This window comes from Pseudorca crassidens, chromosome 7, assembly GCF_039906515.1.
Source record: "Pseudorca crassidens isolate mPseCra1 chromosome 7, mPseCra1.hap1, whole genome shotgun sequence".
Taxonomy (NCBI): Eukaryota; Metazoa; Chordata; class Mammalia; order Artiodactyla; family Delphinidae; genus Pseudorca; species Pseudorca crassidens.
In genome coordinates this window covers 101,399,692-101,543,870 of record NC_090302.1, presented here as the reverse complement: position 1 = coordinate 101,543,870, position 144,179 = coordinate 101,399,692, and the positions used below count along the sequence as shown (strand labels likewise).

Genomic DNA, 144,179 nt, shown 5'->3' with positions numbered 1-144,179 from the left:
AAAACAAAACAAGCAAACAAACAAAACCCTGGAAACAGATCAATTGTCCGTCAGTGGGTGGACGGTTAACAAACTCTGGCAGATCTGTACAGTAGAATACTACTCAGCAATTTTAAAAAGTATTCACTATTAATATATGCAACAGTCTGAGTAGCCTCAGAAGCACTATACTCAGCAAAAAAATAACCCAATTCCACAAGGTTGCATACTGTACCACATTTGATTCCATTTATAGAACATTCTCCAGATAGTAAAATTATAGAGACAGAGAACAAATTACTGGTCACCAGGGGTCCGTGATGGAGGGAAGGGGTTTGGGTACCCAAATACAAAGAGATAGCACAAGGAGTTCTTTTGCAGTGATGCAGCAATTCTGTGTCTTGATTGTGGCTTTACAAGAATCTACTCTCATGATAAAATTGCATTGAGCTACACACACGCTCGCACACACACATGAACGCAGGCTTTTACGTGGTGACAATAAAATAAGGTCTGTAGTCTAATTCATGGTGTGTATCAATGTCAATTTCCTGGTTTTTATATTTTACTGCAGTTACATAATATGTCACCATTGGGGGAAGTTAGGGGTACAGATTTTGCAAATTCCTGGGAATTTATAACTATTTCAAAAGAAAATGGTACAAAAATTTTTAATGAAAAAAATGAGAGAAGAAAACCATCCTTGCCAAAGACCTTCATTCATATTACACAAGGTGGTTCTCTTTAGCGGTTTCTTTATCCGCAATAACCTACTCCCTCTCCCTTCTCCCCAGACATACAACATACCGTCTTTTTGAAAAGTTTCCAGTCGAATGAAAGGTGTCTTAGAGTAGGACGTACAGGAAAGTTGCTTAAATAAAGATAGTTCAAAAGAACACTGGTATACCCTTTTTCTAGATTCACCAATTAATATGTTAACCCATTCAACTTTATCATATGGAATCTATCTATCCATCTATGTCATTGTTTCTGAACCAATTGAGGGTAAGTTACATACATCATTGGCCTTTGCCCCTACATACTTTAGTGTTTATTTCCGAAGAATATTCTTTTATACAATCACAATACTGTTACCAATTTCAGTAAGTGTAACACTGATTCAATACTTTTAGCCATTGGTCCTATTCCATTTTCATCAATTGCCCCAAGTACAGAATCCAGCCTGGGGTCAGGTACTGCACTTACCTGTCATGTCTCTTTGACAGACTTAGGTTTAGTAGATCCAGCTTTGCTACCATTGTCTCCTTGTCAACGGGCACCCAGAATTCTCATCTGTAAGGTGGGATGCTGGTAATTGCCCCACCTATTTCTTTGTGAGTAAAGGCACTTTAACGATCTCTAAGAGCTAAATGGAGTATTTCTCTTCTGCATCATGATTTCCCAGAAGCAGCTAAACATATTGTGAGTTGGGGCAGAAGAGACCAGCTTTGGTTTTCTCTACCAGCCAGGGAAAACGACGTAGGGAGGAGGGAGGCGAGCCAGGATCCTGGAGAAGAAGGAACTTCGGAAGAAATCCTCTATGAAAGACACGACCCAGACTGTGCGAGGGACTCCCCTTTACCCTCACCTGGAGCGGCGGGCGGCCAATCAGCCGCGCGGTTCGGGCGGGCGGCCAATGGGAAGGCGGCGCGGCGCGCCCCTAAGGCTATAAGTTCCCGGGGCCGCGGAAAGTGAAAGTGGTGCCGGAGCGGCGAGCTCAGCCTGGTGGCATCCGCAGGGGCCTGAGCCTGGGCGCCGGAGCCGAACCTCGGGGATGCTTCGGACTCCCGAGCCGCGGCCCGGGGAGGCGGGGGCAGCTAGCTGCAGCCCCCGGGCCGTGCCGCCCACCCAGTCCAAGCCGCTCACCTCCTTCCTCATCCAGGACATCCTGCGGGAAGGCGCTGATCGGCGCGCAGGTCACGCGGGCAGCCCGCAGCCCCCGCGCCAGCCTGACCGGAGGCGACACCCTGAGCCGGAGCCCGAGGGAGGAAGAGGAGGCGCCGGGGCTCCGGAGGACCAGCCGAGAGCCCGGCCCCGCGCTGCGCGCGGGGAGGCAGAGCAGCCGGCGGAGACCGAGCCAGGTATGCCGGCGAGGTTGGGGAGGCCGGGCTGGGCCGGGGTGGGTCCTCTCGGAAGGGAGGGCCGGTCCGCTGGCCGAACGGGCGTGAGGGCGGGTGCTGGGTGGACCTCCGGAGCTCCGGCTGCAGGGATGCGGGGCCCCGCGGCGACGGGCGAAGGGACCTCACGGCCTCCGCCACGGGCGCGCCTCGGAGATTAACCGTGACCCCAGCGTCAGGGCGGCGCAGGATTTAGACTGGGCTTGACTCGCCCGGCAAGGTGCTCTGCGCAGCGGGTTCTCCACGCCCCGGGGTCAAAAGGCGAGCGCGCACGAAGCGCCCACCGTGGTCCAGTGTCCCAGAAGGAAACCCCAACATCGCTCCCAGCCACAGTGCGACCCTTGATCGGCGCCAGCCCCGTATTACTTCTGGGCAATTACGATAATTAACATATAACGAGTTATTGATAATAGCGTATTAATATTAATAAATCAGGGTTTGACCAACAAAGATGCCCTTCGCTTCCCAGTCCCACGGGCAATAAACAGTAAGTCTAGGAGCCCCTCTGGTCTTCAGGAGTTATAACGTCGGAACGCTTAGAGTAGACTTACTTTCTTTCCCATCAGTTTTTTTTTTTTTAAACTGAGGTAGAATTGATACATAAGATTATATTAGTTTCAGGTGTACAACACAATAATTTGATATGTGTACACACTACAAAGTGATCACCACGATAAGTCTAGGTACCAGCCGTCACCATACAATACACACCCTTCTTATGAGGCACCCTAACGGCTGGTTGAGAAAAAAAGGGGGGATTAAAGCCAGAGAATGAACTTTCCTACCACACAAGCCCTCTCTTGCCACCCGGATGTTAACATCGGGTGCCTTTGGGGCCCGCTTTACCGGGTATCTTATTTCTCAGAGTTTTTCCTGCCTCCCTGCTCCCGCTTCCCCTCAAGACATATGCAGAATCCCTATTTCATTCTACTGGATGATATGGCAGGAAGTTCTAGCACTAACTGCTCCTACTTTGGGGACTTGATGACTGGTAGAAAACTAACACGTAAGCTACATAGGCACTCACTCCCCACTCAGAGAGTTCCTTAGTCCTGTGAAAAAAGTGCAATGTGTCTAAACCGACAGTGGGCTGTTTGTTCACTCACCAGAAGAGATAAGGGTGGATTGAATTCTGTACTCTTCCGTGCTAACATGTAACGTTTTCCTTCCCATCCCTGCTTCTCCCCTCTCATTTCCAGAGAGGCACTTTGAGACTTATCTGTTGGACTGGGAAAACACTCGGGACGCCTTACCGAGCCTGCCCCCAGCCCCCAAGCAGCCACAGAAGCGCTCCCGGGTCGCCTTCTCGCACAATCAGGTCGTTGAGTTGGAGAGGAAGTTCAGTCACCAGAAGTATCTGTCAGCTCCCGAAAGGGCTCACCTGGCCAAGAACCTCAAGCTCACGGAGACCCAAGTGAAAATATGGTTCCAGAACAGACGCTATAAGACCAAGCGGAAGCAGCTCACCTCAGACCTGGGAGACCTGGAGAAGCATCCTTCCTTGCCAGCTCTGAAAGAGGAGGGCTTCTCGCGGGGCTCCCTCATCTCCATGCATAACGCCTACCCTTACTACCCCTACCTTTACTGCTTGGCAGGCTGGAGCCCAGCTTTCTGGTAACGCCTCCGACAACCACGAGGGATCAAGAACCGCCTTCCCCAGGTGGCCCCTCTGGAAGGCAAAAGGGCCCGGGGTCAGGGAGCAGCAAGAGGTACGAGACCAAAACTGTTGGAGGTTTGCATGGAAATCCCAGATTCTTCACTAGTGGGCCAACGAAAGATCTGGGACACGGAATGATTTAGTATCCAAATACTTCCCCCAACACAGAACGTAGGTCATTTTTGCTTTTTAGAGACCTGCTTGAAGTAGAGAGGGATAAAGCCAAGTGCTGTTTCTAGCACTTTGGGTGATTTTGTAGGAGGTGTCCACATCACTTCCGAGGATTCTGTTTCCTCCAGCTCCACCCTCTTGTGTAACTGACCATCCACTCCGACAGAGCACACCCGAAGGGGGAGGGGGGCGGGGAAGGACGGCTAATAAGAGGATGTCACCTACTGAATTAAACCGAAGGTCAGAAGCCTCTCGTTGACCTTGGACTATGACCAAGGTTTCTCTCTGTCCCTGGAAGAGAGAGGGACATGGAGAATCCCATAGAGAAGCCTGTCATGCTCAGCGCAGGTTGGCACGGGATACGGAGGTGGGTAGGAAGAGATGAAAATAGAAGCTTTTTATTATTCCTTTTTAAATAATACGCCGACTTAAGTATTTACAGGGTGGCCCAAGCAGAACAAGAAGCACTCACTGTGGTCTTAAGACAAGCTGTATAAACAGAACTCTACTGTAGGAGGTGGGCCCAGGCCAGAAGGATCTCTGCGTGTCCAAGACAGCAGTCTAAGGGGGAGTCTCCACAATGCTGCTGGGGGGCATTGCATTTTTTTTTTTTTTTTGAATCAGCAAAAGGTAAAAGATTCTCTTCTGACCTTTTTGCTCTGGGTCTGAGAATTCAGAATGAGACGGCTCCTGGAGTTTTCAGGCTGTAATTCATACTACACCATGACAGATCACGTAATTCCTTAAGCTCCTTCCTTTCCCCTTTCTTTTATTTTTTGTTCCCTTTCCACAAGTCACCCACTGAAGTTCTTCTTTTAGTCTGATTGCACCTAACATACACCTTCCTTATTTAGCCTGAGATCTGGTCTTTTTTTTTTTTTCCCCCAAAGTTTTATCTCTCCTGGGTTTAAAAAAAGTAGGGGGTGAGCAGATTCTGAATTGGCTAAAAGACATGCGTTATTTAAAAAAACTAGCAATTCTTATGTCTTTCCTTTAAAAATATACAGCATTAAATCCCAAATCCTATTTAAAGACTTGACAGCTCCAGAAGGTCACTGCTGCTTTTATAGGACTTTCTGGTGGCTCTGTTGTTACAGCTCAAAGTCTGAGAACCCTTTGGGATCCCTGCAGGCAGAGGAGGTAAGAGGTATGGAGTTTCACACTCAAGGATGAATACAGCGCAGAGTGAAGGGTCAGGCGCCCGTAGAGCTGTCTAGTGGACATTGAAGGCTCAGGGGTGGAGCGTGGAGAATAGGGGCCTGGACCTTAGAAAGCCCCACCCCCTAAGCAAGCTGACCGGGCTGATGGTACTTTGCAGGAAGGAGCTAAGAAAAAAGAAACAGTTTTCAAAACACATTATTGCGGCTTCCATCACCAAACAATGAAACTGTCCAAATGCTTCAGGAGCTGTGTTTAGTGCTTATAAAAAAAAAAAAAAAGGGTTCCCCCCCCCCCCCCCCCCCCCGCCAATGAGTCATCTGGTGACTTCAGAGAGAATGAGAAGAGGGCACAGGAGAAGTTTGGCCACCCTTCTGTTTTTATCCTATAATCTCAGGTGACCTGGGAGAGGGGAGACATTGGAATGAAAAAAAGCCAGTTGCTAATGAGGTACCCTGAGGCCTGGAAATCTCTTGATCCCACTACTTAATTCTGTTCAATGAGAAACCTTTCAATTTCCTCCTATTAAAAAGGTCCAATTTACTGTTGGTGGCAAAACTGCCAAAGTTGATAGAAAGTTGGCTCGTTTCATCCCATTTTCTATGGTTTGAGCTCCACATTGAAATACTGTCAGATGCCACGTGTTGCCCACACAGAAAGGGGAGCACGGAAGGCAGTGCAGCCTAAATTGCTTTTCTGCCTCTCACACGTCTTTTAAGATAAACGTTCAGTGCTCGCTCTCTGGTCAGTACCCTTCCTCTCCCTCCCTCTGCGTTGAATTCTTTCAACCCCCAAACCTGCAAGTATTAAACATTTTACTGTGATGTATATTGTGTTGCAGAAAGAAAAAAATAAGTCTTTGTTTAGAATTCTTTGGTTTGGTGAATCCATCTTGCTTTTCCCCCATTGGAACTAGTCACTCACCTATATCCAAACTGGTAGAACAACCTTTGAAGAGCTAGTATATCCGTATCTGATAGGTAAACTGGAGGGTACCCCACCCCGCCAGACCACTTCACCCAGACAACCTGTTTCTATCCTGTTTAATAAATCGGTTTGGGTTCTCCACGTGCATAACAAACTCTGCTCCAATCTGTAACACACAAGCCTGTGAGTTGAAGTTTAGTAAAGTACACCGACCAAACTTTATATTTCTATGTATTTTTTGCAACACCTGAGTATTTTTCAAATAAAGTACTGTGTCATTTTTAGACATATCTGTGTGTGATTTTCTGCTTCCTACAGACTGAATGCTATTGAGTTTCTGTGTTTCTGATTACCCTGTTCTCCCACTCTTCGCCTGCCGGACTAAGCTATGGAGACTGAATAATCAAAAGCAGTAGCTTAGTGGATAGCAGAGGATGGTCATTCTTTTTTTTTGCAGTACGCGGGCCTCTCACTGTTGTGGTCTCTCCCGTTGCGGAGCACAGGCTCCGGACGCGCAGGCTCAGCGGCCATGGCTCATGTGCCCAGCCGCTCCGCGGCATGTGGGTTCTTCCCGGACCAGGGCACGGACCCATGTTCCCTGCATCGGCAGGCGGACTCCCAACCACTGTGCCACCAGGGAAGCCCTGGTCATTCTTTTATAAATGCTCTGGCCTCCGTTACTGGTTAATCACATGGAGTGGAAAGAAATGTTTGTGTCATTTTAATAATCACCTGCTTTAGCCCAGGGATACCTTTGGTTTAGAGAATGTCAGGTATTTACTTAAATTTCTTGAAGACCCTGAAGGGAACATGGGGACCACAGCAACACTTCTTTTAAAATTCCCCTTCCTGCGCCCAGTAGCCCCTCACACGACGACTGCTTCCCTGGCTCCTGCATCTCCCTGAAAATGTCACCTTCATTCAGGGCACATGGACCTCTGGCAAGCAACACCTTGGAATTGGAATTGCAAGCATTGAAAATAGGTTTAAAATAAAATATATCAAGAACACATCCTTCATCCACCTGCACTTAAACCTTCATTCAGTCCCACAAGCAGAGTGTCTCATGCACCTGATTACCTGAGAGAATTGATGGTTTTCTTTCCTCCCACCTCCTTCCAGGAAATAGAAGCTTAAAGGGTAAGGTGCTTACTGTAGGTAAAACATATCATAATTTTCAAAGTTTGCTCTAATCCTTTAAGTACATTGTACACACAGGTGGGGCCTCTTGTTGCATGTTCACATCACGAGATTTAACTCTTTGCATAAATCTACAGTCATCCTCCCCTCCCTTGGAAGGCTCTCACATTACAAAAGCTCTTGCAGTAAATTAACAGATGTGGATTATTTTCTTTAACCATTAAAAGTAATCCAGGAAATTGAACAAAAATCTCCCATCTCTAAAGAAAGCCCCCTGCTTCCTCTTCCTTGTCACTTTTCCAACTTTCCTTGAACGTCTCTGCTAATCTCATACCTGTCTTCTTCCAGCATCTCGCCTTAGTGAGTCTGTGGGATTCAGAATTCCTTTTCAATCTGTCTCTCAGGTTACTTCAGGTGCAAATTTCTAGAGTCACCGCAGCTTTGTCACTGGAGGTCTCACTGGTCCTCCCCAGGCCTCCTTAGGAAGGCCATAGCTGCCAGAAGGGGAAATAAATGTCAAAGATATGCACCTGATAAAAGTTTTCCTTCTAACTACAAAGCAAGTCGTTTTCCTGGGGTGATGTTAATACCCTGTGTCTTAAAGCTGACCTCTGAGGGACGAGTGGCTGTGAAGAGAAAGTCACTTAGCTTGGGTGCCCTGTGAGGGAGAGTTGCACACAGAAGGTTTGTTGAGGTGAGCTCAGGAAACACACCCAAGAGGAAGTGAGGACAGCACAGTTGAAGAGCAGGAGAAGCTGATTCCTAAGGCAGGTGTGACTGAGTCCTCACCTGATACTTTAAGAAGCCCCGAAGCCGATGTGTCCCAGATCGAGGAAAGGACGGGTACTTGTATCCCAGCATTGGCCACCTCCTGAAAGAGGCAGTAACCTTGGACGATGCATTCCTTTCTGGCCACCAAGGGACAAGCTATAAGTCATTACCGTCAACATTCCCAGCAGCTGTGGGGCTGCGTCTCCCCGGTATGGGGCCTGGGTGGAGCACCACGGAATTCACTGTAAGACATCAGACCCCGGCCATGCTCAGTCTCAGGGCCACGGTCACCACCATTCCTTGTAATGAGGAAATCTGAGTCAAAAGGGTCAGACTAGGCTTAGGGTACCAGGCTCTGCGCAGAAACACCCAGACTCTGCTCTGCCCGCAGCCATCACCAATGTGTCACCAGGGCTTGTTTGTCAAAGCCAAGAGTTATTTACTGCCCAAGAAAAGGGGCAGGAATGATAGTCCTGGAACATAAAGAACTCCGAGTTTAGCCATAGACTTGGCCTTCGTGCAAACTTTCCCAGACAGACTAGCGCGTCAAAAGTCAGCAAGGGAAGGCAGAACCTCAGTCTCTGTGGTGTGTCCTCCTCTGACCTCTACAAAGGCTCCAGACATGGCTGGACTTATTTCCTGAACTTGCTCTGGGCCTGATATGGGGTTTAGGAGAGATCTAGAATGGAAATTTAGGATGGGTCCCCTGTGCAGCCTCTTCTAACTGGACAGTCTCCTCCTGTTTTCAGCCGATCCAGTGATGGGCACAACCCTCAACAGGGAGGTGATGGGGCAGAAAGGAAGGGGTGACACCCAGAGGAAAGCCCCGTTTTCTCCTTGGAATGACTGAAGGATACTCAAAGATTGTTTTTTTGTGGTACGCGGGCCTCTCACTGTTGTGGCGTCTCCCGCTGCGGAGCACAGTCTCCGGACACTCAGGCTCAGCGGCCATGGCTCACGGGCCCAGCCACTCCGCGGCATGTGGGATCTTCCCGGACCGGGGCACGAACCCGTGTCCCCTGCATCGGCAGGCCGTCTCCCAACCACTGCGCCACCAGGGAAGCCCTCAAAGATTGTTTTTAAGCCTAGAAATCCATGGCGGTATGTGGGAGAAAATGCTGACTTTGCTCTCTTGAAGGTGGAATTCCAGCAGCAGTTTTTTAAAATAATTTTTTAAAATTAAACTTTATTTCTTTTTTACCCACACCACGTGGCATGCTGGATCGTAGTTCCCTGACCAGGGATCGAACCCGTGCCCCATGCAGTGGAAGCGCAGAGTTTTAACCACTGCACCGCCAGGGAAGTCCCTCCAGCAGCATTTGATCTCAAATACCAGGTGGCCCCACAGGCTCCACTGCATTTGCAGGATGCTCTTCGGTCCCGTGGTCATCAGTATCGGCTGCACATTAGAAAATCCTGGGAGACTTTACCAAAACATGGGAGCTCCAGCCCTGCTTAACATCGGTTGCACTATAATCTCTGGAAAATGGCTCAGGCATTAGTATTTTTTTAAATATAATGTTCAACACTACAAACCACTTGCTTCGCCCCTTTTCAACTGGTTTTCTTCCTCAGCCTTACAGATGCCAGGACAAGAGAGAGCTACCTGGAGAAGCCTACCGGGAAGGGAGGAGTTAGGGGTAGGTTTGGGTTGGTTTTGTTCGTTTTGTTTTGTTTTGCTCGCTTATTATTTTTACAGAGAACAGATGTTCAGCTTTTCTTACTTTCTTCTCCAGCCTCCTCCTCTTGGAATTTCTGACATCATCAAAAGGCCCTGTGTAATTCTGGAAAGCCCAGCTTATTCCAGTTAATCCCTCGCTCGAAACTGAAAGGACCCAAACTTCCTGGGTGTTTGACTAACCTGGTAATCCAGAAGCATTTCATTTATTACCCATCCGCTACCCGGGCCCATCAGAATGACAGTACACTCTGCCCTGGAAGACAGGAAGGAAAATTCCACCCCCCACTCCTGTGGAGCAGTTTTCACCTGTCCTGGAACTACCTTGTTTGTGCACCATTGGGAACTGCAGGTGTCATTTAACACGTGTCAATAAGTGTCTCACTTCCCTGACAACTCATCTCTCAGGATTAAGTCCTGTCTTAACACTGACATAACATTTACACTTCCTCCTGCCAAACTGGTAATACTAAACTTTTTTTTAAAGTGTGTGTGCAGAGATGGATAAGGTGGAGTGTGGCTCATGGGCTGAGGGAGGGGATATGCCTGTGACAGCACAGGGTTTTTTTTAACTTTTTTATTTTATATTGGAGTCTAGTTGATTAACCATGTTGTGTTAGTTTCAGGTGTACAGCAAAGTGATTCAGTTATACATATACATGTATCTATTCATTTCAAATTCTTTTCCCATTTAGGTTGTTACAGAATATTGAGCAGAGTTCCCTGTGCTGTACAGTAGGTCCTTGTTGGTTGCAAAGAGTTGGCATCAGAACTCCAGCTCAAAGCTAGAACAGCTTAAACTTGACCTAAACAACATGTGAAAACAAGAGTGGTAGAAACGAGCTAGCTTTTATGGAGAAGAATGTGGGGAATATTCACAACACAGACTTGGAGGATGGGGAGATGTCGCTCTCTCATGGAAAAGTTTGGAATCTCTCTCCCTCACTCCATGCCGAGAGCTTGTTTATACTGACATCCTTGACGATTTTTCCCCCATTCAAGGAAGATCTGACTCATCAGAGGTGCAGGTTCTTTGCCTTGCACAGTGAGGTGCAGAGCGGGTACTGAGGATTGCCACGGCACAGGCATGTGAGGAGATGTTGCTTTAGCTTTAACAGAACTCTAGTTAGAAGGACCACGTCTCCTTCCTGCGACACGAACCAACAAAATGGAGGAACGAGCATGAGAGGCTTCTGAGTCGAAGAAGGGAGACACTGATGGAGGCTGCAGACTTTTCTTCTGCTGCTCCCTTCGTGACATGTACAAACCGACAGGGTGAATTGATGATGGAAGCTTAGGACAAAGGTCCCAGGGTCCTCAGCGTGACTCACCCAAATGATTTCTCTGGGTTTTAAATCTTGCTTATCCTATTAATGGGTAGACAAGACCCTCCATAAATGTGTAAATAGCATCAAGCAATTCCATTGAAAGGAGCTCTTTCAAGAGAGAAGGGGAAAAGAACAGGATGAGGAGGGATGGCATGAGCGAGGAAAGACACAGCAAGATAGGATGGTACAGATGTCAAAGCTCTACAGCCTCCTATTTCCAGAATACTGACTCCAGAAATGCTGTTTAGACCTTGACTGAGATCATGTGCCCTATTACTGGGTGGTTGCCTTTTTCCCCGGGGAGCCAGTTCAAGTGCATGTGAAGAGCAAAGGCACAGAAGGAGGGATAACACGGTGGGAAGCCACGGGGGAGGGACTGGACAGGTTGTTTTCCACAGCCTGCGGAAGCATCTCCGTGTACCTGTGAGCTCGTCACCCTCTCCTTGGCTTCTGAATGACCCCTGAGCGCAGAGATGGCTCTCTGTCCTAGAGATTAGGTTTTATTACAGAGATACACTGGGGGCATGTCAACTTTGGCATCAGGAAAAAATAAAAGCTGGGCTGGGATCTAAGGAAAGGTGTTCTCATTAAAACCCAAATGGGTTTTATTAAAGCCTGTGTAGGCACCCCCCTCCCCTCCCCACCCCCCGGTGACAGGATGGGTTTTCACACAAATAGGGCAAACTTCCCACACAGAGAAACAGCCTGGTAGAACTCAAGCCACACACTACAATAGGAGTCCATGGGAAAGAACTTAAGAGAGCTAGCTGACCATAAACCCTTAAAAACCAGAAAGAATTTGATCTTGGACAGTAACCAAAAATGTATCTTGTCCTGAGCAACAGGACTGAGCATTCCTCCTTACTCTGCACTGAGCTGAGTGTAGTCTGACACTGATCAAATATATTTCTGCTGAATGAAGGAAGGAAGGAATAAATAAGTCCAGACCTCACCTGGAGTACTAGGTTTGGTTCTGAGAACCATAGTTTGAGGTAAACTGTAGCAAGTTCAGAGAAGCTTAATCGGGATGATGCAGGGATTTGAATCAGAAGTGTCAGAGAAGAGAAGGGAAGCGTTAGTCTTTTCCTGTGTTGTCCTATAGGTGGAGTCATCAAGGTGACACAGTGCTCAGATCAGCAATGTCTAAGAAATCACTGGACTGATGTGGGTTCCCTGTCACTGGGGATGTGACAACTATTTGGTGAGGAGGTTGTAAGGAGAATGGACATGCCTGTTGCAACTTAAGATCTTTGCCAGCCCTCTAGTTCTACCATTCTAGGGAGAAGTATCGGGTTCTAACCTGCTTACCACCTACTAACTGTGAGGTGAGGGCAGATCTCCACAACTCTTCTGACTTTCAGCTACTCCTCTGTCGAATGGAGAAATTAATCCTTATCATGGTGAACTGAATCTATTCAGCTCTCCAGGTCCCATGTCTGACTCATAAGGGAAACAAACAATTTTACGATTTCAGGGGCAATGGAGACCTATTGATTGATTGATACCTGCTGATTGATATCTGAAATTCCATTCTTGAACCATAAGGTTCCCGTCTCTGGCTAAAATATAAATGGTCCTGGGAAAAGAAGTGAATTAAACTTGATGAATCATTTATCCCCCAATATTAATGTTTATTTAAAAAATGTTTTACTGACTCTTGTTTAATAATTCAAATTTCACACCAAACCAAATTTAAAGAAGGCAAAAGTTAGCTCCAGAACCTTCTTCATGCTTCCTGTATTCGACCTATTATACAAAGCTTATGGTGCACAGCCCTTACTCATTAGGGCAGCTGGAGGGATCTATAGCAGCTTCAGAAAACAAACTGCCCCCAGGGAACTACTCAGAGGTCTTGAATAAGTTTATTGATTTCAATAGAGACAGCTTGTGATACCAAAAATGGGTCACTGTAAAAGAGAGGGGAAAGAATGCTGGAGGTTTAAAAAGAAAAAAATAAATAAATTTCTATTTCTAAATTTCATCTAAGTTTAGCCCTGCCCATACTGATTTGTTTATTGCTCTGTCTTATGTTCAGGGCTTAAGCTATTGCATTCTTTTCATAGAAGCCGTTTGACTTTAGACCTCGGAGCATGTATATTGTTGCCTGGGAAATGGATGTCCAGAAAGAGGTAATAGTGAAAGGACAAATGGATGATGAGTTCTCTCCACTGTACCACTCATACTTCCTTCACTCAGAAATTAGTAACTCAGTGAATATGGAGGACAAAAATATCTTCATATTTATTTTTAACTAAAAAAGTCATAACTCTAAGCTCTTTACCTAAATCATTAATTGTTAGGTTTCTCTAAATGCAGCATGACAGAATAAAAATAACATGGATCTTAGCTTTTGGACTGAACTGGAACACTGGTTATACCTTTATATTAGCTGTATGACCTTTGGCAAGTTATTTGACCTTGTTGAGACTCAGATTCTTCATCTTTAAATGAAGGTAATAATGCCTTTTTACAGGGTTATTCTATGCATTAAATGCGATAAACTCAGCATATATTAGGTCATCAAGAATTGTCAGTTCACCTTCCTCTTTTAGAGAAAATGTCTAAATTTTATCCAAATGTATAAATAAAATTTGCATACTACAATTAAATATATGCAGTGGTCACTTAACATATATATGCTTTTCCATGAAGCAACATAGCAAATAGTATTTGCCTTTTCATTTTTGTGGCCTTTTAATATGCCATAATATATAACCACTGTATTATTGGACACTGGAGTTGCAAACAGATAGATAGATAAATAGATAGATAGATAGATAGATAGAGATAGATTTCAAAACAGGCAGGGAGAATGCAGACTAAAGTTACCACAAAAGGAACTGAAGATGATTCTCCAACATGTAGTAATTTCTCCTGGGCTGAGCTATAAGTCCATGGGATTCCATATGGGGTCTTTCCCACAGGAGAGAGACTATGTTTCCTGAGTTTATATCATTAGAGGTGGACGTCTAGTGGCCAGGGCTGCTTGCTTCCATGCCCAAAGCTGGATTGCACAAATACAGACAAAGAAAATAAATCAACAAAAATAGCTAAGAGGCATTTCTAAACATATCCAGCTGCAAAAATTTATGGCTATTAGCTCTTGGAAAAGGTCATTTCAGATAAGACAACTATTTATACAGAAAACAAAAGTGAAACATATATTGATTGCTTTTCAGTTGACTATCTTCAGTCCTGGGAGACACAGTAAGTGGGAAAAAGCCTACCTAACCACCTACTGTCTGCCAGCATCTCATTCACTGAAGTCCTCCAAAATTTGGACTTGGGGAGGGAGGGCAGGTACTTCTGAAAAAGCTGAAGTTCAGTGTTTTATGATCATGGAGACCATTTTTTTCTCCAATATTATTTTATGAAATAGAGGAAAGGATCTCAAGACATAGACATTTTTGAGTTGGCCAAGTTCTCTTCCATGGCCAAGTTAGATCTTTGAGTACTGTAGGGAGATGGCCCATTGTAGAAATTCCCCTAACAAGGAAAATAAGACTTTCTCTTCAAATTGATACAGTAAATCTACTGCTCAAAGGTTGTATGACCTAAGGAAAGTTATTCACTTCCCTTTACCTTCGTTTCCTCATCTGTAAAGTAGTCTCTAACTGTTCTTCCAGCTCTATCAATCTATGTTCAATGACTTCTCTTCCGTTTTTGAAGCTCTCAGACCCTTCCCATTACCGTATGTTTGAATAAATTAAAATGTAAAAACTAAGCTTGCATATAAGATGTTATACAGATTTGGGGTCAGATCACTTGAATTTGAATCCTGAGTGCACAACTTTTTAACAGTACAAACTGAGCACAATATTTAAATCTCTAAGCCTTGACTTCCCCAGGTGCAAACACACCTGAGAATACCTACTTCCTAGGGTTAAATTAACACACCCAGCCAGCGCAGCCCATGGTAAGCAATGAGCTCTCAAAATATGTTGAGGCCTTGGGCTGGGCCTCCACCAGATGCCCCCTCCTGCCCCGGCACCCCACGACCCTGGGATTCCTGGTCTCCTCATAGCACCCAAGTGGATATACACAGTGGAAAAAGAAGGGATAGAGAAGGTCCCCAGGAAGTTACAGAAACTCAGGATGTGTCTCCACCCACTAAACCCTTTGATTCCATTTACTTATGGGGTGGGTGTGTGTGTGTGTGTGTGTGTGTGTGTGTGTGAATCTTGATTTATACAATAAAAAGTCAATTAAAAAAATAAAATGTAAAATGTCATACAAGCAGATTCTCAGTAATTTGTCACAATGTCCAGCTCAATGTAGGTTGAGTTAAATTTGCACAATCTAAAGAAAAGATTTCCTTTACATGATGGTTGATGGAGCCAAAGAAAAAAATTCTATTGTAATTTGAGAATTATACAGGAGCCCTTACTGTAATATCTATAATGCAGATGCTAGCTTAGCTAGGGTCTCCTGGCCCCTGAGAGCCACTTAAGCTTAGCTTAAATCTCCATTCATGCCCTGTCAAAATCCTAACCTTCAGCAAGATGGTTGCTAAATTCTAGGAGGGTTCATTTCATTCTCAGTTTCCACAGGTGCTATCTCTGTTCTTCACTGCAGAAATGAAACTCAAATTCTTGAATTCCTAAAACAATACAAAGCTCTCACACAAAGCATTCGTAAGTGTGGTCAAGTGTACTGAAAATGTGTTGAGGTGGTGAGGGACAAAAATGGGCGTTATACCACAGCAACATGAAGATTTTCAAATTTAGCATCAGAAATCCCTCATCTTAAATTGTGGGATTTCTACTGATTGCTTCATTGAATGTGGACCTCAGCCTCCTTTCATCTGCTAATTCCTTCCCTCTTTCTGGATCCTCCCCCTTGAGAACAGAGAGAGAGTGCTCTCTTTGTTTCAATCAGGGAACATTGTCACCACTTTCATTGCCTTGTCTCATGCTATCATATATTTTTCCAAAAAATGGCACGTTTTTTCTCAAGAAGAATTCTGGTGCCTAGTAATAATAATAATCCATTTGCATTACATACAAATGTATAATGTTGAAAAAGTTTCGGAAGGAAAAGTTAAGGCAACTTAAAAAAAAAAAAGAATTTTTTCAAGCAGTCTTAACATGGCTTTAGCTGTACCCTGGGGTAGACAAACAGCGAATGATTAATTTAGAACCTATGATTATTTAAGGCTCTGAGCTAGGCCTCCAGAGTCAAAGAAGTTTGAAACACAATACATAGATGGCAAATAAACACATAAAAAGGTGGTACACATCACTTGTCATTAGAAAATTGCAAATTAAAACAACAATGGGATACCATTACACACCTATTAGAATTGCTAAATTAAAAAAAAAAACTGACAATACCAAGTGCTGTCAAGGATTTGAAGCAATATGAACTCTCATGTATTGCTGGCAGGAATGCAAAATGGTACAGTTACTTTGGAAGACAGCTTCTTACAAAGCTACATATAGTCTTGCTATATGACACAGCAATGACGTTCCTAGGTATTTATCCGATTGATCTGAAACTTTATGTTCACGCCAAAACCTGCACGTTGAATGTTTATAGCAGCTTTATTCATAATTGCCAAGAAATGGAAGCAACCAAGATGTCCTTCAATAGATAAAGTGTGGTACAGTCAAACAATGGAATATTATTTAACGATAAAAAGAAATGAGCGGGCTTCCCTGGTGGCGCAGTGGTTGAGAGTCCGCTTGCCGATGCAGGGGACACGGGTTCGTGCCCCGGTCCGGGAAGATCCCGCATGCCCGCGGAGCGGGTAGGCCGGTGAGCCATGGCCGCTGAGCCTGCGCGTTCAGAGCCTGTGCTCCGCAACGGGAGAGGCCACAACAGTGAGAGGTCCCGCCTACCGCAAAAAAAAAAAAAAAAAAAAAGAAATGAGCTATGAAACATGAAAAGGTATGGAGAAACTTAAATGCACATTACTAAGTGAAAGGGACCAGTATGTAAAGACTATATGCTGTGTGATTCCAATTATGTGACATTCTGGAAAAGGCAAAATTATAGAAACGGTAAAAATATCGCTGATTTTCAGAAATTCAGAAGAAGGAGTAAAGGATGAATAGGCAAAAGGGGAATCTGTGAGTAAAAGCTCTCGGGCTGGTATGGGCAAGGCCTCCAGTGTGCAGAGGTTGGCCTTACCCTTGACCTCCTGTGTAATGCACCTGTCTTCACCTCTGCTGGGTCTTCTCAAATCCAGAACTGGGTAACCTCTGCCCCAACTATACTCAGCTGCTTTGGGAGTAATGCTTACATTTTTCCATCCCGCCAGTGCAGAGAGATATGCATCCCACCCACAAACTCACAAATACTTCTCAGAAACTAACGGAAACCAACCACAGCAACTGGAATTCCTAAAAGGGCTGCTGGAAAGGAGGTGACACAGCAAGGACAAGCTGCTCTGATGGGGGTTTTCTGCAAAGCAAAGAGACTCTCACCCCCAGTCTGGGTTGATGCGAGTTGGTACTGCCCAGATATCAGATGGTATCCTCAGTCTCCAGCCCTCCTAGAACTTGCCTCCTTCTCTACTACATTAGAGCCATCAAGTTTTCCCCCCTCTGAGCCCAGTGCGTGCTGCTCAGCTTTTAATCCTGGATTCTGACTCTTTACAAAAGAAACAATTCCCTACGTGCATCCCAAAGACCATTGCCCTGCAAGTTAGACGGTCAAGTGTTTCTACCTATTCATGAGAGCAGTCCAAAGCATCTTTACCTGGAAAAATTCTCTGCCTAGTTTGTGCTGTTCTATAAAGCAGATGTTTCCATTAAATCAGGTGGCCTTTCCCTCACAAGCCACCAAGATGATGCCCTTCTACGCATCAATTACGATTCCTCTGTATGCGACAGAGTCGGAAAGGTTGATCTTCAGTTCTGCCCTCTGATCACTAACTCCTTGGAAAGGTCATTGCTCTTACGTTGCCCTGGAGGCCGTAAGACCTCCACCCGCAGGGACCTTCTCAAGCAGCAGCTCCAGGGCCAGGCTTTCTCTGAGCTCCAATACTGCCACTTTGCTTGCTATGGGCTTTATTCCTGGGGGAGGAAGGACGGCTCTGGGTGAATTCTTTCTTAGATTACAGCCTTCTCTACGCAAAACCCTGTAATCTTAATAGCCTTTGTGTCTAGTGTGGTGTTTGCACAGTGAAACCACTTGGGAAGGGCTGTTCTTAGCCATGAGGGGTGCTGAGTATTACAACTTAAGTTCCATTAACTGCCAGGATGGGCCTGGGAGCTGGGAAGGACCAAAAGACAAATCAGATGCAATCCTGGCTGGCCCTATGACTGAGACAAGTTAAATCTGAACTGTGTTTTTCTCTGATAAATAATATGGTAAAGGGATGCAGCAGATTCGTCACTGAAATCATTTTTTATTGTTGCCATTCTATGATTCTCTGATGATTTGCTTTCATTCATTGAGCAAACATAGATTAAATACCTCCTATGGGTTGTGTACTATGTTAGGCATTGAATCTGCGTTCATTTATCCATGATACTTTACCAGATTGGAGCTAGGGGTGCAGCCCGTGGCCATGAAACAGCACAAAGCTAAGTGGCCCACAAGGAAAAGGACCCACACTTTGCCCTTGTTACTGCATGCTTCCAACCAGCTGTGCTAACCAGGCAGAACCCGGAGGATTCTGGAAATACTTTGGATATACGCACTCTTAGAAGAGTCCTTACGGGACCCTGAGTGTTTGGGAAAGAAAATTAAACAATCATCTCCAATTTGGTCCCTAAACCAAGACAAAACAGAAATAGACGGTGGGAGAAAAAAAAAAAGGTGGGAGCGATGGCCTCCCAGGAAATGTTACATTCACAAGGCCCCAACACCTCCCATTGACTCAGAGATGCCAACCACCGCATCAGAGTGAAATAGAAAAGTACAGACAATGCAATCTGTCGTCCCTGGCAAAGCACCCTGGCAGAGATGAGCTCTGCTTTCAATACGCTTGTGCCCCCTTTTAAAGAGTGCAGTGCCTGTCAAGAGCTCTCAGCTCCCACGCACCCAGGTCCTTATAATGCTGGACTGTTCTCCAGCTCTGCTGGACAGCAACAGAGTAACAAACACAATTGCTAACCTCAGCTCTCGCAAGGGTTCCCAGCTGACAGGACCAATCCAGCAACGGCTACTGTCTTGCTATTTTCAATCCAGCGCCTGCTGCAGGTGGTCAAGGAGAAGGGCTCTCTGCTGCCCTCTTCTCCCCAAAGAAGTAATTTCCCAGGACAGGAGACTTCCTAGGAGCACCGGGAAAGAAGAGTGGTTTTCAGTGGTTCACATCTGGTTTCCTCTACTATTCCATACAGAACACAGTACCTGAAAGGGGTGAAACAAAGGGAGTTCTGGCAATGATGCTGATTCTGTCTGAGAAATTTTAGCTCAGCTATTTCCATGGCTCCTCATACAGATGGCCAAGGTCTAAATTGGATAGGAGCCCGTGAGTACTTAGATTTGAGGGGGTTTGTTTGTTTGTTTTGTTTTTGTATAGACAGGAAAGGGAGGTTGGAGAAACAAATTTGGAGGTATAAGGTCTGTTTGCTGGAATACAAATATTCGGAGAACTCTTACTTTTCCTTCAGAGCAAGTGCCAACACGGAAGTCCTCAGACTGAGAACGAAAGAAACACAAAGCCTCAGGCTCTAGGGGGAGAGGGAGCCTCCCCCACTCTTTGTCAGCTTCTTCCTGGGAAGGTCAGTACAGAGAGAAATAATCTCTAAAGTAACTAGCTACAAAACTGGTCTTCAAAACCACTCTCTGTTAGTGTCAGATTGTTATTTATAATCTTCCTTCCAGACTTGAAATGCAACAGCCAAAGTAATGTTGCCACTGTGAATGCTTTGTGGTGATGGTTTCTTTGTAGTGATGTTGCCACGTCCTGGGAGTGGAGGAGGCATCATAGGAATTTCAGAGATGAGCTCTGTCCTGGAGTGGAGTTTGGGGTGCTGGATTCTGCTCCATACTACTCCCTTATGCCTAAGCTCTTCAACCAACACCTGTTCACCTGGCTTAGTCAGCTTTCAACTCCAACCCAAGTACCTACGGAACTTTTCATCTACACCAATAGAAACCAAATCCCTGAGCTCTGCTTTTCTGAATTTTTAAGGAACTAATACAAATACTGAGTGCCTACCTTTTAAAGACATCAATTCCTGTTCTTTTGGTTTCAAATAACACCAAGGTAGTCTGATATGAATAATTAGAATCTATAAGATAATTTTATGTTTTTAATTGTCTTCATATAAATTATTTTTTTTCAGCTTCCCAATATCTATGAAGAAGCTAGGATTATGTACTTAATAAGATGTTATTGCTGTTATCATCATCATCATTATTGCCATTTAACAGAGAAGGAAACTGAGGCTTAGTGGAGCTGAGACTCAGCTAGACTTACACAGCCAATCAGGGTCGAGGTCAAGACTGAAATTCTGAGTTTCTGATTCTTAGTATAGTAAATAACTACATACAGAAAACCCAGCCTGTGTCTTTGTGAAAATGATACCAAAACTTTATGACAGAATGCCACTGCTCCTTTTCCAGAAGGCCTGCTTTCATTCCCAAGTGTATTCCAAGCTGATGACCACGTGTTGGGGATACAGTAGAGGAGATGCCTGCATTGGATAGAGGACAACTCAAGCAATTAAGTCTCTTCTAACTCTTGGACTCTATCACACTATGTAAACTGACATGTAACACAAAGTAAAGCAATGAGCACTCCACATTATTAGGTAGACATCTGGTTGTTAGACCAATGGTTCTGAACCTGTGCTTACAGACACCTGAGATTTACAGCACCATTTCAAGCCAACCAAGAATCCACCACTCTGAACCAACCAGTCTGCACACTGAGGAAATAATGTTTCTTGATCATGTAGATGCCATTGTAATTAATAACACAAATTTATTAAAATTTTGAGTGAAAAAAAATCACATGATCATCTTAATAGATGCAGAAAAGGCATTTTTAAAAAATCAACACCTTTTCATGATAAAAACACTGAACAACTAGGAATAGAAGGGAACTTTCTTAACCTGATAAAAGACATGAGCAAAAAACTACACAGCTCAAACCATATTTATGGTGAAAGATTGAATGCTTTTCCCCTAAGATCAGTAACAAGACAAAGATATCTGTTCTCACCACTTCTATTCAATACTGCATTGGGGGTTCCACACAGGACAATTAGGTAATAAGAAGAAATCAAAGTCATCCAGGTTGGAAAAGAAGTTACAACTATCTCTATTGGCAAATGATATTATATATAGAAAACTCAAAGAATCAACTAAAAACTATTAGAATTAATAAACAAGTTCAACAATGTTGCAGGATACAAGATCAATGTACAAAAATCAATTATATTTCTACATACTTACAATGAACAATCCAAAAATAAAATTTCAAAAACAATTCCATTACAATAGCATTAAAAAGAATTAAAACACTGAGGAATACATTTAACAAAGGAAGTGCAAATATATACTCTGAAAACTATAAAACATTCTTGAAAGAAATTAAAGAAGATCTAAATAAATGGAGAAACATCCCATGTTCATGGATCAGAAGACTTAACTGTTAAGATGGCAATGCTTCCCAAATTAATCTACAGATTTAATGGAATCCCTATCAGAGTTCTATCTGACTTCTTTGTAGAAAATGGCAGAAAATGGAAGGCTGATTCTAAAATTTGTATCAAATTGCAAGAGACCATCAATAGCCAAAATAGTCTTGAAAAATAGAACAAAGTAGGAAGACTCACACTTCCCAATTTCAAAACTCACTACAAAGAAGCGCAATCAAGACAGTATGGTACTGGCATGAAAATAGACATACATACCAATGGAACAGAATTGAGGTCCAGAAATCAATCCATACTTCTCTGTTCCACTGATTTTCAACAAGGGTGCCAAGACCATTCAATGGGCAAAGAATTGTCTTTTCAACAATTGGTGCTGAGGCAATTGAATAGTCACGTGCAAAAGAATGAAATCAGACCCTTACCTCACATCATAAACAAAATTAATGCAAAATGGAGCAAAAAACTTATGTAAAAACTAAAAAATTCTTAAAAGAAAACATAGGGGTAAATCTTCATGACCTTGAATTTGGTATGGAATTCTTAGATATGACACACACAAAAAAATACAAGAAATGAAGAAAAAGGTAGATATGTTGGACCTCATCAAAATAAAAGCTTTTATGCTTCAAAGGACACCATTAAGAAGATGAAAAGATAACTTGCATTACGGGAGAAAATATTTGCAAACCATATATAAGAGACTTTTATCTAGACTATTAAAGAACACTTACAACTCAATAATAAAAAGACAAAAACGTAATTTTTTAAATAGGCAAAAGAACTAAATAGACATTTTTCCAAGGAAGACATACAAATGGCCAATAAGCACACAAAGAAATGCTTGACATCATTAGTCATCAGGGAAATACAAATCAAAACCACAGTGAGATACCTCTTCATTTGGCTAAAATCAGAGCCAGATAATAACAAATGTTGGCAAAAATGTGGAAAAATCAGAACCCTTGCTCACTGCTGGTGAGAAAGTAAAATGGTGCAGACACTTTCTATAGCAGTCTGACAGTTCCTCAAATGATTAAACATAACATTACTGTGTGACCCAACAATTCCACTCCTAGGTATATACCCAAGAGAAATGAAAACATATGCCCACACAAAAACTTGTTCACAAATGTTTAGAGCAGCATTATTAATAATAGCCAAAATGTAGAAAAAACCCAAATGTCCATCAGTTGATGAATGTAAAAACAAAATGTGGAATGTCCATCAATGTAATATTATTATACGACCATAAGAAAAGAAGTACTGATACATGCTGTAACATGGATGAACCTTAAAAACATTCTGCTAATTGAAAGAAACCGGTGACAAAATATCTATTATATTATTCCATCCACATTAAATGTTGAGAATAAGGAAACCTGTAGAGACAGAAAGTAGATTAGTGGTTGCCCAGGCCTGGGGGAAAAGAATGGAGAGATGAAAGGGTTATAGCCAAAAGGTATGGGGTTTCTTTTTGAGATGATGAAAATGTTCTAAAGCTGACTGTGGTGATGGGTACACATATCTGTGAATATACTAAAAGCCATTGAATTTTATACTTTAAATTGGCAAACTATATAGAATGTGAATATCTCAATAAAGCTGTTAAAAGAGAGAAAAATTTGAGTAGCCTTTGTATTATCTCAACTGGTAGATCTTAAAATATACCCACCATCATATGAGGATCCATGAAGTTTTTAAATATTGAAAGGGATTTTTTTCTTTATGAGCCATAAAATAATTGGTAAATAGAACTTTATCAAGTTTAAAACATCTGCTGATCAAAAGACTCTTTTAAGAAATGAAAAGGCAAGCTATACACCGGGAGATAATATTTGCAATACATATGTCTGGCAGAGGGCTTATATCCAAAATATATAGAGTTCATAACTTAATATAAGACAACCCAACTAAAAATGGGCGAAAATGTGAACAGACAGTTCACAAAGATGATATGCAAATGGTCAATAAACATGTGAAAAGATTCTCTCCATGACTATTCATCAGATAAATGCAAATTAAAACCACAATAAGACACCACTGCATACCCACTACTGTTGGTGAGGGTGTGGAATGAGCAGAACTCTCTTATACTGTTGGTGAGAATGTAACATGGTACAACCACTTTGGAAAATCTGGCGACTTCTTATAAAGTCAAATACACATGTATCATATGATGCAGCAATTCCACTGTTAGGCATTTACTCAAGACATATGAAAACACATGTTCACCCAAAGACTCGTATGTGAAAGTTCATAGCAGCTTTATTCATAATAAGAAAGAAAAGAGGAAAAACCCGGAAGTCCATCAATAGATATATGGATAAATAAATGTGTATAGCCACACAATGGAGGGTATTCAGCCTTAAGAAGGAAAGAATTACTGTTGATTCATGTAACAACATGGATGAATTTCAAAAACATCAAGCTGAGCGAAAGAAGCCAGACACCGAAGAGTACATGCTATATAATCCTATTAATAAAAACTCCTAGGAAAGAGAAGTCTAATCAATTAAATGACAAAAGTCAGACCATTCCTTGTCTGAGGCTAGAGGTGGTGGTCCAACTGACTAGGAAGGAGCACAAGGGAACTTTATAAGGTGATAGAGATGTTCTATATCTTGATTGTGGCAGTGATTACATGAGTATATTAATTATCAATACTCATTGAACTGTGCATTTTAAATTGGTTCATTTAGTGAGGAGGGAGGGACGAATAAGTGCAGCACAGAGGATTTTTAAGGCAATGAAATCACTCTGTATGTCGCTGCAATGGTAGATACATGTCATTAATACATTTGCCCAGACCCATAGAATGTCCAACACCAAGAGTCAACCCTAATATAAATTATGGACTTTGGGTGATGGTGATGTGTCAGTGTAGCTTCATCAATTGTAACAGATGCACCATTCTGGTGGGGGATGTTGATAGTGGGGAAGGCTGTGTATGAATGGGGACAGGGATATATTAGGAATCTCTGTACTCTACATGCAATTTTGCTGTGAACTTAAAACTGCTCTGAAAATTAGTCTACTGAAATTTTTAATGGGTATTTTTTATTGTATACAAAGTATACCTCAATACAGTTGACGTTTAAAGTGTTTTCTTACTCAAAAATATTGACTTCCATTACCCTAGAACAGGAGTTGGCAACCTACATAGACCATGGAGCAAATCCAGCTCACCATCTGTATGTATATGGCCTTTGAGTTAAGAATGTTTTTTCCAGGGCTTCCCTGGTGGCGCAGTGGTTGACAGTCAGTCTGCCGATGCAGGGGACACGGGTTCGTGACCCGGTCCAGGAAGATCCCACATGCCGTGGAGCAGCTGGGCCCATGAGCCATGGCCGCTGAGCCTGCGCGTCCGGAGCCTGTGCTCCGCAACGGGAGAGGCCACAACAGTGAGAGGCCCGCGTACCGCAAAAACAAACAAACAAACAAAAAAGAATGTTTTTTCCAGTTTTAAATGGTTGAAAAATATCAAAAGAAGAACACAATTTAATTACATATAAAATGTATGTGAAGTTCAAATAATAAGGTTTTACTGGAACAAATCCACACTCATTGCTTTCTCACTGCAATTTGAATTATTTGACTAGTTGCAAGACACCATATGGCTCACAAAGCCTAAAATATTAATATTTACTGTCTAGCCCATTCCAGAAAAAGTCTGCCGACCCCTGTCTAAACAATCGTGTCTTCTCAATAACACCATCCCTTTTCCTGGTTCAAGGAGGCCAGGATTGTTCATGTTAGCACTTTTGAAAACAACAATAGTGCAACATTTAGTGAGAAAAGCAACCAAGGTAAACAAGATTAATTTTCTGAGGACTTGGCTATTGGAAATTATGGGTGTTCTTTGGAGTTCTTTCACCCTTGTGAGAAATTGCGGTCAGGCTTTAGGTTGAACTCCATTAACAAAACATCCCCCCTACTGCAAAGTCAGCCTGATGGGGCAGCCAGCTGTCTGGACCTGGGTGGGAAAAAGGACTACAGAAGTTAATATGGTCCCTCTTAGGCCTACAGTTCCCACCCACTTGCCTTTTCTATTAGACGACTGTTCTCTTGAGAGCACTTCAGAAACATAATCAACCACAAGACTTAATATATGTCTTCTAAGTCACCTCTTACCTTCAGAAGAGACTGTCTTTCTCCATCTGCTTTCCTGTCCCCATGCACAGGTAGCAACAGCAGGGATTTGTTTTCTTTCCTCTTCTCCCATTCCACCTTGACCTGAGTCCCCAGGGCCCACAACTGCCCCAAGAGGCTTCAAAAGTCAGAAGCAAATCATGTCATGTTGCTAGCTGATTCTTCACCTTTATGATATTCTTGTTTAAGGGAAACCATGTTAAATGAAGTTCCAGAGAACTTTAAAAGGGAAAAACAATCAAAACACACAGCCTGGGCTTCCCTGGTGGCGCAGTGGTTGAGAGTTCGCCTGCCGATGCAGGGGACGCAGGTTCGTGCCCCGGTCCGGGAGGATCCCACGTGCCGCGGAGCGGCTGGGCCCGTGAGCCATGGCCGCTGAGTCTGCGCGTCTGGAGCCTGTGCTCCGCAAGAGGAGAGGCCACAGCAGTGAGAGGCACGCGTACCATAAAAACAAAAACAAAACAAAAACCAACCACACAGCCTAAGAGGAGTCTATGGAAATGAGAAAAAACAGAGCAATAACTTTACCTCTTTGATATATTCAGGTGATTACAAGTTCATTACCTACATTGGAGTCTGAGATCTTTTTTTTCCTTTCTTTCTTTTTCTTTCTTTCCTTCCTTCCTTCCTTCTTTCTTTATTTTTTCTTTCCTTCCTTCCTTCTTTCTTTATTTCTTCCTTTCCTTTCTTTCCTTTCTTTCTTTCTTTCTTTCCTTCCTTCCTTCCTTCCTTCCTTCCTTCCTTCCTTCTTTCTTTCTTTCTTTCTTTCTTTCTTTCTTTCTTTCTTTCTTTCTTTCTTTCTTTCTTTCTTTCTTTCTTTCTTTCTTTCTTTCTTTCTTTCTTTCTTTCTTTCACTTTCCCACTTCAGAAGCTACCTCTGTATATCAAGCATGAGGTCACTGATTCAATTTTTCATTTCCTAGGAGCATGTCCATAAATTTACCCAGTTTTACAGTCAAAGAAATGTTGCCTGCTCCAGCCAACAAAATTAAAACCAGAAGCCTCTACTCTGAAAGTTTCTTCCTAAGCAGATGACACATCTCCTCCCTCTAAAGGACATCTGCCTCCTATGAACCCACACGAGAAAAAATTCAGAGAGGTGAGTGGATCAATTCCTTTGGCAAAGGAGGAAAAACGACAAAAGGCCAAACATCTTTGTACGCATTCGGATGAAAAGGTGACTTACTACAGTATTTACCTAATAAAATCTTTCTCCAAGTGAACGTCTTATTTGCACATCAGACTTGGGGCATTGAAAGCATAAGCCACTGTATATTATAAACCCCTTTTCAAAGGAACACAGAAAAGGAAGACTTTAAGTAGAATGAAAACAAGCCCAAACTGAGAGATTACTCTGAAGAGCACGTTAATTGGTTAAAACCATGAGTTTGAACCCATAAACTGCATAAAAACTGCTCTTGCTATTTTTTTCGGGACACACCTCCTTCTGAGCACTGCATTTCCATTAAGAGAAAATGAGAATGGGACCCAGGAAGCCCTACAGGAGAGGTTGATCATCAGAGGAAAGTCTTACCTTCCTCTTGTAACTTCAGGTGAAGCTACCCAGCAGACATGAAATTTGCCAATGGAAGAGCTGATGTGTATAAACCACTGCCATTTTTTGACTTTCTTCTAACACACTAAAGTGCAGGTGGTCAAGTAGGCCATGCATGTATCTCTGCATGAACTTGCTCACCGGAGAGGCTGCCCCCAGCAAATGTTTTGGCTGCTGTCTCATTGGGGTCAATATCAGTTCAGAGCCTTATGGCTCTAGTTCTGCCATCACTTTGGATGTACTCTGGTGTGCATATTAGATTAAAGACAGTCAGCCTTGGAAAGTGGGAAGTGCTTTGGCCCAGAGGCAGAAGACCTAAACCATCAGAGTTCAGAGTTCAGTTCCCTCACTGTGCAGTGTCCTGCCCATTTTGGACCAGTAGAAAAGGAGGGCCGCAAAGGCTTCATTGACAATCAAGAATTAGTCTATGCACATAGAAAACGTATGGTTACCAAAGGGGAAAGGGGGGGGGGATAAATTAGGAATTTGGGATTAACAGATACACACTACTATAATAAAATAGATAAACAACAAGGACCTACTGTTTAGTACAAGGAAGTATACTCAATATCTTGTAATAACCTATAATATAAAAAAATTTGAAAAAGAATATATATGTGTGCATATATGTATGTATGTTTGTATAATTGAATCACTTTGCTGTTCATCTGAAACACTGTAAATCAAGTAAACTTCAATTTAAAAAAAAATTAGTCTATGCAAACCTATTATGACACAGAACCAAAATGGTGAGGGAGGGTGGGCAGGTGAGCACATTAAAATCTCCTGGGAAGCTTTAAAAAAATCCATATGCCCAGGCAACACCCAGAGCAATTCAATGAGAATCTCTGAGAATGGATCCAGGTGGCAGTATATATTAAAGCTGTTTGGGTGATTCTAATTGCAGAAAGATTGAGAACCACTGACCCACTTAGAATCAATATATATTGTGTATGTCTAAAATAAATTTATCTTTAAATTAGGATCATACCAGTGTATATTACCCTGTTTTTTCTTTTATTAATTGTATTTTGAAAATTTTAATTACTCATTAAACGTTTCTCAAATGTCAAAAAATAAAATAAGGGCTTCCCTGGTGGCGCAGTGGTTGAGAGTCCACCTGCTGATGCAGGGGACGCGGGTTCGTGCCCCGGTCCGGGAAGATCCCACATGCCGTGGAGCGGCTGGGCCCGTGAGCCATGGCCGCTTAGCCTGCGCGTCTGGAGCCTGTGCTCCGCAACGGGAGAGGCCACAACAGTGAGAGGCCCGCGTACCACAAAAAAAAAAAAAAAAAAAGAAGCAATACGAAGGAAGGAAAATCAAGCAAATTTCAAACTGTAGTGTCCCCGAATATTTTCTGCTTATTAGGTCCGTCAGAGCAATTTTGAATTTTTGCTTTAGAAGAAAAAAATATACTGAAATTTTAAAAATTTAATCATCCACTAAGTTCAACACAAATTTTTATCATGTGAGCAATTAATATCCACTGAAAAATATTAAGCGGAGAGCTAACTCAGTAAAAGCAGTGTTTTGAGAATGATCTGGCAGAAAATATGGCCCTGACCTCAACCAACTTGACATCTAGTTAGAAAGACAAGACTGACATGAAAAACAATTAGCACAAAAGACATATGCTGCAGACACTGAGTATAATAGACTTTGAATGAGAGAGAAATCTCTAGAGTATGTGTTGCATCATTACCTGGGTAGCAGGACCTTACTGGCTATTCTCAGTGGGCCTTCATACCCTCACAGGCCCTCCCTCTGAACATAACTCAAAGTGCTTGATAAAATATTTTAAAACCTTTTCCTATAAATCTGTAGTGTATTATGCTACATGAAAGAGGCCAGACTCCAAAGGCTACACCTTGTATGATTCCATTTATATGACATTCTGGAAATAGCAAAAACTATAGGGACAGAAAACTGCTCAGTGACTCCTAGGGGACAGTGTCAGGGGAGGGACTGACTACAAAGGGACAACATGAGGGAATTTTGGAGGATTCTGGAATTGTTCTTTATTCTCATTGTGGCGGATTTTTGACTGTATGCCTCTGTCAAAACTCAGAATTGTACAGCCACAAGTAAATTTTATATGTATATAAAAGTAAATCTAAACAAATAAAGTAAGTCTCAGTAAATTTCAAAAGATTTGCATCACTGACAATAGTATATGAAGTGGAAAAAATTACAAAAGAAAACTAGAAACATTTCACAGTTTTGAAAATCAGAAAACATATTTCTAAATATCTCATGGGTCAAAAAAGAAATGAGTATAGAAACTAGAAAATATTGAAACTGTTTTACTCAGCTTCAGGCTGCCATAAGAAAATACTACAGACTCCATGGCTTAAAATACAGAAATGTATTTTTTCACAGTCTGGAAACTGAAAAGTCCAAGATCAATGTGTGGCAGCATTTGGTTTCTGGTGAGAGTTCTCTTCACTTTCTCACTGTGTCCTCACGTGGCAGGGGTGAGGAGGGCAGCTTGCTCTAGTCTTTCTTCTTAGAAGGACACTAATCCTATCAGATCAGCACCCCACCCTTATGACTTCATCTGACCTTGAGTACCTCCTGATAGGCCCTCATCTCCAAATACTGTCACACTGGGAGGTAGGGCTTCAACATAAGGATATGAGCGGTGGGGAAGGACACAACTCAGTCTGTAGCAAGAACTGAACAATAACAAAATATTAAATATCAAAACTTATTAGTGTAGCTACTGATTGATATTTAAAAAGAAGTATATAACTTTAAAAGTAAATATTAGGAAAAAGGCTGAAATTGATTATCTAAGAATCCATCTCTAGTCTAGAATATAGAAAAAGTAAAACAAATACACCCAAAGGAAGTAGAAGAAAGACATAATAATGATAAAAATGAATGAATACAAACACCAGTAGAAAAGATCAACAATGCTAAAATTTCTTCTTTGGAAAAACTAAAAAAATTAACAACACTGGCAAGATTAATCACTAAAAAAGAGAGAAAGCAAAAAAAAACACCCACAATATTAAAGAAAAAAAGAAAGTTGTAACTACAGAAACTGCAAACTCTAAAAGACATTAAGAGAATATGATAAACAAATTAATCATAAACTTACATATTACTTAATAAGTTATTAATTTAATTAATTTACTTATATTACTTGAATTAATATAATCAATTCTACATCCACACAGGTGATAATTTATAGCAGCTTTATCCACAATTACCAAAACTTGGAAGCAACTGAGATGTCCTTCAGTAGGTGAATGGATAAATAAACTGTGGTGTAATACATTCACACAATGGAATATTCTTCAGTGCTAAATAGGAATAATTTATCAAGCCATGAAAAGGCATAAAGGAGCTTTACATGCATATTACTAATTTAAACACAAGTTAATGTAAAAAGGCTACATATGGTATGGTTACAACTATACGACAGTCTGGAAAAGGCAAAACTATGGAGACAGTAAAATGCTCTGTGGTTGCCAGAGGTTAGAGGGGAGGAGGGATGAATAGGCAGAGCACAGAAGACTTTAAGGGTGGTAAAACTACTCTGTAGGGGCTTCCCTGGTGGCGCAGTGGTTGAGAGTCTGCCTGCCGATGCAGGGGACATGGGTTCATGCCCTGGTCTGGAAAGATCCCACATGTCGCAGAGCGGCTACACCCGTGAGCCATGGCCGCTGAGCCTGCGCGTCCGCAGCCTGTGCTCCGCAACGGGAGAGGCCACAACAGTGAGAGGCCCGTGTACCGCAAATAAACAAAAAAACAAAAACTACTCTGTAGGACACTATATGATGGGATAAATGTCATTATACATTTGTCAAAATCCATAGAATGTACAAGACCAAGAGTGAAGTAATTGTGGATATTGGGTGATAATGATGTGGCAGTGTAAGTTCATTAACTTAACATATGTACCACTCTGGTGGGGGATGTTGATAGTGAGAGATGCTGTGCACGTGTGAGGGCCGAGGGTGTACAGGAACGCTATACTTTCCATTCAATTTTGCTGTGAACCTAAAACTGCTTTACAAAATAAAGTCTATTTTAAAAATCAATTATAACCTCAAATCTTTGAGTTGAATTTTGACTCCAGGAAACCAATTATCATTCTATACATCAGCAGCCATCAGAGAAAATATAATTTTTTAAGAGATAGCATCTACAATGCCCTAAAAAAAAGATGTACCTAAGAATAAATCTATAAAAGATGTCTATCTCTTTGTAGAGAAAATATAAAAATCTTATTGTAAAATACTAAAGGAGACCTACATTAATAGAGAGGTAGACTATATTTGTGGAGAGAACAAATTCATAGCATAAAAGTGTTAGCTGTCTTCAAATTTGACAAAATGATCCTAAAATGTAAGTGGAAGAGGAAAGGACCAATAATAGTCAGCATGCTCTTGAAGAAGAACAAAATAGAAGGACTTGCCTCTGGATATCAAGAATTAATGTAAAGCTATAATAATGAAGGCAGTGGATAGAAAAATTGACTAGGGGAAGAGAATAATGGAAACAATTTATGACAGAACTGGTCCTGCATATCAGTGGGGAATGGATGGTACTGGGAAAATTGGATAGCCATATAGAAAAATCGAAATTCAACCTCTATCTCACACAATTCACAAAACTCAATTCCAGGTAGGTTCAAGACTTAAATGTGAAGGACAAATCTATAACACTTTCAGAGGTCCACGTAGGAGAGTATATTTATGATGTAGGGATAGGAGAGGATTTCTTAAACAAGAAACAAAAACTGCAAACTTTTATAAAAGACTGCAGTAAAATTAAGAGTGTCCATTAATTAAAAGACATCATTAAAACCACAGAGAAAAGATATTATATATATATATTTATAAAGAATAAAGAATTTCTACACACTAAAACAAAGCATAAATCATCCCCCCAAAATGGTCAAAAGACTCAAACAGGCATGTCGTCGTAGAGAAAAGCCAAGTAGCCAATAAACATAAGAAAATAGACAATCAATCTCACTAATCATTAGAGAAATGAGAATTTAAACTGCGATAAGAGATTTCTCACATTTAAGACTGGCAAAAATTTTAAATTCTTTCAACATCAAGTTCCTACAAAGATATGAGCAACCAGAACACTGGGAGTTGAGCAAACTGGTACAGCTACTTTAAAAAACTGTTTGGCATCCTCAGTAACGCTAAAGATGTACAAGCCATATGACTCAGCAATTTCACTCCTAGATCTGTTACCCCAGAAAAACTCCTGCACACAAGCCCTGGGGACACAGATGAAAGAATGACACAGTAACACTTCTGCAATAGCAAAAAAGTAGAAATAACACAAGTCTTCATCAACACTATTTTAATTAAAACATTATGGCATCTTCTTATAGTGAAGTACTTTATAGCAGAAAAGCAAGTGAATTACAGTTATATGCCAGAACAAGGTTGAACTTTAAGAACAGGGCTTCCCTGGTGGCGCAGTGGTTGAGAGTCCGCCTGCCGATGCAGGGGACACGAGTTCGTGCCCCGGTCTGGGAAGATCTCACATGCCGCGGAGCGGCTGGGCCCGTGAGCCATGGCCGCTGAGGCTGTGCGTCTGGAGCCTGTGCTCCGCAACGGGAGAGGCCGCAACAGTGAGAGGCCCGCATACCGCAAAAAAAAAAAAAAAAAAAAAAAATCTATTAAGAGGATAGATTTCAAGTTAAGTGTTCTTACCACAATTTAAAAAAAAAAAGAGAAATTAACATTAATGAAAAAAGCCAAAAAACAATGCCTCCAGTATTATGTAATGATATGCATATATAATACATATACATCAAATAAACATAAATCTCAACAATACATTGATTAGGGATGCTAACATATTTGGTAAAACTGTGAGGACAAGCAAAGGAATGTTAAAATGAAAATGGCAGTAGTCCCCTCTGAGTGGTGAGAAAATAGGAAATGATTCAGGGAGGTGCACAGAACTTCAAAGGTAATGGTTATGTAATTTTTTTCTTCAGCTGGATTGTGGATACACTGGTATTCAATGGACCTGTTTATACCTATATATTATTTTGCATCTACTTTACGTTCAATTACAAGAATTTTAAAAATAACCATTCAATGAACAAATATATATTGAGTCATGACTATGTCTCAGACACTGTTCTAGATGTTTAGGGTACATCAGTGACTAAAACACAGTCCCCTCCTTACCTACTAGCCTTGGGCAAGGCAGTGGTGGTGGTACCAATAATAAACAGTAAACATTATATACAAATAAACCATATAGAATGTTCGAAGATAGGTGGTACAAAAAAAAAGAAAATGTTGAACAAGATAAATGAGAATGTTGGGGTAGGATGGGCAGTTTTGCCAAGAAACGGTGTTGCAGAAGAGTGATCCAGGTAGAAGGAAGAATCAAATGAGACTCTGAACAGGAAAATGTCTAGCAGTTTGTGGAACAGCTAGGAGGCTCCTGGGGCTGAAGTAAAGTGACAAAGAGGCAAAATAGTAGAGTGTGTGACCAGGGAGGTACTGGATGGCGTGTTGGGACAGGGTTGAGGAGTGGAGAATGACTACAGAGTATGTCGGGGTTTTGAGTCAAAGAGTGATGTATATTAGTCTCCTATTGCTGCTGTAACAAATTACCACAAAGTTAGTGGCTTTAAAAAATTCATACTTGTTATCCTACGTTTCTGGAGATCAGAAGTCCTCTGAGTTTAATTTCTCTCGGGTAAAGTCAAGCGGTCAGGGTTGGTTTCTTCTGGAGGTTGGAAGGGAGAATCTGTCTCTTTGCCTTTTTCAGCTTCTAGAGGCAGTCATCATCCCTTGACTGCTTCCTCCATCTTCAAAGCCAGTGGTGTAGCATCCTCACACTTCTCTCTGCTTCCATCATCAAGTTGCCTTCTCTCTCACTCTCATTCTACTGTCTCCCTCTTGTAAGTACCCTTGTGATTATATTGGGCCCACCTGGATCGTCCATTTCAGCATCTTTTTTTTTTTTTTTTTTGTGCGATACACGGGCCTCTCACTGTTGTGGCCTCTCCCGTTGCAGAGCACAGGCTCCAGACGCGCAGGCTCAGCGGCCATGGCTTATGGACCCAGCCGCTCCGCGGCATGTGGGATCTTCCCGGACCGGGGCACGAACCTGTGTCCCCTGCATCGGCAGGCGGACTCTCAACCACTGCGCTACCAGGGAAACCCCATCTCAGCATCTTTAATCACATCTGCAAAGTCTCTTTTGCCATATAAGATAATATATTTACAGTTTCAGGGATTAGGTTGTGGACATCTTTGGGGAGGCATTACTCAGCCTACCACAAGCAACATGATTGAATCTATTTTAAGGGAATTTGCAAGAGTAGACGTAAGCCATTAGGAAGTTATTCCAGTCATTCAATGAGTTAATGATGACTCATCCAGACTGGTAGTAGGGGGCTGTCAGATACTGGATGATTTCTAATATTCTGCCAACATTATCTCATAATGGATAGGATGTGGGATATGAGAGAAAAGGAGAAGTCAAGGATGATTCCAAGGTTTTCTACTTGAACAACCAGAAAGCTCAAAGTGCCATCCATCTAAATGATGGAGAAAACCATGGATTATGTACATTTTTAAGGGGAAGATCAGTTCAGTATGTACATTTGGGGAGATTACACAAGAAGGGTACAATTTCCTTTCATTCTTGTATACAATGACTCTTTGCAATGTGATTCTGCCACTCCTGCTATCAAGAGGTGAAGGCTACTTCTCTATTCCTTGAATCTGCAATGGCTTTGTGACTTGCTATGACCCATAAAATGTGCCAGAGGTGATACCATGTGACTTCCAAGCTTAAGCCTTAAGAGGCCTTGCAGCTCCCACTCCCTTGGAAAGCTGCCTTGAGACTGCCATGTGAAGAAGCCTGGTCCAGCCTACTTGAGGATGAGAGACCAAGCGGAGCAGAGACAATCATCTCAGTGAGGCCCTCCAGATGAACCAGCACCAAGTACCACATCTGTGAATGAGCCATTTTAGACCATCCCAGCCTCCCTTGAGTTTCCAGTAGTCTCATACTGTCCATCTCCTTTGGCAACCTCTTTTTTTCTTGTTCAATATTATATTTTAAAGATGTATCTGTAGATAAATGAGATATGCTTCAGTGATTTTTAACTACTCTGTAGAATCCCATTATACTGCTTATTCATTCCCCTACTAAAAGTTTGAACATCCTCACATACATCTCTTTGTGCATGTGTGTATGAGTTTCTTAAGATAGATACCAAGAAATGTGATTGTTGAATCAGAGAGCATGCTCATTATTCAGCTTTATTAAGTATTACCAAACTGTTCTTCAAGGTCATTCTTCCAATTTACCCACCCACCAGAAATGGATAAAAGTTCCTTTTTCCATACATCCTCCTCAGCACTTTGTGTTATCAGACTTTCAAACTTTTCCACTTTTATAGGAATAAAATGGATCTCACTGTTGTTTTAATTTTCTTTTTCCAGACTATTGTGAGGTTGAGAATAATTGTGTACGTGTATGAGCCATTAGAGTGTCTTCTTCTGAAAAACGCCTTTTAATATCATTTATCCATTTTTCTATTTGATTATTTTCTTTGCCTTAATCATTTTTTAAGAAGTTCTCTTTAGTTCCTAGTAATGTGGATTACAAATTTCTACTCCTAATCTGTGAGTTTTCTTTATACCTTATCTATGTTGTCTTTTGTTGAAAAGAAGTTTTACATTTTAATATAGTCTAATGTTATAGCCTATTCGAGCTGCTATAACAGAATACCATAGACTGGGTGGCTTATAAACAACAGAAATTTATTTCTTATGGTTCTGGGGGTTGGGAAGCCCAAGATCAAGTCACTGGAAGATTTAGGGTCTTGTGAGAGCCCACTTCCTAGTTCACAGCTGTCTTTTTGTTATAATTTCACATGGTGGGAGGGATAAGAAATCTCTGGGGCCTCTTTTATAAGGGCACTAACCCCATTCATGAGCGCTCCACCCTTATGATCTAATCACCCCAAAGGGCCCACCTCCAAATACCACACCACTGGGGATTAGATTTTAACATACAAATTTGTGGGGAACATATTCAGTCTATAGCACCTCATTTATTAATTTTTTCATTATGAGTATGTGTTTGGGTTTCTTGTTTAAGGAATCTTTACCTAACTGAAGTCAAAGATATTCTTTATTTGCTTCTATGTGGTTCACAGTTTTGCTTTTCCACATTTAAATATTTAATTCATACAGAGTTTCCCTCTGTGCATGACATGAGGAGCTAATTTTGTCTTGGTTCCACTTATAACTAATGTTTCAGCCCCATTTATTGAGTAGTTCATTGTTTTCTGCTGATTTGTAATGCTGCCTCTGTCATATTTCAAATCCCATACTCATGGGTTGTTTCCAGGCCATCCATCCTAGAAACTGTGCCAACACCTATGTCCCTGTGCCACTATCAAAACTGTCTCAATGACCATAGCTTTACAATGAGTCTTGTATTTGATGGAACAAACACTCCTCCTCTCCCTCCTTATTTATTTTTGGTCCTTTATTCATCAGTAGGATTTTAAGATCAGTTTGTCAAGTTTGCAGAAAACTGAGTTGGAATCTGTAACAGTTTCTTATGTCTGCGGTTAAAAAAAAAAAAAGCCTGACAGACTAGGTGGCTTAAACAACTAGGATGTCAACAGAGTTGGTTCCCTCTGGGGGACTGGGAGGAGAATCTGTTCCATGCCTCTCTCCTAGTTTCTTGTGGTTTCCAGCAGTGCTTGGCATCCTTTGGCTCACACATATATCACTCAAATCTTTGCTTCCATCACTACCATCATTGGATTTAGGGCCTGCCATAACCCAGTATGACCTCATTTTAACTTGATTACATCTGCAAAGACCCTGTTTCCAAATAAAGTCATGTTCACAAGTATTGGAAGCTAGGATTTCAACATATCTTTCTGAGGGACACAGCAGAACCTTTGGTTAAAATTGTATTGCATTTGGGAGAGAATTATCTTTTTTTTTTTAATTTCTTGAGTTTTACTTATCTCTTACAATAACATTTTATATATTTTTGCATAAGATTGTTACGCATCTTTTGTTAAAATTTATTTCCAGATACCTTATTAGTTTTGCTACAGTTGTGTTTGGTATCTTTTTTCAAATTGCGTTTTCTACCTCTATATTTCTGATATATAGAATGCTGTTCATTTTCATATAATTAATAATACCTTATTTTGAAACCTTTAGAAACCAGTGTGGATTTGATTACAACTGCGGACTTCATGTCCAGGTTTTTTTCCAACCTTTGTCTTCCTAAACAAGTACAGATGGCAGCTACACATATAGCTTGTAAAGCTGTGGAGCTGGACTTGGTTCCTGGAAGGAGCCCGATATCTGTGGCAGCAGCCACCATTTACATGGCCTAACAGCCATCAGCTGAGAAAAGAACCCAAAAAGAAATTGGAGATATTGCTGGTGTTGCTGATGTTGTAGTCAGACAGTCCTACGGACTAACCTATCCTCGGACCCTAGATCTGTCTCCTACAAACTTCAAATTTGACACCGCTGTGGACAAACTACCACAGCTATAAATTGAGGCAGCTAATGTCAAACTCCTATGAACACTGAACTTTGCCTGTTGTACATAGCCTATACAAAGTGGTGGATTGAGCCTTTAATAAGGAAAAATGAGACATCGTACGCATTCCAGGGCTAAATATTAATTGCTTGGCATTCTGCATGCATATATTAGTGAAACATATTTAATGATTTAAATTTCTTGTTGAGTTTGCTTTCTTTTTGTAGCAATCTAGGAAACTGTATTTTGGAAGATATTTGAAATTATGTAATTCTTAAATAAAACATGTTTCAAAACTAAAGTTTTTGTTATAATTTTGTTACATGTAATTCATAATTTATATAATTTATAATTACAAATAATGCATATTGCAGTAACTAAAGCTGATAGAGGTCCTTGTTTTCCACTATTTTTTTCATATATATTTAATTTTCTGGTTTTAATAAAGTTATGGAAATAACAAAAAAAATAATAATTATTATTAATTCCTACAGTTTATAGGAGTCTCTTGAGTTTTTTATGTAGACAATTATACTGTCTGTATTGACAATTTTGTTTTTTTCATTTACAGTCTGTTTTCTCTTTTTTTTCCTTGTCTTATTAAGTTGGCTAGAACCTCCAGTAAAATAGTTAACGATAGCAATAACTGAGTATATTCATGACTTATTATACAGAAATATTTTTATTGTTTCTCATCATTAGCTATAACGTTTGCTTTGGCATTTTGGTAAATATATTTTTATCAAATTACTTTCTAATCATAGCTTGTTAGAAACTATTTTGATTTTGTGTTTGTTTTCATCATGTGGGATGTGAAATTTTTTTTTAAATAAATTTATTTATTTATATATATTTTCGGCTGCATTGGATCTTCGTTGCTGCGTGCAGGGTTTCTCTAGTTGTAGTGAGCGGGGGCTACCCTTCATTGCAGTGCGTGGGCTTCTCATTGTGGTGGCTTCTCATTGTGGTGGCTTCTCTTGATGCGGAGCACAGGCTCTAGGCACACAGGCTTCAGTAGTTGTGGCTCACGGACTCAGTAGTTGTGGTGCAGAGGCATAGTTGCTCTGCGGCATGTGGGATCTTCCCGGACCAGGGCTTGAACCCGTGTCCCCTGCATTGGCAGGCAGATTCTTAACCACAGCGCCACCAGGGAAGTCCCGGGATGTGAAATTTTAACCAAAGGCTTTTTCAGAATCTATGATGCTAAGCATAATTAAAAAAAAAAAAAAAACATGCTAATATGGTCAGTTTCACTGAAAAACTTCTTCAACAATCCAAGCACTTCTATGATAAACCGTATTTGGTTGTGAATTTTGCTCATCTTATCACATTTTGGATTACAATGTTATAATCACATATTTTGTCATTGTTCCATGTTAAGGAAAACGGAAATAGTCACAAATCAATTTCTTTTTCATCTGTTTTTATCACTCTTCAGTTAGATAGCAGAAATACAACTGTATTTTTCAAGACATAATTATCTACTAAAGAGATGGATAACCATGCAAAGTAGTAAATGAAAATTGCCTCATTCTACAAATAACACAAGACTGTAGTGGGGAAGAGAATGCTGCCCCATGTGGTGATATGCAAAGACCTCACCTATATAGGCTGGGCCAATGGCACCTGATTGGTTGAGACCCATAGGGTCTGGCACTGGCCAGAGTCCCAAGGCCATTTTTTAATTTATTACAGGATCATGGACTTTAGGATGCTTTAATTCCACACACTGTCACCCTATTTTACAAGTTACTATTGTCTATTTATTTTCAGATTGCTTTTATAGCTCCTGTATTAATCACCATTATCCTAATGAAGTCAATTCTTATATATGTACACATATGACACCATTTTTTCATCATTTCTTCTTAAAACACACTTCCTATTTCTCAATTATTTTAATTTTTCCTGAGTTCACTTTTCAATAATTCTTTCAGAGGGTTCTGTGAGGGGTAATCACTCTCACTTTGTATTTCTGAAAATATATTTTACTCTGACCCTTTGTGGTAGTTTGAATGTAGAATTCTACATGTTCACAGTTATTCTTCTTTAGCACTTTGATTTGTTACTCAATTGTCTCTGACCTTTGCTGTTGAAATTATCTCAGAAAGTCTTCTTACATCTGAAAATAATTTCCATTTTTCACCTGCATTTACTGATAGTGTGACTAGATGTACAATCCTAACAGCAATTATATTTTTCCCCAGAACTTTAAGTACTTTGGCCCATTGTCTTCTAACATCTATTATTGGTTTCAAGAAATTGCAGATAAGAATTTGGATAACAGTCTGATTTTTCACTCATTTCTTCGTCATGAGCCATTTACCACCATCTTTCCTTCATCCATTTTGCTCTGAAATTGTCCAGTGGTGCCTCAGGTAACAGTCTCTAGTCAGATGTCCTCTTTAGCTCTGGGGACAAACTGAATTTTTTCATTTTGAAGGCTCATACTTCATTTTCACTCTGGTAATTTTTCTTCTTCCCTTAATAATTTGATTATGTCCTTCCCTCTATTTTCTATTTACTTTCTTTTTTACTTTTTTATTATTTTTTTATTTTTTGCGGTACACGGGCCTCTCACTGTTGTGGCCTCTCCCGTTGCAGAGCACAGGCTCCAGATGCACAGGCTCAGCGGCCATGGCTCACGGGGCCAGCCGCGGCATGTGGGATCCTCCCGGGCCGGGGCACGAACCCGCGTCCCCTGCACCAGCAGGCAGACTCTCAACCACTGCGCCACCAGGGAAGCCCTATTTACTTTCTTAAATTCCTATCAGCTTGATGTTGGACACTGACTTGATCCTCTATGTTTTTTTCCATCTCTTTCCACTGAATATTTTTTAATTCCTAAGGGCATGTTCTTGTTATAATTTTTCCAATTTTCATAGCGCATTTTATGGATATGCACCATGATTAATCACTGATAGTTCCAAGATTCTACTTCCAGTAAAAATTTCTGCATCATTTTCTACTTTATATATATATATATATATATATATATATAAAATTTTTTTTAACTGGACATCATCAAAAAATCTTCAAACAATAAATGCTGGAGAGGGTGTGGAGAAAAGGGAACCCTCTTGCACTGTTGGTGGGAATGTAAATTGATACAGCCACTATGGAGAACAGTATGGAGGTTCCTTAGAAAACTAAAAATAGAACTACCATATGACCCAGCAATCCCACTCCTGGGCATATACCCTGAGAAACCCATAATTCAGAAAGAGTCATGTACCACAATGTTCATTGCAGCTCTATTTACAATAGCCAGGACATGGAAGCAACCTAAGTGTCCATCGACAGATGAATGGATAAAGAAGATATATATATTTTTGATAGGACTCTCTGTGCGTATTTGTGACCAACAGATAAACAGATAAACACAGGTTTACCTTTCTAAGATACTTATCCTAAACTTTAAAACAGTGATTCCCTTTTTTAAAAAAATTAGTTGGGAATCTATTTTTATCCTCCGATTTGGGGTAAGCATCACACAATCTCAAGATGACTGGTAAAGTTGGAGGCATCATTTTCTGGGCCAGAAACAAAGTAAGCTTAGCTGGGCTTCATGGGCATTGAATCCAGGACGCTAACCTCAATAATTCTATACTTATCTCTTTGTATTCTCTTCTCCCCTCCCTATTCAAACTCCCTTATAGAGAGTTCTTATCTGTCATTCCTGTTACTGCAAGGCTGTTCTCTCTCTCTCTCTCTACTCCTCCCGCTGCCCTCCTTTTTATATTCAGGTACATGTTTGCAGGAGGGGAGAAGTGTGGGCAGGGAGGGCTCCAAGTTTCACTACATGAGGGAAAAACCACGTAGAATAAGAGTCAGGAAATGTGGTTTTGGTCCTAATTCTGTCCACTTCTTTGCCTTTAGGCAGAAAATACAGCCCCTTGCTGTTTAGAGTCTGGTCCTTGACCAGCCACCTGGGCTTTATCTGGGAACTTGTTAGAAGTGAAGAATCTCAGGCCCTGACCCAGATTCAATGAATCAGAACCTGCATTTTAAAAAGAGACACAGGTGAGTTGTGTGCAACCGACTTAGCCTATCCCAGCTAAATTTTCTGTAGAATGAGATTTCAAACACTGCATGATCATATTGCTCTAAAATTCCACAATTTTAGGAATGATAGGAAAAGAAGAGATAGCCCCTCTTTCAGAAGGACCCAGCAACTGTTCGTTTTTTTTTTTTTTTTCCTGCGGTACGTGGGCCTCTCACTGTTGTGGCCTCTCCCGTTGCGGAGCACAGGCTCCGGACGCTCAGGCTCAGCGGCCATGGCTCACGGGCCCAGCCGCTCCGTGGCATGTGGGATCTTCCCGGACCGGGGCACGAACCCGTGTCCCCTGCATCGGCAGGCGGACTCTGAACCACTGCGCCACCAGGGAAGCCCCCAGCAACTGTTTTTTGATGCTTTGTCTCACAGTTAGATCCCGTGAGCAAAGCCCTGAGGTGTCTTGCTGAGGTGTTGGAGGGCAGCAGAAGCTGTCCACGTGTGAACGCGGGGAAGTACCACAGTCAAAGGATGTCCTCCAAGAGCTAAGCGCCGTCAGCTCAGCCGGTGCCGGTCACACCCGGAGCCGTCTGAGATCTCTGAATGCCACTTTGATCTTGGATGTTGTCTTTGGGGTTGTTCATCTGAAAGGCCAAGAGTCTTGGAAACTCTCCCAGGACATAACAGGAGTTCTCTGAAGATCCGAGAAGGACTGTGTCAGAAGAAAATGAGATGCTAATTAGGAAAAAACCACCACAAAATAGGATGAAAATCTGGCTCTGAGTGTTTCCTTCAGGAAGGCATTTGTCTTTGCTTCTGCCCTCTAGCTCTCTCAGCTGGTCCTGAGGGACACATTGATTTCTGAAGCCGCCATGGGGGACAGGAAGATCTCCCTTGATGATGCATCCACACAGCGTGGCTGCCGTTCTGAGGCCACGCCGAGACATATAACCACCAGCACTCCACGGGGATGGCCCCTGGAGCCAGAAAAAGGCTTCCTCCAGGCAAGGAGCTATGGCAGCGTGATTCCCCTATGGCAGCAGACAGTCTCTCTCTCTCTAGTTTCTGATCCACCTGGTTACGTTATACATCACACCTATGTGTACAAAGTAACGGAAACTTGCTATTTTTCTTAAATAACGTAGGAAGCTGACCTGATTGTATGAGTTTTTGTATATTTCTTAAAAAGTTTCAATCAGCCATAATCCTTCCTTAGATAAACCTCATGGGATATGAGACCACCAGTGTAAGTGGGATATTTGTTAAAGGGGAAGCAGTGTGAGGTGGAGAAGCAGATCCACCCCGGGAAGGTGGAGACGTGGGTTCAGGTATTACCTCTGATTCAAACCCTAGACTAGTTAAGCTCTGGGACTCCATCTATAGACAGGAAAACCAAACTGGACGACTCTTCTAGCTTCTTTTTTGCAGTACACGGGCCTCTCACTGTTGTGGCCTCTCCCGCTGCGGAGCACAGGCTCCGGACGCGCAGGCTCAGCGGCCATGGCTCACGGGCCCAGCCGCTCTGCGGCATGTGGGATCTTCCCAGGCCGGGGCATGAACCTGTGTCCCCTGCATCGGCAGGCGGACTCTCAACCACCGCACCACCAGGGAAGCCCTAGAATTTTTAACAAGTCAGCTTTGTAACCACAGCTCATGTATCACCTTGCGTTTTCTTTCTTTTGTGAGTGTCTTGATTCCACTAGTAGTTTGAAAACACATTGTGGGCAGAGATCCTGTATGTTACTCCTTTTGTATTAGACCACTGAAGTCTAACCAGAGCTTACAGTTGACCAAGTAAGTGCTTTGCAGAACAAATGTGTGAAAAAATGGCCTTGAACTTGTCTAATCTCTACCTTACAGATGCCAGGCAAAAATAAAATATTTTATCCAACTCTATCCAGTGCGGGTAATACAATAGATTTGGCTTTAAGAAAATTGTTTGCACCAAAAATCTTACAAACGTTGGCAGCTCTCAATGACTCTTTGTCTTATAAATGGGGTCTGTATAAGTCATGGTCCTGGCAAGAAGCCTGTGGCACTCTCAAGATGGGTAATTTGAAGTTTAGTAAAGGAGCAGAAGCAACCGGGCTGTCTCTTCCCAAGTAGAAACCTAAAAAGAATATGGAGGGAGCAGGTGTTGGAAGCCAGGGGAGCTGGATGGAGAGGCGCTCTAATAGGGTGATGCCTTCGGTAAAGGGATACGGCCACCTGGCAGAGAGGGACCTAGGAAAACTACACCTCAACATGTTACAAATTAATTCCATTGCCTTTTAACAGGCAGGACTTATTTTAAGTTCATAAATTTAGCTTAACAGAAAAAAAGGCAAAAGCCACCAAACTTCATAGATGCTTACAATTTAAAAACTAGAAGGAATCTTGCACATTATGTAGTTCTATGGCTTCATTGTATAGATTTAACCAAGAGAAATCAAGGCAGGCAGGCAGCGTTGGGTAACAGAAACAGAACCTCCAGATTACTAGCTCAGAGATCTTTATATTCTACTTTGTTGCTCCCTTTACCTGCTACTTAGAGAAACCAGAATTTTCTGTCCTTGGGCAAAAGTTTCTTTTCAGGAGATAATGTGACTAGCGAACACCAAATGCTTCGAAGAAAGCCCAGGACAGCTGAGCTTAGTTTTGCAGGGGTGTCTCTCCTAACTGGTTCCATTGCTCTCCCCACCTGACCTTAAACACCTATAGAGAAGAGAATTCAGCAACACTGGTAGACAAACACATATTTTGAATTTCTCTCCAGTAATAGGACAGAACAAGGCAGCCTGGGCAGAGGTGGAGCTAGGAAAACTTTTCCGAGTCCGGCGCTGTACTGGATCCGGCCATCCAAGGCAGACAGACAGCTTAGTGAAATTTCAGGTACTTGGGTCTTTGCCTTTATGTCTGATCCCCTATAAAGGAGGAGTAATATTTGATGAGAAACAAAAGATTTGAGCAAACCAGATAATAATCACGTACGAGAATAGGCATAGGAGCTTAATTGTTTAAATCCTGGATTAATACATGACGTGAGGTATAAAATTCCAAATGCAAGTACTGCAGCAGAAGCAGTGGATGGGGAGCCATGATATGACCCATACTTAGAGCTCTAGGCTGAGTAAGGGTGCACTGGAGGGTGAGGAACCAGGAGCCAAAGTCTCTTTTTTGAGTAGAAAAGGAATCAGTTCATTCCCACTTGCCATTCTGGCAGTCTCTGAAGAAAAACAGGTATTCCAATGCAAGAATGAGAGCTAGCAAGTATGACTTGTTGAGCTTGCTGAGTTGTGCCATTAAGGAGAGAGAGAGTAGCAGACCATCTCTGGTGGATCATGAGCAGGGCTGTCTTAGCAGTAGTCCAGGAGACAGCTGCCTACGAGGTCAGGACTGCCCTGTACAGTTGGGCAGCTTGTGCACTGCTCAAAGGCACTGTCCAAAGCAGTGCACGGGCTAAAATCCAGCCTACCTATCCCTAGCCAAATCATGTGGGAAAAGGATTCTTTTTGCAAAGGCACTTACAGGGCTACCCAGAGAAGGGTACATTATTCTAATTCATGCAAAAGTATCATGTAGACTACTGGCTGCCTGGGATCTTTTCTGTAAGTGCAGAATCTCAAGGCCTGCCCCGGAACTATTCAGTCCGAATCTTCCTAGTAACAACGTCCCAGGTGATGTGTATACTCGTTAGAGCTGGAGAAGCACTGACCTAAAAGCACAGGAGAACACATTTCACTTTCAGAAGAGGAAACAGCTGCAGAGGAAAGCGCTTTACTCAGAGAAAAAGTGGGGTTGTACTTTGGCCCCCTAGGTTCCAGCCCTTTACTGGTTTTTCCAGACTAATAACCTTCTATTATCTCTGGTCTATTTTATCGTCGTAACACAGCACAAGAACCCATGGCCTGAATCCCTCATTAATTTTAGAGTTTTAAGGCTCCTAGTATCCTCAAGATTTGTGGCACCTTTTTAAAGACTTTGTGTTCACTTCTGAATGGGGATCCCGGGATTTTTATCTGACCCAGACCAGTGGAGTTGCCCCCGCCCTAATCCTGCTCAGAGCTCCAGTGCTTAGATTCCAGCTAGACCCCAGGTCTAGGAACGCTGGAGAAGCTTGGCGTGCGTGTGTGTTTACGTGAGGGTGTCGCAGAGCACACACATGCGCAGGGGGTGGGTGTGCAGGGCGGAGAGAATTGCACTGCATGAAATCTTACTCTTCTACTTGTCTTCTCAGTTAGGGTTTTATCCTTCCTCTAAGGGCCTCAGCCACCCACTTACTTCGTCACCCAGTCCCAAAGAGACTGCCACCCAATTTTCCTTGCACTCTTCATCTGTGCAAACAGAATGTACTTCTAAACTTGGAGTACCATTAAACTTAAATTGCTCCATTGTTGATCTAACTTCTCTCTCAGTCTCTCTCTCTCTTTTAAATTAAATCACCTTCCTTACTGGTTACTGCCTGAGGATGCCCAGGCTAAAATAGAAAGTCTTGAGGCCAAAGTATCAAAGAGAGTATTCAGAGTCCAAAAGCCTAGTTACACTGCATCCACTTGGAGTAGCGAGGAGCATTTCACATTTGAACTATCAGCTTACCACTTCGAGAAATCTGTTTCCTTTTTTTACCTAGAATTTTCTCATTATCTCTTGTTTTCTCTTCTGTGTGTGTGTGTGTGTGTGTGTGTGTGTCTCCCCTCTTCCTCTACCCTCGCCCTCCCACCGGAGAGGACCTCTTTTGTCTTCTCTAAGCTGATTATGATTTTCCAAGCTCTCCTTTGTGAGTCCCAGGAAAGAGAGAAGGACAATGGAAACAGATGTCCACGGCAGGCTTTCACAGTATGAGAGCCTCTTCCTGAACCGGGGCTCCTCTGTCCGCCCTCCTTTTGCTCTGAGGGGAGCTATCTCCATCCCTCACACTCCCTGGGTCTGGAGGCTGGGGATGTGCAGTACTTGGGCATGCGGAGCTCTGTGGCACCCCTGGCCAGCTGGCCCTTGGTCAGGAGGCCACTGACTCCTGTTCATGCTCACACCCACCTCCTTTCTTCTCCCCTCCCCCCTCTAGCCATTTGTAAGGTAGGTGGAAAGATGCTGAAGGAGTTACCGTTGGATTTTTTTATTAAAAGGAAAAACAAAGGGGGAGCAGCTATCTTCTTAAACTGAGAGAATAAAGGGACAGGGTCAGAAGTTTAAGAAAAGTTGAGGTTTTCCACTGTTATGCTGGAGAAAAAGGGTGAGAAGTGCTCATGAAAACAGAAGGGTTGGGTGACTTTGTGGCTTTCTTCCAACTGCTTGTGCAAGTGGAAAAGGCAGACTTTGTATTCATACACACTTCCTCCCTCTCCTCCGCCTCACTTTGCCTTCAGAGTAAGGAGGGATTTTTTCCCAGAGAGACACTTGACTCATTAATAATCAATTTACAGGGAATGAAGGGAGAGAGGAGACATTTTCCAATACACGGCAGCTGGGAATAGCTCAAGCCACGTGACTCACTTCCCCTCTCCTTGCCTTAATTCCCTTGGACATAAAATTAGGAAAATGCAGCGATCCAATCCACAGCACAGGGATATTGGCAGAACCATGTTAGACAATGTAAGGGCAAGATTTTTGAGAAGTATGAAGTTGCTCTAAGATTAGATAGCTACTGCTATGAAATCACTGTTTTAAGTGCTTTGTGGGTAGAATATTGAGTAAGAATTATTTCCCAATCAAAGAGTTTACAATAAAATTAGGGAGACAAGACGTGCAGCACGTAATAACATAATAATAGGAACAGATGAGTGGTACAGGTACAAATGAATAGCCATAGACCCACAAGCAGTACAAACATAGAGCAGAGAGTGATTTGGGACGGTCTCATTGAAGACATGGGGGCTACTGTGGGTTGAATTGTGTCCCCCAAAAAGATATGTTGACGTCCCATCCCCCAGGACCTCACATGTGACCTTATTTGGAAATAGGGTCCTTGCAGAGGTAATTAGTTAAGGTCATACTGGATTAGGGTGGGTCTGTAATCCAACGTGACTGGTGTCCTCATAAGAAGGGCAGAGGGAGACACAGGCAGGGGAAGGCCATGTGAACACACACACACACACACACATGCGCACACACACACAAGGAGAGAAGGCCATGTGACAACAGAGGCAGAGATTGGAGTGATGCAACTGCAACCCAAGGACGCCAAGGATTGCCAGCAACACCAGGAGCTGGAAGAGGCAAGGAAGTCTCCACCCCTGCAGATTTCAGAGGGAGCACAGCCCTGCTCCTTGATTTCTCACTTCCAGCCTCCAGAACTGTGAGAGAATAAATTTCTGTTGTTTTAAGCCTTCCAGTTTGTGATACTTGGTTGAAGCAGGTCCAACTAATACGGAATCTGAGCGGGGCCTCGTAAGCTGTGCTGCATTCCCAGAGGCACAGCAGAGAAGAAAAAGCAATTCTTCGGAGGATGTTAGGTCCGATGCTTCCCTAGTGTGTAAGAGGGGAGCATCACCTGTCAAGTTACTCATTTCTCAATTTTCTATAATATATTGGAATAATGTCTGGGTTGCCTCTGGATAAGATCGGCAATTTCTAGTGTATTATTTAGTAATCAATACTATCTTAACTTTGCTACCTAGTTTATTTAGTTTGGCTGCACAAACTCTTTTAAAATTACGTCTCCTTGGGCTTCCCTGGTGGCACAGTGGTTGAGAGTCCGCCTGCCGATGCAGGGGATGCAGGTTCATGCCCCGGTCTGGGAAGATCCCACATGCCGCGGAGCAGCTGGGCCTGTGAGCCATGGCCGCTGACCCTGTGCTCCGCAACGGGAGAGGCCACAACAGTGAGAGGCCCGCATACCGCAAAATAAAAATTAAAATTAAAATTAAAAATAAAATAAAATAAAATAAAATTACGTCTCCTTGCTTATTATCTATTTATTGCCTATGAAGAATCATGCTGACCCTGTTCTCATTATTTAAAAATCAGTGTTTGGCTTTCATGTTTATTGATGTTCAGGTCTTAGTGGGACCCAAATTTCCTGGTAAATTTTGACATTTAGCTCTGAGGAGAGCAGTTCAAAATGACCTACTAAGAAACTCCTAAGGCACTCTGAGCTCTGTTTGATATTCAGATTTTGCTTCAAGGAAATCCTGTTCTCTTAAGAAGCTGTTATGGTCTATTGGGCCAGTATCATACCTTGAGAAAGGTCTAAGAGCCGTATTTACACATTCAGCTGTCATAAATCCAAAGTAGCCATTAGTGATGATTAGGTAAATAGAACAACTTCAAACGTCCCTAAATACATATTTGCAGATTAATAGACCATTGGGTGAGGTGTTTCTCTTTGAAATAAGCCCAGTTGTTTTAAAACAAAACTCTGGTTAGGTTATGAGCACAGTGGGGAAGGCTGCCCCTGTTTCTGTGTATTGCCAGTTACCACATCAGGGTTGTATCTTAGCATTCTTTGGACGGTAAGGACCCATTCTAAAGATGATGTGGAGTATGCACTATTCATTCGAGGCAAGGTTCAGGATACTAATCAGTATCTAAATGTTAGAGCGGAGGCTTCTGTTTAGGTGTCCCCAAAGGTCGTAATGGATGTCTATGGGCTGTTTTCATTATTTCAGAAGGTCTAATGGAGATCATTCATTTGCACTTAGTAACCACATGATCCAATTCAAGAGTCAACTCTGCTTTATAAAGGTTTAAGAGTTTAGAGTCTGAAGCCAGACTGCCTGAAATTCAGTGCAGCACCACAGCTCACTAGCTGTGGAGCCTTGTCCTGTGTATTCAATCTCTCTGACCCCCAGTTTCCTCATGAGTGAAATAATGGTGACAACAGTGTGTACTTCGTATGATGGTTGAGAGGCTTACCTGATTTGATGCAAGGAGGGCTCTTAGCCCCTGGCACACAGTCAGTTCTTGATAAATGCTTATTATGACTTTTTGCTTTTAGCTAAACTACATGAATTCGAACCAGATAGTTTATGCTAGTCAGAAACTCTACTTGGTAACGGCATATCTCAAATTAATTTTTATTAATTAAAAAGAATTTATGTATAAGATATCTCTTAAAACCTGGCTTTTAGAGGGGCAACGGCATATCTCAAATTAATTTTTATTAATTAGAAAGAATTTATGTATAAGATATCTCTTAAAACCTGGCTTTTAGAGGGAGAAGAAAATTCAAGGGGTCATTGGTAGTAAAAATATTTTCATCACTGTGTTTTGGTTTTTGTAAGATTCTCTTGTTTATGCTGTATTGACACAGCATCCAAAACCATAAAGGGAACACCCACTCAGAGAACACAGTTCTTGAAAGCACTATCATCCTAATATAATAATAATTTTCACGTAGCATTTGGACACAGTCTCTAATTATGGCTCCTTAGGTTTCACTTTAAATATCCAAGCTGATACAGGAGAATACAAAAATGAAAATGAACGCTGACTGACAGTCCCATACCAAAATCTGGGAGGAGTCTCCACTAGATAAGGCAAATGCGGTGAAATAGGAGGAGAAACCTACCCAGGATGACAGAACTTAAAATGCAAAATGCCCAAAGTGAACCCACACTGGAGGGAGTATTCGCAGCATTGATGCTGTTGGTGCCACAGACGGTGTCATCATCCTTCAAGACTAGGAAGCTTCCTGTAACCTCCCCTAAGCTGAGCCGTGTGCTTCTTCATCCATTGTCTGAGTTCCCAATGCAGCCTCTGCATCCTTCTCTCATATCACTTGTCACACCATATTGATACTATCTGTTTATAGGTCTAAGTCTAAATCTAAATTGTAGGAACCATGTACTAGTCATGTTTGCACCTCCGATAACTGGCAGAATGTCTGGCCCACAGTAGACACTCAATAAACACAAGTTGAGCTGAACTGCGCAGACTTTATCCTATGTTTTGCTCGAAGTCAGCTGTACTCTCTGCTGTGTGTTCCTGAACTGCTAGTTTTGTCGTCTGTCAAAAGACTTTGCGTACTCAGTCAGTAATTTATTCATTCATTTAATTAATATCTTCTGAGTTTCTACCTGGTGCCAGACACTGTGCACGTGTGCAGCTTGATATGACTTTCTTTGGAATCCAAGCTGATGCCTAGTGTGACTAACTCCCTTTCGAGGTTCTCAGACATGCTTCCTCTAATAGTTCATTCGAGAACTTTTCCCAAGATCAAGCTCATTGGTCTAGAATTTGATCAACATACTTTGCTCAGCATTTCAAATTTAGAACCACAGTTGTCCATCTCCAAACTTCTGATACCAACTCTCATTGTCTGTAACCCTTCAAACATCACTGGTAACAACAGCTGGGAAATCTCAGGCATAATGCTCTACAGGCACACGATGAAATTTTTTAGGGCCAAAAGATTTGCAATCATTGACTTGCAATACCTCATATTTCTCATCTAATTCAATTTTAATCCCTGTTACAGTTTATGTAGGAAGATCATTTTCTCTGACAGAGACAGAAGGGAAGAAGATGAATGGAAAATAGAAAACTGGATAGTAATGCTTGCCTGGTAACCTGTAATCAATTCACTCCTTACCTAAGTGAGGCTGCCAATAACAAGTTTAAATTTACCCCAATTGAGGATTAACTGCTATAGAAATTGCCTTCTAACCAAAAATAATTAGGAAACTGGACAAAACATATGAAGCAATTGTGTTCAGTTACTGGACAACAGTCAGCTTAGGACTGATTCCCCGAGAGAGGCAAAATAAACCAGGTGAGCCCTACGATTGCCCCAACCTGCTGCCTATAGACAGTTTTCAAGCTACAGCAAAAGAAGAGGGGACCCAAACAGAGCCTGGTGCTCTCATCATGTTTAGGAGTTTGGGGAATGTGAGGTGACCAGAATTTGTGAGGAAGAGTGCAGGAGAGAAGGGAGCTGTAGAGAGAGAGACAGAGAGAGCAAAACTGCTCTGGGGATATGCAGAGGGGTCTACTTGAGTCTTCGGCTGAATGCTTACCTGCACAGGTATGAAGTGAAATTCCATGAAGCTGAAGAAAGAACAACCAGAAAGCAGTAGGTGAAGCAATTTCTGGAGCTTACTCAAAGCTAAGAACAGTTCTTATTTTGATCAGTCAGGGTGGAGAGATCTTCTAATATATGGGACATTCATTGGTGGTGGTGTGCTGGAGCTGGCTTGTACAAGCTTGAGATGTCTGCTTGTTAAGTTTTCAGGAATTTTGAGAGCTGTGTGATGTTACATTTGTAGATTGAAATTGGCTGTAATAGAAGTAAACAAACACTACAACTCAGGTTTGTATTTTTTTCTTGGAGAACGGTTGTTAAACATTTACCAGCACACTACTGAGCATGGGGTAGAGTCTTTAGAAGAACCATGCTTCAGCAGTTTAGTAGTTTTGTCCTAGAACAAAATCTACCCTCAAAAAAAAAAAAAGAAGGGGGGCAAGCCTCAAATAGATCAAGTTGGTCTACAAGTAACTTAACCTCAAGTTAAGCTCAATTAAGGTCCAATACTCTTGAAAGTAATACAACAAAATCCAGCTCTTAACACAATAACATTCATAACAATGTGAATAACTTCTATTCTATTAAAATAAATGTAATTCATTATCAAAAACCTTTTCCCAAAGATAACTCCAGGCCCAGAGGATTTCACTGAATTCTACAAAAATTTAAGGAAGAAATAAAATCAATTCTACACAAACTTTTCCAGAAAATAGAAGAGAAAATACTTCCTAATTCAAAATGTTATGAGGCGAGCATTAGCTTGTTGTGAAAACCAGACAAGAACATTACAAGATATTACATTAGAAGGAAACTGCATACCAATATCCCTCATTGGCATAGATACAAAGTCCTTCACAAAATATCAATATTAACAAATTGAATCCATCAATATAAGGATAAAAATACACAAGGACCAAGTGTAGTTCATCCCAGGAATGCGATGTTGGTTTAACATTTGAACATCAATCCATATATTTCACCATATTAACACATTAATGAAAGAAGTCAGACCTAAGACTCTATTCTGCATGATTCCATTTATATAAAATTCTAGAAAAGGCAAAACTACAGTGGCAAGAAGCAGATCAGTGACTACCTGGGCCTGGATGGAAGAAGAGAATGAACTGCAAAGGGTATGAGGAAACTCTGGGGTGTAATGGAAATGTTACATTTCTTTTTTTTTTTTTTTTTCCTGTACGCGGGCCTCTCACTCTTGTGGCCTCTCCTGTTGCGGAGCACAGGCTCCGGACGCTCAGGCTCAGCGGCCATGGCTCACGGGCCTAGCCGCTCCGCGGCATGTGGGATCCTCCCGGACCGGGGCACGAACCTGCGTCCCCTGCACCGGCAGGCAGACTCTCAACCACTGCGCCACCAGGGAAGCCCATACATTTTTTGATGGTGGAAGTGGCTATGTGACATTTGTCAAAATTTATCAAACTATACACTTAAAATATATGTATATTATACCTTAATAAAGCTGATATTTAAATTGTTTTGGCTCAAATTAGCAAATGCCCTCACAGCAAAAGCAGCTTCCATAATCCCCTTGTTTCTCTAAGCCCCCTCTTTCCGTTCCTTCTTTAGCCTAGTGATTTCTTAGTACAGTGTCAGCTCTGGATTGTTGGTCCAAAGACCCTGGCCTGCCACCACCAGAAATGGGAGTCGGTCATTGATCTTGGAGAGTCCATAAGAGAAGGTGAAGCATGGACTCCTCAGTAGAGTGGGAGGAATGGGGTTTTGGGTTAGGGTCATGGGGTTTCTCTCTTTCCTTTCCTTCTTTTGTCATGTAAGTAAATGTTTGAGGCTGGGCCCCCGGATATACTTTCTTTGGTTCAACTCAGAAACGTTTATTCATTTGTTGTGACAATTAATATGTCAAAAACTGGACTTAAGATCAAACGATCAGGAGAATTCCCTGGCAGTCCAGTGGTTAGGACTCCGCGCTTCCGTTGCAGGGGCCATCGGTTTGATCCCTAGTCGGGGAATTAAGATCCCACAAGCTGTGCAGCACAGCCAAAAAAAAAAAAAAGAAAAAAAAGAAAGAGGAAGATCAAACGACCAGATTTTTTACAACTGGTTCTGTGTGAACTTGAAGTGAACAAATCGCTTAACTTCTCTTGGCTTCAATATTATCCTTCAACAAATGAGGATCGATAACTCCTAAAATGATTCCAAATAAATATGATTCCTTACCTTCCAGAGGAAAGACTTCCACACAACTACTCTTCTCTCACACTATTGCTTAAGATGGTTCATCTGCTTCCTATTCATAATTTCAAACACCAGGTCTGTCAAATGTCAATGCTCAATTATATTCAGTTTAGTAAATGTAATATACAATAATACTCGTTCATCTAGCACTCAGTTCTCTTGATTTCTCAATTCTCTAGAATAAAATCAGGGATAGGATGAGAAGCTTTGAAACAGGAATAGGGAAGGGTCTCTCAGGAGTCCATTCAAAGGTTGGAGAATTTTCCTGAAAGAAGAAACCCATTACTTAGGGTTAATTTGTTGGGTGTTTTACACCCAAACCTAATAAAATGAATTAGTTTGTTCTCGAACCTTTGCTAGTTCATCATCAGTAAATTAAAAGGTACGTTGACAAACCAATTACAAAGGAGGGATAGAAAAACCATAAAACCTAGGTACGATAAAATACAGATGATTCTAATATAGAAACTGTCTTATACACATACTTCAATAGGTCCTGAGGGAGCTACTGTATTGGAACTAAGTACAACTACTAATTTTCTTTAATGTTACTGTCTTATGTTTTAAGGGACAACCTCTCAGATACCTGGAAAACTGGATGGATTCTCCAGGATGACTCAACCTTCGACAGTTCTGGAAAGCTGATGTTTACTATAGTATATTTTACTTAGCAGCTGTTTCATATGTACTGTGTTCTCAACTAGACTGAAGCTTCTCAAGGGGAAGGCCAAGTCATATACTTCTTTGCCTCTCATACAACTACCTTCATATATATCATGAGATTAATGGCACCACATCCACATGGATGTAGCTTAGGTAAAGGACCCAAACATCTAAACAGAGCCTGACACATAGCTGGTGCTCAACTCATGTCGGCCAAATGGATGATGTTAGTGTTTTGTGCAGTTCAAGAAGCACTTACATTATTATTGATTTTAGGGATCTATATATATATAACTGCATCGCTTTGCTGTGCAGCAGAAATTAACACAGCATTGGAAATCAATTATACTTCAATAAAATATTTGTTTAAAGAGCTTCATTATACGCTTGGACTGTCATCCTTTTCTCCAAAAAACTTACTAGTCCTCCTCCTTACACAATTAAAATGATCTCTAAAATCACACAAATTCCCAAAGATTATCAGTCTGATGGCTTCTCTTGAGTCCCATGAAGAGTGAATTGCAAACTCCCATGACTTTTTTCCTTATGCTCTTCTCAAAATGCTTCTGCCCCCTACGCTAAACATTTCTCTCATCTCTGCCTCATATTTGACATGAAGAGTTTGCAGATTGGGTTTAGCATTTATATTTTATTTTCTCTTTTCATGTTCACATCACGCGGTTGTCTTAGATCGCATGTTCTTACGGTCATGGTGGAACATATCTTTGTAATGATTTTTGTTTTCCTGTAGGCAATTGGGTGCTTAAAAATACCTTAAGAAATATGAATTAGGGAATTAAGGATTCAAGCACTTCCAAAAAATATTTTCGTTGGATGCTGTCTGACATCAAAACATTTTAGAATGGAAAAAGGAAAGAATTAATTTGTGGTTGACTCTTCTGTAAAATTCTGGGATGATTCAACAAGTCTGTTGTGTACCTCTTACATAACTAATGTAAGGCTAGTGAGGTAGAGGGTGCCCAAGTGATCGAACCCAACATTATGGTGCAACGAGAGTACTTAATATATTTAATTTGTCTTTGTATAAATATAATAACAAAGCACATTTTTAATCTTGAAAAATTAAAGAAAAACTTTAAATGACCCATGTTCCCCCCACCCTGACAAGACTATTTCTTTATGCTTTAGAGATACTACTTGGGTACAATCCATACATAGAAAACCCAGTCCCTGCCCTGGAGGAGTTATAAATCTCGGTGGGAGGAGACAAGAGCTACACAGCTGAAGTAGCTATAAAACTAGTTGAAACCCTGTGTAACAAGTGCTAAATGGAGCATTTACAAAGGAGGGAAGGTAGAGCCTATAGAATCTTTACCTCCCAACATGCTTCAAGATACTATAATCAAAGTATGAGAAAATGTCCAAAAAATAAAACTCCCTATTCCAGCGACCTGCTGGTTGAACAACAGCATCGAGGAAATGTTCTCGGTACCAGTAAAACCCACTGACCCAGGGGGAAGACAAGGCTTCTTAGCCCATCAACTGTGATGCAACCAAATCTTCAGACAAGCTGGGTTATGAGAGGTTTTGCAAAGCTTTCTTGCCATTTATCCCGTGCTTAGAAACGGCTTGACACCTCTGCGGAGTCATGGCCAAAACAAACTCTATTTTAGGCCTGAACATTTGGGCAGATGCTAAAACACACCCCAGCCTTGAGGATGTTAAGTCCTCGCTTTTCTCCCAGAACGAACGGCAGCCTGAGAAAAGCAAGCAGTCATGCATATTTGTGCAGGGAAATTTTTTAAATGTGCACTTTATTTGGCAGGATACGTATCAAATCTCCCCACTCAATGAAAAGCGCTGCTACCTCGATGCCAGGTGGCCTTCCCTTTTTGTGAAGTGGGGAGGGGGCTGCTTTTCACTCCAGGCACAAGAATCAGGATCTTCTAATTTACACCCGCAGTTCTAGTTTGAAAATCAAATTCCACGAAGCTTAAAAATTATTTTCATCACTCAAGTTTTAAAAATTAATAAACAGAGCTTCCCTGGCGACGCAGTGGTTGAGAGTCCGCCTGCCGATGCAAGGGACGCGGGTTTATGCCCCGGTCCGGGAAGATCCCACGTGCCGCGGAGCGGCTGGGCCCGTGAGCCATGACCGCTGAGCCTGCGCGTCCGGAGCCTGTGCCCCGCAACGGGAGAGGCCACCAACAGTGAGACGCCCGCGTACCGCAAAAAAAAAGGAAAAAAAAGAAACAAATGAACATATTTCCACTCAAATGTTGCCTACTTCACTGGCCTACTAATATCACTAAGATATTTTTCCAAATCACAATTATGGCTTACCCTGAGATTCTAGAAAATTTGGTAAAAAGTGATTTTCTCTAAATACCTAGAATAAACTGGAATCACAGAATTTTAGCACTGTACATGAGGTTTTGAGATTTTTCCGTTCTTTTTCTTCATATTATAGTTGAGATTTGGGGAAATTAAAAGATTATCAAGATAACATAACTATTTAGTGGAAGAATCCCTCCCTCCTGCTTCCACCTTAGTGAACACTCACCTAACATTTGTTGGATGTCTTGCCTATGTCAAGAACTTTCATGTTCTTGCCTCTGGATTTATCAAGATGGGGAAACCTCAGGGAGTTTACATTCAGGTAGGTGCAGATTGCTCATAGTTAGATCTTAGAGAAATGTTAAATATTTATTTTTAAAAAAATTTTATTGGAGTATAGTTGATCTACAATGTTGTGTTAGTTTCTGCTGTACAGCAAACTGAATCAGTTATACATATACATGTATCCACTCTTTTTTGTAGATTTTTTTCCCAACATAGGTCATTAGAGAGTATTGAGTAGAGTGCCCTGTGCTATATGGTAGGTCCTTATCAGTTATCTATTTTATATATAGTCTTGTGTATATGTCAATCCCAATCTCCCAGTCTATCCCTCCCCCCTCTTTGCCCCCTGGCAACCATAAGTTTATTTCCTACATATTTAACTCTATTTCTGTTTTGTAGATAAGTTCATTTGTACCCTTTTTTTAGATTCCACATATAAGCAATATCATATGATATTTATTATTTAATCCTTTTTTTGGTTAAAAAAACAAACAACATCTGCTATTCACACAACTCCCACTTTGTCTTAACCATGTCAAGGTAAGAAGTGTGGCCATAATGTGTTTCAAATCCTAAGACCTATAGTGGATCCTCATTATACCAATATGTATCATCCAGGGGACTACGCTGTAGGCTAAGGAAGCAAAAGTGGTTTTAATCAGAAAATGCTCACTAAATGATTTTCCACTTAAAAATTAGTGCCCTCTCAAACATCCCTCCTCCCTCAGTGTTGGTGTTTAGTTTCACCCTTTGGGTCAACATCTTTGTTAGCCAATCTTTCCCTGATCATTATAAACACCAACACAATGCCAACTGGTTGCAAAATAAAATCAAAAATCTTACTGAAAAAATTGATAAAGTCAATCAAGTTGATATTGAACGACTCAATCACATGCAAAACTGTTGATAAATGAAGAGCAGCTAGAAATACCATGGTTAATGGAAGAAGAGAAAATTGCAAGGACGGTGACATAAAAGTGACCTCCATAAAGAATGGTTTGAGTATCCTTGAATTAAGAGAAGCCCTTGAACAAATTAATGAGGTTCTTGAATATTTTTCCAAAGATGATTCTCTTTGTAATTGTAGGATTAAACTCAAACAAGAAATGGAGGCCACTGTATTATGCCAGTATATACTTTTGATAGAAAAATCACAAACTCCAAAAAAGAATGACTATTTATGTCATTCCTGGTGCATTCTAAGAATAAAACACAGTTTTAATTTAAATATATATTTTACATACAAAATAATATAAACTTATTTTTAAGATTTTTAGTTTGATTCTTCAAGATGTAGTCCCTATCACTCTTTAATTATTTGGACATTTGTTCCCAATTTCAAGTAGATTTTGTACCCATGATTTTCAACAGTAAAGATAACCTATAATTGTAGAGATGAAGGACTGAAACCCAGAAAGCATAGCATCTAGAACTGGCAGCACTTAGTCACTTGAGTCTTCCATCCCCCAGAGACTGCTAATCTCTATACAAAGAGGTAAGGAATTTGCCTTGCACTTAACGTGGCTTTTCAGTCAAGGTAAGAATTTGATGGCTGGAGAAGAAGTAAGACACTGAGGAAAGATCTTACGGAAGATCAAATAAAACTTGTTTTCCCTTCACTTTAGCTAAAGAAATGACATGTCTAAAATTGATCTTAATCCAAAATGTACATTCCAGGGATAAGTCTTGCCCATTTTAAAGTGTTTTCTGGTGCAATTAAGAGACATACTTAAGATAGGGATGAATCCTGATGATTCAGTTTAGAGTTCTTTTTTAAAGAGAGTACACAGAAGAAACCATAATGCTCCCCGGCACCATCACCCTCACTGCCTCGCTCCTTCCAGCAAGTGATAATGTAAGGCTAAAAGGAGTTCCAATATGCGATGGACTGAATGTTTGTGTCCTCCAAAAATTCATATCCTGAAGTCCTATCCTCCAGTGAGATTGTACCTGGAGGTGGGGCCTTTGGGAGGTAATTAGATTTAGATGAGGTCATGAGGATGGGGCCCCCATGATGTGGTCAGTGTCCTTAAAAGAAGAGGAAGAGAGACTGGTACTCTGGTGCACTGGCACACACACTCTCTCTCTCTCTCCCCCTCCACCCTGCCACCTCTCTCCCTGCCATGTGAGGACACAGCAAGAAGGTGGCCATCTGAAAGCCAGAAAGTGGACCTTGACCAGGAACTGAATCTGCCTTGATCTTGGACTTCCCAGCCTCCAGAACTGTAAGAAAAGAGATGTTTTCTCTTTAAGCCATCCAGTCTATGGTATTTTGTTATGGCAGCCTGAGCTGACTAAGACACAAGGTCTCCAAATCAAGTTTTGGTTCTTAATGGGCACTTTGCCAGTAGGCCACAATTTCTTCTTATGTTGACATGAAGAAGATATCAGTGTCTGGAGCCAAGAGGCTAGAGATGTCCTGTCTCATCCAGAAGGACAGGAGCTGGTCGCTCTTCATCATCCCAGAGGGCGAAGCATCCATTGCATCACTTCTGGGCTGTGCTCTCGGCTCTAGTAACCACTAGTTGTTACTTTGGTCGGCCCAATAGCTCTTGGACTAATACAGTGGCAGTCAGTCTAAACAAAAAACATCAAGGCCTCTGCTCTGCCCTCGGTAATATAGAAATAGAACAGCCATAGTCTCACCTTCAGTCATTTTAGAGACTCGCTGGGGAGAGTGAGGGCATCCTTAGGCTATTAGGCCTGGCTCAGGCCCCCACAGTACCTAGCCCTCTGATCCACCAGATCTACTTGCTCTTCAGCATGGAGCATGAGAAAAATCCAACCATTTCTGCCCTTAATGCGAATGTCCTCGGTAACTCTGCCATGGTGACAGAAGGATCCCAGATGGGGTGGATGAAGAATGTTTCCCCAGCAGTCCCTGTTGGCTGTTTTTCATGGAGCTCTGTCAGCTGTGGCCCATCACAGTGGTTCCTCCATTCTCCTGTGTGCAGCTGTCCTCAGCTGCAGTGCCCAAGAGCTGGCAGCAACTCCTGGCAATGAGGTCTGTTCTCCCGAGAGTCCTGTCCTATTCATCCTCATGCCTCTGGTCCCTGGAACCACTTCAGTGTCTTGGAACTGGGCTTCACTGAATGCTGTTAGCATGCCACCAATGGGTAGCTCCCAGTGGGGCCCCCACGGGCTGTCACCTTCAGTCTCCCACCAGCACCAAGCACAATTCACTAGCTCATCCCTCCAACCGGTTCAGCAATCTCCTCCAGTGCTCACTGCTTCAAGTAATGGCAGCACTAAGCCAGCAGCTGGTCCAGAGACCTCTCCTCTCTTCCTTCATATTCAACTGAACCAAGACTTCTGTTCTATCGTAGGTCGAAATTCCACTCTCTTTCCATTCTCACTGGCCTTAATTAGACTATTGGTCTATATTCTAACTGTCCTCTCTGACTCCAGCCTTTAGCATCACTAATTTGTCTTCTACCTTATTTATCAGTTCCTCCCCATGCTCAACAATTTTTGGTGGTTCCCTGTTATCAACCGTTTTAAGCCCAAACATCTTAGTAAGACACTTAAGACACTACACCATCAGGACCCGACCCAACATTCCTGAGTCACCTGTCACTGTACTCAACCTTACACCTTGCATTCAGATCTCACTGAAGTATTCATTATATGTATTCTGGAATTCACCACGTACGTCCCTGCAGGGTTCCCTCTCCTGGGAAGGCTCAATCTTACAACTATGAACATATTTATTTAAATTCCTGCTAAAAAGCTACATCGTTTCGTTAGCCTTTCCACCATCTTCTCAATCCGAATTCATACTCTGTTTTCCAAGTTCCTGTGACATTTTATTAATTAATAGGATGACCCTATATTCCAGTTTGCTTGGGATGGTCCCAGTTTATACCTGATGTTCCTGCTTGTATATTAATTGTTCCCTCATTTTGCTCTCAAAAATGTCCAGATTAGGACAATAAATTATGCAGTCATTCCACGTATATAATTCTTGTATTCTAAAACCTTGTATTCTAATTACTTATTTACTCATTTATGTCCCTGCCTCCTTGTCTTTAGGTCTGAAGTCAGGGATAGCACCTCTCTCAAAGTTGCCTTTCCCCGGGGTTCAGCAGTGCTTATCACGTAGTAGATATTATTTATTTAAAGTGTATCTTAGTTCTGCCTCAAAGGATGAGTATGCTTTGAAAAGGCAGAGAGTAGAGACATTTTTAAGATGATTATAGTGATATTAGGGGTAATGTTAAGAGATTCCATTGCAGAAAATATTAGTTAATTCCAAGCCCATCCCATATTTGACAGGTGGATTTTCTGAGCTGCTGAACACAGAATTCATGGCAAGTTTTCAAATGTGAACGCAGGGCTGTGGCTGCAGCTGCTCCTAAGAGCTGAGCATCCCCAGAGAGGAGGCCGAGTGGTATGCATGCAGATTTACCCAAGGGTGCGCCTGTAAAGTTAAGTAGGCTCGGTGAATCTGAGGCTATGAAACAGCACTTCCAGACTACACTTATCCCACACTAAATCCATCAGGAAGTGAGCATCATTGGACCAGATGTCCATTTGGTATGGATATTTGAAAAGTTAAGTCTGAAATGTCCCCAAACCAGTTATTTCCAACTTAGAATAGCTCTGAAGGGTCATCCCAGCTTCAGAACTTTCCACAGCGTTGGCAACGGCTTCTCTTAGGACTGCATCACCCCTGGCTGTCTCCCCCTGCCTAATCTCATGCTTCCTTCCCTCCAAAGCACTGCCTAATAAATCTCCTTCACACTAACCATTTCAGCATCTGCTTCCAAGGAACCCAACTTACAACACTGGTCAAATAAACAAAAGACAAGATCCGTGATTTCAATACACCATTTAGCCAAAACGATCAAATATACCCACAGAAATGAATAACAGTTTCAGACAGATTGTAGATCATAAGACCCTTCAAGGTAAACACAGTGTCCCATTCTTATGTCCAATGCCCAGCAGCAGTCATGGATCCAACTGCTGTTTGCTGAACAGATAGACAGATGGCTGGATGGCAAATGAAAAACATAATTACCATACATGCGAAAGTCTGTGAGTTCAGAGGAGCGCAGGTCGCTGTGGAGTTTGGTTCCTGGGAAAGTATTCACTAAGGAAGGGCCATGTAAGTAAGGTATTGATACACGGCAGGGAGACAGAAACACAACCTGATACCCAGGAGAGAGATAACATAGAATCAAGACCAGATGAAGAAGAAGAAAATCTGGGTGGCTGCCTGGATTGCCTATTATAAGAGGCACTATAATATCATCAGAGATATAACCAGCTGTGCATGTCCATACTTCTCTCCAGGGTGGTATTAGATGTGATTGGAAGTAAAACTCTTATGAATTATGAGGAGGAAACCCCAAAGGTGCACGCTCAAATAACAACCCATGGCCACCTAACTTCCTTCTGAGAAGGCAGGGCTGGGTGAGCACAGGTTTGTGGTGAGAATGGAACTGCTGATGTTAAAGATGTTAAAAGAGGATGGGGGCACCCCCGGTGTTCCTCTTCTCTGATCTTCCCCCAGTCAGCCGTCAGCCTCTCCCATAAATATAAATGTTAAACAGACATTTCAAGAATAATGGTGTAACAGGATGTCAATTAATGGGCCTGCTCTGGGCACCGACATGTCTCAGCTCAGCCCTGCATCTAGAGATAAGCAGTAAGGAGGAAAAAAAGAGAAAGATATTCCAGGTTTTTGTGATGGTATCCGTTAATGTAACTAAATGCTAGTAGAAGCTATTTGCATTTTTGCAAGTTCCGTAAGTGTACAACTGCTGCAGTTTTGTGTGTGAGTGTGTGTGTCTGTGTGGTTGTGTGTGTGTGTGTGTGCCTGTGCTGGAGAGACAGAGGGAAGGCTCTCACTGTAAATCCAGTGATGTTGAGACACCATGGGAAGCAGGTCAATGACCCCTGAGCCTGGCTCCCAGCCCTCAGGAGCAAGACTCTTAAACCTTCTAGAGGAATGGATAAAGAAGATGCGGTACATATATACAATGGAATATTACACAGCCATAAAAAAGAATGAAATAATGACATTTGCAGTAACATGGATGGACCTAGAGATTATCATACTAAGTGAAGTAAGTCAGAAAGAGAAAGACAAATATGATATCGTTTATATGTGGAATCTAAAAAATGGGTACAAATGAACTTATCTACAAAACAGAAATAGAGTTACAGATGTATAAAACAAACTTATGGTTACCAGGGGGTAAGGGGAGGAGGGATAAATTGGGGGATTGGGATTGACATGTACACACTACTATAACTAAAATAGATAACTAATAAGGACCTACTGTATAGCACAGGGCACTCTACTCAATACTCTGTAATGGCCTATATGGGAAAAGAATCTAAAAAAGAGTGGATATATGTATATGTATAACAGATTCACTTTGTTGTACACCTGAAACTCACGCAACATTGTAAATCAACTATACTTCAATAAAAATTTTAAATAAAAATAACAAATGAAAGTCTCCCTTTGACTCACCTGGCAGGCAAATGGATAAAAATGGAAATCATCAGGGCAGGGGCGTGTTTAGGTGAGGATCACAGCACTCTCTGGGGAAAATGGCTGACAATGGGGGTTGGGTAGTTTTAAATACAGCAAGACATGTGCTGGGATTGTTCTCTTAACTAGTCTCTAGAGGTTGATGCTGGTGGCCTGGGGTTGCTCCGAGTCTCAGTGCTCACAAAGAGCACAGAGCTTTTCAGTCCCCTTAGTTCAAGGTTGTAAAGGTAGAAGGCAGTTTCCACTCTTGCCTTCACCTGCTGGAGCACAGAATGAAAGTGTAACGAGGCCACGAGAACACAGAGGTCATAGGTAGCTCCTTGTGGCCCGGAGCCCCAGTGTCACCACAGGACTCTGGGGACAGGATTATCACAGAGACAATAAAACTGCTTGATGAGGTCAGGGCCACTGAGGACGAGAACAAGATGGGCAAATCCAGATGGACATTACTGAGCTCATATGAGACCCCAGGAGCTCCAAAGGACAGAAGGAAGGTGTGAGGGGTTGGAATACCCAAAGTTTTGAGGAGAAGATTAAGTCAAAGAAATACTGCTTTGGGGCTTCCCTGGTGGCGCAGTGGTTAAGAATCCGCCTGCCAATGCAGGGGACACGGGTTCCAGCCCAGGTCCGGGAAGATCCCACATAGCACGGAGCAGCTAAGCTGCGCACCACAGCTACTGAAGCCCGTGCACTCTAGGGCCCACATGCCGCAACTACTGAGTCTGCATGCTGCAACTACTGAAGCCTGCGTGCCTAGAGCCCGTGCTCCGCAACAAGAGAAGCCACTGCAACGAGAAGCCTGCGCACCGCAACAAAGAGTAGCCCCTGCTCGCCACAACTAGAGAAAGCCCACGCGCAGCAATGAAGACCCAAAGTAGCCAAAAAAACCCAAAGAGAAATACTGCTTTGTTTCAAATAAGATGACTCTACCGTACACACCCAACACCAGATGGTGGTTCTTGGGAAACACAGGTGTGTGTACATGACTGGACTTACTGAGCTTACAAGGAGGACACATTCATATCTGCACAGCTGGAAATCCCAGATGACTGCTCATGTCTTGAGGGGCTTCTTAGAGAGAAGTAGATGGCTGGCTCGTTGTGGGTCTGCTCATCAGCAAGGCTTGGAGAGGCATTTCGTTGCTTTTCCCATCCTGGGGTTTCTGGTCCTGATGGCATCTGGAATAACTGGCCTGATGCAGAAGTGAAAGTAGAACCTTCAAGAAGGCAGAGTAAATGGGTGTTGATGTGATCAGAGATTCTGTGGATTAAGGGCAAGTCCCAGGACATAAAAACATTTCTTCCACATGAGCCTGTGCCAGATATCTGAGAACCTGCCATTAGAGCCATGCTCTGTTGGTCTTTAACGTTGTTGGTGACACACTGGCGTATTTTTCTGGGTGAAGGGTTGCTTCTTAGATACACTTGAGCTTATTTTTCCATTTAATTATTAAAATAGATACTGCAACCACATGGTGCAGGCATTAAATACATAACTTTTTAGTTCAGTTATGTACATAAAATGTCACCCTCCTACTGTCCTTCATCGTTCAGTTGCTGCCTATATCCTTGTACCACCATGTTATTAGTGTTCTGTGTATCCTTCTAGAGTTACTTTTTGCACAGATGAGCAATATATTGATAAATAAATATTCTCACCTCCCCTTTTCACCCAAAAGTAACATATTATAAAACTTTGCTTTGTCTTCTTTTGGGGGTTTTGTTTGTTTAATTTTTTGTTTTATTTTTGTGTGTTGTTTTTAAGTTAAAAATTTTTTACTTAAAAAATGATTGTCTTTGACACCCTTCCATATCAGAAGTTTTCTTATTATTTAAACAGTTGGATGGTATTCAATTGTATGCATATACCATCATTTTTAAAGTAGTTCCTTATCACTGTAATTTAGGTTGTACAGAATATTTTGCTATTGCAAATAACTTGGCAAGAATTCTATTTTTTCTCTCTTTTCTACACCACTGCAGTGACAGCAGTGGTATGGACACATAAAACTGGAGAAAAAAGCTCCTGTGATCCTAAAATCAGCACAAAAATGGTGGGGACAATTCTCAGTATTTTTTCTCTTGCCACTTTGCCCCTAGGGAGGCCCCATCCCATGGAACTGTGTGACAACATGGGGGTATACGAAAACTCTTAGAAAACCTGTATTTCTTGTCAAAGGAAACAAGACAAGAAGCGCATCAAATTGGGGGCTGGGGTAATTTTATAGAGAAGAGAGCTGGAGAAGCAGCCACCATAATTCTGTGTAGGAACCATTACAAACCCCAAGCTCACTTTTGAACGGCACACATGTGGAACAGATCCAAAGAAGCATAGTGAAGACTTTGAGAAATGAACTATGATATAAAGACTGACTAAGTCCCAGACTAAACTCTGAGTGGTACATGCCTGCACAGATTCATCAAACTGATGTTGGATCTACCACCGCTAAGTAGGTAACACTGAACCTGCAGTCTGAACACAATCAGGTTGATTGCCTGTTAAAACAAAAAATAAATAAATAAACATTCTCCAGAGGATTTTAACAGGACTCAGATTTTCACAACATACTATTCAATGTGTTCACGGGATACAATCTAAAATTACTCAGCATGCCAACAATGAGGAAAATATGGCCAAGGCTCAAGAAAAGACAATTTGTCTATGCCAACCCTGGGAATACCTAGATATTGGAATGATCAGACAGAAACATTAAAGCAATATTATAACCACACTCCATGAGATATGGATATATACTTTTGACAAGAATATAAAGACAGACATTCTCATCAGAGAAAAACTACTTTTTAGTGTACAACTAAAAGATATTATATCTGAAATAAAGAATTCACTCAATAGCAGAGTGAAGATGACAAAGGAAAAAGTGAGTGAATCTGAAGGTAGAGCAATAGTGATTTTCCAATCTGAAGAAGAGAGAAAAAACAAATTTTCAAACAAATAAATTTAGCTTTAGGAACTTGTGAGATGATATCAAAAGTTTAACATTCATGTCACTGGAGTCCCAGAATGAGAAGAGACATATTGGTACAGAAACAATATTTGAAGAAATAAGGGTGAAAACTTTCCAAATTTTGTGGAAGATATAGATTTACAAAGCAAAAGTATCAGTGAACCTCAATCAAGAGAAACTCAATGAAAACCAGCAAATCATAACCAAATTGATGAAAAACACATGGTAAGAAAAAAATCTTGAAAACAGCCAGAGAAAAATGACATATTACATACAAGAGACGTTAGTCAAATAACTGCAGATTTCTCATCAGGCACCATGGAGGCCAGAAGACAATGGAACAGAACCTCTAACAATCTGAAAGAGTTGTCAACTCACCCTTTAAACCCATTGAATATAACCTTCAAGGCAAATAAAAGACATTTTCAGCTTAAGGAAAAGTAAGAATTTGTTAGCAGAGGATCTGCTCTAAAAGAAATGCTGAAGGATGTTCTTCAGCCTAAAAGGAAATGATACCAAAGGGAAACTTAGAACTTCAGGAATGAGCAAAGATAAAGAATAACAGAAATTCTAAAACTCCGGATAAAAATCATGGGCTATTTTTCTTGTCTTACGTTCTTGAAAATATGTGTTATCATTAAGAGCAAAAATTATGTCATATTGTTTAGTGCCACTGGAATTCTCATACATTGCTGGTAAGAATACAAACAATACAGCCATTTTAGAAAGCCATTTCGCAGTTCCTTATAAAGATAAACATACACTTACCATATAACCCAGCAATCCCATTCCTAAATATTTACCTTAGAGAAATGAAAACTTATGTTTATACGAAAACTTGTATGCAGATGCTTAGAGCAGTTTTATTCATAATCACCAAACTAGAAACAATCCAAATATCCTTCAGTTAGTGAATGGATAAACAGAGTTACATCCACACAATAGAAAATAGTCTACAATTTGTATGACCTTCTGCAAAAGGCAAAACTATACAGATGGAGAACAGTTTGTCAAGGGTCAGGGGTTGAGAAAAAATTTGACTATAAAAGGGCAGCTCAAGGGAATTTGGGGGAGTGATAGAAATATTCTGTACCTTGATCATGGTGGTGATTACATGACTTTATACATTTCTCAAAACTCAGAACTGAACACCAAACAAGTTCATTATTCTCGATGTAAATTTATAAATATTTTTTTAAAATTTAGCAGTCTGTTAATTTCTTCAATTCCACATGTCCCTTCCTTAGGTAAACATACATATTTCTAAAAGCTGAATGCAAATGGGATTCTTGCATATTTCAATATTTACAAATTCACCAAGCAGGCTTACTTTTAAAAAGAATCTTCGTGTGTATTCTTTCGTGAGGTAAACTTATTGCATCTGATATGCACTATTATCTACGTAAACCAGAGTTTTGAATTTCATCGTCTGCTTAAAGTGAGGTGAATCTGCAACTGTGATGATCTCCCAGGATATTCTTTTTTCTCTACAGTTCTAATCAAGAACAGGTTGGTTAAGTTATTCTCACAGCCTTTCCAATACCACGACAGGAAGAAAAAAAAAAGAGAGCAGTCCTAGGCAGTTCAAGTCCCCGGGACCAGCCACTTGAGAAACCCACATTCTCTGCCTTAATGAAGAGGACACCAGGAGACGGGGCTCCGGTGCCTGGTTGCACCAGGACTTGCCCTTTCTTAGACTGTGCTCACAGCCGAAAGTCACTGGGTCTTGAGCCCCTTTGAGCTGGATCACGGTCACATCCCTCCTCTCATCCTGCCAGTCCTAATGTCAAGTGCAAACAGCAACACCATGAGAAGGAAGAAGTCGTCTTTGTCTCAGCCTGGCGCTTAGTGATGTATGACAGAGATGACACCTGTTCAACAAACCAGGTAAACTTTGTGCACCTCGTTCTGGCTCCCTCCTCCCCCACAGTTAGCTCAGGTGCTCTGCTCATCAGTTTGCACATCCTCGTCACATTTCCTCAGGCCCCACTTTCCTGAGCTGTGTTTCAGGTTCAGTAGTCTTTCAAAAAATCACAGACAACTCTGGCTTTGCCCTTCTAGGATGGAGTTCCTCACTTTGCTCAGTAACTTTCTGGAAAAACAATGGATGCAAATCTTATCAATCACAGAGCATAACAGGTGCCTGGGAATATAGGCATCCTCTATAACGCAAACCAGTGTGGCTTCTTCTACAAACTGAAGTCTCCTTTTGCAAAGAAGCTAATCCACCCCTCTCGCTACACACCAATTTCTCTGGCAACTAAATCCTTATTGGCATATAGTGGAGGTTTTGTCAGGTGAGCAGTCTAAGCAGTCTAGCAGTCACTCTCCTGGGTTCCTAAAATTCCCTGTGTTTTAATGCAGTGACTCTGGGAGACGTAAGCTTGAACTTAATTGCTGGGTATCAAAACCAGTCCTGGGAGCTCCAAGCTCCTGGCGAACCATTTCCTCCTCTTTCTATAGCATACAGATGCTTCTGCTTATCTCCCAGCTTCCTCCAGCACTCCCCGCCTTTACAGAAGGAGAAGGTAGTGCCATAGCTCAACCCAAGGGGAGGATGTTCTTACATAAAGTGTGCATTTAGTAACTAAGAAGAAATAGACTGTAATATGAGTGTCCTCTCATATTACCAACATACACCAAGAGTTTTTCTTTTTCTGGGGCTCTCACTGCCAACTTGAAAAGATCCATGGATGCGGCTAGATTTTTAAAATAAAGTTTAAGTCAAATTTAAATTGTTAATTTCCTTATTACTGAGAAGCCAAAGAGTATTCACTAATGAGAAAGAATCCACAGAACACTTTTTCCAATCCATTCTTCATCCTCTGTCAGGCTCACCCTCTGTCAGCTCACCACAACTACTGATCTAGCTGTTGAAGGAAAGTAACAGGTCGGGAGGACTGATAAGCCCCCAGGCCCTGCCTCATTTGGCACGACAAGCCAGCTCATCCTTAAGGATTCCATGACTGCACCAGCCATAGGAGTGGAACTGTTTTAAGAACTTTATAGGCCTGTGTCCCTAAGTCTTCATCCCACATCAAATCAAAAAGCTTTAATTTACTCACATCCCACGTTAAATATAATTTCTACGTGGCTATATAAGAGCTAGAAGCAGTTAACTAACTGATATAATGTTTAATAGACATTTAATTAAATGTTCATTAATTTTGATTTTTCCGTTTTCTTTTCATATTTCGAAATCAGTACATTTCTTTTTGGTTTCCAAACATTCCCACTGTTCCCTGTAAAGCTGGTACTCCTAAGGCACTGAACTTATAGTGCTTAATGGACACAACAGTTTTGCACACGGGAACGCGGGAATGGTGTCTCTGGGCCAAATCCTTGCGACATCCAGCTCAAGATGATTTTACATGTTTGAAAAGAGAAGAAACGCAGGGCCCTAATACCCACTGGCAGTTGGTTTCATTTATATTATTCACTCAATCTTTACAACAGTCTTTTGAGGTTTTAATTATCATCCTCACATAACAGAGAGGAAAAATAGAGCACAAACCATCTTAGTGACTTGTTCAAGGTCCTACTGCTAGCAAGCGGGCTTTTGAACCCAGGTCTCAGGGTCCCAAAGTCCACAGTTTTCAGCTGAGTCATGACCCCTGCAGGTACTGTGCAAGGTGCTAGAAACACAATGGTGAACCCAATCAGACTTGATCCCTTCCCTTAATGATCTAGAGACCTTACTCATACAAATGGTCTTCAACTTAGCCAATTTGCCTTGGGAAATTTTCCTTCAGGGTTGTTTCATGCATATATCTTGTATAGACCCAGCTTGCAACCTAGATTTAGTTCAAGACTCCTAGAGGAACCCAAGGTAAAGCAACATCCTTTGGAAATGCTGCCATTTGAAAACATTGTGGTACTCTAAGCAACCAGAGGCTGCGACAGATGTGGGCTTCCAGTTTGAGTGGTGAGAGATGAAGTGTGTCTCGGATATTAATGAAAATCAGATGCCACCCTGTGGCAAGAAATAGAAATTCAGCAAAAAAAAAAAAAAAAAAAAAAGAATTTGATTGCTCTGAGAATCAAATACTACTATAGAATTGTGTCCATAAGTAACACAGTCCATCCAAGTGGAGACAGTGTATTCACACATTAATCCTCAAAACACTTTTTTTTCTCTAATCTATGACATCCTTGCAGACATAATTCTTAACACACACACACACACACACACACACACACACACAGGACATTTACAAGCCTCCTGAACGCCCTCCTCCTCCACTCTGATCTACAGGGCTGGTTGTCACCTCCCTAAATCCAGAGCTGATTAACCCCTAAGGCACTGCAAACTCAGTGGGACTCCAGAAGTTTGCTAAAAACAATTAACAGTGATTGTTGCTTGAGATGGGAATGCAAAAATAGTAGGAGTGCAAAATGGGACGGCCACTTTGGAAAACAGTTTGGTGGTTTCTTACAAAACTAAAATAATCTTACCATATAATTCAGTAATCACTTTTCTTTCAACCCAAAGGAGTTGAAAACTATGTCCGCACAAAAACCTGCACATAGATGTTTATAACAGCTTTATTCATAATTGTCAAAACTTGGAAGCAACCAAGATGTCCTTCAGTAAGTGAATGGACCAAAACAAAACAAAACAAAACAAAACGAAAAAACTGTGGTACAACCCGGCAATGGAATATAATTCAGTGCTAAAAAGAAATGAGCGATTGGGGCTTCCCTGGTGGCGCAGTGGTTGAGAATCTGCCTGCCAATGCAGGGGACACGGGTTCGAGCCCTGGTCTGGGAAGATCCCACATGTCACAGAGCGACTGGGCCCGTGAGCCGCAACTACTGAGCCTACGCATCTGGAGCCTGTGCTCCGCAACAAGAGAGGCCGCGACAGTGAGAGGCCCGTGCACCGCGATGAAGAGTGGCCCCCCCTCGCTGCAACTAGAGAAAGCCCTCGCACAGAAACGAAGACCCAACACAACCAAAAATAAATAAATAAACTTAAAAAAAAAAAAAAGGAATGAGCCATCAAGCCACGAAAAGACATAGAGGAAACTTAAAATGCATATTACTATGTGAAAGCCACTCTGAAAAGATGAAATACTGTATGATTCCAAATATATGACATTCTGGAAAAGTCAGAACTATGGAGAGAGCAAATCGATCAATGGTTGCAGGGGTTAGGAGGAAGTAGGGATGAATAGCAGAGCACATAGGATTTTTAGAGCAGTGAAATGACCCCGCATGACACTATAATGGTGGACACATGTCATTACACGTTTGTTCAAACCCATAAAATGTACAACACCAAGAGTGAACCCCAAGGTAAACTATGATCTTTGAGTGATTATGATGTGTCAATGTAGGTTTATCAATAGTAACAAATGTACCACCCTTGTCAGGGATGTTGATAATGGAGGAGGCTATGCATGTGTAGGGTCAGAAGGTATATGGGAACTCTCTGTACCTCAATTTTACTGTGAACCAAAAACTGTTCTAAAAATTGAAGTATGTATTTTTTAAAAGTTCAGACATACAGACCCTACAATTTTTTTAAATGCCACAGAAAAACCTCATTGTGTCTTCCTATAATTATGTACAATGTGAAAATGAGGGCCTTGCTGCTATCACGTTCCCCAGACTGCAGGCTCTCAATGTGACCTATTTTGTTTCAGGCACTGGACCTGGAGTTCAACACAGACAACAGTCGTCACTCAGAATTCAGAATGACATAGGCAAATTATTTAATTACCATTGCATAGAGATGCAGCAATTAAAAACATCGTAAAGACAAGGATGTGAAATACATTTACATGCATCATTTTCTTATACTGAGTTCCTGGATTTTTATATTTTATTTGTAGAGTAGTTTAGGAAGTGAGAAGTAAATATCAGTAAAGCAAAATGATAATGAATGATTCCTTCTGGCAGGTACGCTAAAAGGCCTGTGAAGAGTCTCCTTCTCATCTCATATAAAAGCATGTAACCATACTTTAATTACAGACTTGGAGACTGGATAGAGCCTGTATTAAACAAACATAGACTATTGCAGTTGGAGTAACTATTACAGGTCATCTGACCCAACCCTTTCATTTTCCAGACGAGGAAACTAGACCAGAGAGAGTAAATGATATGTCCAAGATCACTCAAGTTTACCCCACTAGTTAGTGACCACCAGGACTAGTGTCCAAGCCTTTGGACTGCACCCATCTGATATGGTTTAATGGTTAAAATTAACCAGAGCAAATAAATTACTTCATTATATCAACAATAAAAAAATTATTCTCATATTAGTATTCACTATAAGGTAATTATACACTTTTCAAATTTGGCTTTTAGAAACTTGCTGATCTTAGAAACAAAAGAATTATAGAGGCCAAGGTTGAAATACAAGATAGCATCAATAAACAAAGATTTTCGACCTAAGTCAAATCAGCAAAAATAATCTCTTCAGAATAGGAAGCGGGATCAAATGAAGCATGACAGTAGGAATCTAAGAACATTTGCAAATGAGTGCTCTTGGCAACCCTAGCTCACTGGAACACCAAGAGGCTTAGAACCCCATGTTCCATGCTGTGTGAAGGGAGTTTTTCTATGATGAATAACAGGATCAGGGTTTGGTCCAGTATTACCATCTAGAACATCCCAGCTGTTCTTCCCAGTACAGTTATCATCTCAGTGTCATTAATCATAATCTTCTTAATGTGTAATTTACCCAGATCTCATTCGTGTCATGAGTTTGAGGGGAAACATGAGAGGGAGACATACAACAGGCCCTCAGCCCCGGGCCCCTGCCTAAAGACTGTGAACTGACCATAGAGGTTAATTATTATGGACATAAAGTAATCCATAGATAAGACCACTGGAAGTGCTAGAAAATAAGCAAGAACCAAAGGAAGCTGCTAGCACTTGGGTCTTATCAGCTTCCAGGCTGGTGAAGTTCTTTTAGTCCTGGGCCAAGGCAGTTGAAATTTGGACACTGCTTTGAGTCCCCAGATACTTCTGTTGTCAAGGACTTTCACTACTGAAAGTGGTTTCTACCAAAAGCAATCTACAGATTCAATGCAATCTCTATCAAATTACCAATGGCATTTCTCACAGAATTAGAACAAAAAATTTTACAATTTATATGGAAACACAAAAGACCCCAAACAGCCAAAGCAATCTTGAGAAAGAAACACGGAGCTGGAGGAATCAGGTTCCCTGACTTCAGACTATACTACAAAGCTACAGTAATGAAGACAGTATGGTACTGGCACAAAAACAGAAATATAGATCAATGGAACAGGATAGAAAGCCCAGAGATAAACCCACACACCTATGTTCATGTAATACATGACAAAGGGGGCATGAATATACAATGGAGAAGAAACAGTCTCTTCAATAAGTGGTGCTGGGAAAACTGGACAGCTACATGTAAAAGAATGAAGTTAGAACACTACCTAACACCATACACAAAAATAAACTCAAAATGGATTAAAGACCTAAATGTAAGACCAGACACTATAAAACTCTTAGAGGAAAACATAGGCAGAACACTCTTTGACATAAACCGCAGCAAGATCTTTTTTGATCCACCTCCCAGAGTAATGAAAATAAAAACAAAAATAAACAAATGGAATCTAATTAAACTTAAAAGCTTTTGCACAGCAAAGGAAATCATAAACAAAACAAAAAGACAGCCCTCAGAATGGGAGAAAATATTAGCAAACAAAACAACTGACAAGAGCTTAATCTCCAAAATATACAAACAGCTCATGCATCTCAATATCAAAAAAACCAAATAACTCAATCAAAAAATGGGAGGAAGATCTAAATAGACATTTCTCCAAAGAAAACATACAGATAGCCAAGAGGAACATGAAAAGAGGCTCAACATTGTTAATTATTAGAGAAATGCAAATCAAAACTACAATGAGGTTATCACCTCACACCAGTCAGAATAGCCATCACCAAAAATGTCTACAAATAATAAATGCTGGAGAGGGTGTGGAGAAAATGTAACCCTCCTACACTGTTGGTGGGAATGTAAACTGGTACAGCCACTATGGAGAACAATATGAAGGTCCCTTAAAAAACTAAAAATAGACCTACCATATGACCCAGCAATCCCACTCCTAGGCATATTTCCAGAGAAAACCATAATTCGAAAGGATGCATGCACCCTGGTGTTCACGCAGTGTTATTTACAATAACCAGGACATGGAAGCAACCTAAATGTCCATCAACAGAGGAATGGATAAAGAAGATGTGGTACATATATACAATGGAATATTACTCAACCATAACAATGAACAAAATAGTGTCATTTTCAGAGACGTGGGTGGACCTAGAGACTGTCATTCAGAGTGAAGTAAGTCAGAAATAGAAAAACAAATATCGTCTAGTATTGCTTATATGTGAAATCTAGAAAAATGGTACAGATGAACTTATTGGCAAAGCAGAAATAAAGTCATAGATGTAGAGAACAAACGTATGGTTACCAAGGGGAGAAGGGGGGGTGGGACGAATTGGGAGATTGGGATTGACATATATACACTACTATATATAAAATAGATAACTAATGAGAACTTACTGTTTAGCACAGGGAACTCTACTCAATGATCTGTGGTGACCAAATGGGAAGGAAATCTAAAAAAGAGTGGATATATGTATACGTATAACTGATTCACTTTGCTGTGCAGCAGAAACTAACACATTGTAAAGCAACTATACTCCAATTTATAAAAGTGGTTTCTATAAAGCAACACCCGTTAAAACTTTGTGAAGCCCAGCATTACAGAAAAAAAATGGCATATGGGTGGTATCCATAATTATTTTCATTAAAATTTGTACATTATTTTATTCCAAACTTTACACAGATACAATCAGGCAAAGGGAGAAGATTTGCTGCAGTATTTCACTCACCTGATTGCATGAAGTTCAAAATATGAATGTTGAGATATATGTTTGTCACCTGTCAACCCAACTAGAGGCATCCTCTAAAAGTATATTCTCACTACTCAGCAGAAGCCACAATCTATATCTACACACCCACAAACAATAGGAGCAAAGGCTCCCAAGACCACTCTTCATTTATTCTTGTTTTTGTTCCTTCGTTGACTATAGATTTATTGTTTTCCAAGTCCTGGCAAGTTAAATGTCTGAGTTTTAAAATTATGTATTTAAATTTTTATTTTGAACCAAAACAAAATTATGCAGAATAATGTAATAGACATCTATGTATTCACTGTCAAAACTGAACATATGTTAACAGTTTACCTTATTTGTTTCACACTTTTTAAAAAAGATGGAAAAAATCACAAATATTTGGAAAGACTTCCCTCATTCCTTCATTTCCATTTGCTTTTAAAAACTTAATTCTGTCTCTGAGATTATCCATGTTAATCTACATGGCTCAAATGCTTTCATTTAAACTGTTGTATAGTATCCCAGTGTATGAGTAAATCAGTTTATTATTTATTCTCCCAACAAGCTCAATTTTTTGTGTTATTATCGAGGCTGAAGTGAATATACTTGTATGTATCGCCTTATGCCCAAAGTGAGTTTCTTTAGTGTAGAATTCTAGGCGTGATATTGTTGGATTTCCAAGATGAAGATCTATACCTTTTCTGTTTGGTTTATTTCTAAATTTCATGTAGTCTTTGTTGCTAGTGAAAATATCTTTTAAAGACTGTATTTTTAGATTGGTAAAAAGGGAATAATAGGAATGTTGGAATAATAACTGATTTCTGTTTATTAATCTTGTATCTAACAACATTTCTCAACTCATTATTATTATTTTATTATTATTATTTTTTTTGCGGTACGTGGGCCTTTCACTGTTGTGGCCTCTCCCGTTGTGGAGCACAGGCTCCGGACGCGTAGGCTCAACGGCCATGGCTCACAGACCCAGCCGCTCCACGGCATGCGGGATCTTCCCAGACCGGGGCACGAACCCACGTCCCCCGCATCGGCAGGCGGACTCTCAACCACTGCGCCACCAGGGAAGCCCTCAACTCATTATTTTAACAGTTTATCTAATAGTTCTGACTTTTCTATGTGATTTTCATCTGGAAATAATTTTTATTTCTTAGCTCTACGTATACTGTTTTCTTGTACTGGCTGGTGCAAGAAACTCTGGTACAGTGTCTAATCGGAACAGTAGTAGAAGCATTCTTGTTTTGTTCCTGACTTTATGAGAATGTTTCTTACACTTAACCATTTGGTAAGATGTTGGTTATCATTTCTTGGTATATTTCTTATATCGGGTTAAGACAGTCCTATTTTATTTTACCAAAACTTTGTATGATGAATGTTTGTTGAAACTTACCAAAAAGTTGGTAAGATTGGGGATTCTTTTGACCATATGTTACTTTTCTCCTTTAATTTAATGTGCAGGAGATAGTTAACATAGCAGACTTGAAGCTGCTATCTTTAGAAGAACCTGCTTGCAACGATGGGCTCCCGCTAAGGTGTGAGAACTTGACTGCTGAAACATTCTCTAACGGGTATAGATGTTTCACTGTGGCTAGGTTGTTTGTATATTGTGATTTATGGTGAGCACCTGATTTCTTTCTCGGAGGCTAGAATTTTGGTACTTGAGGGCAGAGAATGTCTGTGTGACCAGACCCCCAGTAAAAACCCTAATTTCTGAGTCTCAAATGGGCTTTTCCAAAAGGCTTCATTTTTCTTCCTGGAGAAAGAAGCACACTCAAGTGTGTCTCTTCCTGGGCTGGGAAGGGGAAGCACAGGAAGCCTGTGTATTGATTTCTCCAGACCTCACCTATATCTTTTTCCCTTACTGAACCATCTAGCTGTATATTCTTACTGTGTTGTTTATAATAAATCTTAGTTGTGATTACAACTGCCTCTGAGCCCTGTGATTGCATCATCTCATCTTGGGGGACCCCTGAAACACTCAATAATGCAGTGATAATGTACACTGATAGATATTCTGTGTTAAACTGTTCTTACATTCTTGGAATAAATCCTGTTTCGGCATGATGTATTTTTTTATATCTATTTATTTATTTAAGTTTTGGCTGTATTGGGTCTTAGTTGCGTCATGCAGGATCTTTCGCTGGGGCACGCGGGCTCTTCATTGCGGTGCGCAGGCTTCTCTCTAGTTGCTGTGCCCGGGCTTAGTTGCCCCGCCGTAAGTGGGATCTTAGTTCCCCCACCAGCAATCAAACCTGCATCCCCTGCATTGAAAAGTGGATTCTTCCCTCCACCAGGGAAGTCCCTGGGCATGATGTATTTTTTAATTGCTTGATTCAGTTTGCTAATTTTCAGCTGAAATTTTGCATCTATATTTATAAGTGAGAACCGTCTGTAATATTCCTTTCTTTCACTTTCCTTCTCTGGTTTTTCTATCATGGTCACATTGATCTCAGCAGCTTTGTAAATCCGGCTTATAAAACCACTTGAGTTTGGACTTCCCTAGTTGCACAGTGGTTAAGAATCTACCTGGCAATACAGGGGACACGGGTTCGAGCCCTGGTCCGGGAAGATCCCACATGCCGCAGAGCAACTAAGCCTGTGCACCACAACTACCGAGCCTGTGCCCTAGAGCCCGCAAGCCACAACTACTGAGCCCACGTGCCACAACTACTGAGCCCACGTGCCACAACTACTGAGCCTGCACGCCTAGAGCCTGTGCTCTGCAACAAGAGAAGCCACAGCAATGAGAAGCCCGCGCACCACAACCAAGAGTAGCCCCCGCTCGCCGCAACTAGAGAAAGCCTGCGCGCAGCATCGAAAACCCAACACAGCCAAAAATAAATAAATAGATTTATTAAAAAAAAAACAAACACTTGAGTTTGAAGAAAGGAGAAAAAAAGATGAAGAATTACTCTAACCAGTATTAAGTTTCATTATATAGCTATAGTAGTAAATAATCTTTCTCTTTTTTGTGTTTTATTCTTTGATTTGTTTTTATATTATTGTTTTATTTTTAAATAGTTTTTTTTTATTTTCAATATTCCGTTATCTGAATTTCTGGTGGATATATTCCAGTTGTTTGTCATGATTACTGACTTTAGCTTTCATTGGTTTGTAATTGTAGATTGCAAACTCATCTTTGGCAAGGCTTACCTTCCTAAATTGTTTTACCTATTTTACTGCTACTTCATACTTTTAGCTGTTTGCTGTGGGAGGATTTTCAGTTTATCTTAGTCTTCCACATTGCAGAAACCGGAAATCAAACCCAACATTATTTGCTTATCTGCTGTTGATGTTAGAGGTAACTTGGCAAGGCTGCTCACCTGATCTTCTGAGAGAGCACTGCTTGTTCTGCCAGCAGTTTTTGTGGGTTCTGATCCATCTGCTTCCACGTTAGGCCAGACTTTCAAGTCATGCATCCCCTGGCAAAACATGCCATATTTTCCAAACCGTGAAACGGTTGGTCCTCCCACAGACACTGCCTTTCCTGGCCCAACACATCCCAAACAGTCAGGGCCACTTGGGCATTCCTGGGCCAGTCAGGGTATTTCACAGGCAGATTTAGCCATTCATTCCAGTTCCATCTCATACTAAATGCCTTGTAGGAGGGTCTCACTGGCAAGGCCAGAGGCTTCCCTTCTGCAAAAACTTGGCAAGTAACATAGAGGTCAGAACATGTTTTTTGGTACAGTCCTGAAAACTTCCACACTGGGTCTTCTAGAACAGCTTTATAACTCTTTTGTTCTCTCTTCCCTTCCAAACTTCCTGTGTTAAACTGCACACTGATGTCCAGGTCACAACGGTAGATGTAGTGAAACTTCCCCGCTTCCCCCATGCCCTGCTCCACCCACCCCGGGCAAGAGCAACACCTAAGGCTGAAAGCAGGATGCTGGGCAGACTCCAGGACTGAACTCCTTCATTTATTCTTTTTAAACCACCTGTTCTCTTAAAGGAAGCCACCAAAAGCCAGGGTGACAATGACAAAGAACCCAGGTGTCCACAATGCCTCTGTCGCTCTGGGTTTCATGTGGGTTCTGCTTTGTAGTAAGTGATTTCAGTAGTAAGTCCTTGATAACAGAAATTCACGAGAACTCTAAGGCAATGCCTGGACTTCAACTGCCTTGGGTCAGAGACCCAAACATCTCCAGTGTGATCTTGATTTTATAGTTTTTCTTTTCACATAGGACTTTCAGATGACAGCAGACACAGGCTGGGCTATCCTTCCTAAGGTGGCACTTGTGTCCTCTCAGCAGTGGTGCTGGTGGCTCTCCCCAGCTGTCCCACCTGCTATAGAAAGTGAAAGATCACGGCTGCCACGTGTAAATAAAAACAAGAGCAAAGGTTTTCTTAAAGAAGCCATGTCAACAGGAAACTAAAGTGGAATTCTAAACCGTGGATATGCCATCGCATATCCACCCCTTCACAAAAGGGGACTTACGTGTTCCCCAAAGTAAGGTTACTTTTAGGAGGAAAGGCTAGAGAAATGAGTAAGCTTGGAAGTATTCTCGAATTTTATAAAGGTATCGGGGAGTCCACATTTTAAACAATGTATCTGACCCAGGACTCCTGATGAAACTTCCTTGGTTCCCACTAGAACACCAGGGTAGCTCGGATGCTCTATAAATCATTTAACTTCTTGATAGATATCCAGTTTGCTTCCAGATTTGACTTTTGTGACGGGCATTTCTGATTACTTGCCTGATTATTGTCTTAGGTGGCTATTGGAATATTCTGTCAGGTATATTAGGAACGGCGCTTGGAGGGCAAGCAGCTGAACCTGGGGGAGGTGGGGTTTAGCAAGGAATCAGAAGAGGCAAGAGTAAAGGGGAAGGGAGACAAACCAGGGACAAAGAGGGCAAGAGCAAGGAGAGACAATCTGGGAATTTGTAAATGGCTGTCACTGCTTTTACATCACACCTACCCAAGTCGAATGGATGACTCCTCCTCACCTCTTGGCTATCTTCATAGTTTTCTGACCACTCCAGTCTCTCCTGGTCCCCATTTCTCTCCTCACTATTAAATGTAAGCATTGCACATGGTTCTTGTCCTACCCTGTTCATGAGATCAAGACCTCAGGGTTTCATATGTCCATTAGCTGTTCTCTTTCTCTTTACTCCCTGAATCTGGCACTGCCATATGCAGGTTAGCCTATTCTTAAAGTCAATAAGCACTGGGGAGCCCTGGAAGGTTTTGAGCAAGTGAGTAACATGGTGAGTAGCATGGCAAGGGAGTAGCATGGTAAGGGAGTAGCAGGGTAGGGGAGTAGCATGGTGAGGGAGTAGCAGGGTAAGGGAGTAGCACGGTAAGGGAGTAGCATGGTAAGGGAGTAGCACGGTAAGGGAGTAGCATGGTAAGGGAGTAGCACGGTAAGGGAGTAGCATGGTGAGGGAGTAGCAGGGTAAGGGAGTAGCACGGTAAGGGAGTAGCATGGTAAGGGAGTAGCACGGTAAGGGAGTAGCATGGTAAGGGAGTAGCAGGGTAAGGGAGTAGCACGGTAAGGGAGTAGCACGGTAAGGGAGTAGCACGGTGAGGGAGTAGCATGGTGAGGGAGTAGCACGGTGAGGGAGTAGCACGGTGAGGGAGTAGCACGGTAAGGGAGTAGCATGGTAAGGGAGTAGCAGGGTAAGGGAGTAGCAGGGTAAGGGAGTAGCATGGTAAGGGAGTAGCACGGTAAGGGAGTAGCAGGGTAAGGGAGTAGCAGGGTAAGGGAGTAGCACGGTAAGGGAGTAGCAGGGTAAGGGAGTAGCAGGGTAAGGGAGTAGCATGGTAAGGGAGTAGCAGGGTAAGGGAGTAGCATGGTAAGGGAGTAGCAGGGTAAGGGAGTAGCAGGGTAAGGGAGTAGCATGGTAAGGGAGTAGCACGGTAAGGGAGTAGCACGGTGAGGGAGTAGCATGGTGAGGGAGTAGCACGGTAAGGGAGTAGCACGGTAAGGGAGTAGCATGGTAAGGGAGTAGCATGGTAAGGGAGTAGCAGGGTAAGGGAGTAGCAGGGTAAGGGAGTAGCACAGTAAGGGAGTAATAACGTAAGGAACATGGTAAGCCTCCGGCAGGAGGGGCCAAAGTCTCTTGGGGTTAGGAGAACAGTAGCTGAGATCTGGGAGATCTCCAGCCAGCACCTGAACACCTAGATCTGGAGCTCCGGAGAGAGGTGGGAGCGCTATCTCCCACATCTGGGAATCATCTTTCCAGGGGGGCCAGGTGAAGCTGTGAGGGCAGATCAGCACCAAGAGGGGTAGAGAGCCAGGCGTTCCAAAGGCAAAACCTTCTCAAGCAGCCATCCTTAGGAGGCCCGGAAAGCAACAAAGAAGGTAGTCAGGGTGTGGCCCGAAGAAGGGCGAGGAACCAACACCAAGTGGGGGGGAGGTGGGAGGTGAAGAGGAAGCTCTGGCCAAGAGCTCAGCTCACGTCGAGCACGCCCAGGGAGGAGGGGGACCGAGGGGAGCCCAACGGCTCTAGAGACGAGGCACTTCCTCCACCACCTGCTCCTCCTGCCAGCCAGGTTTTCCTGCCGACGCGGCCACTGCCCTCAGCCAGCCCATCCTCACCTTGCCCTGCAGCCGCGCCCCGCCCCAAGCTCCACTGTACACGCTCATCAGCCACGCTCACGCTGTTCCAGTGTCCCCTGCCTTCCCCTCAGTCACCTCTCTTCTGGGCAACTTCACTGTGACACAAATCGACCATCTCCCGGCCTCCTTGGTATCCCACCTCCACTCCATTCTGTTACATCTGCCAGATGACTCTTCCGAAAGCTGAGCTCCAGTCGTGGAGTCCTCCACTCAGAGACCCTTAATTACTCCCCATTACCCACCGATTCAAGGTCAGATGACGGTCAAAGCTCACCTTTGCAGCTCGGCACCGAGGTTTCTCCTACAAGGCCTTTATGGCTCAACCCAGCTGTTCTCCCGAACTCTTAGGCCATGCATGCATTCTGCCTTAGACCAGAGCCAAGCCTTCATTTCTCTGTAAGCAGTACTAGCCCCCCTCCACCCCTCCCAGGGGCCGTGTCTATCTCTTGGACAACCCTGGGCTTCTTAGATGCTTCTCGGAGGTGTCTGTTGCATTTAGGTCACTCGAGCGGGCAGAAGTGGAGTCTCTCCCCGAAGAGGTGAGAACTGGAACAGAATGGAGCGCTTGGCCCGGGAGGAAAGGGAAGCCCTTCCCTTCATGGATTTTCTGGGCTGGAATTTAAAGAGTGTGGATGGGCTGGAAAGGGCTCCTAAGTGATGAAGATGGTCTCTGTCGTAGGACGAACCAGGAGCTCCAGAACTAGAGGGGACCCCGGGTCGAAGACAAAAAGTGCGGCCAGCATCTCTTTCACTCAGTGAAACTTCAGCGAATATCACACACCAAGCCCCATGCTATGTGCCCATAGTAGTGGACAGGTAAGCTGGCTCTTCAAAAAGAAAGAGCCCGGATTTATAGCACTGGCCCATTTCTGTGGTGTAAACATCCCTACCATTGCTGATTTCAAGCTACCAGCGTGACATTACCGAATTCGAAGCTGGGGAAAAATGTGCCCAGTCAGCTCCGGGGAGCTGGTGCAGGACAAGACGGCACACCAACAGTGGGGACAGAGCTGGGGATTGGATGGACTAGCAAGTGTCTCATGGAGCCTGGTCTAAAGGTTATCAAGTTACTGTTTTACATCCACGGCAGCCTCCACTACCATCTTGGTGGGTCTTGATTTGATGTCTTCCCTTATATTCTTCTATTAGACTGTATGGCCTGAAAGGGTGGGAACACCACTGACACTTGGCTCGTGTCCCCAGGGCGCCAGGCACGGTGCTCTGCTCGCGGGAGGCGCTCTGGACTTGCTGGCAGGTGGACTCCGTGGGGCAGGGAGAGAAATCTGCTGAATGGGTACATACGCACTGGATGCCCTCCAGCCCGGAGTGGAGGCAATCAACAAGCCACAAGGCAGCTTTGAGAAGCACAGTGCTGGCCTTTGGTAAAAGTGCAAAGCAGGAAGTTTACCTAAAGCCTTCTCCACTCTCTGATCAGCACCGCTGCCCACCTCCTGGCACCGCTGCCCATGGCTGGTTCTCAAGCCTGACCTCAACCCTGACTCCCCACCCTCACTAAAGTCTTTGGTGGTTATGCTGAAAGCAGGCGCTCTGACCTCCCAGACTGTGATGAGTCAAGAGCTGTCCCTGGCTTTTCAAAGGGGTCCGAGACCCGCCAGCCCCATTCTCAACTCCAGAATAGGTCTAGTTCCTGGTTTAAGCTGTGCTCTTTAGGAAGTATGGGTGGATTCTGGTCCCCCTCGGGGTCTTCCGTGTAGAGGGACCCTGATTAAGCCTCCATAAAGGGATGAGAGAGGGAAAACAGGCATGAGCGTGCCAGGCACCAGGGCTGGGCATCCCAGGTGCTGGCAGCCTCTCACACTCATGATCCCACAAGGACAGAAGAGCTGCCACCCTCCTCAGCAGAGTGAGCAAAGCCATGGAGGCTCCCAGCCCTGCTCCATCATCTCTCGTGACCATCCCTGGCCACCTGCTTCCATTTTGATAAGAGGGCTGAGGGGCACTTCCCATCGAAGCCATAGATCCTGGTCCTTAATGCACCAGACTGCAGGAGGCACAAGCTCCATGAATTAGGTTCCTTTTCTCCATCCACTTCCCTCTTATTTCAACATCCCCACCAAAGAGCCCACAACACTTCAAAGATCAAGGCTTTATTTTCTGTAGCTCCAGTGTCACAACTGTAGCAGCATATCAGAAATATCCCCACACAGAAACACACATTTCTCCCCTTCTTCCAGGAACTGGTGACAATCAAGAGGCAGAAACCATGATATTTACGACAGGAATTTAAGAAAGGACACTGGCCCACCCTAGCAACATACATCGTGCGTCTCGCAGGTGGGAAGCAGCAGTACATTTGTATTGAACAGGCACAATCATCCTTAAATAAAATTAAATAAAACCTTAATGGCATAACAACGTGTTGCCAGTGCAGCCTTGGGGGGGGGGGGACTTTGGAGGACAGCTCTTGGAACAAGACATCAGCATTTAAAAAAAAAGAAAAGAAAAAGAAACCACACAAAAGGATGCAGGCCAGTATCTAGCGAGTTTCGATCCAAAGTTAAGAAAAAAAAAGTCATGGCTTGAAGATTTATCCCATTTGGAAAAAAATCAATTTTTTAATTCTAAAAAGTAAAACTCAGATGTATGAGGGGTTGGATCACAAATCATGGTCTGGACAGAAGTCACTGTTATTGAGTATTGTACTCAAGTGGCATTGCTGGGCGGCAGATGACGCCCCAATGACACCGAAGACACCAGTGACCAAGTTTGTGCCGTGACTGACTACGTTAGGTTGGTCATCGCCAGGGCTGGGGGATGGGGAGAACATGTTCCTATTTCGTTCTTGGCCAAGTCAAAGTCACAGTCAACTGGGCTGCAGTATGCATGGGGCAGCAAGACAAGCTTTGGAGCTCAGGGTGAGGTGGGGTGCGGTGGTTACCTCCCCCAGAATTCAAGACCACTTCTAGTTGTTTAGCGCTTCACAACTTCCAAAGCTTTTTCAGATACATCGCTCGTTCAGCCTCTGGAAGACCCAGTGGGGAAGGCAGGACAGGTGGCATCACCCCCATTTCCCAGCCGATCCCTACACACTGGGAAAGGAAAGCCAGGACCAGACCTTCCGACTCTGAAATCTGGACTCTATCTCTCCCGACCCAAAGGAGTTCTCCCTGAGAAGTGAGCCATTTCTTTCCTCAATACCATCGAAAAACAAAATCCCATAAGAAATAAGGAATATTTTGCAGCAGTGTGGTGTATCTGAAGTGGACAAAAAGGGGTGGTTGGATAATTATTTTAGAATTCGATCTAGATTTTCTTCCATCTGCAAAATGTAACACTGACGGGGTATATGTTTAGAGATGTCAACACTTCCCCCAGCAGTTTGGTCTCCGTGGGCTTCTGGCATCCCTGAGTGGGGATGCAACTGCAACGGAGCGGGGAAGCTCGCTGCAACTGATTTCCACCGGGGGATGGGGGTGGGCTAACTCCGAGGTGGGACAGGTCAGCAGGCAGGCCCCCCAGCCCCTGCTCATCGGGGCACGTGTGGGAGCTGCCTGACATGGGTTTCTGCTGTCCTGGACCTGCAAACTACTCCCAGAGGCACAGCACACGTTGTTCTGAGATGCGAAAGTCCCAGCACCACCTGAGTTCATCCCAGGAGTCACGGCATCCGAAGGAGCCCGGGTCTGAGCCTCGGTGAGAATGCAAGACATGGACCGTGCCTAAGGCGAAGGGCGAAAGGCGAAGGGCAAAGGGTCAAGGTCAGGACCAGGCCGACCAGAAGGAAAACACACACGTACTTCCTGCTCATTTTGAAAGACAGCTCTAAAGGAAACTGTGAAGCCACTGGGTCTTCCCTCGGAGGGAGGCCTGGGAAGGCTTGGCTGGAGGAAACAGGCTTGCGTTTGCTCTCAGGGATAATCTGGCTCAGATAGGCCATTTCAGGAAACAAGGCATCGTGTTCCCAGCTGGCGTGGATCAAGCAAGGCTATAAAGATGGTTCGAGAGGCGTCCTGACTGAGCACGAGGGCCCGGGTCCCTTGCGCAGCGGGGCTGGGGAGCCTGGCCTGTCCCTGCGCGGTGAGAGGCTCTTAAGGTGGAAATTTGTGATGGGCAGGTGTACAGACAAATGCCGTAGATATGCTTGCTGTGTTTTGTAAAACCCCTAAAACTGCACAGGGAAACACAGGAGATCAGGAGATTTAGTCAAACACACACACAGACAAGGATACCTGAAGTGCCTGGGTTAAAAGACTGTTGGAGAATTAAGTCCTAGGATCAAGGTAGGATTTATCACACATGCCCGCCCAACAAGTGGCCAAGCATTGGCATTTCAAGGGCTTTTAAGTGCTGGCCCCGCGAGGCATACATTCACGTCACCCACAAGGGAAGGAAATGGTTTCAGTAAGTGTAAGACCAGCCACCCTAATTCCACTGGGGCCACTGTGCTCCAGTGTGAGCCGTGCTGCCGCCCAGTACGTGTGCGTGAGGGCGAGCACACAGCAAGAGGAAAAGCCCCAGGGCCAGATCTTTGGTCCTGGAATTTCTAGGAAAAGACCAAGGGAAAAGGCACATGAAGGTGACTGATTGAGTAAGAAAGAAAAAAAAAAAAAAGTAGCTAAAAGTACTATATCATTATTTTGACTTGTTTTTCAACGTACCATTTTCCCCTATGAAAAGAAAATTCAAAATATAAACCTTATATTTATTATTTTACATTCAAGTGGAACTTCCATCTGGGGGGGGCTCAACACAATTTTAGGCCACGTGGAGCAACGTATTACTTTGGTGCCTTTTGACTTAACCCGATGGAAGAATTCAGCTATTTTTTTTAAACAGCTTTATATTCCCAGCTGTAACACTTGCTTGTACACACACACAGGCACACACGCAAATCCCAAAACTTCTACATAGAAAAATAAAGGATAAACATTATCCATCTATGTGCTACTGTGTACTGGAACTTCTATATACATAATTTTTTTTTCCTCTTTAATGTTTTCAGTCACTCCACATTTTCTTCCCTCCTGGGTGATCTACGTACGATTCTAGGGGAGGAGATGCTATACTGAAGCAGAAAGGCTACATCGCTCTCGGGGGCGGGGGGCGGGGGGGGGGAGGAAGAGAAAAAGCACTTTCTCGCTCCCCTGTCAGTCTTTCGACACGTTCTACCACCTGGGATGTCCCTGCGGACGGACGGCCGTCGTGTAAGCGGCTGTCCCGTCCTCTCCTCTCTCTAAGGCGTCAAAGAGCAGATCCTGCCAACACCCTGCCCCAGGAATCTTGGTGTGAGGGCAGGGGAAGGGCAGCAGTCAGGGAAAGTCTTTGCACCATCAAAGATTCTGGCATCACTTCCCACAGCCCGTTCCTTTAGTACGGAGTTCGATTCTCTAGCTTGTGCTTGGTGAGGAAGTACTTGAAGAACTCGTAGACGGACCAGGAGATGGCAGTGGACGGCATCTGGTAGATGACGCGGGCCTGCACGCCCTTGAAGTAGCCCGGCAGGCCGTTGAGCTGGTACACCGTCCGGAAGGCGTTGGCCATGCCCGACAGCCGGCCGCTGACGTTGGCCAGGTTGAGGGCCATGTTCTCCTGAGTGTTGAGGAGGGTTTTACAAACGTCCAGAGGGGTGGTAGCGGCTGCAGCCAGGGCCCCGGCCAGCCCGCCTGAGATGATGTGGGACTGCGGGTTGTAGCCCCGGTACGGGTTGATCTGCTCCTGCAGGAACTCATAGGTGATGAAGTGGATGGACTGGAAGGGAACGTTCATGGTCAGCTGCGTGGTGTAACTCCGGTAGAAGGCCCCCAAGCCCTCCGTCCCCCACACGGTCCGGATGCAGCTGAGGGCCGACCGGTGCGGCGAGTCGTACATCTGCAAGCGCTGCTTCACAACTGTGGGCGGGTCCCGGGTGGTTGGGTTTAGCCCCACCCCAGGTCGGAGTGAGATGGGAAGCCAAGCCATAAAGAGAAACAAGCAAGTTTAGACACATGGGTAACAGGGCACAGAGAGCTAGCACACACCCAGCCCCAGCCCGAGAAACCACCGAGGGCCAGCTCCAGGGCATCCCGTTTAAACACTTGCCTCCGGGATCCAGGGCCAGGAGGTGGCTGTCTCCTGACGTTTCTCCTGCCTGACTCCTGGTTGACGTGGCCCCCAAACCAGGCAGCCACTTCAGACGAGACTCCCCGAGCTGAGCCCCCAGGCCCTAGCTGCCTCGGGCTTCACACACGCTGAGAAAACTAAACCCTGCTCCTGGCTCCTCGGCCCTCTTCCGTCCCAGTACGTCTATTGGACACGTGTCCCGTCTTTTATTCTCAGTGGTCTGTACCTCTGACAGTGTTTTTAGCTTCTGGGTCTCAGTGCTCTTGGAAGAGACACTAGAATGATATCAGCCCAAGCTCAATGGCAAACTCCAGTGAGGACCCTGGCTTTATTAATACAAAAGTAACTGGTGGGTCAAAGGACATGGGCCAAATACTTAGAATTTTAATTGTCCCCACGCATTGCAAGATAAACACGTACAGTGTGCTTTACTTTTAAAGAAATGAAGTCCTTAAAACGATATAATGTCAAGGAGAGGAGGGTGGAGTTGAACCTCATTTTTCTCTCCTTCAAAAAAAGTAGAAATAAAATTCTTGCCTGGTTGACATGGGCTAACTTACTGCTCATTGATATGAATTGCCTTAAACACACAGAAAAAGCAGCCCACCTCCCAATCTGACCCATACATCCCTGAAAGTCAGAACAAGTTTCCTATCTGCTAAGGCATGGGAGGCAGCTGACAGCAAATAAATTGTAACCTTAAACCAGACAAACTTATAATGCAAGATTTAAAATGCTGCACTTTTTAACCTCTGATTCTCCCTTCTGGCAAGGGACCATTTTCAGATAGAGGAGGAAAAGGGAGAGAGTCCTACATCTCACACAGAGAATAACCCAGCTGAAGGTATGCCCAGCACTGGGTCCAAAACCTCCTCACCATTCAGACCCAAGTTGGCTGAGGACGCGAGGATACTGAAAAAGCTGACAGAACTCGTCTGAACAGCTAAGAATTGCTTTATAATGCTCCCAAAATTCCAAAGGAAAAAAAAAAAGAAGGTAACGTGGGAGAAGACAGCTACAACAAAATGGCCAAATATTAATTTATGAAGTAGAGCGATACACACATGGGGGTTCACCATACTCTTCTCCCTACATTTGCCTGTTTGGAATTTTCCATAATAATTTCAAATTTCTTTTAAAAAAGCAAATTGAAGATAAGTCCATAAGCCCTAATGAATGGCCTCTGACAGGTTCCTTCTAAATTCGTCTATGGTTGATAATGGTTAACGAGGGCCCAGTGGGGTGTGTGTGTGTGCACATGTGTACGCATGTGGGCACACACAGGTTTCAGAGTAGTGCAAACACACACAAAAGAATTGGCAGGAGAGCCTGTTAAGCAGATATCCTGTCTCTACCCCCAGAGATTCTGGTTTAGTAGGTCTGGGGTGGAACCTGAGAATCACCATGTTTAACATGCTCCCAGGAGACACTGATGCTACTGGTCTGTGTAGCTCTGTTTAAGCGAACAGGAATCCCAGAGCTCAAATGCTCACGTGCCTTCTCGAAGCCTTTGAGAACATGGTGTGAATTCTCCTGCTTATTCCGACTGGGGACCAGGAGTTCCCTTGCCCGACCTTCTGTCCCCACCCCCCAACTTTGCTCCGGCCCCTCTGCGCATCCCCTACTGCCACTCCCTGGGACCATGAAACATTACCTTCTGCTGGATTCATTACCGCATCGTGGAGCAGGGTGGCCATACTCCCAGCTATCCCTGCAAAACAAACTCCAGAAAATTACCCTCTGGGACCAGGGGTTCTGAGGAAGTTCCTGGAACTCTGGACCTTGCTTTCTAAGAAGCAAAACTCACTACCAACTCCACCCAGGTGAGCACTGACTCTTAAAACCCTAAAGTGATCATGGAAAATACTGGATAAAAATGAGGAAGGTAACACAGGCACCGTTACTCACATTTCAATACTGCAGAACCTCATTTTCCCTAGGAAAAGGCTAGACCTGCCAACACTGGATGCTACCAGAAAACACACTTGGTGGCTTTTTCCACCACAGAGATTTTAATTCTCTCGCATCTCTGGCCTTTGTCTACAGATTAACCCACTCTGCCCTTACGCTGGGGGCAATGGAAGGGGATGATATCATGTATACAGCAGAGACAGGGGTGGGGGCGGGGAGAGAGAAATCTTTAAGAAAATTCCTTAATAAAATCCAGGCATTTTTTAAAGCAAATGGCCAAGGGCAAAGGGCGTCAGGGAGATCTGCATATGGCAGATTTCCAGGGTGAGTCTGCAAAGTGATGACGTGTCTCAGAAATGGCCGAGCCCATCTGAGGGTCTCCTCTGGCCTGGCTTCAAGAACCAGGAACTTCGAAAGCCAGATTCCAGCCTGGAATTTTGCATTTGGCTCTGGGTTTCCTCCCTCTGTGGGTGACACTGCCCAGTAATTAAGATAACTGCTAAAAGGTGGGAAGAATGAGGGACACAGGCTAAGGCTTCACAAATGCATATCTATCCCCCTCCCTCCCTCCCTCCCACACGCTTAGGATCATCCCCAGAAAGGTCAAAACGCGACCAAAGCACACACCACAGTGAAGCAATAACAGTGCTGGGTAGAACTTGACATAAACTGGGCTCCGTTCAAAACCGCCTGCAAGGGGCTCAGAGACCAAGGAGCTAAAAAGGCAGTTTCAGCAAAAGGAGGGCCCTGAGGCCACGAACTTGAGGACAGCATCAAGAGTGCAGATCTTGGTGACTGTCCGGACAAATGCAACTAGGGGCCGATTTTGAAAAAGCAAAACCAATGTCTGCAAACCAGCCAGGTTGGAGTCATTATTACCAGGGTTTGCTGATGGGAGGGATGCTTTCTGGTTCTGAGTAGCACAAAAAAGAGAAGGGGTAGAAAGTTGTTGCCAGTCACATCTACCTCTCTGTTGCTGAAAAATAAATTTGTTAAAGTAAGTTCTCCTTATGCCACTAGCCAGAGTCTCGCTCCAAACCCAAACAGAAACCAACAAAAGCCAAACCCACAGGAGGCGAAAATAACCACTTGGCAGGACCCAGTAAGACAAGCCTATAAAACAGTTGCCTGCGGCCAGCTCAGGCCACCCCCCACCCTCCTGGTTCCCTCAAAACAACAAAAGAAAACGATTTCAGCCCTTGCTTGCAGAGAGATGCAACAGACGGAAGAGAACGGGGGCGAAATTCCCCAATCCCCAGAAGCTTAGGTGGGAAAGGTCCTCTGCGCAGGAGCAAATCCTTTGTCAGCCATAAAACTTCTTGACCTTTTAAAGCTTAGTTAGATCTTGACGTTGTAGAGACCTGTTGGGCCAGTTTTTAAATAGTCTCAAAGAAGCTGTCCAGATAACCTTTTTTTTTTTTTTTTTTTTTTTTGGAATCCAGCATTCAAAAGTTTTGTTTCTATTCAGGGTTGTTTGTTTTTTTGTTTCTTTTTTTCTCCCCTAGATCTGATCATTAATGGCTTTTGAATTTTTTTTTTTTTTTTTAAAAAAAGCAAAAAGGCAAAACCCACTCAACAATGAAACACCTCTGTCACTGATTCTCCCTGGGCTTCAGAGAGCGAAGGAGGGGAATGAAAAAAAGTGCGTGCGCGTGTGTGTGTGCGTGTGTTTGGGTGTGTGTGCACACACATATCTAGAGTCCTCGATTCATGAGCAAGCGTGGCGGAGATGAGGCATCAGGCTGCTGGGTCACAGGGAGGAGAACCCTGGGGAAGGGTCTGTTGAAGGAGAGACCTTTCTAACTCCAGACAAATGCTTGCAAATACCGTTGGCTAGGTGGCTGTTCCCTTGGTGGTGGAAAACGGCATTTAAAGTCCTTTTCATGTTTTCGTAGCAGGCAAAATACAGGGCGTGGGCCGGCCCCGCGCCCATCATCATCACGTTGAGGCCTCGCAAGGGCCTCCAGAAGCCTTCAGTCCGTATGATTTTCTTGAGGGCTCCGTAGACGCTTGTGTAATGGGCCTTGGGATCTGGATTCAAACTCTGCATTCGTGTCTGGGGGAGGGCGAGAGAAGAAAAGAGTGGGGTTAATGAGGCTGGTCAGGAGCAAGAGGAAGACCCAGGGAGAGAGTGAGAAAATAACAGGCCATTTTTATAGATTCACAGGATTTCTGGGTGAAGAAAACTTTTATTCTTCTCCTTTCTGGAGTAATCCCCCACCCCTACACACACACACACACACACACACACACACACACACACACACACACACACACACACACACACACACACACACACACACACACACACACGTTCACATGGATTTCACTATGCCCAGCAAAGGCGGTAAAAATGAGGGGCAGGATTTGGAGTAGGAACACCTGCCCGGCCACTGGGAAGCTGTGTGACTTCTGATGAATCCCTTAACCTCTCTGGGCCTCGGGATTTGGCACCAGCGACCAGTTTCCACGGATCGGGGTGGGGGGGATGGTTTCAGGATGATTCAAGCGCATTACATTTCTTGTGCACTTTATTTCTATTATTATTACATTGTAATATATAATGAAATAATTCTACAACTCACCGTAATGCAGAACCAGTGGGAGCCCTGAGCTTGTTTTCCTGTAACTAGACGGTCCCATCTGGGGGTGATGAGACCGCCTCAGCCCCACCTCAGATCATCAGGCATTAGATTCTCATAAGAAGCGCGCAACCTAGGTCCCTCGCATGTGCAGTTCACACATAGGGGTCGTGCTCCTATGAGAATCTAATGCCGCTGCTTATCTGACAGGAGGCGGAGCTCAGGCAGTGACGCAAGTGATGGGAAGTGGCTGTAAATACAGATGGAGCTTCACTCACTCACCTGCTGCTCACCTCCTGCTGTGTGGCCCAGGGGGTGGGGACCCCTGAAATAGAAGTATCATTATTATCCAGGGGTTCCCACTCCGGTTCTAAAGTCTTCTGTGCCCTCACTTATCTGAGACCTCTGTGTTGTGGAAGCTCCATTCAGCCCCAACCATAAATCTCCCTGGAATCCTCTATCACCCACCCCCTCATCTCCTCTAAATGCATTTTACGTTTCGTCTATACAAGTTAGCACTGAACTAGATGGTCTTGTTCTTAACTTCTTCCTATGTATAGTCTTGCCCCCTGGAGGCAAAGACCAACTTTCCCCATCTCTGTCATCCCCATCACATTCCCCAGGCACTTGAGTAGGTGTGATGGTGAATCTTATATGCCAACAACCCGGCGAGGCCACGGTACCCATGCTGGCTCCAATTATGGCCAAACACTAGTCTACATGTTGCTGTGAATGCATTTTATAGTTGAGATTACCATTTAAAGTCAGTAGACTGTGAGTAAAGCAGATTACCCTCCGTTGTGTGGGTGTACCTCGCCTAATCAGGTGAAGGCCTGAAGAGAAAAGAAACTAATGTCCCCCAAAGAAGAAAGACTTCTGCCTCCAGTCTTTGGTTGTAACATCAACTCTTCCCTGGGTCTCCAGCTGGCCTGGCCTGAAGATTTTGGACTTGCCAGTCTCCACAGTCATGTGAACCAATTTCTCTCTCTCTCTCTCTCTCTCTCTCTCACACACACACACACTCACACACACACACATATACACATTATTGGCTCTGTTTCTCTGAAGAGCCCTGACCAGTACAGTAGATAAGAAATATTTGTGGGTAACTGTACCACACTGGCTCAGTCCTGCAAAAGCAGCATTCCCTCCTCCACTCCCCTCCACCCAACACACAGAGTCTAGAGCAGAGGGTCTCCAAACTTTTGTAGGAATACCCTTTTACCTCTAAACAAAATCATAAAGAAACTAATATATAAAATAAAAGAGCTTCTCTGACTGGAAATGGGACAAAAAGTTCTGTCCCCTCCTCTCACTCCTCAAGGCAGAAATCCCCCCGACCAGGAACCCCAGGGCTCAGAGGAACAGCATGAAAACCAAATTAGTGGTGGTTTTATTTTTTGGCCCTGCGGCGCGGCACACGGAATCTTAGTTCCTTGACCAGGGATCGAACCCATGCCTCCTGAACTGGAAACGTGGAGCCTTAACCACTGGACCACCAGGGAAGTCCCAGGACACCTTTAATGCTTTAAAAAAAAAAAAAAGTAAAGACTACTTCTGACTATAAAATTGGTCTTTAAGTTCAATTTAGCTTTATTAAATACTACTTTCCCCTCTTTTCTTCTACCACAGACTGGTGAAAATGCCCCCTGACTCAGCCAGAGGAAGCCGCCAGACACCTGGGTCCCACATTCCCAGGGGGGGAATGGACAGGGTCAGTGTCCCTGTGCCTTTTTGTTTAAGTGTTTTCTATTCTAACCCGTTTCAAAAGGATTTTAGGCACCTTGATAATAGAGGACACATTATAAGCAAACAAGACCAAAGGAAGAAGTGGGTGAGTGTGCCAACCAGAAGGGTCGCTGACTCATGGCTACAAAACCTGTGCTTTGTTCCTAAGGGCACTGCTGGCCAGAGAAAATAAAGTACACGAAACGCAAAGTGCTCCCTTTGGAAGAGACAAAACTGGTGCTTCAGGGACGGCAGAGGTTCTCTAGCACTACATTCTAATGGATATTTGAAATTGCGCAAGCTTTAGAGCAAATGAAATTTGCTTCATATTTCGCCTGGCTTTCTCTTGTCACTGCCCCCGATAAAAATCAGGAGCCTGATGCAGGAGATGGTACAACCAGGTGGCCGAGAAGGCAAGTTCTGCTCTCAGACAGAACTGATTCCATCACTTACGGTGTGACCCTGGACAAGGCAGGGGTCCTAAGTTTCAGCTTCCTCTTTTGAGAGAAGGAGTGAGAAAATTAAATGTCTGTTACTATCCTTACGGTTAATAACAATAAAGGATTTGTCAAGAGGCTAAGTAATATGGTTCTAGTACCTGGCCTTCCAGACCGTTCTAAGCTCCGTGGAGCAGGGGTTGTGTCTGTCTGAGTCACAGCACATCTCCAATGCCTATTACAGTGTCTAACTCACAGTGGGGGACCAATAAATGTTTGCTGAATGAACGGATACGCAAACACACACACATGCAACTTAGGATACCCACAAGGGTGAAGCCGTACTATGTCCCTTATTCACCTCCCCTAAATATAAGCATGCTTTCCCGTAATGACCTGTCCCTCCCATCACCCTTTATATCTAGAGCTCTCCTTACTGATGAAAAGTTCACATCTGGCTGCATTTCTCAAGCCCAGAGTGTGAGCCTCTGAGCCACAAGAGGACCAGAGGCAGCCTGTCCCTGGGGGCCTAGCTGGGGCCTGTCACTAAGAAGTGGCTCCTGCCAGGCCCATTCCCAGAGGACAGACCCGCCTCGGGGAAGGTCTGCAGCAGCTGCCTGTGCCACCTCCTCCTGGTTTCTGGCCTGGGGTGGCAAGACCAGCCTACGGAGGACAGCCTTCCTCGGTCCCAGCAGCCCCTCGCAAGCAGGGGTGTGGCAGTGCGAGAGAACACACAGGACTGGAGTGAGACCCTGGTTCCTGGCCCTCACTGGCTCTGACAGGGTCAAGTGGCCTTGGTTGTGGCATCTCACCTCTCTGGTCCCCAGTGCCCTCAACCGTAAAGCAAAGGGGAGGATCCAAACAGCGGCTAATTATCAGTCACTTGGGAAATGTCTAAAAATACCTGTCTGGGCACCACCCCAACACATATTGATTTAAAACTTTTTTTAAATTGAAGTATAGCTGATTTACAATGTCATGTTAGTTTCAGGTGTACAGCAAGGTGATTCAGTTCTCTCTCTCTCTCTCTCTCTATATATATATATACACACACACATATATGTATATACGTGTATATATATATATTATTTTTCAGATTCTTTTCCCTTACAGGGAAAAGAATTTTATTTTCCCTATTACAAAATATTGGGTATAGTTCCCTGTGTTTTACAGGAGGTCCCTGTTGGTGATCTATTTTATACATGGTAATGTGCACATGTTACTCCCAAATTCCTAATTTACCCCACCTTTCCCCTTTGGTAACCATAACTTTGCTATGTCTGTGGGTCGATTACTGTCTTGTAAATAAGTTCACTGGTATCTTTTGTTAAAAATTTTTAGATTTCACATATAAGTGATATCATATGATTATTCGTCTTCCTCTGTCTGGCTTAGTTTTTTTTTTAATTCCCCAGATGACCCTGATCCTCACTCACACTTTCGGAGAACTGCTAAATAAAGGCCCCTTCTAGGGCTTCCCTAGTGGCGCCGTGGTCGAGAGTCCGCCTGCCAATGCAGGGGACACGGGTTCGTGCCTGGGTCCGGGAAGATCCCACATGCGCGGAGGGGCTGGGCCCGTGAGCCATGGCCACTGAGCCTGCGCCTCCGGAGCCTGTGCTCCGCAACGGGAGAGGCCACAACAGTGAGAGGCCCGAGTACCGCAAAAAAAAAAAAAAAAATTAAAAAGGCCCCTTCTAGGCCCCAACGCTTTCTAATGACGTTCTTCGCCCGGCCCCCGGCAGTAATCAACACAGCTTTGGTCGCTTGAGGAGCGGTGAGAGCTGTGTGGGAGGGCGGTGTATGTGGAGAGGCGAAGGTAGGGAGTAGTGGGCGCACGGTGGCAGGGCTTTAGAGCCGGCCGAGCCGGCCAAGCCGACATCGCTGGTCTGCACCATCCCCGCTCTGGGACCTCAAGCAGGTTCCTTAATCATGGGGTATGGAAAAATCCCCCAGAGAGCTGTTGGCAGACTGTGAGGTAACCTCAGGAAACGCCTGGCTTGGAGTGCAGTCAACGATCATTGTCCCCGCTCCTACCTGCCCCCTATATATGGGAAGGCACGGCGGGCAGGGGGCGGAGGGCACGGGTGGTCTCTGCCTTACACAGCTGCTCATGTCAGCCGGCTCACGGAGACTTACAAGGGAAATTTGGGGTTGAGTTCTCACCTCCCCCCTCTTTATAGGAGGGGTGAGGCAGTTGGAATAAATAAATTTTGAACCAAAACATATCATCCTATGGAAAAGGACAGCTGGACTTCAGTGGACTTCTCTGTTCTCGGGGAGGTGGGCTACCCAGGTGGGCAGGCCATATTCAATGACCCCCGCCCGGAACAGAAGCAAGTGGCCCATGAGCGCTGAGGACCCAGGAAGCCCCCTCTCAGCCCACGTCAACCACCATGGCCAGGCTTGGGGCCAGCGCCTCCTTGGTCCTGCAGCACCTTCATTTCTCCAATCTGCCTGCAGGGGGCACCCACTCGGGGTCGGGAGCCAGGAGACAAGAGGAAATAAACAAGGAAAGTGTGAAGTAAGAGGAGAATGATACGGACTGTCAGAAAGAGCTCAGAAAAGGGGGCAGGACTGACCCATCTGTACCGTTACGTAAGGTCATGAAAGCATCCTCAGAAGGGAGCCTGAGAGAAGCTGAAGGTGGGCAGGTGAGAGCGAGGCTGCAGGGACCAGGGCTGGAGAGGAGATAATCAATAGAGTCTCTTTTTTTTCTTTTTCTGTGACACTGCCCATAAACTGTACAGCTGAGGGCTGGGCATTTTCTATCTACCTGTGGACTAGAGAAGAAGAAAAAGTTAGGGGTGAGTGGGAACCACCCAAGTGTCCATCGATAGATGAATGGACAAGCAGAATGTGGTCCACCCGCACAGTGGAATATTATTCACCTTAAAAGTGAAGGAAATTCTGACTTGTGCTATGACATGGGTGAACCCTGAGGACATGATGCTAAGTGAAATAAGGCAATCACAGAAAGACACATAGTGTATGATTCCACTTATAAGAGGTCCTAGAGACCTCTAATTCATAGAGACAGAAAGCAGAATGATGGTTGCCAGGAGTTGGGGGGGAGCGGATACGGGGAGTTATTGTTTAAAGGGTAGGATTTGGAGTTTGTAAGATGTAGAGTTCTGAGACTTCCCTGGCGGTCCAGTGGTTAAGACTCTGTGCTTCCATTGCAGGGGGCACAATCCCTGGGCCTCGTCAGGGAACTAAAATCCTGCAAGCCACGCGGCCACAAAAAATTTTTTTAATTAAAAAAAAAAAAAGATGTAGAGTTTTGTGGATGGATGGTGGTGACGGTAGCACAACAGTATGAACATACTTAACGCCACTTAACAGGACATTTAAAAATGGTTAAGATGGTACCTTTGATGTTATGTGTATTTTACCACAATTAAAAAAAAAAGGTGTGAGGGTGGAGAGAAGGAAAAAGAAAATGAATGAAGATGCACAGAGAAAAAGCATAAATTAAAATCAAATAAAATAAAAAAACAAGAAAATGGAGACAGAATTTCACCAACTGCCATTCATATCCTGAGTTTCGGTTCCTACCTAGCTGTCCAGCTCTCCTGTTTATAGTAAATTCCCATTCTTTGCACTTTAATTCTCCCCTCTTGGAAATTCATAATGTACATTAATTAGCACAATAAACTCTGGGAAGTCCTTCAGGAAAGCAGACTGTTGAGCTCTGTTTCAAGGCACTTTTTCAAGGTTTGTCTTTGGCAATTGGAAGCCTCGTCTCACTGAATAATCAGTCACATCTTGCAGAACTCACTTGAGAAGACACAGCGGCAGCCAGTGGCACGGACCCTGGAAGCAGGAAGTGCAGAGATCAGCTCTAGGAGTCAGAGGGACCCCCGGAGCAGCCCCTGCAGAGCATGGGCTGCAGGGAACAGCCTGGAAGACTAGGCCTGGTGGGGGGCCGTGCGAGGGACAAATGAGCGGGACAAGCCCCGTGTGGCACGTGACGGAGCCTTTTACTCCACATCAACTCGCATAACTGCCGTTGCTCTCAAAGGGACGGGATGGAGGATAGTGCATGGGCCCCAAGAGCAGGAGACCTGGGTCTCTGGCCTGGTTCTGCCACTCACTGCCTCACCTAAGCAATACCCCCCTACCCCCCCCCCACCCCCCTCCCCCAGCTTAGAACAGTAATTCTACAGGAGGGATCCAAATTTTAAACCAATTCCATCAAGACCGGAATGGAGGGGTCAAGCCCCTTCCTCAAATTCTCCCCTAAGAAGACAAAACAGGACAAGCCTACCTTGTAGGTCTGTACTCTCTCTTTCTTTTTTTTCTTTTTCTTTTTTTTTTAACCACGCCTGCAGTGGAAGCACAGAGTCTCAGCCACTAGACCACCAGGGAAGTCCTGGCCTGTTCTCGCACTGAGAGGGCAGGGAGGGAGTGGAAAATGTGTGTTCCGCCCCAGGTAAGCTCGAAGGATCGTATAACAGGAGCTGCAAGGGCTGGGCAGAGAGCACATCTAGCTTATTAGCACCTGCCTTTTCTGCTGGGAAACTGGAGCCCAGAATGGAAAAGGGACTTGCCCAAGGGCACATGGATAAGCAGTCACGGATCTGGGCCCACCAGAAAGAAGAGGGCAAGCTGAGTCTGGCAGGGAGTTCTCGGACCTCCCCAGGGATCCTGCAGAGGCCAAGCCAGCCTGGCCCCAGCCGCTGTGGCGTCACTTGGCCACTGTCCTCCCACCTGACCTGGACACGGCTGGGGATTCCCAATCTTTCTTTCCGAATTTCTCAAAAATAAAAACCAAGCAATAAGATAAAAAAAAAAACTTCCCATGACAAGTGGCACTTTCAAGACCAGAAAAAGATAGTGTGAAATCTATTCATCCATCCATTCAAATGCATTTGCCACGATCCTCCCCTGAGGCAGGTGTGATGGGGAGGGAGACGGGGAGGGGCGTGCATGGGGCTCCCAGTTCAGGGTATGAATGAACAAACATCACATGGGCAGCCACAGCTCCCACAGAGGGAACAAGGCTGCGCTTCAGAAGGTCGCCCAGGAATCTCGGCTCCAGACTTCCTCCCAGAGAAAGGAAATAAGGTTCAAGCACCGAGAAAGCGCTAGGAAAATGCCAAACAATGTGAGCATCTGCCGCCAGGGGCTGCTTCAGAATTAGAAGTCAGGTTGGCGAGTTGAATTCCCTCCCATCTGCCAACTGCTTCCAAGTAGCACTGACATCACTAAGTCGAACCACAGTAAAACGCCTACGCTGGACGGCAGGGCCTGCCCCCAGCCCCCTCCCTATTTTCCAAGCCCCACAGCCACGCACCCATGGGTGCAAGGCCTCCCTGGCAGCGCGTTTCCACCCGCAGCCCAGCCCTGACACTGTGTGCAGCTGCACTGGGGTCTGTCTGCTGCTCACGCTACAGCTCCCGTGCACAGCCGCCCAGAGGAGAGACGGCCGCCCAAGAACCGGTTCACACGCGGTCCAGGAGGGAGAGGCTTTTTCTGGCACAGTGCTTTGTGGGGAAAGGACTGCCTTCCGGAGCAAAGCCACAGACCTCATCGAGGGCTTGGAAAGCCCTCATCGCACCTTCCAGAAGCCTCAGGAGGCACATACAACAGACGAAGAAACCCGAACCACATCAAGGGAGCCAACGCACAGTAAACCTTTCAGCGCTCCGAGTTCAAAATGGCCAGCATCTTGACTCAGACAGGACTCACGAACTCATGGTGCTCACGACAGGGGATGGACTCCTGGTGGTGCTTCCAACGATCACGCCCTGGCCCTTTGAAAGCACGCGCGGAAATCATAAAAAATGAGGCATGAGGACAGCATCTAGCATCACCCCCGCACCACATTAACCAGGAACGGAGCAATGCAGAAAATCCTCTAGGGGAACCATGCCGTTCGCGGCACTCTGAGGCACATCAAAGTGTATTCCCAGGTTCAAAATTCCAAATCGTGTCTTTTTACATCTCCCAAGTTGGCAAAAGTATATCCATAAGGAGAATATACTGTGTCTCTGATTTTTAATCAGAAGGAAAATTTAGGAGCCAGCAAGAGAAAATGAGTCCTCAAAAGCAGTCCTTGCCTCTCCCCATCCGCAAAAAAGGGGGGTCTGTTGGGAGAATGGCTGTACATTGGAGCAGGAAGACGGGTGGTGCACGGGAGGACCAGGCCTTTGCATTCTGAAAGCCCCTGTTGAGAACCCCTATATGAAAGCAGCCAAAGGGCCAGCTCTTGGAGAACCAGGCAGAAAAGGTGAACAGAAAAGAGATGAGAGGGGGGCTTCCCTGGTGGCACAGCGGTTGAGAGTCCGCCTGCCGATGCAGGGGACACGGATTCGTGCCCCGGTCCGGGAAGATCCCACATGCCGCGGAGCGGCTGGGCCCGTGAGCCATGGCCGCCAAGCCTGCCTGTCTGGAGCCTGTGCTCCGCAACGGGAGAGGCCACAACAGTGAGAGGCCCGCGTATGGCAAAAAAAAAAAAGAGAGAAAAGAGAAAGAGATGAGAGGGGTGAGACCACACCTCCAGCTAAATCAGGCCTGTGTCAATGTCCCTGCCTCGCCTACAGAAAGCCCCAGACCTCCCAGGGTTTTCAGGTGGCCCCGATGTTGGGGGAGGGTGGGAGGAAGTGGGTTCACACATGGGAGAGCAAACCTTCAAGCCCGCTCTGCCTTTTCACTTATTTCCCACGGGGTCCAATGTTCACAAAAGTCACATTTGCTCTTCTCATCAGACCAGCCACCGTCAGACGTTCCTGATTACCTGCTGCCTCGGTGGTGCTGGGCCTGGACTGCAAAGGATCCCTGCCATCTGTCATTCATGCTCTCCGGATGCAACCCTGAAACCTTCAGGCCCATTAAGGGTGTGCTTAGGGGGCATTGCTATTTCTAGGGACAAAAGGACTAAGTGATGACATCACTTATATGTGGAATCTAAGAAATAGTACAAGTGAATTTATTTGCAAAACAGAAACTGACTCACAGACACAGAAAACAAACTTATGGTTACCAAAGGGGAAAGGGGAAAAGAGGGATAAATAGCAGTATGGGATTAACAGATACACACTACTATATATCAAATAGATAAACAACAAGGACCCACTGTATAGCACAGGGAACTATATTCAATATCTTGTAATAACCTATATAATGGAAAAGAATCTGAAAAAATATATATATATTGCTGTACACCTGAAACTAACACAATATTGTAAATCAACTATACTTCAATTTTTTTTTTTTTTTTTTAAAAGGACTAAGTGAAGAGCTTCCACGATGCAGTCAGTAGAAAACACATATTCCACCAAGACAACCCAAACCAAGTTCCTCAGCCTCCCAGGGAAAAAGCCACAGCACCAAACACCGCTTCTCCTGGGAACAGGCCACAGACCCCAGAGCATATCCAACCCAGAAAGGGTGGCAGAAAAGGGCCATTTGAGCTGCACCTGGAAAGGGGGATGGTATTTCAACTGGCAAGAAATGGAGCTGTCATTACAGTCCCTTCCACACTATTTGCCTTTTTGACTAGGTGCACGTGTGACTCTGACTGAAAAAAAAAGCAAACAGAGCATCGAAAGGAAGAGAATATTCGGGCTGAGGGGGATGTGAATGTGCTGGTGGGTCTGGGAAACGGAGGAGGTTCTGGCTGGAGGGCGTATGTGCAGGGGATGCAGCAGTAAGGTGTGCATGGAGAGGGAGGGCGGCTGAACTCCAGAAGGCTCTGTCTGAATAGGTTGCTAAGGTGTTTGGAATTTACTTTACAGTCAAGTGTTCTCTATGGTTACGCCCCGCACTTGACAAAGCAGCTACAAAGAGCAGCACGGTAAGCAAGAAGGCTGGGATCTCCTGCATCTGGGAGGAGGGACCAGGCCTGTGCAACAGAAGCCCTCCCCATGGGGTCCCATTACGGGCCAGCAGCTGGCTCCCAAGCTGCAAGGTCACTGTAACAGCACAACCACGGAGTCTGCCTTCCCACCCACAGGCAGCAGCTCACAGCCTCCTCGCCTGTGGCTCCAAGGATGCCATTCCCACATTGCTTCATCATAGGAGCCAAACCTGCTCACTCCTCCCCTTCTCTAGAAAATTCTATAGCAGGAGGGAGGGATGAAAGAATCCACCTGGCTCAGGCCCCAGGTACCTAGGACACACTCAGAGTACCTAGTTGGTGGCCCGCCCAAAGGATTAAATGATCTCTGCTCTACAGGTGGGCAAATTCCCAAGATTCCAGGTAACAGGGTTAGAATTTCATGGGTGGGATTGGAGACCTCACTGGGAGACAGAGAGGGCGGGAGAGCACTGGGTGGAGGGGAAGCCTGGACCACTGGTCACTCTGACCCACCTTGCTTGGCTCCAGTAAGACGAGCCAGGGCTGGACTCCTATGTTCAAGTCCCACATCTAGCATGAAGGACTATGTGGCCTTAGGCAAACTGCCTTACTTCTCTGAGCCCCAATGCCAATACCCACAAAATAAATATAATAAATAAATAGGGCTTCCCTGGTGGTGCAGTGGTTGAGAGTCCGCCTGCCGATGCAGGGGACAAGGGTTCGTGCCCCGGTCCGGGAAGATCCCACATGCCGCGGAGCGGCTGGGCCCGTGAGCCATGGCCGCTGAGCCTGCGCGTCCGGAGCCTGTGCTCCGCAACGGGAGAGGCCACAACAGTGAGAGGCCCGCATACCGCAAAATAATAATAATAATAAATATAAATATAATAAAATATTTATAATAATAATGTATTATATATAATAAATAAAATAATTATAGTAAAGTTAGATATCAGCTAACTATCCCCGTTTTACAAACAAGGAAACTGAGGCACAGGGGGATAAGCGACTTGCCCCAAGGTCACAGAGTACAGACAGGACCGGAAGCCACACGGTCTGGCTCCAGGACTGCACCATTAGCCTGCACCAGGCTACAGGACCTCTCATGGAAAGGTAGACTGGAAGGGTCACCTATGACTTCCAGCTTCTCCCTGGTCTCTGATGTGCCCTGCTTCTATGACTGTGCTAAGTCACGCGTACACCACCTCACGTGCCGGACCTTTTAAAGAGGGAGTAGCCCTGATGCGTCAAAGTCACCTAAATCCTTGCTGCTTAAGTCCATGCAGGTCCTGGGGAGGGGGGCGGGGGTGTCTATGTCCAGGTGGTACTTAGAGTCAGTCATGGAGACCCGTCCCCTGGAGGTCACACAGCATCACTGTTTCCCAACTCCGGCTGTCAGCCTGGACACTGGGCTCAAACAGAGCTGGGTAATAGAACCCGGTTCAATACCAACCCACCTCCGTCCTGGAAAGGAGCTCGCCCACCCAGGTGGGCAGGAAGGGCATCCTGACCCACGAACACCCCCGGCACTCTATCAGTTTGCAAAAGCTGAGACTGAATACGCCAATGGTCAGGCTGCTTTCAATGAAGAATTTCACTCACCTGGCCTCCCCGGGGGCCTCCCCTGACTCAGCAGCTTTGTCTATGTCACTGGCTTAAAAACACCCCACCTACAAGTAAGGAAAAGGCGTCAGAGGCAGCACTGGAGAAACACCTCACTCTCCAAAGTGTTCTGTTTTCCTGGCATCTGGGGAAACTCGCTGAAGCATTACAGAACCGCACTGAAGAGCAGGCTTAATACGAGGGTCCACGTGGAAGCGCCCAGGGAACACACGAGGTCCCCCACCCCGGAGCACCAGCGCATCTCCTGCATGCAGGAGAAGCAGAGTCCGGACAGCCCTGCTACCTACTTCAGCCCCCCCAAGCTCCAGCAACATCTGTTTTGTTTTGCATGGGGTGGAGGGGCTCCTCCCTCTGGGCTTCTGTTTGATGTCAGAGTTTTCCCACCCATCCAGCCCTCCCCCAATTCTGCTTGGCTGACGAGGAAACGGTTGGATGACTTGCCCAAGCTCCCAGAGTTAAGTCGCCACTGCACTAAGACTGGACAGCACTCCGACTCCCGGACCCCGCCCACTTGACCATCCTTCAACAGTACTTTGCTAAAAATCCCAATCATGGAATCTCAAAGAAACCTCGTTCGATCACCCACCCACCCAATGCTCAGACCGTTCCTGGGGTTTGAAGTTCATCCATTCACTCCACCATCACATACTGAGCTCCTACAACATGCCAGACGCCATTATTAGGACCTGGGGACACAGAGATGGCCCCGTCCTCAACCACGTCACTATTTTTGAGCTGTACACATTAAGTTACTAAAATTCTCTGCCCTTCAGTTCCCTCATCAGTGAAAACCCCTACCTCACGTGCTTCCTGCGATGAATAACTGAGAAAACACGAGCACATCGACCACCTAGCACCGTAGAGGAGGTAGTAAATGTTAGCATCACTGCAACTTTTTGTAGAAGGGCTCCAGCGAGTATGATCCCTAAACTACCACCTGTGTTAATACAAATGGCTTTGAAATATCATTAAGAACTACCACCAAAACTAGCTTAATCTTGCCTAGAAGGTGAGGGTCTTTTTCCCTGCTTGCTCATAAATGGCTGTTTGGCACAAAGGATCTCATTACAGGTTTGAACGGAATCATTAGACTACAGAATAGGATAGGCCATAAACCACACAACAGAGCTCAGGGTCCTGGAAGGAAGCCACCAGCCACAGGGCACTGGGGACTCCAGGCCACAATTCCTACAATCTCATAATAAAGGGACAGGAATGGAAGCCCTACTCCAATCCCCTCTGACCAGAAAGAGGCTGGACAAACCTGGAGCAGCCCTCCAGTTTCCAGTGGAGTCCAGACCCACGACAGTCAGCTGAACAGGCTCTGGGGCCTCACGTGACGTAAATCCCAGCTCTGCTGCTTCCTCTCTTGCACCTTTGCTCCTTTGCACCTTCCGCGAATTACTGAATCTCTCCCAGATGCTTCCCTACCAGAAGTGTCCAGCTGCTGGTGCTTCTATTAATCCTTTTTATGGGGGTGAGGGGGAGATAAACAGCAAATTCCTAGGAAGATGTCATGTCACTTTTATTCTAATTCCTTCATAAGATGCTCATTTCCTTGGGGAGGATGCCCCCGGGATCCACCCTGGTTGGAAGCAAGGCCCCCGCAATCACTGCATATTTGGACTAGACGACCTGACTGATTGTCAGGACTGCCCAGCAGCCCTTTAGTTCGCTGACCCTCCGAACAGAAGAGAAACTGAGGCCCAGGGAGGTGAGGGATCTGCACAAAACAGCCCCTAAGGGTCTCCATCCCTCCCACCCACCCCGCTTGCACAGTCACCTTTCTCTGCTCCCCATTTCTAAATGAATGGAACCGGCTGCTCACATGATTCCTGATTATGTAACAATCAGGGGAGCTAGAGGTGGGGGAAAATCTAGTGTCAATTTACACTGGTGCAAAGGGTCCAGAGGAAAGCGCTGCAGGAAGTTCACTAAGGGCTCAGGGCAGTTCTGGAGACCTTTACCTGGTGCTTAAGTCCAGGGCTAGGGCCAGGCAGAGCCCTTAAGTGCCAAGGTTCCCTGAAACGGCTGATTGGAACCCACTCCCGTGCAGTCACCACAGTGGTAGTGAAGGCCCTCCCCAGCTCTCAGGGACCCACCACCCTCGGAACTGCAGGGAGGCAGCCAGCTGGGGCCAAACTGAGCTACAGGCCCGGGCACAGGGCGCCCTGCTTGGGGTCTGCTCCCTCTGCCGCGTTCCACCTGTGGGTGTGGGCCGGCTCTCAGGTCCCTCGGATTCTGGGGATAAATCCAAGTGTGTCTCACTTTCCCGAACGGGGGATCTGGGGGATCCCCCCCAAGACGTGCAACTAAACGTGAGCATGACAGAACAGAGAGAGCCCTGTTCCAAGCGTCACAAGACCTCAACTCCCATCCAGCCTGGCTACCAAATCCCTGAGGAACTCCTAGCAATCGGTTCGCCTAGCTGGGCATCAACATGAATTTCCACCAGCGGGTAAACCGAGAGGTGGAAGATTTCCTGCGTTTTGTTCACCCATCTATTACAATTGCAAATATTTGTCCAATGGATAAATGGAGTTAATAGATTATCTCTAAGGAGGTCCTTTTTGGCCTCTAACATTCTAAATCTATAAAGCCAATAAAGAGTCTTTTAAAAAACAAAACGTGTGGGAGGGGAGTGTTTTATCTGGGGGGGGGGGAGGTAAATCTACATTACTAAACCTTAGGACTACCCGCAGCTTAAAAACACCTGTATTAAAAAAAAAAAAAAAGGATTCCAGCAGAGGTTAGAACCCTTGTGTGTAGCTGGTGTGCGTGTAAAATGGTGCAGCCCCTACGGAAAACAGTATGGAAGTTCCAAAAAAAATTTTAAATAGAATCATTACACGATCCAGCAATCCCACTGCTGGGTATACATCCAAAAGAATTGAAAGCAGAGTCCCAAAGAGATATCTGTACATCCACGTTCACAGCAGCATTCGTCACAATAGCCAAGGGGTGGAAGCAACCCAAGTGTCCATCCACAGATGAATGAATAAACAAAAGGTGCCATTATCCATGCAACGGAATATTATTCAGCCTCAACAAGGACGGAAATTCTGACACATGCCACAACACGGACGAACCTTGAAGACATCAAGCTAAGTGAAATAAGCCGATCACAAAAAGACAAATACTGGGGGCTTCCCTGGTGGCTCAGTGGTTGAGAGTCCGCCTGCCGATGCAGGGGACGCGGGTTCGTGCCCCGGTCCGGGAAGATCCCACATGCCGCCGAGCGGCTGGGCCCGTGCGCCATGGCCGCTGAGCCTGCGCGTCCGGAGCCTGTGCTCCGCAACGGGAGAGGCCACAACGGTGAGAGGCCCGCGTACCGCAAAAAAAAAAAAAAAAAAAAGACAAATACTGTATGATTCCACTTACATGAGGTAACTGAAATAGTCAAATGCAAAGTGACGGAAAGTAGAATGGTGGTTGCTAGGGGACTGGGGACAATGGGGAGATGCTGTTTAATGGGGACAGAGTTTCAGTTTGCAAAGATGAGAAAAGTTCTGGAGATGGATGGTGGTGACGGTTGTATTATACAATAAATGTCGATATACCACACTACTGAACTGTACTCTGAAAAAAGGGTAAGATGGCGAGTTTTATGTTATGTGTATTTTAACCACAATTCTTAAACAATCCTCAATCTAATCGACAGCTCACTCCGTATGCATTTCTGAAATCACAGTCTGAAATCCTGTCACAATCCAATGGTTCCCTGAGGTTTCTTTGCACAGCTGGGAGAGCAATTTTTGTTTTTCTTGTCTGTTTTTGGCGAAGGCGACCAGAGGCTCAAATGCAGAGCATAATCGCCTGGACACAGCAACATCCCTGGCTCCAAGGCCTGCCTTGGAAGGAAGTACCTGGAAGTTCAGCCCAGGGGCTCTTGGACGGAAGGCAAAGCTTTGACGTAAGGCAGAAAGGCTTAAGATGCAGAGCTGGGATGCTCGCCCTTTTCCACATGCTGGCCCCCGGCCCCAGTGATGCAGTGTGTCCCTGTCTAATACACCCTTGGCCTGTGTCAGCCCAAAAGATATCATGCCAGGAAGATATCATACCCCACCTGCTCAGGCATGGAGGTAGCTGTCAAAAACCAGCCAAACGTTTGTATGTGAGAGACTGGGTGATGATGCCGGTGTTTCCAAGGCCCTACCTTGCCATCAGAGCCAGGGAGCTGTGGGTGACAGCCCTCCTGGATCCACCCTGGACAGGCTCAGGGAGCCAGGCACCTCGCGAGTCCCGTGCACGGTTCCCAAGCCAAGTGCGGTCCTGCCAGCTTCTGCAAGACTGGCTTCCACGCCCGCCAGAGAAGCCATACCTTCTAAAGCAAGCCCCACTATGAGCCTGTTATCCACAGGAAAAAAAGCCTTTTCAAAGCTGCCCTGTCACCAGCCTTCTCTTGCTCATTCCTCTACTTATAATTATATCAGGTGATGCGTCTGCATGCCTGTCTCCCATTAAAGTCTGACAGAAACACGAAGGAAGGGGCAGCCTCATCTGTTGTGATCTCAGCACCCCAGCACTGTGCTTTGACACTCCATAACGATAGTCAAGGACTCAGAGGTACCCTGCATTTCATCCACAGACGTACACAAAGCAGGCACGTTAAGCCCCAGATATACTCTCCTCCCCAAACAGCTATCTATCTGCTTACTGAGGATCTATGTCCCACAGCGTGACGCATCTCACATTTGCTGGGATCTAACACACAGGATAAGAGCCCAGGATATAAGCCCTAGGAGAGCCAGGCTCCAGAGTTCAGGGAACACTAGAGGGCTAAGCATGGGCCCTGGGTAAATGTCCCAGATGTTCCCGAAGCCAGATTTCCCACAAATGCTGCTGTCAGATCATCTCCAAAATGCTGGGTGATTTACGTGTAGGCGGGGCCAGGCCACAGCTGGAGGGGATGTTCTTCTGCTCCCTTCATATACCAGACAATAACAGAGAAAGATGACAAAACACCAGAAACACCAGGCTCGATGTTCTAAGGGTCTCAGGGGAAAGACACCAAAGGTAGCATCCTGAAGACTCGCCTCTCAGCCTCCAAAATCCACTTGCACGTATAATACGACTTTTTGCACGTATAAATTATTTCCTAAGTTTTGGGGGAGCTATTTGTAAGTTTCCCTGGATGCCTAAGAGAATGGCAGAAACCTTCAATCCTGGGTGAGATTTCATGCCGTTGAAAACCCTCATCCTGGAAACAGAGCTCCAGCGTATGATTTAAACCAAAGTCAACTGATGAGAAGGGTTTCCAGGGGGAGAGAAGCAGATGGGTGCCGGGGATGAGAGTGAGGGGCCAGACCGCAGGAGTCTCACATTGGTAAAACTGGGTCATTCGACCAACAAATTCTCCCTACGACATAAACAGGGCGCTGCTAGGGGGTGCTGGGGATGATGGGGCAGGCAGCAAGTCCTTGCCTTCAAGGAGGTTAGAGTCTAGTAGGCGAGGGGAAGAGCAAACCAAAACTCATACAAATAGGGACTTCCCTGGTGGTCGAGCGGTGAAAATTCCGCGCTTCCAACGCAGGGGGCCCGGGTTCGATCCCTGATCAGGGAACTAGATCTCGCATGCTGCAACTAAGAGCCCACATGTCGCAACTAAAGATCCTGCATGTTGCAACTAAAAAACAAAAAAAAGCTCCCGCACGCCTCAATGAAGATCCCACGAAGATCCCACGTGTTGCAACTAAAGACCCGGTGCAGCCAAATAAATAAATATATAAGTTTTTTTTTTTAAGTCATACAAATAAAAACTTTCAAACTCTAAATGTCCTGAAGCAAGGGAGAAGGTGAAGGTGCTGAGACAGTAAAGGCAGGGATCCTAGTTTAGATTTGGGGCGGGGTTCTGGAAGTGACTTCGAAGCAGGGACCGGAAGCCTGGGGGGAACCATGCAGGTGAAGCATGGGAGAAGGGGACCACCTGGGGGCACGGGTAGTGGCAGGTGGGATGTGAACAGAGGCCCCAAGAAAGGTGTTGTCATTGCAGCCAGCTGGGTACTAGGAGCACAGCACAGAGCCCAAGTGGAGCCCTGAAAAGAGGACAGTCCTTTGACCCTCCATGGGATGTTTCAGTCTCTTTGGTCCCGACCTCACAAGCCGTGAGGAGTGATGGGGTTCCCATCACCGTGCGGGGAATGGCTGCGGCAAGCCTCTCAATGTGGCAATGCTGGGTGACCGTGGCCATGCCGGCTGACCCCTCGATGACTCAGCTTCCTGGTAGTGAGCTCATGAAAGGTCCTCGGCAGGAAGGACTCAGAGAGCTATAAACAGAGCCTTCCAGAAGCATCTGCTACAAGGCTCTCCTTGCTTCTAGGGTGGGGCTGTGGCCATTCAGCATTTCTGGAATAGTGTGAATGAATCGTTTGCAGTCTTTCAGTGCTGCAGTTGGAGGTTTCAAGTAATTTAAATAAATGATCATTTCTCGGCAGCTACTCTGGGAAACAGGGGCCCCAAATGGTAGTTGGGCATCTAGCTCTTTTCCTCCTTGGGCATTCTAGCCCTGGGAGAATTCCAGAGCTGGGGGCCGTGGGCAGGGGTGGTCTTCCTAGTTTCCTCCTTCAAGCAGAAGTGCTTGCAAGTCTATATGTTACATTCCAAGTCAAAAGACAGTGCCCAGAGTTATACAGCCCATGCAAATAAGGAGTGGAAATTTTAGAACGGGAAGCTTCCTAAGAAACCATATAGTTTTAGTTCCATCTTGCCATTCCACAGATGAAGAAACTGAGACTCAGATTAAGTGACGTGTTTTCCCAGGGTCACTCAGTTGGTGGGCTTTTGGTCATCAGGAGCTAATTGTAACTCACCCTAAAATGGAAATTAAACGTTCTGTGTGTGTATCCAGAGAAAGAATCCGTTTCGCCTTGATTCTCCTCATATCATCCCCCTGCCCTCCACGTTCAAGTTCTGGGCTGACAAAGCTTCTTCCTGTCCCTTAAACTCAGAGAGGATCAGAAATCTGTTTCCAACTTAAAAGCAACTTCTAGTAAAAGCCCAGCTTTGTAGTTAACTTTCATTTTTTAGGGTCTGAAAGAGAATTTCAGAAACTTTCTTGTGATTAGATTATCAGAAAATTCAAAAGAACCTTGGAAGAGACATTCACGGGAAGGTTAAAATGAGAATTCTTACCCCAGGTCAGGGGAAGCACCACTGTCCGGCCCAATCTCAGGAGCCTGTGGAGGGAACAGTGCTAATTCCAGGGATAAACAGAACCACCTAAAACTGTACCCACACAGACCCCATTGTGACAAACTGCAGTGTTAACGCCTTCTCTACCTCCTTCTGAAACTTGAAAGACTTTTTTGGAGGCAAAGAAGGAACTAGGAGTCACTCTAACTTGTCCATGTATTCCTCATTGTTATTCTATTGTTTTTACAATGAAAAGTCATTTCTAAAGCTGATTTAAATCATCTTGCTTTATGTATTTTTTTTTTTTTTTTTTTGCTGTACGCGGGCCTCTCACTCTTGTGGCCTCTCCCGTTGCGGAGCACAGGCTCCGGACCCGCAGGCTCAGCGGCCGTGGCTCACGGGCCCAGCCGCTCCGCGGCATGTGGGAGCTTCCCGGACCGGGGCACGAACCCGTGTCCCTTGCATCGGCAGGCGGACTCTCAACCACTGCGCCACCAGGGAAGCCCTTGCTTTATGTATTTAAAAAAATTGAACTATAGTTGATTTACAACTTTGTGTTAGTTTCAGGTGTACAGCAAAGTGATTCAGATAGATACACCCCCCCCACACACACACACCCCCACACACAATTCTTTTTCAGATTCTTTTCCATTATAGGTTATTACAAGATATTGAATATAGTTCCCTGTGCTATACAGTAGGTCCTTGTTGTTTATCTGTTTTATATACAGCAGTGTGCAGCTGTTAATCCCAAACTCCTAATTTATCCCTCCCCCACCCCCTTTCCCCTTTGGTAACTGTAAATCTGCTTTCTACGTCTATGAGTCTGTTTCTGTTTTGTAAATAAGTTCATTTGTGTTATTTTTTTAGATTCCACATGTAAGTGACATCATATGATATATGTCTTTCTCTGTCTGAGTTAATGATGGGGATATTCTCAGTACTCTAAGGACTAACTATAAATCTTTAGTCATTTTTGAAATAAATTTAATGCTTCACGCTTCCTGGCATAAATACACGTTCATTAATTCAATGATTGCCTGAGAAGCCAAGATTTAAGGAAAAACAATTTTTAGTGTAAAAAGAGAACTCTCTAGTCTCTCTTTCATATTTTAGATTTTTAACCCTTTCACTGACAACTCCTATCCCAACGGGGCATTTTCTATGGCGTAACGTCCACCAGATCAATCCTTTGCTTCTATCCCGACTGTTTCTCCTGGAGAACAGCTCAGCATTGTCTATCGACACTGAAAAAGGCCCACACACGTCCTCCTTCAAAACACCCAGAAGATTTAGTAACAAAGACCTCCTGTGCCACGGGAATCCACAGACACAGAAAGGGAGGGCTGGCCTTGGGGTCGGCTGGCTCTTGCCCATGTCACTGGACCAGTGTTTTGGAGAAGCAGGACTCAGATTTTAGAAGCTGTGAGATCCAGGAGCTTCTGTCTAAACCTGGACTAGTACAGGCACCAGGAGGAAAAGCCTCAAGAGTCCAGCTTCCAGCCTTTATCAGAATCACTGGAGGTTGATGGATAAGCCCCAGGAACTGAACCCTCTGCATTTATAGGAGGACCCACCGGAGAGAGAAGGGCTCAAAGGAAAGAGAGGGCAGGAGATAAATGTCCAGCTATTCAGCTGCCTTTAAATTAAGAGTGACAAGGAGGGCTTCCCTGGTGGCGCAGTGGTTGAGAGTCCGCCTGTCAATGCAGGGGACACGGGTTCGTGCCCCGGTCCGGGAAGATGCCGCAGAGCATCTAGGCCCGTGAGCCATGGCCGCTGAGCCTGCGCGTCTGGAGCCTGTGCTCCGCAACGGGAGAGGTCACAACAGTGAGAGGCCCGCGTACCGCAAAAAAAAAAAAAAGTGACAAGGAATGAGATAGGAATCTGAGTGTCAAGAACAGGGCCCTGTATGGGGCTCCAGGTCAACCTCTGTCCTTCAGAAAGCAAAGTGGTCACCGACACTGTGTGTCATGTCTCTCAGGTCACCCTACAAACAGTGACCTGGGCCGAGAAGGTTACTCAGGCAAACCCTAAACCTCGACAAGTCACGTGACTATTTAATTTTTAGCCACTTGTCCGGCTGCTGCTCCAGCTGGCGTTTGCCAGTCATGTCACCCATCAATTACGAACCAATTATGAGCAGAAATGCCTTTGACATGACAGCTTTCCTCCCTTCTTCTGGGTTTTCACCCTCCTCTGGTCCTCAGCTCTGCAGTGAAAGTTCTCATCCAGGGACGAGGCTGGGCCTCCTGGATGCCACCAGGCAGTCACTCGGAGGCTAAACAGTGAACTAAAATTTCAGAACAGGGTGGGGAGAGAAGAAGAATTTCAGAATGCGGGGCAGGTCCCACGTGGAGGCCCCAGTGTGACCCCAAACCACAAAAACTTTCTCAGCTGATTCTGTGATCAGACAGACGGCTCAGAGCAGAAGCCCAAAATCAGAGTGTCAGGGGAGGGGTACCTTGGGGACAGGCCATGACATTCTAGGGGACAGGGAATCGTACAGCCCTGTTCTAACATCTCCTTCTCCTTCAGTCTAGATACAGATATGTTGAGACATTATTTCTTCGAGGGGCCCTTTCCTGACTGCTCCTGAGGTTCGGTTTCCATGAGAAGAGGCTCATCGCCCCCTCCGGAAATGATTCATTGATAGCTCTGTCCTCCTGGCGGACGGGGGACTGCTGTGGGGTGACCTCGGAGGTGTCGAGCCCCCCAGCTCCCAGTGCCCAGCACATGTGGTCCCACCCACATGCTCCCACGCCTGAATTAATTTGGTTATTCAATGAAGTCCAGGGGATGAAGCTGCACTTTTACAAATGCCTTTTAACTCTTTCTCGGTAGAGATGTTTCTATGAATCATGCTAATGCAAGCCAACATTTAGCAAACAAGCCGTGGAAAGAGTGACTAAGGAAGGAGACTTGGTTCTATAGTCAATGACACACCCCAGGTTCGTCCTTCCACCCTCACACTCAAGTACACACACACCAGCATCCTCTTTCCTTTAGAAAGGCTTCCCGGGACTTCCCCAGCAGCCCAGTGGGTAAGACTCTGCACTCCCAGTGCAGGAGGCCTGGGTTCGATCCCTGGTCGGGGAACTAGATCCTGCATGAATGTCACAACTAAGAGTCCGCATGCTGCAACTAAAAGATCCCGCATGCCGCAAGGAAGATCCTGTGTGCCGCAAGGAAGAGCCGGTGCAGCATGAATGAATGAATGAATGAATAAATAAATAAATAAATACTTTAAAAAAAGAAAGTCTTCCCCCCGTTTCTCCCCTCTGACTTCTTAGATTTGATCATCTGCCAACCACCCACTCCTTTAATCCAGGCTGGAGACAGCCCCAGGACACCCATGGGACCACCTCTATTCCAGGGGAGCAGAGTACCCCACTGCAAGCCAGAGGCAGGGCCCTGCATGTTCCCATCCCCAGCAAGCCAGCCAGCAAGCTTCCTGCGGGCTGCCAGTGCCCACTCTCCACCTCCACCCTCCACACTGGCTGTCAGGCCCAGGGCAAAGCAATGAGCAAGCAAAACCCTCCGTGTCGGCAGTGCGAGGAAAGGAGGACCAGGGACCCCGAGACAAAGGCATCTGTGTCCTACCTCCTTCCCCTCTTACTTTTCACGGTCAGTGGCCATGAACAACCAAGGCAAACAGAGATGGGAGGGACCAAGGTAGGTAAGAGCATCAACAGACACACAGAGACACACTTCAGGGTGATCAGCCACCTTCCCTGGTCCCCAGCCTCACACGCCTGCCACTCAAAGAGGCAGACTCACCTGAAAAGTGAAATGGAGCCTCTAAGGGATAACCCTACGGAGATGAACGGGGCCCTCACTCCCTGAAGTCGGCCTTAATCACTGGCCTTAATCACCGTAGCCAGCCGTATGCGGCCCCGCTCGTCACTGGTCCTACATCATCAATTTTAAATGTATTTCTGAGCACGCCCCAGAGTATAATTGGCTCTTCGTCATTACCCAGCTAAAGAGGTGGCAGCAGCCGGCCACCCTGGTCTTTATTCAACAGATGGGAGACACTGTGTGTAAGGAGAGAGGTTAAGTGCCCAAGGCCATGCAGCTGTAGCAAATCCTGCAGTGGCTGGAACCAGAGCCTGTATTTTCCATTCCAACGAGCTAACCCTACCCCTTCAACAGGATCCCAGTTTGATAATAAATACCACAACCTGGCACCTGCAGAGAGCTTTATACTTTTTAAATGGTATAAAGGTTTGTTCACTGCAAACCGGCCTGTATTTTCTTACTAGATGTATTAAGTAGACCTGAAACGGAGGCACGACAGGCATTGTTACTCTGCCCTATTTAAGATGAGGACACTGCAGCCCTAGCAGACCGATGAACTATGAGGTAATGCTCTTCCCAACAGGTCATTTTCCGGCTGTGTTCTGGAAAGGAATCCTCAGGCCAGTCCAAATTCAAATTACTATATTGAGTCCAACATTGACACACTGCTGAAATGAGAGCTGCAACTTGCTCGAGAGAGAGAAGCCAGACAGAGCCAAAAATATCCTATGGCAATAACCATTTGTCATCATCCGCTTGCCCTGCATACTAGAGTACTTGACCCAGGAACTCCTACCTATACATTAGAGCCCCGTGTTCTATGCCACACTTTGATTTCCTGCTGGTGTTCCCTCAACTCCAATTCCTCCCTCCCAAGAATGCAGCTGAGGCCCCATCACCTCCTCTCAGAACCCAGCTCAAGGGCTCTGCCATCATTAACATCTGAGTCTGCACCCCAGCACCTCACTTGCTTGCTCCTACCTGATTCCTTTCCTCAACTCTGGTACAGCAGAAAGAGGCCCAAGTTTCAGGGCATGTTATTGTTCTGAAGCTCAGTTTTCTCATCTACGAAATGAGAAACTGCACATGCCTTTTCCTATCTTCAAAGGAGAGCTAAGGGCTTCCCTGGTGGTGCAGCGGTTGAGAGTCCGCCTGCCGATGCAGGGGACACGGGTTCGTGCCCCGGTCCAGGAAGATCCCACGTGCCGCGGAGCGGCTGGGCCCGTGAGCCATGGCCACTGAGCCTGCGCGTCCGGAGCCTGTGCTCCGCAACGGGAGAGGTCACAACAGTGAGAGGCCCGCGTACCGCAAAAAAAAAAAAAAAAAAAAAAAAAGGAGATCTAGGAGGATCAAGGGACAGAATATAGGTTGAAATGATACAAAAATACTGTAATATACAATTACAATAGCAACATACAAGCATAACCAGGCATTCAAGAAATAACCCTTTCAGAAATGATATTACGAGCTAATATTAAAGGAGTGCTTTCCACGTCCCTGACGCTCTTCTTAACACTCTAGGTGTATCATAATTCTCACAGCAACACGCTGAGGTGAGTACTATTTTATCCCCATTTCACAGATGAGAAAAATAAGGCACAGAGAGTTTTCAGTAACTTGTCCAGGCACCAGCCTAGGGAGTCTAGCCCCAGAGCCCGCGCTGTTAACTTGAAGGGCTCTTAATCATTAAGCATATTGCCTCTGATATGATCTGTCATTAGCTGGGCCTGTCAAGGTTTACAAAAGCCGCCCGCAAACATGATCCCACCTGAGCTTCTCAACAGTCCTGTCAAGTAGGTAAACAGACGATGTTAGTCTAGGTGACTAATAGCAGTCCATGAGACAAGGAGACACTGGCCCAGAGAAATGACTCGTCCAGGTTTCAAAGCTGGCGCATGGCAGGACTGGGACTTAAATTCACGGGGCCAGCCCCAACCCCTCCTAGTTCAGTGCCCTTTCTAGGGGCTTCAACACCAGCACCAGTCTGACAGACACGCCCCCCTTCCCAGCCCCTGCCCACGGCAGCATCTCCAGGGAACAAAGGCTGTCGCTACAATGAGAGATCCATCAGGGGCTTTTGCCCCCGGACCTCATGGTACCGTGGCTTTCTGAGTCTCTCGCAGGATGTGTGTGATGAATCCGGAGGCCGCTGGCCTCAGAGGACGTCCTCTCCATGACACGAAGCGGCAGTCCCTTCACCTGATCCACGGTGGCCAGACATTTCTTAAACCTGTTATGCAACTCTTGCTTCAACCAAGCTGCTGCTGGGATTTCTCTCTATTTCAACATGTTTTGTTTTCTCTTCAGAGAGAAAGCACGAATGTGAAACCAAAACACCTCTTAGTGACCAGACAACGGCCCTTCCCGGCAGTCTGGGATTACTGGGAGGGTACGGTGAGGGGATTCTCAAAGGTACCTTCTGGGAACCAATTTCAGCTTCCAGAATGACTAACAACCGCAGAGGTGAGGAAGAAGATGGGGGTGGGGGGGCACGGAGGAACAGTACAACTGAGGGCCAGTGTCTCCCACGGGGACAGGAGCCGATGCAAGAATGCCAGGCAAAGACATCCCAGTGACACTCCCAATCTGACTCCAGACCTTCCAGATGGCAGCCTGGGCCCTCCAGACTCCACACCCCAGCCCTCATGCCCATCTGAAAGCAGATATCAAGTTGGGCCATTCATCTCCTCAAAGGGAGCCAGCCGGTCCCATCACCTAAGCTCAGGGTCTAACTATAGGGAGCGGCCTCTGGAAATAGGGGCCAGGACTTATTTTTGTTGCCCGGGGTAGGAGGGGCCTCAGTTAAGTGTGGAATGAATGAAGTGGCTGGCCAGATGAATTCCTAGCCTCATCAGGGTTTCACTGAGGCTTATGGGTTCTACCACAAGAAAGGGACAGGCAAAAGGGCTGAGAAAGTCTCTTTGTGACCAAGATACAGCAGAGATTCCAAATGCTCAGCAAAACAAAAACTAGCATTTGTTTCATAGCAGGTTTTAAAGCGCTTTTCCCCCCACATCTTTTTTAAAACAACTGATTCATTCAACCAAGAGTCACAGAAAACCTTTACGTATCCCCGGTGGCTAAGTCAGAGGGGGAGAAGGTCTAGGTCTTTGCATGCCATGCGAGGTAGTCCAGGTTTTATTCTGAAGGCAACGGGGACAGCTAGGGGAGTGTCAGGTTGGGGGGAGACACCAGTGGATGTGAACTGAGACAATGGGCTGCCCCTCTACCCCCTCAGGCCCCTTGCAGGCTCTGCAGCACCGTGGAGAACAGGCTGGACTTTCCATTCCAATCGGCTGAACTTACCCCTTTAACACGATCCTGGTTTGATAATAAATACCACGGCCTGGCACCTGCAGAGAGCTTTATGCTTTTTCAACTGTGTTCACTGCAAACCTGGCTGCACTTTCTTCCAAGATCCAGTAAGTAGATCTGAAAGGTGGGCAGGATGGGTATTGCTACTCTTCCCTACTTAAGGAGAGAAAACTGGGAGTGTGCAGGACTAGCTAGGAAGGATTTGTGGGAATTCATTCAACAAATATCAATACTTAACTGAGCACCTACTGTGTGCCGGGTACTGCTTCTGGCAATAGGAACACACCAGAGAACGAAGGAGTATAACATTCCTGCCCACTGGGAGCTGACATTCCAATGGAGGGAGACCATAAACAATGTAAATAACATTACAAATATGAAGAAAATAGTAAACAGTATAAATAATAAATATGAGGGAATTCCTTGGCAGTCCAGTGGTTAAGACTCTGCACTTCCATTGCAGGGGGCACAGGTTCGATCCCTGGTCAGGGAACTAAGATTCCACAGGCTGGGTGGCACGGCCAGGAAAATAAATAAATAAATAAGTATGAATTAACAGTATTGTGTGTTATAAGGTAACACATGCTGTGGAGAAAAAGCAGGGCCGGGCAATAGGGAAGTGTGGGTGCGTGGAGGGGAGGGTTTGTTCAACTGTGACTCCGTGATCAGGGAAGTCTGCCGTGTAAAGGCGACAGCTGCTGAGTCCCCTGAACCAAGGTAGAAGCAGTAGGAGGGAGAAGAAAACAAATTAAGAGGTATTACAGATGCAGGAGGGGACAGGTCTTGGAAGCAAACGGGGAGAAGGGGAAAGGGGGCAGAGGTGGGGGAAAAGCTGAAGACCATCCCCAATTTTCTGAGGGAGGGGGCCCAGGCCAAAGGGCAGGCCAGAGGGGAGGGCAGGACATTCCATGATGGACACCAAGACAGCCAAATGGACATGTCTTCAAGGCAACTGTTTATCTAGCTCCTAGAGAGTCCGGACCAGAGACACAGAGATGCCACCTGCGAGTTACCAGGACCCAAGCAGAAATGGAGACGTGTCCCGAGGAAAGAAAAGAAGGTAGAGGGCAGAATTCTGAGGAAGACCAGCAGGCTGCCTGTCGTCGGAGGGGCCAGGAAAACGATGGCTGCATTTATTAGGCCAGGCGATCACTGGCACCCTAGTGCCAGCAGAGCGACGGGCACAAAAACCCAGAGAGGCCTGGGGGGTGACAAGGGGAGGAGGGAGAGACTGAATGTCAACCATCCTTCTCTAACATTTGTTATTTTAAGGGCACGTGGGCTCAAGGTGAGCTGCCTGGGGTTGGTTCGTTATTGAAGATGGGAGAAGTACGGACTGGACGTAGAAATGCTTCTAAGAAGGAACCCATGGTGGGGTGGGGCTGGGTGGGGGTGTGCTAAGGATACTGTAACCGGGTTACTCATGAGACAGCTGACCAAAATAACTACCCCCATGACCTTTATTGAGAACTTCAATAAGCAAGAGCTTCACGTATGTCACCCCACTTAATTCTTTCAACAACCCTGTAAGGTAGGTCTTGGGATTCACATCCACACTCTGCAGACAAGGAAACTGAGCTTAGAGAGGCCAAGTAAGGTGGCCCAGGTGGAGAGCCAGGATTCAAATCCAGGTGTATGGGGTGGTCCCTACCCATCACCCTTCCCCCGCTGATTCCCCTTAGAGGAAGGAAGGACCCTCTTACCTTAAGATAGGAGGAGGGAGGGGCGGGAGACGGCAGGCTAGTTGGAAGGACTGTCACAGGAGAGCCTGACTGGGGGCCTGGTTCCTCTATAAACAGGGAGCGAGATGCCACACTGAGGCTGAGAGAAGTGGAGGGGTGGGGGTCCGAGAAGCAAGATGCTCTGAAGCAGCTGCTGAGGAGGACAAAAGCAGACTGACCAGAACACGGGAAAGGACAGTAGACGCCATTCTGCTTCGAAAGGGCGTGAAATCCCAAATTGCTCTCGTTCTTGCAACAAAATTATAGTGATCTTTCCTGTCTCCTAGAGATCCCGCCCCTCCCTTCTTTTCCGTCCTCCTTCAGCGGGAGGCGCTTTTCTAAAAGGTGGATTTCGGAGTGGCGTGGAGTCCAGCGAGGAGTCCTCTTGAACTTCTGTCCGGTTGTCTGTGTCATGAACACCCAGGCCGCGTGCTGATGCCCAGGGCTGGGGTCTGCTGGAGGAGTGGGGTCTGCTGGGAGCCGCAGAGGCCTGGCACACGGGGCAGCAGTGTGGGTTTCTCCCGAAGGGCTCGGCTGCCCAGCGGGTGGTGGGTTGTTAGGGATTAGGTGTGGGCAGGCCAGCGTTGGAAGGACCAAAGGCAGAGAAACTGCGGGCCCGGGAGTGGCTGCAGGGATGGGCTGAGGAAGCCAGGGATGCGCTCAGAGGAGAGAGAGAAGAGACAGGAGCCCTAGCACAGTGTGACCATGAGAAAGCTGTGGCCAGGCTATGAGACGTCTGAACGCACGATTTCAGAGGCGGAAAGGTTCTGGGTCAGGACAAGGCCCCGTGGAGGTAACAGCCCTCGATCTGAGCAACATAAAGAATGGAGGGATTTGGGTGTTCGTTGGGTGGTGGCCAAGAGGGGACAGTCTCAGGATGATGATGGGATTCAGGGTAGAGGAGCGGTCTATGAGCCAGACGCCAACATTCAGAGAACGAGGGAAAGCGACTGGATCACGTCATTGATGATGACCATGATGAACCTGAGAGCTCCCACCTAGGGGACACTCATACACGGCAGGTTCTGATAAGCGCAGTAAGGACTCAACGCTCACAGCCACCTGGGACATCAGTATCATCTTGTCCTTTTTTTTACAGGTGGGGAAACTGGGCACAGAGGTGGATGAAGAAACTTGCCCCAGGTCACACCCAAGTGGGAAGCAGGACCTAGTCCATGCAGTCAGGCTCAGGGGCCCCCGCCCCTACCCATCCTGCCATCCCAGTAGAGCAGGAGGTGAGTGGGGACAGAGAGAGAAGAGGGATGGACACTGGTGGAAGTGGATGGCGGGAGCCTCAAAGGGGAAGGAGCAGTTGATAAGGGGGGTGATGAACAGCCAGAGGGCAGCAGCCCCAAGGCATGTGGTTTGAGGCGATGGGAACCATCTTTTCTTGAGAGGCTTCAGGGAAGTGGGGGTCTCAGGAGAAGAGCACCGGCAGGAGGAAGGAAAACTCAGTGAAGATGTAAGGGAGCCTGTTACACGGAACTTCCATGGGTTCCGACGGGAAAACAAGGGAAGAAGGAAGCAATGGAAAGTTGGTTCAGGTGAGAAAAAGCAGGAAGAAAATTTGTGTCTGCATTTCACAGATAAGAGAACTAGACCTCAGAAAAGCTAAGTGTCCTGCCCAACCGGTTAAGTCCAAGACTGGGACCTGAATTGCCCCAAGATAGTTCTCTGAGGGTGAGAAACTGTGGCTCAGAAGGAGCTTGAGGGCAGGTTTGCAGTTAAAGAGACAGTGATCGGATGCAAGCCTCCTATGAAAAAGGACGGCAGCAAACATTCCAGGTGGAGGCTGGGAGGGGAGGGCAGACTGTCGGAGAAGCAGAACTCAATGAAGATTAAAAACAAAAAGAAAACTCTCTGAGAAGGAAAGTACCCCTTGGGTACCAGGGGAGATATGAAAAGAGCCAGTTCTGGGGTTCAAGAGGGACTACCAAAGGCTTCCTTGAACACAAGCAAGCCAGTTCATCCAGTGGGTCAGGGAAAGTCAGAAGGGGTCCAGAACCCAAGCCTGTGAAAGAAGAAAAGTGGGACTCAAGTCTGGAGATTGGTCACCGCCCCCAAGAGCGGTGGGACAAAAGTCCTCTTCAATGAAAGGGCCACAGATGGCTAAAAGGTGCCCAACGGAAACCAGGAAACTATGGAAGGCCTACTCCACAGAGCCACGCCCTCCCTTCCACATGACACGCCCCCCCACTTCATGTGCACACCCCTGTATGGCTTAAACAATGTAATTGAATCCCCCCAATTAGCCCCAAGTGCCTCCCGCTGTTAAAAAGCTGAGGCCGCCTTGACTGCCAACTGCCCCTATAATCCTAGGGGCTCCCCTCCAAGCCCTTTGCTCTAGCCTCCCTCTCCCCCACTTCTGGGCAGAGGGGGCCCGCAGCCGGCCGGAAAGTGGCCACATGGGGACCAAGTGCTGATCTGGGACCGCCTGAGATCCCTTTCCCACTCCTCCAGCAGACCCCAGCCCTGGGCATCAGCACGCGGCCTGGGTGTTCATGACAGACAACCGGACAGAAGTTCAAGAGGACTCCTCGCTGGACTCCACGCCACTCCGAAATCCACCTTTTAGAAAAGCGCCTCCCGCTGAAGGAGGACGGAAAAGAAGGGAGGGGCGGGATCTCTAGGAGACAGGAAAGATCACTATAATTTTGTTGCAAGAACGAGAGCAATTTGGGATTTCACGCCCTTTCGAAGCAGAATGGCATCTACTGGACGGTACTTGGTTTCGAAAGCACTGGAGTGGGTGGGAGGGACACTGGCAGCTGCCTTCGCCCCCTGCCCCCCACCTCCCCAGAGGACCCTAGCAGTCAGCTTGCACTGCTGGGACCAGGAAGGATGAGCAAAGTCAGAAGTGGAGGAATGCAGAGCCTCCTGGCACCTGCCTGGCTCGCTGCTGCTGCTCGGAGCTCAGCAGGGCCGGCGACAGAAACCCCCTAGGCCAAGCGAGGTTTCTAACTGGCCCGGCAGCCACCAGCTCCTAGAGAGAAGGCTGAGCCTTAACCCACTCGGCCGGCAGTCAGTGCCCTGCCATCGGGCTGCACCCTGGCGGGGAAGGAGGGCTTCCCCCAGCAGAGCTTGAGGACTGAGTTTCCCTGACGAGCAAAACAAAAGAAGGGCTGTGAAAGGGTCAGCGGAAGTTCCCTCGCTTCAAATCTTTCCTGTTTCCTTCTGCCCCGGCTTTCGCCACCGCAGGACTCAGCATGGTCTGCGAGCGGTGTGCCTAATCTGGTTGGAATTTCCTCCTCCACCCACCTGGCATTCTCCCCACAGCCCTGAGCGCTCCCGATCAGGGGTTCTCACATCCACCCCAAGTGCTGGTCTAGGCGACCACGCCACTGGCCCCTCTGGAGCACCAGGGAGAGGCTCACGGTAGAGGGGCTGCAAAGCCCCAGTTGGAAAGGAGCAAGTCGTGGCTACCCTTTGGCGAGAGCCCTACGGAGGCCCCTCGCTCGCTCCCCTGGGACCAGTACGGGGTCCCAGCAGCCTGGCCCTTTATGGATGAGTGAGTACTCATATGCCACCAGCGCGGGGACAAGTGACAGAGGAAGACACAGGAAAGAGGAGAAAAGTTGCCCAAAGTCTTCCAAACACCCACTTAATAATCACAGGCTGTTGACTGCTGGAGCTCAAGAGGCACTAGTGATTATGAGGTTCAGTGTTTTTCAGACGTTTTTGTCCATAATCCCCAGCCAGAAGTGCACTTTACACAGCCACTCGGGGAACACACACACACACACACACCCAAGCAGAATTTCATGGAGCGACACTGCTCCTTACCGCATGCCACACGTGCCCGTGTTTTGTACTCGCACCAATCTGGCTTTTTAAAAATGTTGCTCCCGGGACTTCCCTGGTGGCGCAGTGGTTAAGAATCCGCCTGCCAATGCACGAGACACCGGTTGGAGCCCTGGTCCACGAAGATCCCACATGCCTCAGAGCAACTAAGCCCATGCACCACAACTACTGAGCCTGCGCTCTAGAGCCCGCGAGCCACAACTACTGAGCCCGCGAGCCACAACTACTGAAGCCCATGTGCCGCAACGACTGAAGCCCGCACGCCTAGAGCCCATGCTGCGCAACAAGAGAAGCCACCGCAACGAGAAGCCTGTGTACCGCAACGAAGAGTAGCCCCCGCTCACAGCAACTAGAGAAAGCCCACACGCAGCAACGAAGACCCAATACAGCCCAAAATTAATTAATTAAAAAAAAATGTTGCTCCCACTGATGGGTCACCACCCAGTTTGAAAAATGCAGATCATTAAGGTGACATGGTGGGGGGGATGGGACTTCATGGGAAAATGTATGTAATGTTACAGTGGGAAGCATTAGCAAGGCTGACCTATTTGCACTTAATGACCCAACCTAACAGCTCGCTGGGCTCAGAAATGAAAGTGACCACCCCTGAGCACCATGGTTCACACTATCTAGGAGAGAAAAACTGGAAAAAGCAGGCCCATCCAACACTCTCACTGAACTTTACAAGAACAGGTTAAAACTGTGTGCCTTATAAAATCAAAGAAAACTTTTTTTTTCCCTTTCAAGATACAACTTACATTGATTTGGCTTCAGGTATAATAACTTTTTGAAATTTCAAGAACGTAAAGAGGACGAGTGGGGGCTTCGCTGGTGGCGCAGTGGTTGAGAGTCCGCCTGCCGATGCAGGGGACACGCGTTCGTGCCCCGGTCCGGGAAGATCCCACATACCGCAGAGCGGCTGGGCCCGTGAGCCATGGCCGCTGAGCCTGCGCGTCCGGAGCCCGTGCTCCGCAACGGGAGAGGCCACAACAGTGAGAGGCCCGTGTACCACAAAAAAAAAAAAAAAAAAAAAAAAAAAAGAGGACGAGTGTTCTGTGTTCATAGAAAGGGGGACAGGTTAAAAATGGGAAATGCTGAACTGGTCCACAGCCTCCGTTTTACTAGTGACAAAACTAAGACACAGAACAGTGCCTAAGGCATGAAACAAGTTAGGGGCCGGGCTTGAACCCCAGCCCAGGGCTCCTGATTCAATTACTCACAGTCTTCATCTTCCCAAATATTTAAGAAGAACACAGTGAAGGTCTCCCCAAGTAGAGCATTCCCGTGACTGAAGCATATCTCATGTTGGACACATGACAACCATGCTGGTCTTGGCACACGTTGGCACTCTGCCACAGCCTCACTGGGGTCACACAGCGGGGCTCATACCACTTAACTCTGTGCCTTTCATCCCTGCTGCAAAGTGAAAAGAGTAATCCAAGAAACTTGTAGCCAAAAAACAAGAGGGGCTTTAAAGCCAAACCTGCATGCTCAAAACCAGAAGAACCCCTAAGGGTCATTATTCAGAGCTAGGATTATAATCGCAGAACCAAGAAAACCTTCCTGGTTAGTTAACCCAAGCCTTCATTTTACAGTCAAGCCCCACAGAATGACTTGCCTAGGACAGTAAGACCAGCTCCTTCGATCATACACACCACGTTAACCTGGTCACAGGTGAAAACCAACCGCTACGGAAAGTAATACTAAGTACACAGTGACAAATGGATCAAAACAGACCAGCGTCCATGGGGCAGAAGGAGGGGCAGGGAGGAAACTAAACACAGATCACAACATTTAAACACGTGAGATTAATGCCTCTTCAGAGTGTCACAGGGAGCTCAAAAGGCACGACTGACTATTCCTAATCCTAAAGATAAGCTAAAATGATGCCCTGAACCAAACTCACAGCAGAGGCCAAGGGCCTCAGAAGTGGTACAGGTCCTTGGAACATTCATCTCCACGACCCAGTGGGTCTGGTGCCTGCTCAAATAACATCTCCCTGCTCCTAACTTTCCCACACTCTGTCCAAGGCCCCTGAGACAACAACTTCAAACATGGGGAATGTTATTGCATGTGAGGGATTCTTTCCTACACAAATGCCACCTGGTATCTGTCCAGGGTCTTTCCTGGAGCAGCTTCGGAAACCTAAAAGACAAGATCTCCCTGTGGCCTCTGTAACCGTGGCAGGCAAGGACCATTCCCTTAATTCCCCACTGGGATGTCGGAGGGAGAGAAGGGGTGATGGCTCAGTCCCAGCAGCACAATATAAGACTTGGGCTCACCTTACTGCCAATGCCCATGGTCTTCTCTCCGGACCCGTGTCTGTCCAGCCCCTGACTGCCAGCTCTGAGAGCTGCCCAGGGCAGGGAAAACCCTCTGCATTAGACATTCTGGCCTTCACGCCACTCACATGGGGCCAGCATCAGCAACAAGATACAGATGCTAACTGGGGAACTCTGCAGGGCCTGCCTTCCAAGATAACTGCCACCCGGAGAGGTCCCCAAATCTCCCAAAACACACTGAGGCTGGAGTCGGAGGATACAGTGGCTCATGAGCCCGGGCAGGCTAATCTGTTCACCTCTCTGTGCCACGGTTCCTTCATCTGTTAATCCCCAGGGTTGCTGTGTGTTTTAGATGAGTTCTGCCCACAAAAGTGCGATGTGTCAGTACTAGTATTATTCCCCCTCAGCACTCTATCCCCTAGCCATTCGGTATCCTGAACAGGCTGACTGAGGTCAACTCAGGCAAAATCCGCCTGGCTAAAACTGCCGCCTTACAGAAATGCATTTAAAACTACCCGGGAAGTACCGGGCCAACTGACCCTCTATTACACAAACCGTAAGAAAGGCTGTATAGCACACGCTCTCTCTGCCTGCCCGCCTCCCTGCAACAAAATGAGAAGGCAAATGTCACTGCAAGTCTTACTGCCTCTCAGCGGCTCGACAGCCGGAGGGCGGGTGGCCGGGCCGGCCGGCCGGACCGGGGACACGTTCCTCGGCGCGAGCGTGGTTAGCGCTCCCGGCGGCGGGTCCCTCCGGGACAGCGCACGTGTGGGCAGCCTCGGCCACCTGGCACCGGCCGGCGGACGCCGCTCGCCACGGCTTGGACACCGGGAGCGCCAGCTGGAGCCGCAACGACCCGGGACCGCAAACTCTCCGATCGCGTGGCCAGACAGTGGTAAGACTGTGCAAAGCTGCACTGGCCGCCTCCCTCGGGAACCCCGCCGCCACCACCGAGGCCAGCGGCGCTCGCCACTCCTCCTCGCCGGCCGCAGCGCCGCCAGCAGCCCGGGCCGGGAACTCGGCGGGAGCGGCGGAGCGGGGCGCCGGCTGGGGCACCCTCGTGGGCGCGGGGGGTGCCCCCAGGGCCCAGGCGCACAGCGGAAGGAGCTGCGCAGCGCGCTCCTCGGCGCCCCGGCTACGCGCGCCAACTCCCGGTGAGACCCAGGAGACCCGGGGCGCCGCGGCCCCGAGGAGAGCGCGGTTTCGGAGAGCTGCATCCAGGCTGCTCCTGCGCGGGATGCAAACGCACGCGCGCGCGCTCTCCTCTCCGCTCGCTCCGTCCCTAAAGTCCCCTCGCGCCTCACCTTCACTGAGTCTACCGGGTACATGACCGAGTGCTCCAGGATCCCGGCCATCGCTCCGGCTGTCATGTGGATGGATAAGGAGACGCTGGTCGGCAGGTTCTCATAGTCCTCCGACCCGGTGTCCTTGCAGCCGCCGCCGCCGCCGCCGCCATCTCGGCTGTCCCCATCCATCCTGCGCCCTCCAGCCTGGCTCCCTACGCCGCCGCAGCGTAGCTCCATCCGCCGGCTCCGCTGGGCGCGGGAGGCTGCAGGAGGCGGGCGGGGAGGGGGAGGGGGCGAAAAACTTCACTTCTTTAAAGTGGGAACCACCTCCCGGGTGCTGCGGCGCCTGACGCCATGGCGGGCTGGGGTGGAGCAGAGGGGCACCAATCACTGGGAAAGTAGAGGCCGGCCGCGGCCGCACCATTGGTGTGCGGGACAGTGGGGACCCGCCTCCCAGTGTGACGTCACTGCCCAGTGCAAATTTCCAAGCTACCGGATGGGGGCGAAAGGAGACGTTGGGGTGTCCCGGGAAGTTGTCTTACCTCCTGTTGGGGTGGTGCTGCCTGGTTTGGGGCAGTCGCTGGGGAGGGTCAGCCGGACCGTAGGGATTGGGCAATGCTTGAGGCTGGAGGGAGATTCGGAGCAGCGGAAAATCTGCCCCCAGAGCCGGGGATTTTGCAAACAGTATTGCTCAGCAAGCTTTGGCATTCCTCAGGCCTGGAGGGGGGAAGTTGCTGCGAACGTCATTTATGGAGCAGTTATGGTGGCTGGAGGAGGGGAGGGGTGGAGGCACACGTGGAGGTGGAGTGGAATTCTAGAATTGAGGACCCACTGCGCGATATGAGGGGTGCACCTCCTTTTGTGCAGCTCGAGAGCATGTCCCGTGGAGGGAACAAAGTGAAAACTCAAGATGCTGTGCCAGGCTGCTTCGTTGAGGAGAACGGCCACTTACTCGAATTTTTCTGTCTCACTGAAAACACATAATACATAGAGCAAAACTTGTGCCTCCTTATTCTCACCAAGAGGCTAAATCCACCCTGCCCTGGACCGGGCAATAAGTAGTCACCAGGATGGAGCCCTTCTGAGTAGGCGCCTTCAGCACGTTTTCCTGGGGCTGGAGGGACTTTAGAAGCCTGGTCTCACAGTAGGGTGCAAAGTGGCCAAGAGAGTGAAATCGTGCAGGATTGCATCTGCCTATCTTTAAAGACTCTGGTCTTCTCGATCTTAAACTCATCCCAAGCTATCTTCTTAAATAAAGTGTAACCCAGACTGTTTTATTTTAACCTAAATAATATTGTCTTTCTCCATCTGGGGGAAGGGGGAGTAATCAAAAAGTAGGGGGAGTAACCTGCCTGTTTATCTAAGGCTCCCTGAAAGCATGGCATCTGCACATCTAAATGTGCATGTTCTGGGCTTAAGATTTGGCTGGAGCTGATCAACTTTTACTGCACCTTATCCAAAGAAGGCTTCTCTGGTCAGAAAAGCTGTGCCTTGAGATATGACAAGGTGCAGGAGACCCTGAAGATGCTGCACACCCTCTTTGGCCTCACCCTGGTCCCAAGATTTGGGTCATAACAACCCAGGCAGCTCTCTGGGATTTGAGATTCAGTGATGTCAATAGAGTCTTCATAGCCAAGGGCACCATTTCCCCAATTTTGGTAGCTGCCAAAAGTTGCTCCCAAGACCGGTGCTAAGGATGGGCTAGGTAGAAACACGCTCTGTATTTAGTAATTGCTGGAGAACAATTTAGTAATTGCTTTTGCCAGAGGTGATTTTGAAGAAACGTTGGTCAAAACCTGTTGATACTCGTGTAAAAATGGATACCCTTTAACCAGTACATATTAACTCATCGTCCCACTTCAGGGAATGTGACACAACTGTCTGAATATGCATGACGCTCTTCAAAGCATTATTCATAGTAATAAATAATTGGAAACAACCAAAATGTTCAACTAGAGAACATTGGCCGAGCAAATTATGATACCTGTATTCATGAAATATTATGGGGCCATTAAAATTGTGGCTACGCAACGACATGGGAAATAATTATGATGCAATGTTATGTGAAAAAACAAAACAAAATTCTATGAACATTACATTCACAAAGATGTAAATATGCAGAGGAAAAGAGTGAAGTGGTTATTGTGATAGTGACATAGGATTAGAGGTATTTTTACTATATTTTTCAGACAAACAATGCTTGTATTGTTTCTATAATTGAAAAAAATGGAAAGAATGAAAATGGATCATTCTTTTTCGGATCTAATCTCCCAACGGATGAGAAACCCCCTGAACTCTGCAATGGTGATAGTGGTGGAGAAAAGTAAGCTTGTGGATGGTTAAGAGGACTCTTGGCACTTGTGAACATGCCCATAATCTTCAGGTACCTAAGACTTTTTTTAAATTTCATTAAACAAACGTTAAGCCAGAAGCATTTAGAAAATCTTTGGAATATTTATTTTGAATATTCAATATTTTTTCTCACCAATATATATGGTGGTTTGGCCCTCAGCGTCCACCTTAAACTTCTCCTTGTACTGTAGTGACCAGAAAATTTGAAACCACATTTCTCAGACTCCTTTGCAACTAGGAGTCTAGATATAATTTATATTCTGCCAGTTAGGTGAACTAGGGAGATCTGGGAAGTGGAAAGCAGATAGAGACCACCTTCCTGCTGCTTTGAAGTTATACGCTGCCTAGTGAAATCATAGGGTTAGGAGCAGTTGGGGTGGGCAGTGGCTTGCCTGTTACAATAGCATTGCAGGGTCTGGACACCAAGTTCATGAATGTTGAGAGGCAATTGTGGCAGTGGGAGTGGCAGCAGGGATGGTGGCAGCACCATAGCTTCCACAGGTGGCCTTCACCTTTGAGGATGTGGTGGAGGTTCCCTTGGGAAGCCAATTTGGAGGTGTGGGTCTGAGAATCATCTCTGGAGTCCCCGCCTAGGTTTCAGCTCTTCCTTCCCATCCAACAATATTCTGTATAGTAGCAAATGGGCATCATAATGAAGGAGGCTTCCCTAGATGTCAGAATGCAGCAGCCAGACGTGGTCTTAGATCTCTGAGGAAGGCCTGCTTGCAAGGAGGGGTGAGACCCCAGACACCATAACCCAGTGCTTTGACCACACTGCCAACAAGGAGGCAGCACTGGAAGGACCCAGGAGCAGAACGGAGATCCTGCCCTGTGGGGTAAACCAGGAGACTCAGAATGACTTGCTGGTTCCAGCCGAGTCTTACATAAAGTTCCCGAATGTTGAAGTTCTGAAGACATCATCATGCTGCTTTAGCCCAGCTGGGAGTCAAGCTCCGCCTAGAAACGGGAAGTTACAGAGGGTGTAGGGGGAAGAGCACTTGAGTTGGAGTCATGGACCTGTTCAAGCCCAGATTGCACCATTTAGCAGCTATGTGGCTCTGGCCCTTTTGGTTGGCATGCTTCCTCACCTGCTTACCATGGGCACTGCCACTTAACACATGGTGAATGAAATACAGAAAAAAATAGAATAGAAGCTCGTGGTGAAGTATATATAATTTGGGGGTGTTGGGAGGAAAGAGGACAGAAAGGAGTTAAGAGTATAGAGTTAAGAGGTCCAGGCTTCCTCCAAAATCCTACCTTTTTCACAATAATTACTTAAACCCTGGCATCCACCTGCCCACCCATGCAACACACAGATATATTAACACCCTACCCAGAATTTAGCCAATGCTGTGTCTCCCCCTGGAGCCCCAGAATTCCTCTAACAGAAGGGAGGCCCGGACCATGGAGGGACTGCAGCTGGTGTGATGTCTCCTAGATCATCGTGTGCTGGGTACCAGGTGGGGTGTGCATTTTGCCTTTGTTTTTCACAATGTGAACTCCTCCACATCTGCGTTATCTTTAAGTCAAGTGTATACGTTGGAAGGGCTGCGCGGGCCTCTAGACATACAGGGTGTCTCCCTCATGTACACATCTGACCCTATAATCCCAGAACTTCTTGCTTTCCTAAAGACAGCACTGTGTTCCCTAAAGGCTCTATCTGTGATTCATCCTTAGGGATGAGTCCCTCCTTGAGACAGAAGAAATGGAGGCCAAAAGCTAGCCTCCCTCCAGAGCCCCCCATCAAATAAGGAAGGGATGGGGGGGGTGGGCCACCAGGCACAGAGAAGGCAGAGCTGCCTCAGTTTACGGGGCTTCCTTTTATGAAAGGTGGTGACAAGAGAGGGTCCGAGCTGGTAGTTTAATCAGCGGGTTGAGAGAGGAGTGTTGCCCAGCTCTGCCTCCCAGAAGCCTGCCGGGCTCGCACTGCTGCAGACTCTGCTGCTGAGTCCCTTGTGATAGGGCTGGGCCCCCCTGCTGTGCGACAGCCACCCCCCACCCTGACTCCTGTCCTGTGGATGCGTGTGCTATCCTCCATGGCAGCTGCCCCCTGCACTTTCACAGATGAGACCCAACGATGCCAGCCATACCCTCCTCACATCAGGGTCTCTGCACTGCGGTCATTCCCACTCTCACTCAAGAACCCATCACCTAGCAGATGTCTCAAGGCCCCAGAGGTGGACGGAATGGGTAGCAGAGGAGCCCTGAGGCCCCAGTGGAGGCCAAGCAGTGGCTGAATTGTGGGTAGGGTGTGCCACATCTGTGTGTTTGCATGGGTGACCTTGGGCCATCCGTAGCCACCCACCAAAAGAGCTTGCATCTGTCATCTTTCCCTTTCCTCACCTTTTTCCACAAATATACTCAATCCTCCATAGCCTAATAAAATCCCTCTTCCCTGTTCCCCGCCTTAAGCTATTGCCCTATTTCTCTCCTCCATTCTGAAGCCCCAGAAAGAATGATCGCCCCTGGCCATCCCTCCTTACAAGGCATTCACTCCTGAAGCCTTCCCGTGGTTTCTAACTCCTGCACTTTTTTTTTAATAACATCTTTATTGGAGTATAATTGCTTTACAATGGTGTGTTAGTTTCTGCTTTATAACAAAGTGACTCAGCTATACATATACAAGTACCCCCATATCTCTTCCCTCTTGCGTCTCCCTCCCTCCCACCCTCCCTATCCCAGCCCTCTATGTGGTCACAAAACACCGAGCTGATCTCCCTGTGCTATGCGGCTGCTTCCCACCAGCTATTTATTTTACGTTTGGTAGTGTGTATATGTCCATGCCGCTCTCTCGCTTTGTCCCAGCTTACCCTTCCCCCTCCCCATGTCCTCAAGTCCATTCTCTAGTAGGTCTGTGTCTTTATTCCCGTCTTACCCCTAAGTTCTTCACTCCTGCACTTTTTGAAAGGAGCTCTTGAAAAGGTCACCAATGATCTCACTGCCGGATCAGCCCGCCTCTCCTGGCAGGAACCTCTGAAGCCCGCCTCCTCAGGAATTCCTCCCTCACTTCCGCTCTCTTCCTGCCCTTCAGGCAGCACCCTGTGCCTCCTCGGCCTCTCCTTCCTCCTGACGGTCTGTCCTCAGAGCTCCTTTCTTCTCTTCCCTTTGGTCCTCGCTTCCATTCCCACGTTCCCGTTCCCAGCCCAGGCTCTGTTTTCAATCCTGACCACTCCTCTGCACTCCAGCCCCATATGTTCTCATGCCTCTCAGCTCCATGTGAAGCTCAGATGGTAGATCAGTGTCCCAGGGCTGCTGTCACAAAACACCACAAACGGGCAGCTTGAAACGACAGCAGTATATTCTCTCACGGCTCTGGAGGCTAGAAGTTCAAGATCAAGGTGTTGGCAGGGCCATGCCCCCTCCAAAGGCTCTAAGGGAGGATCCTTCCTTGCCCCTTCCTAGCTTCTGGCGGCTCCCCTGCAATCCTCGACGTTCCTTGGCACCTGTCATTGGATTACGCCAGGATGACTTCATCTTAGCTTGATTATATTTGCAAAGATATTTCTAAATAAGGGCACAGGTTCCGAGCAGACATGAATATTGGAGGGAAACTGTTGAGCTCAAGACGGGGGTGGGTGGTGGTGGTGAGAGGCTAGAGCTGCAGGCTGTCGCGGGAAAAGCCCAGGTTCCAGTCCTGACTCATATCCTTTGCCTGCGTCCCTTTATCTTCAAAAGGAAGAGTTGGACCCAGTGTTGTGCCTTCCAGCTCTATCTGTCCAATCTAAAACTGAATTCATAATCTTTCCTCCTAGTTGACAACTCCTTCTCAGGCTACTTTTTCCTGTATCTTACCTCTGTTTTACCAGGCAACCGACTGGCAAGTTTACAGTCATTCCTGGCTTCTCTCTTCTTCTCTCAGATCCTGTCAGCCATGGGGAGATTCAGGCCTCTGAGAGAGTGTCACTTATAGCTACGGCGACTGTGTAATTTATCTTCCAAACTGGGATGCTTTTTGAGAGTGACAAGGGACACTGGTGAGAATTACACCAGGACAGAGGTAGAAACTGAGACCGTCCTGGGGAAACTAGGATATGGTCGTCCTACTTATAGCCTACCCTTGCCTTCCATGCCCCACCTGTCACAGGTACTCATTTCTCAGCTCAGATGGTTCCCCTTCCAGGAAGTCTTCTCTGACCCTCAGGAAGTGAGCTGAACCCTGTCACTCTTTCACGCCTCCTTCCTGGCTCTCCCAACCTTCTATTTATTATTATAGTTATGTTGCCTCAAGTTCTTTGAGGATGTAAATTGAGTAAATGATCAATATTTATTACAGTAGTAAGAGTTTCCTTCAAAGGAGCTCCATATTCCTATATAATAACATTAAAATGCTACAGACATTCATGAGTTCCAGGAAATTAAACCATGTTGCACCATAGCTCCTGAGGCTCCGAGCACAGACGGTGGAGAAGAGAGATAAAAGGGACATTTTCTTTTCTTCCAAAGTATTGATACATGTCACAAACACTAAAACAGGGTGCTACTTTTCTTGGGAGCATGGAGTTGCAAAGCCTGAGAAGTGGAAGAGACCTAGAACATGATATAGTCTATAATCCCATCTCACAGGTGACCAAAGAGGTCCAAGAGGTAAAGTGACTTGTCCACAGACACAGAAGTGGATAGTGGAAGAACTGGGATAAAAACCCAGGTGTTCCATTCAGTACTTTTTCAATTCACCCACCTTTGAAATAACCCTAGAGACTGATAAGACTCCTTTATTGCGGTCATTAGTCTTATCTCAGATGCCTTCTCTGTAAAAACCAATAGTCATCGATGCTCGCTCTGGCCGGGTTCCCCTGACATAGCACATTAGCACACGCCCGCATTTGCCAGATTCCGCAGGTGAGTTTCACCCTGAGCCTTACCATCATTGAGAACGTGTTGATCACAATCCTCTAGGCAGCATAGCTGCCATATTTCCAACCATTCTATGCTGAGCATAGAAGATGCGCTCTTTAGGAGAATGGAGATGATATTCCCCCTGCCTGGAATGTCCAGTGCCCGCTCTTCCCATGGACAGATTCTTTTTTTTATTTTTAACATCTTTATTGGAGTATAATTGCTTTACAGTGGTGTGTTAGTTTCTGCTGTATAACAAAGTGAGTCAGCTATGCATATACATACATCCCCATGTCTCCTCCCTCTTGCATCTCCCTCCCACCCTCCCTATCCCACCCCTCTAGGTGGTCACACAGCACCGAGCTGATCTCCCTGTGCTATGCAGCTGCTTCCCACTAGCTATCGGATTTACATTTGGTAGTATATGTAAGTCCATGGATAGATTCTTGTCTTTCAAGTACCAGCTTTAATGTCACTTCCTCAGAGAGAACAAATTAAACCAGTACCACAATCACTTTTTAAAAAAAAGTATAGCACCCATTACTTTCTTAATTTATCTTTGTTTGTTTTTTTGTTTGTTTGTTCTTCCTCTTGCACTCTCTCTCTCTCTCTCTCTCTCTCTCTCTCTCTCTCTCTGTGTGTGTGTTTCTATCACACAGAGTAAGTTTCAAGGAAACAGACATTGGGTGTCACATCTTCACAGCTCTGTCCCTGTGCCTAGAACCGTGCTGGCACAGAGTAGGCTACGAATGAATAAATGCAAATGAATAAATAAAATGTGCCCTCCTCCAGGAAGCCTTCCCTGACCCAGGCAGCCCACACACATCTTTCTCCACTGAACTTCTCTAGGATGTGTGTACTACCTCACCCACATGACATTTACCATTTACTTCCTTGTACTGTAGTTTGTTTCAGGACATACCTTCGTCCCCCATCTAGACCCTAAGCCCTGGAGAGGCGAATCTCTGGTTTATGCTCCTTTGTAGGCCCAGAACCTAGCACAGATTCCTGCACATAACAGGAGAGCAACAGGTATGTGTTTAATCGATTGAGGAGGAAGCAGAGCATAGCAGAAAAGATGAACTTTGAACTCAGACGTCCTGACTTACCACTCACTATCTAGCTGTGTGTCCTTTGAAAAATTACTTAGCATCTCTGAGTCTAGTTTCTCAATTATAAAACGGGCACATTAATTCCTACATTACAGGATTAAAAAAGAAAATATATATAGCACTCTATATATGTATATGTATTTATGTCTTCAGAAATGTCATTTCCCCGTTAGTGTTTGACAAATGTTTTTAGCTCTTACAGTAGCCATGGACATTTTTCATAGCACGCTGATCTTCACCAAAGATTTTCTGTCTCTTAATCAGCAGTTGATTCTGCTTTTTAAGTGTTCTTTTTATTTTTCAAAAATGCAAGTCTGTAACATTTTTATCAAAATGTTTTGATAAATGCAAGTATATAAAATCAGGACATGAACACTACTTGCTACAGTTAACAGATTTCCTTTCCATATTATCATAAAAAGGACCAATTCACATTCTCACCATTTGCTTCACATTCACAAAAGTCACTTCAAGAGCTATAGCCATCTCTCAAAACTGATCAGTTTGGTGCAAGTAAAGCATGTTTCTTTTAAAAGGCTATGCGCTTGCCCAGGTGTGAGGTTATTACAATGTAGCACATTTATACAGGTGGAAATACAGAGAGGCTGCTCTGTCCTTTAATCACCTGTCCTATGACAGCAGAGTCCTAACTTAATCTCCATGTCTCTTCATTCCCAGAAGTTTGGTGGCCAAGTCATACTAAATAGTGGCAACTTGTAGACCTCTGGAAAGTTTTCGAGCACTTTCTCATATCTTATCTCATTTGATTCTTAGGGCTGTTACTACAGAGTTAGATGGAGAAATGCAGGCCATGTTATATTATTTTATGGTTGGATTGATTTGTAAGCTGTACTACCCAAGGAGGTTGATTAATGGGGCCAATACCAGCAAGGGAGGTGTCACACAGTACCCTGTCCTCGACCAAGTTCAATTCAACTATTTTTTTTAATCAACTACTGGAAAAAGTCATGGAATGCAAACTTATCAACCTCTTGGAAGATGCAATACTAGGAGTAGCTTTACAGAAGGCTAAAAGTCAAGGTTGTTTTTTTAAATCTCTAAAAACATATTGATAAAATTGTGCCCTTAAATCCTGAACCTTACGGACAAGCAAGGCAGGACAGGCCCTCTTGAACTGGTAAGACTTCGCATGATGCTGTAGTTGCCCATCAGCTTGGGACAAGCTCCAGCTCCCAGGACGTTTTTCCTGGCTCTCTTCACTTGGACGGCCACTGTTTGTCCTTCCAGTCCCCAGTTAGATGCCACTTCCTCTGGGAAGCATCCTGACTTCACGGGTTTGCTTCTAGTTGTTCAAGTCAAAAGCCCTGGATTCATCCCAAAATGCTAATTGTCGCTCACATAGAACATATGATCTATCAAGAATCATGCCAGGGGCTTCCCTGGTGGCGCAGTGGTCGAGAGTCCGCTTGCCAATGCAGGGGACATGGGTTCGTGCCCCGGTCCGGGAAGATCCCACATGCCGCGGAGCGGCTGGGCCCATGAGCCATGGCCGCTGAGCCTGCGCATCCGGAGCCTGTGCTCCGCAACGGGAAAGGCCACAACAGTGACAGGCCCGCGTACCGCAAAAAAAAAAGAATCATGCCAGCTCTGCCTCTAATAGACAGTAGAGTTGTAGTTATTAATGTACAATCTAATTTTTATTATTTATTTGTATTTATTATGTTTTTGTCCATCTCCCACCAGTAGAATGTAAGCTCCCCAGGAGAGAGATCTTTGTCTTGTTCACAGCTACTTCCCAGAATCAACAATAGTACCTAACACTGGTAGGAACCCAGTAAGTATTTATTTTTGTTTTTTAAAAACAATTTTTGTTTATTTATTTTTTGCGGTACGCGGGCCTCTCACTGTTGTGGCCTCTCCCGTTGCGGGCCTCTCACAGGCTCCGGACGCGCAGGCTCAGCGGCCATGGCTCACGGGCCCAGCCGCTCCGCGACATGTGGGATCTTTCCGGACCGGGGCACGAACCCGTGTCCCCTGCATCCGCAGGCGGACTCTCAACCACTGCACCACCAGGGAAGCCCATCAATTTATTTTATTGATGTATAGTTGATTTACAATGCTGTAAATCAACAATGCTGTGTTAGTTCCTGGTGTACAGCAAAGTGATTGTCATACATATATATAATAGTTTGCGTCTGCTAATCCCAAACTCCCAATCCATCCTTCCCCCATGGCCCCTTGGCAACCACCAGTCTGTTCTCTATGTCTGTGAGTCTGTTTCTGTTTTGTAAATAAGTTCATTTGTGTCATGTTTTAGATTCCACATATAAGTGATATCATACAGTATTTGTCTTTCTCTTTCTGACTTACCTCACTTAGTATGATAATCTCTAGGTGTATCCATGCTGCTGCAAATGGCGTTATCTCATTCTTTTTCTATGGCTGAGTAGTATTCCGTTGTACATATGTACTACGTCTTCTTTATCCATTCCTCTGTCAATGGACATTTAGGTTGCTTCCATGTCTGGGCTATTGTAAATAGTGCTGCTATGAACAGAGGGGTGCACGTATCTTTCCAAATTATAGTTTTGTCCAGATAAATGCCCAGGAATGGGATTGCTGGATCATATGGAAACTCTATTTTTAGTTTTCTGAGGAAGCTCCATACTGTTCTCCATAGTGGCTGCACCAATACGAATTTATTTTTAATGAATGACTGAGTGAATAAGTGAGGGTAAGTTAGGTGTCTCCCTGCTGTGCCCCCATCTCACTCTGCAATCCTCTCCTCATAAGACTTTATACACTGTAGTGTAATTGGGGTTTCTTTCTACTTAAAAACATATCTTTTAATTACATGTTTGCCCATGAATAAATTCTGGTTGTCATGTAATGGTTTGCTTGTCCAACCATTTCGCTAGACTGGGAACCACAAAGAGCCCATAGCTGGTCTTCCTGGCTGCCTGCCTGCCCCCAGCACCTGGCACAGTGCCCTGCGCAGAGAAATAGCGCATTTGTTGATTGCCACGCCTTCTTCTCATGTTTGACGGGCACTAATTCATGTAACCTCCACAGCCATCCAATGAGGCAGGTTCTACCATTATTATTATTTTATAGATAAGGAAACAAGGCCCTGAGAAGTTGAGGCCCAATGGCACACAGTAAGGGATGGATCTCAGATTCTGACCTAGGAGGTCTGGCCCCCGAGCTCAAGCCCTAAACTGCTAACTGAATTGCCTCACCTTACGAGGCACCCAATAAAACGTGTTCAATAGAGGCATCAGTGAAATATGGCTGCCCCCCAGAAAAGGCAATGCATTCTTAGGCTGTGTGAGTAGGGTCAAGGTAAGGGAGGTTAGTTCCAGGGTCCAGTACAAATCAGCTCAGTTTAGGATGATTCCTTGTGAACAGGAGATCAGCAAGTTGAAGTGGGTCTAAAGATTTAAACCACGATGGCAAAGGGTCTGGAAATTATGAAATACTGCTTAGCCTTTGAGGAGTTGCTGGTTCACATCCAGGGATTCTTGTGGGAAGGAGGCCAGTCTGATGCTCTGGCCCAAGGGCAGAGCTGGGCAGATGGGTTTAAGTCACAGGAAGGCACAATTCAGCTCACTTGGTGGAGGAACTGATGGTTGGAGACATTCAAAACCATCCATCAGCGGATAAATGGATAAACAAAAGGTTGTGTGCATGTACAATAGAATATTATACAGCCTTTAAAAGGAAAGAAGCTCTGACACATGCTACCACGTGGATGACTCCTGAAGACATCATGCTAAATGAAATAAACCAGACACAAAAGGACAAATCCTGTAGGATTCCCCTTACTTGAGATACCTAGAGTAGTCTAGTTCATAGAGACAGAAAGAACAGTGGTTACCAGGGTCTGGGGAGACAGGGAAATGGGGGGTTATTGTTTAATAGGTACAGTTTTTGTTTGGGATAATGAAAAAGTTCTGGAACTGGGAAGTTTATACAACAACAAGCGAATGTACTTAATGCCACAGAACTGTACACTTAAAAATGGTTAAAATGGTAACATTTATGCTATGTATATTTTATCACAATAAAATAAAATTTAAAAACAAACAAGCAAGTTCTGCCCTGTGAGACAGTGAGGTTCCCTCCATTGGCAGTGAACAAGGGGAGGCCAGATATCAGGGGAAATATAAGGGCATCCTGGAGTTTGGGTGGGAGTTGAACTGGGTGACCTTTAAGATCCCTTTCAGTTTTTAAGCTTTTATTTGTTCTTAACGTTTATTGGGCATCCACTAGGCATGGATTATCTCGTTGACTCTCCATCACTCTGTAAGACAGCACTGTCCTAGTCTCCATCTTACAAACAGTAAATGGAGGCTTAAAGATCTCCAGTCATTTCCTCAAGGCCTCCCCAGTTCTAAGTGTAAAACAGAAAGATAGGAACTCCAGAGAAAGCACTATGCTACAGCACAAAGATTGCACCAAGGAGGAAACCTAGAGTGTTGGTGACTTCTATGAGGTCATGCTGAGCTAGCATCTGGGCCCAGGTCTTCCACTAACTCCATGCTGACTCCGCACTCTTCCTCCTCCACCGTGGGGCATCAAATGCCCCCCATGGACATTCCTGTTAGGTCCCAGAAGGTGCTAAGCTGTCCTCAGGAAGGCACATCCTCAAACAGCTTCTGAGGATGTTAAGAAGGCCAGGATGTCCTATGAGAGGCATAAAGCCTGAACCAACATTAGCTGTATCATTACTATCCTTTCAGGGTCAAGTTCCCTGATTAACAAGCGGGTCACCACGTTAATTCCATCATGATTTCCCATGTCACACACAACCTCTGCGTTTCCTCACTTAAAAGGTTATTGAAAATGATGGTTTGAGAACACAACCTCTTCCATAGACTCAACACCCGTTTTAATTTTATGAACATTGCACTTTGTGTTCAAGATGGTCTTTAAATGCTTTGAAGCAGAGTCTAGACCAGCACTGCCCAATAGAAATACAACGCATGCCACAAATGTAATTTTAAATTTTCTGGTTGCCACATTAATAATGTTGAAAAAAAAATGTTGAAAGAAACGGGGAAAATTAATGTTAATAATATATTTTGTTTATTCCAACTTATTCAAAATAATTATGATGAGATATTTTACATTCTTCTTTCATACTGTCTTTGAAATTGGTGTATGCTTCATACTCACGGTGCATCTCAGTTTAGACCAGCCACGCTTCAAATGCTTCATGAAGCTAGTGACTACCACGCTGGACGATGCACGTCTAGTTTCTTTTGTTTAAGGAGCTGGATGGTAAAAAGTAAAGAGAAACAAGGCCATGTTTTGAAGGGAGCTGGATCTAGTGAGGGTTTTATTTAGTATGGGATGCATACATGTCGACTCCAGGGGATATAGAGGGGAGAGCCTGAAGGTGGAAGCAAGAGGAAGTTAAAAGCGTCCAGGAAGACGCTGGATGGAAGGGAGGAAGGAGGAAAGAGTGTGAAGGCAGGACAGGGGCAAACTTTGAGGTTGATGCTGGTTGGGTTCCTCTTCCATAATTACAGGAATACTTTGGACATACTGCAGATTTGGTTCCAGGTTACCACAATAAAGCAAGTATTGCAATAAAGCGAGTCACATGAATTTTTTTGGTTTCCTAGTGCATATAAAAGTTACGTTCACAGGGGGAGGGATAAATTGGGAGATTGGGATTGACATATACACACTACTATATATAAGATAGATAACCAAGAAGGACCTACTGTATAGCACAGGGAACTCTACTCAATACTCTGTAATGGCTTATTTGGGAAAAGAATCTAAAAAAGAGTGGATATATGTATATGTATAACTGATTCACTTTGCTGTACACCTGAAACTAACGCGCTGTAAATCAACTATACTCCAATAAAAATTTAACAAAAAGTAAAAAATAAAAGTCATGTTTACACTATGCTGTAGTCTATTAAGTACGCAATAGCATTAGGCCAAAAAAAAGTACACATTTTCATTTAAAAATACTTTATTAGTAAAACATGCTAACCATCATCTGACAATGCAGGGTTGCCACAAACGTTCGATTTGTAAAAAACGCAGTTATCTGCGAAACATAATAAAGCAAAGTTCAGCAAAGCGAGGTATGCCTGTATTTTAAATCATTTTACTCTTTTATGATTCCCTATTTCCTCCTCTCCACCCCAGCTCTCCTTGATTTACCCAGTTGCCATCATTGTGATAACACGAGCACAGAGCTGAGACTCAGATCCCCTATAAGCCCAGGTGCCATTGCTCAGCTGTATGACTCAGCAAATTAACCTCCCCTGTGGCTTCAATTCCTCCTCTGTGTAATGAGGCGCTGGGATTATTTAGGTATTCATTCAGTCTGTCAGGCCGTCAGTCAACGAACATCAAGTGCCCGCGAGCACTGACCATGGTCCTATGTGCTCTCTGATCGTCACTTCCTTCTTTTTTTTTTTTTTTCTGTATGCGGGCCTCTCACTGTTGTGGCCTCTCCCGTTGTGGAGCACAGGCTCCGGACGCACAGGCTCAGCGGCCATGGCTCACGGGCCCAGCCGCTCCGCGGCATGTGGGATCTTCCCGGACCGGGGCACGAACCCGTGTCCCCTGCATCGGCAGGCGTACTCTCAACCACTGCGCCACCAGGGAAGCCCCGTCACCTCCTTCTGATTCTACTGTTTTCTATTCCTCTTGACTTCCGGGTGGTGCTTTGATTGTTGCCATGTGCTGGATCTCACGGGCTGAACATTTCTATTCCTAAATGAAACCAGAGCTCCTCAGGCAGTGCAGACAGTCCCCACTAGTGAATTCCTCAGTAGTAATGGCCTTCTTAGCTGACATTGGAGGTTTCCACCGTCATCCATCTAAGCTCTTTGTAATATACCCATGGCGCTGAGAGGGGTAGGGGTAGAAAGGTAAAAGAAAAATCCCTAAACTGATCTTCTATCTAGAAATCTGATTTATAATTGCTGTCAGTTAGTACTTGGGGGCCTACAGAACGATAACCCTCACCACTTTGGCAATGAGGGAAATTTAGCTTTCTTCTGAGTGTGTCGCAAGTCTGCACACAGTACATCAGAGGTGGGCTGTCACCTGAAAGAGAGAAGAGGACGTCCAGGTTCCTAAAATCTGACTGATAAGGGATTGAAAGTAACAATATTTCAATTAAAGAAAAACAAAGAGTGGACATTGAAGGCATTCTGCTAAATGAAATAGAAAAAGACAAATGCGGTATGATCTCATTTAGATGTGGAATCTAAGAAAACCTAACTCATAGAAAAAGAGAACAGATTTGTGGTTCCTGGAGGTGGGGGAGAGGGGAATTGGAGGAAGGGGATCAAAAGGTACAAACTTCCAGTTATGAGATAAATAAGTCCTGGGTATGTGATGTAAAACATGACGACGACAGTTAACACTGCTGTGTGGTATACTTGAAAGTTGCTTTTTTTTTTTTTTTTTTTTGCGGTACGCGGGCCTCTCACTGCTGTGGCCTCTCCCGTTGCAGAGCACAGGCTCCGGACGCACAGGCCCAGCGGCCATGGCTCACGGGCCTAGCCGCTCCGCGGCATGTGGAATCTTCCCGGACCGGGGCACGAACCCGTGTCCCCTGCATCGGCAGGCGGACTCTCAACCAGAAAGTTGCTAAGAGATAGATCCTAAAAGTTCCCATCACGAGGAAAAGAAGTTTTGTAACCGTATGAGGTGATGGATGTTAACTAAACTTATTGTGGTTACCTTCTCACAACATATGTACCTCATTATGCGTACACCTTACACTCATACAGTGTTTATGTCAATTATATCTCCATAAAACTGGGGGATGGGGGAAAAGAATGGGCTGGTCAGAAATGGTCTTGAAATCTGGAAGTAAAAGGAGCGTCACAGATGGAAACCTCAGCGACACCTGTCTGTGTAGAGATGAAGAAAGATGCAGCCTCTGCAAAGCCTCAGTGGCCCCTCCTATGACAGCCTGCCTGATGCCAGGACACACAGGGGCCGTGAGTGCTGATGGCAGGGCTGTATTTCTGTGCCTTTGGCTGAATGGCTGTATAAAGCCCTGTTACTTATCTTGTTACCATGAAACGTCTGATTCTCCTAGTTCCCCTGGTTCTGGCTCTCTGCCCACCAGGTCACCATCTGGTCACCTGTGGTTTGCAGGAGGGTTGTCGCACAGAGAGGGGACATGTGAGGCCCCAGCACATTTATTTCTCTCTGTGATTCCTGGGTAACTTGGCATTCCAGTTCCACATATTAATCTTGGGACTCTGATAAATACGAATCAGCCCCTGAGAAATCAGAATACTCTCAAGGCGCCAACAAAAGCGGGTTTCTGAGTCTAGAAGTCTACCCTGGACCATGGTTCAGTCACCATGGTGTCAATGAATGACACTCAGCAAGAAGTGGCCATA

The 144,179-nt window shown here is 45.1% G+C and overlaps 2 protein-coding genes across 7 annotated transcripts; one reads left to right on the top strand and one right to left on the bottom strand.

Moving 5' to 3' along the window:
• The first annotated feature begins 1,701 nt into the window (after positions 1-1,701).
• On the top strand, positions 1,702-6,287 carry NKX3-1 (NK3 homeobox 1). Its single transcript, XM_067742456.1, has 2 exons — positions 1,702-2,060; positions 3,296-6,287. Exons 1-2 carry the CDS (start codon positions 1,754-1,756, stop codon positions 3,712-3,714), a joined length of 726 nt encoding a protein of 241 aa, XP_067598557.1. The 5' UTR covers positions 1,702-1,753; the 3' UTR covers positions 3,715-6,287.
• Positions 6,288-84,141: 77,854 nt separating this feature from the next.
• Positions 84,142-128,205, bottom strand: SLC25A37 (solute carrier family 25 member 37). Of its 6 annotated transcripts, none has more exons than XM_067745168.1 (5): positions 127,541-127,676; positions 104,168-104,235; positions 91,848-92,076; positions 89,764-89,820; positions 84,142-87,898 (listed from the first exon to the last, which is right to left on the bottom strand). In XM_067745168.1, exons 3-5 carry the CDS (start codon positions 92,068-92,070, stop codon positions 87,378-87,380), a joined length of 801 nt encoding a protein of 266 aa, XP_067601269.1. In that variant the 5' UTR covers positions 92,071-92,076; positions 104,168-104,235; positions 127,541-127,676; the 3' UTR covers positions 84,142-87,377. The 6 variants fall into 6 exon arrangements, with proteins under 6 accessions (XP_067601269.1, XP_067601270.1, XP_067601271.1 ...); XM_067745169.1 differs by lacking the exon at positions 104,168-104,235 and adding an exon at positions 92,885-92,927 and having other exon boundaries at positions 127,541-127,643; XM_067745170.1 differs by lacking the exons at positions 104,168-104,235; positions 127,541-127,676 and adding an exon at positions 128,065-128,205.
• Positions 128,206-144,179: the final 15,974 nt, after the last annotated feature.

Excerpts from the sequence above, each read along its gene's own strand:
- NKX3-1 (XM_067742456.1), top strand. The coding sequence starts at position 1,754 with ATGCTTCGGACTCCCGAGCCGCGGCCCGGGGAGGCGGGGGCAGCTAGC. Across the intron at positions 2,061-3,295 it reads GCCGGCGGAGACCGAGCCAG|AGAGGCACTTTGAGACTTAT; the intron begins GTATGCCGGCGA and ends TCTCATTTCCAG.
- SLC25A37 (XM_067745167.1), bottom strand. The coding sequence starts at position 127,759 with ATGGAGCTACGCTGCGGCGGCGTAGGGAGCCAGGCTGGAGGGCGCAGG. Across the intron at positions 92,077-127,540 it reads ACCCGGTAGACTCAGTGAAG|ACACGAATGCAGAGTTTGAA; the intron begins GTGAGGCGCGAG and ends GCCCTCCCCCAG. Across the intron at positions 89,821-91,847 it reads GAACAGCCACCTAGCCAACG|GGATAGCTGGGAGTATGGCC; the intron begins GTATTTGCAAGC and ends TTTGTTTTGCAG.